The 144,179-nt window shown below is 36.8% G+C and overlaps 2 protein-coding genes, 1 long non-coding RNA gene and 1 pseudogene across 3 annotated transcripts in view; 2 read left to right on the plus strand and 2 right to left on the minus strand.

Annotated features, from left to right (window-relative positions):
* Window positions 1–19,143: 19,143 nt before the first annotated feature.
* LOC125829301 (myosin-1) lies at window positions 19,144–47,372 on the minus strand. The gene is made up of 23 exons (XM_049508543.1): window positions 46,433–47,372; window positions 42,173–42,274; window positions 41,604–41,747; window positions 41,358–41,508; window positions 41,235–41,262; window positions 36,462–36,627; window positions 36,297–36,360; window positions 36,162–36,175; window positions 35,992–36,076; window positions 35,415–35,518; window positions 35,140–35,278; window positions 33,148–33,266; window positions 32,891–33,043; window positions 32,726–32,815; window positions 27,478–27,555; window positions 27,018–27,176; window positions 26,651–26,857; window positions 25,223–25,428; window positions 24,994–25,129; window positions 20,937–21,066; window positions 20,698–20,844; window positions 20,250–20,317; window positions 19,144–20,073 (listed from the first exon to the last, which is right to left on the minus strand). Exons 1-23 carry the CDS (start codon window positions 46,754–46,756, stop codon window positions 19,414–19,416), a joined length of 3,474 nt encoding a protein of 1,157 aa, XP_049364500.1. The 5' UTR covers window positions 46,757–47,372; the 3' UTR covers window positions 19,144–19,413.
* A 40,750-nt stretch (window positions 47,373–88,122) lies between these two features.
* On the minus strand, window positions 88,123–94,472 carry LOC125829324 (uncharacterized; annotated as a pseudogene).
* Window positions 88,528–88,998, plus strand: LOC125829325 (uncharacterized). Its single transcript, XR_007443085.1, has 3 exons — window positions 88,528–88,637; window positions 88,815–88,837; window positions 88,931–88,998. It is a non-coding gene; the product is annotated as an uncharacterized LOC125829325 (long non-coding RNA).
* Window positions 94,473–143,825: 49,353 nt separating the features above from the next.
* LOC125829340 (uncharacterized) overlaps window positions 143,826–144,179 on the plus strand; it is a 375-nt gene continuing 21 nt past the window's right edge. The window contains exon 1 of the mRNA XM_049508577.1: window positions 143,826–144,179. This exon is cut by the window's right edge and continues 21 nt beyond it. Within this exon, the coding sequence (XP_049364534.1) occupies window positions 143,826–144,179 (354 nt within the window).

Below are 144,179 nucleotides of genomic sequence, written 5' to 3' on the forward strand. Positions count from 1 at the left end.
AAAGATAGCATCCCATAATACTATCCAAGATAATTACCTCTCTTTGGTCATTCTTGGGCATAGTTCACCTTCATAGTCAAGACCTAGGTTTTCATGTCATAAGAGCACTATACTCCTAAGCAACCTCAAGGCACACATGTGCAATGCATGTGTCGCATCCCATGATACCACACACACTAAGCATATCCTTGAAGTCACCATGTTCATATCTACCATCTCTAGGTGTCACTATAGACCTACTTCATATTGACAAGGAGCTATCAACTTAAGTTAATGGTATCATGGAAGGCAACTATAGCAACAATCCAAGGTAAGCATACATCACATAAGAGGACACTTCAAGTAGCTTCATGTCATACTTGTGCCATGTATGAATGGCATCCCATACAACCACTCATACTAAGTACTCTTTTAGGCTAGCTTACTCAATGCTTACTATTTATCATTCTATACTATCAAAGAATAACATACTACTATGCTAGACCTAACTACCATGGAAAACACCCTATCATGCAATCCAAGCTATCCAAGGAAGGATACAAGTATTCCAACCCATCTACCATGCAAACATTCGATATGATGCAAGCTACCCTTAGGGGAGTATGAATCCTCAACCCTAAGCTATCCTTAGAAGAGTATGGTATCTCAATCCTAAGCTACCATGAAATGGTCTGGCCTAACCAAGTCAAGCTAACATGAAGGCATTCTAACAATGCTAGTTCAAGCTACCCTTAGGAGAGTGTAGATCCTCAATCCTAAGCTACCATGCTTATACTAATGCAAGCTACCACGAAAAGCATCCTACCAATGCTAGTTCAAGCTAACCTTAGGAGAGCATAATTCCTCAATCCCAAGCTACCATGAGATCTACCATCCCAAGCTACATAATTCAACTATAAAGTCCCCATTTCAATCATTTCTATTCATGTTCTAGCACTTTAGCCTCCCTCATCTCAAGGGACCGAACCTATCAAGAAAAGGTGACTTAAACCTCTCCCATTCCACGGGACCCGCATCTACCGGTCTTGCCTCTTTCCATTGGTTGAACCAAATTTGAGCAACTACCTTATGTTGATTAGCGGTCAATTCCACCTTCTCTATTGGAGTCACTCCCATGATATCTAACACCTTATAGACCTTATCAATTAACTCTTGAGGATCTTCCTTAACTTTAGATCCATGAAATTCGGTAGGATTCATCCTTGTGAAGTCCCTCACTCTTGATGCCGCCGTACCCACATTTGGGTTCACAGGGTTCTTGTCTTAGGCCGTCACGGCTTGAGCCAACACTTGAAAAGTTGTTCTAAACTCCATATTGGTCACTTGGTCGACCAAAGGGTCAATCGGAGCTTCAGAAGCTTAAGGAGAAGCTATTTGATTAATCTCTTCTCTGTCGGTCCTTCTTGCAAAAGTCCTTCTAGTAGTCATATCATGTAGACCATCGGGTAAGGATTAGGAGAAAGACCTTATAGAGTTAAACTCTATGGCAAGACTTAATAAATAAAGAAAGTGAACTTTCCTAAGCATCTAATAGATTTTCATTCATAAGATGTGGTGCGCTTCACACATATGAACAAGACTCTACTAGACGTGGTTTTGAGATATCCTAGTACCATTCTAAACATTGTGCTCTGATTACCAAGTTTTTCACATCCCAGGGATACTCCTAGACATAACATGGCATACAAGACCCCGAGAGGCCTAATATAAGCCATTTAGCTTTTACAACATAAGATAATAGAAATGAGTGGGAATTTATAACATTTTTAACCAACATCAAAGTTTTATATCAAAAGCAGAAGTCTATTACACTTTGTCTCAAACCATCTAAAACATGAATATCTTGGGATATAATCCATACAATATTGTTCAAAAAATAAAATAAAAGAACATAAGAGAAATGGTGGCCATATCCTCGAATACACTAAGGAATCACCAATCTTCAATTCTTGCTCTACAAAGATCCTAGCCACGGGGATGAGAGTCGATACCGTCGAACCCTACATTTGGATAAGAAATGTAGGAAACAGTATGCATTAGTACATACATGTACTAAATATGATATCCAACATAAACATCAACACGAGCATAAGATATAAGAACATAGGTCATAAGAATAATCAATGCACATAAATCGCCATAACATAGGAGGAATACTTCTTGAAGTAACCTCAACTTATCCTTAGTCAAGACTTGCATCATCTACCTCTAGTTAAGCATATCATGGAAGGCAACTCAAGCAACAATACAAGCTCATCATACATCAGATCATAATCTAACTTATCTTATATAGACATGGGGAATCGCCTTTTTGCCTTACTACAAAGGAACATGGGTAGTCGCATTTAGTCCTTATATGGATCATGTTTACTCGCCTCTAACCAACTTACATATGGATCATGGGTACTCGCCTCTTGTCCAACTTAACATATGGATCATGGGTATTCGCCTCTTGTCGTTAAATAAGGATCATGGGTATTCGCCTCTTGTCCAATCATATCAAAAGAACATGGAGAGTAGCCTCTTGTTTAACTTTAAGGAATAAGGGTTATTGCCTCTTTATTCTACTTGATGGAATACGGGTAACCGCCTCATATCCATCTCATTTGTAGGTCATGGGTAATCGCCTCTAGCCTCATCAATTTCATAGTCATTAGTATTAGATTCATTTTAAGTGAGCAATCCTTTCAACCTAGAATAATTCAATGTGAGAAAGCGTTTCACATTTATTACATAAGCAATTCATGTGGGAACTATCCCTTACACAATCAATCACAACAATTGTAAACAATTGACAACATAAGGTTTACTCTCAAAGCACTATGTCGCATAGTCATTCTATGTGCTCAATCTCAAGCAATTCAACATCATATTCATATCATAAGCTTCAATCTCAAATAAATGTAATCATGATTTATCATATAGGCTTCAATTCTAATCTATCTCATCATTCCTAGATTGAATACATCTAAATCCACAAATTATCATTTCATGGCATAAAACCATTTACATCAATTTCATCATTCTAGACATGAGTTGGGCATGGGTACATGTATATTCCTCCTAAAAACATGTAATCCTATCAATTCAATCATAAACAATCATAATCCACTCAATTGAATCAACATTCACCAATACCCACAACATTGGAAGAAACCCTAACTCAAATTGGGGATTTAATCTTCTCAAATGGGGAAAACTTAGGAACTTCATGGATGGAATGAATCCATGGATGAAAATCCATCATACCTTGATTACAAATCTCACAAATGCTTGAGGAATGGAGACTTGACCTTGATCCTAGCTCCAACTCTTTCTTCTTCTTCAAGTTCTAGAGAGAAAAATATTTTAAAGGAAGACTTTGGATTTCTGTTGGGTTTTGTGAATAATCACTTGAATGGGTGAGTTTTGGGGTTAAAATGACTTATATAGGGGTCCTAGTCTTAGGCAAAACGACATAGCTTTGACATAATTAAAACCGGAAAACAACATCTAAAAGTAAAAGTAAACAAACAATGCATGATTTCATTCAATGTTGGTAGGTATGAAGATGAAATTCTATGTGATGTAGTTCCAATGCAAGCATGTCATGTTTTACTTGGCCGACCTTGGCAGTATGATAGGGATACTACTCATCATGGGAGAAAGAATAGGTATAGTCTTCTGCATAATGGTAAGAAGTATACTCTTGCAACATTATCTCCTTCTCAAGTGTTTGAAGATCAAAAACGATTGAGGGAAACAATGGGAAAACAAAAGGGAGAGGTAAAAAGTGAGCTTGAAGGAAAAGAAAAAGGCCAAGAGATAGAAAAAAGGAGAGATGGCCGAGAGAAAGAGAGAGAGGGCAGCAATCTAAGTAAAGAGGTAAAAGAGGGTGTGAGTAAAAAAATAAAATGTTTTGGTGAGAGGAAAGAGGCTAAGGAAAAGAAAAATGAGAGCCTTTATATAAAAGCCAAAGAGTGTTTGAATGTTAGGAGAGAGGGTCTGCCCATAATACTACTTACTTACAAAGAAGTATTGATTAATTTTGAACAACTAACTACTTCTTTGCCAAATAGTGTTTCTTCTCTTTTGCAGAATTTTGAAGATGTTTTTCCTTATGACACTCCAAAGGGATTGCCACCTTTGAGAGGGATTGAGCACCAAATAGACTTTGTGCTTGGGTCTCAACTTCCTAATAGGCCTGCCTATAGGAGCAATCCTGAAGAGACCAAAGAATTACAAAGGCAAGTTGAAGAATTGCTTGAAAAGGGATTTGTTTGAGAGAGTATGAGCCCATGCTCCATTCCAGTCCTATTGGTCCCCAAAAAGGATGGAACATGGAGGATGTGCGTAGGTTGTCGAGCCATCAACAAGATAACGGTAAAGTATCGCCAGCCTATCCCTCGTCTTGATGATATGTTGGACCAACTGTATGGTTCCAAAATCTTTTCTAAAATTGATCTAAAGAGTGGTTACCATTAGATTTGTATGAATCTTGGAGATGAATGGAAAACTGCTTTTAAGACCAAATATGGACTTTATGAGTGGTTAGTTATGCCCTTTGGCTTGACTAATGCACCAAGCACTTTTATGAGACTAATGAATCATGTTTTTAAAGATTTCCATGGAAAATTTATTGTGGTGTATTTTGATGACATCTTGATCTTTTCTCAAAATCTGGATGAACACCTAGAGCACTTAAAACAAGTTTTTGAAGTTCTTAGAAATCAGCGCTTATTTGCTAATCTCAAAAATTGTACTTTATGTGTGGATCGTGTGGTTTTCTTAGGTTTTGTGGTCAGTTTTAAGGGAGTTGAAGTAGATGATGAGAAAATCAAGGCAATAAAAGAATGGCCTAAACCTAATAGTGTAACTGAAGTTAGGAGTTTTCATGGACTTGCTAGTTTTTATAGGAGGTTTGTGCGAGACTTTAGCACCATCGTTACTCCTTTAACTGGAGTTATTAAAAAAGATAAGGTTTTTACATGGGGAAAGGAACAAGATGATGCATTTAACTTGCTGAAGGATAAATTGTGTTTTGCTCATCTTTTGCAATTGCCTGATTTTTCTAAGTCTTTTGAAGTTGAGTGTGATGCCTCTGGTAAGAGCATAGGTGCAGTTTTGATGCAAGACTCCAAGCCAATTGCCTATTTTAGTGAAAAGTTAAGTGGAGCAACATTGAACTACTCAACTTATGATAAGGAGCTATATGCCTTGGTAAGGGCGTTAGCTACATGGCAGCACTACTTGTGGCCTCGAGAATTCGTGGTCAAGACTGATCATGAGTCATTAAAATACTTGAAGATCCAAGGTAAACTTAGTCGTAGGCATGCTAAATGGGTAGAGTTTATTGAAACTTTTCCTTATGTAATTGCTTACAAACAAGGAAAAGAGAATGTGGTTGCTGATGCACTCTCAAGAAGGTATGTTTTGATCTCTACTCTTACTTCAAAGTTGTTGGGTTTTGACCACATAAAGTTCCTCTATGCTAATGATTCTGATTTTGGTGAGATTTTCGCTGAATGTAAGTTAGGTCCTTTTGAGAAATTTAATCTTCAAGATGAATTTCTATTCAAGGAAAATAAATTATGTGTTCCTAACTTCTCATTGAGTGAACTATTTGTTAGGGAAGCACATTGTGGAGGGCTAATGGGACATTTTGGCGTACCCAAAACATTGGAAATACTTTCTGAACATCTTTATTGGCCTGGCATGAGAAAGGATGTTGAAAAAGTGTGTTCTTATTGTCTTGAATGTAAACAGACTAAGTCTAGAACATTGCCGCATGGTCTTTATACTCCTTTACCTATTTCTAATTCCCCTTGGATTGATATTTCTATGGATTTCATATTGAGGCTACCAAGGACTAAGTATGGTAAGGATAGTATATTTGTGGTAGTAGATAGATTTTCTAAAATGGCTCATTTTATCCCATGTAAAAGACTAATGATACATCTCATGTGGCTGACTTGTTTGTAAAGGAAGTGGTTAAATTGCCTGGAATACCTAGAACTATTGTTAGTGATAGGGATGCCAAGTTCTTAAGTCACTTTTGGAGAATTCTTTGGGGAAAGTTGGGAACTAAATTGCTATTTTCTACATCTTGTCACCCACAAACGGACGGGCAAACGGAAGTGGTTAATAGAACTTTAGGGAACATGTTGAGGGCTGTTTTGAAAGGACAGTTGACTTCTTGGGAAGATTACTTACCTATTGTAGAATTTGCTTATAATAGGACCTTCCATTCTTTTACTGGTAAGACTCCTTTTGAAGTTGTATATGGATTCAACCCCCTTACCCCCCTTGATTTATTGCCTTTTCCTACTAATGATTTTTCTAATCTTGATGGTAAGAAGAAGGCTGATATGATGAAGAAAATTCATGAAGAAACAAGGATTGCAATCGAAAAGAAGAATAAGGAAGTTGCATTGCGAAGGAATAAGGGCAGAAAATATGTTGTTTTTAAACCTGGTGACTTGGTTTGGGTGCATATGAGAAAGAAAAGATTTCCTTCCAAAAGAAAGACCAAACTAGATCCTAGAGGAAGTGGGCCATACAAAGTCCTTGAAAGGATTGGAGACAATGCTTATAAACTTGATCTTCCTGGTGAGTTCCAAGTTGGTGCTACTTTTAATGTTTCTGATCTTTCCCATTTTGATGTAGATTTGAATTCGAGGACAAATTCTCCTCAAGAAGAGGGGAATGATAGCATCCAAGGAAGCTCTACTCCATTGAAGGACAAGGATGAAGCTTTACAAACTCCAAGGAGGCCCATAACAAGATCTCAAACCAAGGAGTTCAATGATAAGCTCAATGGGTTTCAATCGCTGATCCAAAGGTGTCTTATTGGGGAAGAAGAGCTCAAGCCCAAGGAAGAGGAATTGTCCAAATGCTACAATTATTTGGTGGCCCAAATTCAAGTCCAAGATGAGGAATTTTAAGGTCCAATTTCATGCAAATAAGGTCAAGAAGAGTCCAAGAATCACCACAACAAGAGTTGCTTTCTGCCCAAGTTTTGAGAGAAGACTAGTCAAACTTTCCAAGATTGTCAAGATTCTTTTCCTAGTTGGGATTTACCTTATTTCTTTATTTATATATAGGTTATTAATATTTTCCTTAGTCTATTTATGGTCTCCTAAGTACCATTTAATGCTTTCCTAGAAGTACTAAATTTGTTCCTAGTTAGGTTACTTTATTTCATTTCTAGAGTAGGATTCCTTGTAATTGTGTTTCTAGGGTTTGGCTGACCTTTTAGCTTCTTATAAGGGAGACCCAACCTGGAACAAGAACCAAACCTGACAGCGAGAGGAGAGGAGAGACCATTTTCATGAGAGAGGGACGAGCAAGTGACAGATTGGGAAAAAAAACAGGTAGGTCTTGGACGTGCTTCCCCCTTATCCTATAGATAGGAGTCCTTTTTATTCATTAAAGACAATTTAGATTGATAGTAATAATATTTGAGAGAGTTCTTTGAACCTTTGTGACTTGTTCTTTGAGAATTTATCTTTAAACCTTTACTAGTGTATAAAGTAACTTCTTCTTGTGATATCTTTGGTTTCTTTTTGGTATTCTTTAGAAGGTGATTAGTTTCTACATACTTATTATTGTCTTTAGTTACTCATAAAGCGGTCAAGATCCGAATCTATCGTTTTGATTCGTTTTCTCAAGTAAAGGCGTTAGATTTCTTCCATAGATCTATACGTTGTTACTTGGATCTTTTCAAGACCTTAGAACATCTAATCCTTGGAAATTCGTGGATCTTCCTTCGAATTTCCCATATCTTTAGTTAGTTTTTTTTTTGTTTCGTTTCTTTGTGCTTCCGCATTCTAATATTCAATTCTCTATTTGTGATCTCTTTAACCTTGTTGTTATCAACTGGGGTTAAAATGTCTAGCATGGGTCAATCATTTGTATTACAAGCCTTACAAAGATAATATCGCACAAAAAAGTAAAGAAAAGAATATAATATACATGATCCCACTAGAGTAAACAAACGTGGTCTTCTATTCTGATCTATGCACTTATATATTGGTACTTAATTTCATTTAAGCCCTTGTTTTACATATGCTATTACCTTACATATTCAGTACATCATTTGTACGTCCCTTACGGGGATGCTTCATTTCACGTTGCAGGCACAGGTACTCATGCTAGTAGACCTCTTTAGTATGAGCATAGGTACTCCGCTCCTATTGGTGAAGCTCCAGGTTAATTCGGGGAATACCAATCTTTGGCACGTATTTTGTTACTGTGTCTGAGTTAAGGGTAATGCGGGGCCTTGTCCCGTCCTAAGCTAAGGTTTTCTATCTTTTAGAGGCTTTGTAGACTAATGTATATAGTTCAGTTGTGTCTTGTCTATAAGTTTTGGGTTTACCTATGTTGGTTCTTATCACTACATCCTTGATGAACTTTTCACAACTCTAAATTGTCATAGTTATATATGCATAGTAAAAAAAAGTTATATGTGGGTTCTCTCGGGCCTTTAGGGCATCGGGTGACTGTCCGTCTTAATGGAAATTGAGGCGTGACATTAAGTTACATTCAAATCAATTCATGTTCTTAGTATTCAATCCTTAATATCACTAACAGCAACATAGTATGCTTATATAACTCCAACATGTTAACCAAAAACTACCATATGACTCCATACACTTCCTCCTCACCAAATACATCAATCACAATGTGAGAAACTTGAGCTCATAGCTCCTTATCGCCGTCTTTTGGGTCATATCCATAGAATATAGCTAGAATATTGAGAACATCACATATATGAGATAACGGAATATGGTCATACCTTAATTGAAAATATACAGATCCTTAAGCTAGTATTAACTAAGGGGAAGGTTTTATCTTTAATCTAAAGAGGGACATGAGTGAATTCTTGGCATGGTTGAAGAACAACAGTTGATTTTGGGTTGATTTCTCAACTAAGGCTTTAGGAGAGGAGAGGGTTGAAGAACCAGAAAATATAAGCTTCTAAAATGACTTAGGATCTATCTAATGAATTTAAATTGTAGAATTACTATTAAATACATTTAGACTGATTTAACAAGTTGTTCTCACGTGCCCATCATGGCCAATTTTGGACTCTACGTAGTCCAAAGTAAAATACACATATCTTTTTCCTCCAAAGTCGTATTAATTAAAGGTTTTGTTCATTGGAAACTAGACTCAAATATCTTTAGTTTAATATATAATACGGTCTTTAAATCTTTATATATTCAGAGATATGCATGTACAAGTCAAACAATATACAAGATTATATGAAATAATTCGTCGTAATGAGACCTTCAACTTGTACTATTGTTCCAAGGCTTACTTGTGTCTCTAACTCTGCTATAACCTTTATAGTGACGTACTATAATTAATATTTAATATGATCATCCATTTAAAACCTTATTATCTCAATAATTCATCAATGAACAACGTAAGGCACAAAACTATAATTTTTGATGCGTACATCTTTAGTTTTGTGAATTAGTCACCTTAAAATATATAGGATGTTATAAATATGGCCTATGCTCTTGAAATCTACAGGAAATTATTGGTCCTCCTAACCTTACTCAGCATTGTTGTGTGATGAAAAAGGAAATATCTCTTGTACTCCAATGTTTTCTAAGCATTGATGATTGAAAGTGGGTTTTGAACCTCAAGAGGTAAATTATGGACTTATGCATTGTTTTTATGAAATATATGCAAATTTTTAAGGGTGCTTTGAGAGTAAAGTACCAATAATGATGTTGTGTTGTGAAAGGATATTCTCATTAACACATAAAAGCATGATGTGAAAGGTTTTCTCACATAGAAAGAATTCATAGGTTGAAAGGCTTTCTCACCTAATTGAATCAAAGAGTAAGAGCTATCCTAATGAACTAGCTTCGTTTGGTTGTCCAAGGGCACCTTTCCATGAATAATGAAGTCAAGTAAGAAATGACTATTTCATGGAATTTATGCTTAGCACCAAGTGGATATTGATGACGGGATGGAAGCTCTCCCATTAGTAGAGGTCGGGTTTCTAAAAGCAATCTCATGAGATGGAAGCTCCCCCGTTAGTAGAGGTTCCAGTAGAAATCTCATTATCCATTAACTATGTGCCCCCATAGGTTGATTAGCTAGTGGATCCATATAAGCTAGAAGTTCATGGTTCTACCTCAGCAAGTAGAACAACCCTTTTCGGTGTGGGAGACATCAGGGGATCATGTTATAGCTCACATGGTCTCTATGTCGGTTAAGGCTAATTCCCCACAAGTAATGATGAACTAAGGTTACTTCAAGAAGTATCGCATATGAGTTCAAAGGTTTTAAATGAAGTTAGCTTGCATTGACCATGATTTTATGACTTATGTTTTATAACTCTTTTATATCATGTTTAGCTTGGTCAATTGCATGTCATGAAATGAATGTCCCTTTTAGCATGATTTAAAGGTTTTATGCATGGCTATCAATACTTTGGTACATTGTTTTGTACTAACGCATACTCTTGCCTACATTTCCCCAAATGTAGGGTCCGTCAGTCAAGGTACCCAGTTTCGTGGATAGAGGTTGCTTTGAGATATTTTCGAGCTTTGGTGAGTCCTCATGCTTCGAGAATGGAGTTTTGTTGTTTCACTTTCATTCATGTATTTTTTGTTTTAAACATGATGTATGGGCTAGGTCCAATTTCATTCTATTGTATTAGATGGCTATGATAAGATAAGTGTTTTAGACTTTCGCTTTTCGTATATAAAATGTTTGGACTTGGACTATTGTTTTACTCTTATTGTTCTATTTCTTATGTTATGAGAGCTAAGTGGATTGTATGGAGTCCTTTGGGGTTCTATACGCCATGTTACATCTAGGGGGTACCCCTAGGTCGTGACACCACTAAGATTCAGCAAACTTTGATAATTAATAATCACCTTTGTAGTGAAATTGGCAATTGATCAATCACATCCCCAAGTATCCCTTATCTATTTGACTACTCCCATATTTCTCTTAGTTGTTAATTGACAAACCTTAATCCTCCATTTGACACTTGTTGTCAACCCTTTGATTTACTTAAATGATTTCGATAATTTCTATTCCTACAATTGATTAGAACTGTCTTTCACTTCGTAACTGAATTCTAACTTGTATCACTATCTGTGGGATTGACCCTAACTCTTTGTTGAGTTTATACTAGAATGTCATCGCCTACACCTAGTATTGGATGAGGTGTAGTTGAGCTTTATTAAAAATGGTGTCGTTGTCGGGGAATGGTGTTTAGAATTTTCCTATTGAAGTATAATTGTGATATAATTTTGTTTGTAGTTGAATCGACCTACTTTATTTTGTGTTTGTTGTTGGTTGTTTGTGCACAGGTGAAAAAATGAGTGTGAACGAAAGTAACGGTAGCCAACTTGGCCACCAAGATGACATCAGAAATCTGAATGATGTACATGGAACAGTTCATTGGGTAGCATAGGTGCTATCCATTTACCTCAAGTTGTTGGAAACATTATCTTCCACGTGACTAGCATGATGTTACAACTCTTGCAAATGAAAGGACTATTTGGAGAGCTAGCTCATCAGGATCCCCATGATTATATTCAGAACTTCGCGGACATTTGTGGTCCATTCTCATTCCAAAACATCTCACAAGAGTCAGTCCATCTCCAGTTGTTTCCTTTCTCTTTAATGGGGGAAGCAACCAAATGGTTAGCTGATCTACCGAGGGGTTCTATTACGTCTTGGGATGAAATTACCGAGGCATTCTACATAAGGTTTTTCCCTCCTTCAAAAATAATGGCATTGAGAGAGAATATTCAGGGCTTTAAATGTTTAGAGGGTGAGCCAATCCATGAGACATGGCTGAGATTTTAGAAATTGCTACTTCAATGTCCAACTCACGGGCTGCCAAACAACGTGTTGTTACAACCCTTCTACCAGAGTCTACACTCATTGAACAAAGGTATGGTTGATCAACTTGTCCAGGTAGGAATATCACCCTTTTCGGGGGCAGTGATGAGGACTTTCAGCTTGGATATGCTTGCCAGCACCTCTCTATTGACAAAAACTCTGGTACCTTCAATGACCAGGTCAACACCAAGATCCGTTGGGAGATTGATGTTAGTGTTGAACATAATTATATATAAGAATAATTATGTTGGTGAAGGAAATGACTTACTTCCAGGGGAGATTGATGGGGTTACGATCGGAGATGGCTTTGATGAGCTTTCCATCAACAAAGATGCCATCAGTACCAACAGGCTTAACATCAGCATCGAAGATGCCGAGGGTAGATTCGTACTTGAGGAGGTGAGAGGCTTGCATGACACCGCCAGAGTTATTGATGGCAATGACATCAAGGGAAGAGTCATTCATGCCATGGCAGCATCTCAAGAAATTCCTTCCAAATCTTCCAAATCCATTAATGGCTACCTTCAATTTTGCCTCCACTACTCTACTATTATTCTTTTTTCCTCCACCAATCTATGAAACATTTTGGTATATTTTTAGTTTAAAAGCACATGAATATATTGAAATGAATGTAATTATAAGTAAAACTTACAACAGAGGTTTGGAAAGCAACAAGAGATAGCAAGTCATCGTTAATTTTCCTTCCGACTCCGAATGGAACGGCAGATGAGGTTCGAAGGCCAGTGAACTCAGAATGATCCTTTATTGTTGCTGACGTGGACAAAAGAATTGGCTACTGATAGAGCAGCCGAAGCCATTGATTTTTGTGTGTTTGTGTGTGTATTCACAACCCTTCTCACTAATATTTAGTGAAGATAGGATGGAGTGGATGAGATTATGAATCATGCATAGCCTCTCACTCATTCTATGGCTCTCCTTTACTTTCCTACTTATTATTTCCATTTAAATAGACACATACAAATTTGTTCTACTATAGGTGTAAATCAACTTTTTATAATATAATATATTATTAAAAGTGGAAACATCCTAACCTCAAAGTTGGATTACCATTTTGCCCCTACATAAAATTAAAGTATTAAAAATATTTAATTAATTAAATATTTGTAATAGATAAATGGCTTATACTCTTCACCATCATCAGATAATGTTGCTTAGCAACAACCGGGCAAAGTCTCACTACATCAAGCTCTAAAGTTGGATGTTTTGTACCAACTCAGCTAAATCAAAGACTGTCGTAAATTGTATCTTGAGTCTTAAAAATTGGGTCCCTTAGCCCCTAAATTGGTGCACAAGCAAAAGAATAATAAAAAAGGGGGTCTCTGGCTTATTATGAAGCATATTAACAACACACTAGGCTAAAAATCAAAGTTTAGGGGGTGGATGGGTTGAAAATGCAAATCTAGGTTTAAATCATAAGTTTGTAAGTCTAATGATAAATGATTTGAAGTAGCCAAAGAGAATACAATGTGATCTCCCTCCTAAAAGAATAAAAAAAATGTGTTTGTTCATGTGGGAGGATCAGCACTTGGTACGCAAAAGAGAAGAAACTAGGAGAGTAATGGTGAAATGAAGAAATTAGGGTGGTGAAAAGCTTAAGTAATAGATGATTATGTCTAAAGAAATCAATTCTTTTGCTTTCAATCTTTCATTGCACATATCCACAAGTCCTAGTATCAATATAATCATGTTAAATATACCTTTTAAACTTCAACTTTATTTTCTTTATTACTATTCTCAAGTCAAACCTTGTTATAGTGTCAATGTTTTTTTAAAAATATTTGTGTGAATTTTACTACAGGGTTATTATATATACATACATATTGACATGATGATTAAATTGCATTTAGCTATTATAAAAAAAAAATACCGCTATAATGAATGTTATTATTATAGAGAGGTAAAATATAAATGAAAAAAATAACAATTTTAGAGAGAATCAAGTCATATTATATAGTGAAATGTTGGTTTTGTTGAAAATAAAATTGTTATAGTGAAATGTTATTATAACAAATGATTGTTATGGTGAGATCGATTGTACTATATATTCCCTTTGGTTCAACTTATATAACATTATGGGTGTATTTGGTATGAAGGAAAATATTTTCCTAGAAAATGTTTTCTTGGAAAACAAGTGGATTTCTAACTTATTTTCTCATGTTTGATTGGTGAGTTAAAATATTCTTTGGAAAATATTTTTAATATTTGGTTGGTGAATGAAAAATATTTTTCAGAAAATATCTTTTATTTTTGGCTAGAGACTAAAAAATACTCTTGAAAAATAATTTACGATCCGAAAATCAACCTCGTTGAAATATTTTCTAAAATTATTTTTTAAAAAAAAGTATTTGACGGGGGTGGCGAGGGAGGAGGTGGCCTTGTTTGGGGGAGGGTGGTGGGGGATTGGCGTAAAAAACTAAATTTGAAATATTTTTCAAAAGAAATTTTTTTGGGCGGGTAGGGAGTAGGGTTGGTAAAGGTTGGGTGAGGTAAAAAATAACCTTAAAATTTGAAATATTTTCAAAAATAATTTTTAAATTTTTTTTTTGGGGGTGGGGGGGGGGGGGGAGGGTAGTTTGGTGGATGGATAAAAATATATTTGAAATTTGAAAAATATGAAAAAAAAAAATTAAAAATGAATGGAGAGAGTCGGGTACGGAGTATGGGTAGGGTAAGAAAAAGAATTAAAGGATAAAGTATAGTTTTGGAAATGTTTTCCTCAATTTTGGAAGGGAAGTCATTTTCCTTAAATTTGAGAAAATGAGTTGATTTGAAAAACATTTTAAGCCAACCAAACATGGAAAAATTGGAAAACATCTCCATACCAAACACACCCTATGTCCTTATTGGTTTGACTATAAAATTAAAATTAAATTTTATTGAAAATTATTTAACTTTATACTTAATATTTTAATTTTAGTCAAAGATATTTTTATAATCACACAAACATTTTGACGGTCTTAAAAATAAAATTCCAAAATGTTTATAATCGTACAAATATTATACTAATATTTTCAAGACCGAGAGTGACAGAACTGATGTAATTGCTCGGATAGTAATTATCAAGCATAGTAATTACATAATCTAGTAATTACACTGATCTATTTGTTTGTCACAATGTAGTTACAATGTAATTATAAATGTGCTATTTGGTTACACAGTTGAAATCACAATGTTATGTTAATTTTAAGAAATAAAAGTTAATAATCTAAAATTAAAAGATTTTATTTGATAAATAAGAAGCTACATAAATTATATTGAATTAAACATTTAAGATATATATTATCTTTTGAAAATAAATTAATCAACAAACATATGTTCTTAAATTATATTATAAAAAAAAATGATTTATGTTTTTCAAATTAGTATATATTAATTAAATTACTAATAAAAACTAAAAGTACAAGATTTCTATAAACATCATAAGATAAATGTTTACAAAAAAATTAATACTATAAATATAATGTCATAAATTATGAAAATATTTGTTAAAAAATAATTTATCAAGTCTAACTAAAAAATAAATATCTTGCAATATGAAATATCAAATCAATACTACTAAAACAAATGAAAGTGAAAATATAATATAAGTTTCACATTCGGAAAGAAATTTAATGTAATACTAATTTAATGTCAAATTTCAATATAGCATACATAAATGTGATTTAAAATAAAAGAAAAACGTAAATCTATAGCCTTATTTAATAATAAATTTTTCTTCAATTTTAAAATTAGTATACTTACAAAATTATGCTAATGAAAAATAAACACATAATTAATAAAATAAAATATATAGTTAGAAAAACCACATGGAATCAAAAGAAGAAAATGTTGAGAATGAGAAGGAAATGAAATATTAATAATAATAAAATAAAAATTATATCTATAGAATAATAAAAATAAAAAATAATTTAAAATAATACAACTAAAAATAAGTTTAAATCAAAAAATAAAATAGAAATAAAACAAAAAATTAAAAATTAATCAACTTGTAATTACATCATGTAATTACCAGCAATTCACAATCCTCCCTGATAATTGGACGGTGTAATTACCTCCTACTAATTACACATAATTACCTGGTGACCAAGTAATTACATGATCAACCAAACATGTCAGACAGTGTAATTACACCCAATTAAACCAAATCAAATTACCAGGTTGACTTTCCAAACAGGTCCTTAGTTAAATTACGTGACTAAATAAAACAAAAAGAATAATATATTTTGATTTGCCTCTTCCCTATATTTAATACTTCATATGTGCCATACTAGTTGATCATTTTTCTTTTAACACACATCTTTAAAAATTATAAATAAGAAAATAATTTTACTAGTTCATCTCTTAAACAACATCTTAGGAAATTTACAAACAGATATGAACACTTTCAAAAAGAATTAATTGTAAAGGTTACATAGTAAAAAATTTAATTAATGTTTTCTTGATTTAGTAAGGTGGAAAACTAATATGGAATAACTATTTTTAATAAGATCAATAACTAATACGGGACGGAAGAACTAGGAAGTACTGTAACTTTGTTTTCTGCTTTAATCACATAATATTCAAAGTTAACTACTTGAATTGATTCAAATTCAACATAATCATATTATATTATAAATATTCCTTTAAGCTCCTGCATTTTTTGAATTTAATTAAACTTCAATGGCAAGTCTTGAGAACAATTCTATAAGGTTCATCGAATTTATAATTTATAATAATATTTAATTAAATAAGATACGCAAAATTTTCGGGCAAGGTTCCTCTAATGCTCCCAAGTTCAACCAAGAGAGGGTGTGTAACCCTAAGCCCAAGAAGAAGGTAATGGGTCTTTTATTGCCAGATTGTGCTAGGTGTGGAAGAAAGCATGCGGGTGAATGTCTCGTGGGTTCCAATGCTTGTTTTGGTTGTGGTAAGATAGACCACAAGATAAGACATTGTCCTTTAATTGCTAAGAATGGAGGAGATAGTCTTTGTAGGGCTCAACCCTATCCTTCATCTGGTCCAAGTGGTTCGGGTACTAGTGCTCCCAAGCAAAATAGATTCTATGCACTTCAGACTAGTGGTGAACAAGAGGGTTCTCCCGATGTGGTTACCGGTATATTTAAAGTCTTTCATGATTATGCTTTACTTCATCCCGATGCTACCTTGTCTTTTGTGACGCCATTTGTGACTATGAGGTTTAATGTGCTTACATCAGTGTTGTTAGATCCTTTTTTCTGTCTCTATTCCTGTGGGTGATTTTGTGTTGGATGAGAGGGTCTATAGAACTGTCCCGTCTCCTTATCCCATAGAGTTACTCTTGTAGATTTGGTAGAGCTTGATATGCTAGATTTTGATGTTATCCTTGGTATCGATTGGATGCATTGTTGTTATACTTCTATTGATTATAGAACCCGTGTAGTTAGATTTTAGTTCTCGAATGAGCCTATCCTAGAGTGGAAGGGAGGAATTATATGCCTAAGAGTCAGTTTAACTCGTGTCTTAAAGCTAGGATGAGGGAAATAGATTTCAGTGTCGACCAACTCCAAGGAGTGAGTTACCTTTCCAATATTGACCTTAGGTCGGATTATAATTGAGGGTGAAGGATGATTATATCTGAAAATGGCTTTTAAAACCCGGTATGGTGGTCACTATGAGTTTTTGGTGATGTCGTGTGGTTTGACTAATGCTTCGACGGCATGTATGGATTTGATGAATAGGGTGTTTAGATAATACATTGATATGTCCGGTTAGTAGACTCTACCAAGGGTGGTGTTATGGTTCATAATAGTTCAGAATCATCTTTTTGTGATTGATGTGAAAGCTAAGAAATGTATTAATCCGGCCTTAGTAAAAATTGAAAGAAGCGGTACTTAGAAAGTTTGTTGAGGCTTTCTCCCAAGGGGGAGATGTAATACTTAGATATAGAGATCGTTTGTGTGTTCCTAATGTTGATGACTTGAGGGAACATATATTGTCAGAAACCGGGAGATTTATCCCAAGACATTAAGTATTCCTACTTGGAAGTGGAAAGAATTGAATATGGACTTCATAGTTGGTTTGCCTCACACCCGGTGACACTATGACTCGATTGGGTTTACTTGAAAATCTCATCCATGAAGGATGTAATGAGGTTTGGTAAGAAAGGAAAGCTTAGTTCCCGTTATGTATGCCCATATCAACTTTTGAGATGTGTTGGGAAGGTTGCTTATGAGCTTGAATTGCCAAATGATTTGGCATCGGTGCATCCGATTTTCCATGCTCTATGTTGAAAAAGTGTGTTGGAGATCCGACATCTATAGTTCTCTTAGAAGGTTTGGGAGTTGATGAAAATCTTTCTTATGAGGAAGTTTCGATTGAGATTTTAGACCGGCAAGTCAAGGAATTGAGAAATAAGGAAGTTGCTTCCGTGAAAGTGTTGTGGAGGAATCAATTAGTTGAGGGTGCTACTTGGGGCCCCATATGATGTCCCGATATCCTCATATTTTTCCTTCTACTCCTACTCTAGCTTGAGGTAACGAGTTCCTCATGATTTACTTTAGATGATTTCCATATTATGCATGTTCATGAAAAACTTTATGTTTTGAAAAGAAAATGAGTTTATATGATTGATTTTCCTCATGTTGTTGTGCATTGAGTATGAGTTGCCTATAGACTTCATGAGATGAATTGTTGAACATGCTTTAAATCGGAGTTGATATGTCCTCCTTGAATATATGCTTTTGAGTATGAATTTCATATAGGCTCCATGAGATTGTGTTGAGCATGCTTTTAGCTTGGAGATGGTAGTTCCTCCTTGAATATGAGTATTCTAGAATTTTCATGCATATTGGGTTGCTAGGTCACACAGTACGACCCTATACACATATAAAGAATAGTTTGGGTCTTAACTTAGAAATTTTTGAGGTGTTATAGGTTCAACATATTTACAAATCGATAGCCAGTAAGTCGATCAATAAACTTCAAAAAGAACAAAACCAACCGTCACGCAACCCTAATTGTACCCCATATCTAAACTTGTAACAATTACCCAATATAAAAGGCAGCCCAATGCATAGGGCAACTTGCATTAGCCCGGTCCAAGAAAAGGACCGAACTCCAAAAAGTGTGATGTAGACAGCCTAACCTAATGCAAGCATTAATGGTTGCTTCCACAACTAAACCTGTGGGTCACATGGAGACAACTACTTTACTATATTACTCCCAAGCTCCCTTTAAATTACCCAGTATCACTTTCAGATTTTATTTGAACATCAGTTTCTGCTTTAATAATCTAGTCTATTGTTCTTAGCAAAACCATCAATTTCCATTTCCATACAGTAAGACATTTGTAACCTTGCCTTTGCTGCTAAAAAATGAGTGTTGAACACAAATATGATTTGAAAATCATAAACAACGATTAACTTTACAGAAATGCTGTATTTCAAATTGCATACTACTACGAGTCTCACATTAATACTAACATACCCTTTCACTTCTATACAAACTTGCTCACTGCAACACCAGCCTTGGTATGTAAAGCAAAAACTTTGATCCAACTCAATAAGGGAATTTAATTTAGTTCAACCTTGTGCTATTCCTCCTTCCCCACCATTTCTTTTTCATTTTGTCACTGCCTCCTTCATCACTCCCCAGTTTATTCAGAATCACCTTTGTTTCTCTCAATCTTGATCCGTAATCTTTCTTCCAAGCTTCAAACATCTGCTTCAACCTCCTTAGCTCACGATCTGGACTCAAGTTAGCCTCAACTTGACCTGATTTTACTTCCACCAAGAACTTAGCATCGTCACCAAACACTTGACTCCTCTGCTCAAACTCCTCCGCTAATCGGCTTATGACACTAAGACCTGCGCTCATTGGTCGTACTCCATTGCTCTCTCGGGCCCTCTGGTTACTTCCTGTCTCCCAGCTAGACTCTTTCTCATCAGTTGGATTGACAGATGCATCAGAGTTCCTCCTGGAATCATCAAGGGCTAAGCTCCTTTTTGCAATGGAAAGACTTGACTGCAGCGATCTCATTTGTTTCTGCCATATTTCTTCCATGGATTTCATTTTCAACTCATACTCTGACCAACGATTCTCATACTGCTGTAGTCTCTGGTGAAGTATGTCATTATCCTCTTCTTTTTCTCGTAGAGCAGCTTCAGCTCTAAGGACTCGACGTTGTAACTCTGCCAGGAAAGAAGACTTCACCAGCACCTCTTCTGACTCATTACCCTATAAGAAGCTAACTGGGATAAGAAACCAACAGAAGAGAATGGGCCACTGCTAATTAAGATGAATGGTGTGCTTTGGTCAATAACGTTAACTAACAAACTTGAAAAGCAATGAGTGCCCAGTAAAGAGACGTCACAAAAAGTTGTCATTCCCAATTTAATGCCACCCATGATTACCTTTCTGCCTCCAAATTGTAACAGTCCAATGTCTCCTGAGCATCTTCTGACTAACCAGCCACGAATCACTGGAAAAGAAATTCCAGGAGGTTAAAAACTATAACATTAAGTATAAAAACTATGTCAAATCTATTGTATGAGCAAGTCATAATATTGTTAAAATCATAGGGTAAATATATTACATTAACAAATAAGAGGAGTCTATAATTCTACAAACCCAAAATGTACAGCTATTTGTGCAAAACTATCTTGCAGCCAATATCTGTTGTTTATCAGATCATGCAAACTAAAAACAAGTTACTCATGTCTGAAAAATACAATAAAAAATAAGTCTAATTCTACAAGCCCAAAATGTACACGAGTAAAACTATCTTACAGCTTGATCTGTTGTTTATCAGATCATGCAAACTAAAAACAAGTTACTCATGTGGAGCTTTAAGCAATTTACCAGATTGTATCACAATTGATGCATCATGAACATTTTCGTAAGTCTTCCTTTTGGTCCTGCCTCTTATTTGCTTTTGTATACACACAGCTGCTTTGTGTTTCTGCAGTAAGATTGCATATTCTTTTCTAGCTTTCTCACCGCGTACAACTGTACAGAGAAAGCATGCAGGAACAGAGTCATAAACCCTACAATAAGCCAATATCAGAAAAGCAAAAATTTCGAAGTTCAATCAAACCGACATGACTGAAGTGTAGCAATTCCTCTTCGAAAATGTTTGAGATCTCGGCGAGCTTGGTGACCTCTAAAACAACTTTGAACACGTAAGATGCCATGGAGAGTGTGATTTCTTGTATCTTCAAGAACTCCAATCTGAAAAGAGGTAATAAGAGAATAACTCATTTTGAATTACTATATGGAACAAATGAATGTATGCTCTTTAGTTTGGAGAAATAATTATTTTAACATGATCTTAACTCATTTTTATCGGACAGATTCTCAAATGGCATGGTCTATAGTGGACATCTCAATAAATGACGTGGATGGTTGGGAGCAATATTTCTTCATTTTTTCTTTTCTTCCTCCAATAAGTACAACAACAATAACATACCCACTGATATCCCACTAAGTGGAGTTTGAGGAGGGTAGAGTGTACGCAGACATTACCACTACCTTGTGGGGTTAGAGAGGCTGTTCAAAAAGACCCTCGCTCAAGTGCATCAAAACCAAGTACAAGAAGAACACATAGCAATTAATAAGAAAAGCAGTGTAAAGTCTGCATCAAAGAAACAGTAACAACAGCAAAATAGTGTGATAATCGAAACACAATAAACAACTCTTCCTCCAATAAGTAAAGTTGGAAAATAAAAGTTAGGATGGCAAAGTTCATGATAGAATGGGAAACAAAATTTCAAAAAGCTTGCTTTAGCCAATTGTGCAGCAGATCACATAATTTAGATTACTTGTTTCAACCATCTTTCTCGGGAATCCAATTTAGGAAGGGAAGACAGAAACTTGACTGACACAAGTACCAAATATATAGCATATATATGCATTAGCAGTTTCTCACTGAAACCCAAATGGACAGCACACACAATTTTGCATAATTTAATTTATATTTACATTCATATAGATCTAACAAATACTGTAAGAAAAGAAAGTATCACACTGGCACATGTGTAAGTGAACACGAATGAGAACATCAGATGCACTTGGCCTTAAGCTAGTTCTGTTCCACCCTTCAATCACCCTTCATAGCAAGAAAGAAAGACATTGGACACCAGCAATCTACAAAATGTGATCTTGATATAATTCTTTTTTTTTTTCTTGAGAAGGTAACAACTTGTATTCTATTCCAAAACAAAAAATCAGAACCTGCCACAATAAATTACAGGTTCTTAATTACAATTGTGGAGAGTAGCAAGAAGATCTTCAATCCTATAGCAAAATTTACAAGGAACCTAAAACATCTGTAACTAGATCTTCCGTGTACTCCTGTTTACACCAAAAAAGAAACAAAACTAAGCAATTCATCATAATCTTCTGGATGGAATTACTCTTGTTTTGGAAGCATCGGAGATTTCTTTCTTTCCACACAGACCACCAAATACAAGTCGGAATCATTTTCCATCTCTTTTTATGTCGAGTAATGCTTGCATAACTGCTCCATATCTTCAGAGTCAGGGTAACTTTCCTAGGCATAACCAATTTCATGCCCTTTAGATTAATAAAAACATTCCACAAAATGTTGGTTATTCTACAGTGAAGGAAGAGATGGTAGACAAACTCTACTTCTTCTTCACCACGTAGAACACACCTAGGACTCAGTTGCATATTTCATATGATTTTCTGGGTCAAAACCGCCTGCTTAGTAAGGAGCCAAGTAAAACAAGACACTTTGTAGGGGATTTTAGTTTTCCATATCAGCTTCCATGGCCACCCATTCCCCCCACTGTTACAAGGATTAAGCTTCTTGTAAGCTCTTCTGACACTGAATTTGTCTTGATTGTGATCCCGCCATCCCAGACTATCATGTGCATCAGTAATTCCTTTGAACCGTCCCAAGACCTTGTAAAACTCCACCAACCTTTGGATCTCCTAGTCATTTAGAGGTGTCTTCCAAAACTCAGATTCCACCCTTGCTTTGACCACATCTTTGCCACAGTGGCCCTTTGCTGCTGGTTTAGGGTGAAAATATCCGGAAAAAAGGTTTTGAAAGATCCTTGTTCTAGCCATCTATCTTCCCAAAAAGAGGTTTTCCTACCATTACCCAATTTAATATTGCAATTTCCTCTGAGCTTTGGCCAATGGTTTCTAATGGCTCTCCAAAGGCTTGATCCGTAAGTGCTAGTGACCATTTTAGTTATCCAGAGATCCTCCATTTCATATTTGGACTTTATTACATCTTTCCACAGAGCTTGCTCACTGGAAGCAAATCTCCATAGCCACTTCATCATAAGGCATTGGTATTGGATTTTTAAATTCCTTATCCCCATCTCCCCTGCCTGTTTACTCTCAATTAGAGTATCCCACTTAACCAAGTGGAATTTCTTGGTTTTACTATTTCCTTCCCACAGGTGGTTCCTCCTCAAAGCATCAAGTCTGTCAATAACACCATCAGGAATAGGGAAAAGCGACATCATATAGGTAGGCATATTGATGAGTGTTAATCTTCCTCCTAAAGAAAGGTACTGGCTCTTCCAATTCATCAACCTTTTTTCACATTTTTCAATCACCCCATTTCAGATGCCTATAGATTTGCTTTTGGCTCCCAAGGGCATCCCCAAGTATGTAGTTGGTAGATCTTCTATCCTTCCACCCAAAATCCTAGCCTGAGAGGGTAAATCAGGGACTTCATTTACTGTATACAAGAAACTCTTGTTCCAATTAATGTGAAGCCCAGAGATAGCTTCAAAAAGAACAAAGATTACCCTTAAAATCTTGAGTTGGTTCCTGTTTGCATCACAAACATCACAGAAGACGAGTGCCATCTGCATATTGTGAGTGAGTAATCTCCAGATCATCCCCCACTCTACTGGATACCCTAAAACCTCTCAGCCACAACTTTTCTTGAGCGATTTTCAACATGTCATTTAGCCCCTCCATAGCGATAATAAAAAGAAAGGGAGTTAATGGGTCTCCTTGTCTTAAACCTCTCTGTGAAGAGAAGAAACCTGTAGGAGAGCCAATTAGCACTTAGAATTTCACGGTGCTGATGCACAACTTCATCCATCTTAACCATCTACCTCCAAAACACCTTTTAGAAAGAGTCTCCAACAGGAACTTCCAATTGAGGTGGTCATAAGTTTTTTGAATGTCCAGCTTACATAGCTTACATAGGATGTCTGGGACACTGCTTCTAGTTCTAGCATCAACACACTCATTAGTCATAAGAATGGCATCCATTATTTGTCTCCCTTTTATGAAGGCCAATTGTTGGTGGTCCACCAGTTTGTGCATAACCATTTTGATTCTCTCGGTGAGTATTTTGGAGATGATTTTGTACACACTACCAATTAGGCTAATGGGTCTGAAGTCAGTGAGCTCGTTAGCACCCATTCTTTTTTGGAATTAAAGCCACGTAGGTAGAATTGAAGCTTTTCTCAAAGACACATCTCTCATGAACGTTCTTGACTGTAGCAATCACATCTTTTCCAATAACCTCCCAACAACGGGTATAGAAGGCAATGGTAAAACCATCAGGACCAGGAGCTTTGTCACTAGCACAACGTTTGACACTTCCCATATCTCGTGGTCCTCAAATTCCTTCTGAAGCATGAAATTATCTTCAGCATTAATTTTGTGATCCATCCTGCACCCACCTGAAGGTCTCCAAGTTTCTGTTTCAGAATATAAGTTCTGATAGAATACTACAATTTCCTTGTTTATGTCTTTTGGATCTTTAATTGTTCTAAATACTTCTTTCTCCCTTTCTCTACAGATGTAGATTGTAATACAGATTGTACAACTCCCAAGTAAAATATTCGTACAATTCCATGCAAAACAAAATTTTAAATGAAAAAGAAACGAAGTAATGGACTAAATGTCTTGGGGAAGTCTAGAGGAGAGCACAAGGTAGTTGCAAAAGGGCGTATGAGCCTCAATTGTACGATACAGGATACTCATAGGTAATGACACGTGCCGGCAGTAGCATTAAATAAAGACTCACGGTCACGGATGATAGATCTACATAGATTGACCATATTGGCAATTAAAAGCCCAACAGAAGTGCACACAGGGAAGGGAGGAGAGGCAAGAAAAATAGGAGCAAAAGAGATAATTCATAATAGTATCCCTCACCTGTCCAGTTCGGAAAAACAACTTTGTGAAACCAACTTGGTACATATCGGGCAGAATATTGAACTGATGCAATATTGCAACCGAGACACTGAGAGGATCTTGTGATGCAACATGGTCTAATAAAAGGAATCCATACCTGATATAGAATTCCATTGATGAGAGTAAGAACTCAAGCATACCGAGAAATAAACATAAAATTTAAAGTACTAGTGATAATACTCCATTGTACCTTCTAGCAAACTTCTGATGGGACATTCTGGTAGGAAACCCAGATCTCGATATCCGGACTACCTCTAAGACACCACAACATCGTAACTGCTGCAATACAAGTCCTTGTTCATACTTTCCAGGAGACTGAAAATTGTTGGGCTTGATACAACGTATGAAATGTGGAGTCGTGTTCTCTAGTCGTTGCATTAGTTGGAACAATTGTCCCTACCAGAAAAAAGAATCAAAATGGCAAACATAAGTTGAATCCCACTAGTTCATGAACACCCTTCCCCCAACACAGAATTAACTCCTTCATGTAGCCCCCAAATCTAGGTAAATTGCTACAGTCAAACAGTAATAATTTTGTCATATAATAACTCCTTTAAACCACCAGTCCTCCAACAAGTTTATCTGGATTAATGATTGTTGAATTTTATTTTTATTTTATTTTTTTATGACAAGGGAAACCCGCAACCTCTACCCTTTGGTGCGCACAGGGTAAAACTCCCGCTCCTATGCAATAGCTCGCAAACCACATAGGAGAGGTAACCCACACTAGGCAATCCCGGTGCGACGAGCTCGGCCCAAAAGGCAAACCCCTTGCTTGAGCTGGCAAGGGGTTTCGAACTTGAGACCTCCAACATGGAAGTCCCAAGCCCAAACACTGGGCCATCCCTAAGGGTTATGATTGTTGAATATAATTGAATAAACCAACCAAATTTAATTTTTGTTAACCGGATACCCAACTACGTATAAAACAAGCTTAGCAAAATCTTTACTACATTTGACCTATGGTTTTACTTGAATAAATATTAGGAATGAACCTGAGAGGGTAGATACAGCAATAATACATTGCATTGGTGATAATTTTACACTCACTTTTTCTTCTCTTTTCCTTCCTGTAGTTTCTGCTTAAATTTATCATATGGTGGCCCCTAAAGGTATTGTCTATGCAAGACATAAGCAGGAAGCAAGTCAGTTACTTCCCAGCTTCATTTGACACAATTTTGACTAATTAGTTTGGGGAAACCAAACTTGCTGTAATTATCACAATCTCGCCTAGGAAACCCTCTGAAGTTCTTTTTCTTTCTGAAGTCCCAATGTATAAGAATCCTCAACCAACGCATTCCACTTCATGTGTTAGATAGTTCCATTGAGTCTCTGCATCTATCCTTTTCTTTTGTCTGAACCTTTGTTTTATTCGGAAACAAGATTTGGCTCAGGAATGCCATTTTTGTTAATTCCAGTGTTTCTCTAAAATTGGAAGCAATAACTTAGTACGTTTCCATACCAAAGCTCAATCTTTTTGTTTTGACAAAAGCATTTGGACCATAGCAGCAAGTTATCAGATTTCAAATTAACTGACTTCTGTTTTTTCTTTTTCTTTAGTTAAGAGAACAGAAGAAATATAAGAAAAAAGGAGATCCTTGTAGACATGTCAAAATACCTTGAATTTTGTGGAAACACTTAATTTTTGGGAGTCTGCTCCACCAGATTTGTACAATGGGCCAACAACAGGCTTCTCAGATTGAGAAAGCATATTTGATGCAAATGTTTGAGGAAGGTGGTACTTGCAAGAAGATAGAAGCTGAATTGAGTTGGAGTGCAGTAAATCACGATTCTTCTCAAGAAATCCAGTTGTATCATAAGTTACCTGGTAACAAAGAACTATTACATCTCCCAGAAGAAATAAGTAAAACTATAAACAAGTCATTCACATCACTCACTGCATTAGATAGCCTGAAATTATTTGGGAGGTGGTGATGTTAGCAAGTGAAATGGAACAAAAACAAGTAGGTCATAAACAATCATACCTCCCCTGCATAATGGCTTACTGTAAAAGCCTTGCCTCGTTCCCCTCTGAAACAGAGATTAGAATTTAGATGCTGCTTGAGTTTATTGGCAAATGACATGTCAGTGCCATTAGGAAAGGTGGACTCCTCGTCTAACAGAGATAACAAACCCAGTGGTTTCTGCATAAAAGAGAAGTTTCAATACGCTGAAGTTCAGCTGAACCAGATATATATTCAAGAAACACTAGACATGGAAGGCCTCCGTTGTGGCAACTTGGTTCCTCTATCAGCATAGAAATTTCACTTCATATTTCAGGCTTAAGATACCAAGAACAAAACTTAGGGAATAACATGATTTAACGAATGTGACAACATAAAATGTTTTATGAGAACTCCTAAAAATCGCTAAAGAAAAAGTAAAAGAAAACAATTTAAATGGCTAAGAACAGTTAGACTTATTTAAGAGACTGCACACACGAACCTTCTCAAACAGATTTAGACAATCTTGGTTGTCATCAAAATCAACTTTAGTCCAATCAATGCCATCTTGAATATACTCCTGGAAAGAAAGTCAGCTGTTAATGAAGAGTAAAATATGGCTATATACAAATAAAACAAACTAAAGCTCCTGGAAACTGACTAAACCACAGCCACAAGCATCCTTCTAGTTGCCTAATTGGCAAATGTAGTGCCATGTCATAGTAGAAGTGCTGCCCCCTAATTCCGCTTGGTGGACTAGCAAACAGTATTTATGTTTAACACCAAAATATCCTTTTTCCACCATAAGCTTTGAGACTCCTTAGGCTAACAACTACAATAGGAAATCAGTATTGTCGATATATATGATCAATATGCTAAATAAGCCTTAACTAGGTAGAAGCAAATATAGAAGATCAACCTGAGGCAGGTAGAATCAAATTAAACAAAACCCCTTGAAGTCATACGTTGGTGTCACAATTATTCTTTTATTTAATTATTACTTTGATAAATTCTGTGACAATTAAAATGTTTGGAGCAAACTTACCGTATATCTTTAGTAAATGAACAAAGAACCAAAGAAAATAAATGTAACAAACAACAATAATAAAATTGATCACCTGTTTTCAAGCAGAACCGATATCTTCCCGTCACAAAATTATATTCCAAATCAAACAGGAGAAAGTATAATCAAGTAACACACCCGTTCTCCCACAAACTTTCTGTAAACCATTAAAAAGGCCTGCTTCTGTTTATCTCGTCAATTGTGATTATGCGGAGAGATGACTCACGAGAAAATATCCACCCAATTCCTAATTGAAAGATCATCCTATTTGAGATTCAAAAAGGAGGTTGAGAACAATTCTCTCATAACAATATTATCACTGTTCTCACTAGTATCTGGTGAACATGGCAACCCTTTTAATTATTCAGTATAAAAGCTTATTTTGGGATAAAAATAATGGTGCAAAAAGACAGAAGAAGGCATTTTTTATAGCTGTACTAAATCAAAGGTGGATATCATATGATGCAAAAGAGAAAGCAAATGTGGATAAGGGTGATGGAGATTATCACCTCAGGAAGAGGAATCAAAATCAGGATTGGAATAATATGATACAAATACCGTTTTGGGTACTCACTTTGAAGAAGTCAAGTCAGAATCAAACTAAAGCTATCTCCATCCCATCCTTTACACAAGAGAAACTACTGAATCGTCAGGGTTCAAAATAATGAGAGGTGGGGAGATTTACAAACTTGAGCTTCTTTTCAGAATAAATATCTTTTAGACAGGATGACAAAAGTGCTCAAAACTTGGTCTGAACATTGCACAAGATGACAGACAGGTGGAAATAACAGAGTCAAATCCAAAGATAGCAACTCTAAAATCCACAAAATGAGTACAGCGGGAAGACCAAACTAAAGGGAATAATAAGCTTATCTTGATACTCAAGAACATTTTTAATTTAAAAAAATTGGGATAAGTCCCAAAAATACATATAACTGATGGTCTGTATTGGGGTATCATGAGATCATGGGTAGTCTTTGATGTGTTTTGTCCCAGGGCAGTGGCTTCTGCATGGGCAGACATTTTGGGTAAATTCAAGAAGTAGTAGCCACCCACCGCTGCGGCTGCTCATCTGATTATCACAATTAGTGTTTATTCTAATCTTTCTTACAATATTAAGTGTAAATGAAAGCATATTGAGTCGAGAGTAGTGTTCTTATGTGAGATATTGTTCCATATTGAAAAAACACATGTATCTTGTAGTTTATCACCTAAAATTGGTGTACCTTACACTCATCAAATCTAAGTTGCTCTCACTCAGGTGCGGTTGTCCGGTATGGGGGTAGATCTAGAGGTCACATCCTTGATGATATAAATTTTAAGATTCGAGGTACTGGTCCAGGTAAAGATAAGGATGGGGGTATTCGGCTAAAATAATTCAAATATCTAAATATAGATGTGTAGAAGTACGTCTAAATTATTTGTTGCTAGTGGGAGGTGGCAGACTGGCGGGTATCAACATGGAATTAGTTGAGGCAGGTGAAAGATGACCCGGAAACCATGGTTATCAAAAAAAATATCTAAATTATGAGACATTATAAGAGAAACTTACAAGGTATTCTAAGGAGAATCTCGGAAGGAGATATAAAAGGAAAAGGGCTAACATAGAAATTTCAATGTACAATGTATTCCATTTTCTTCAATTTCACCTTGACCTTTGCTTTGATTACTGAAATTATTGCATTTGTCCCAAATTCTCCGTCAATTTTGGTCAAAGTACCCAAAATTGGTTGACTAGATCCGGTACGGATCCCACACCCACGTCGTGTCGACACGGGCACGGCACAGAAAATGAAAAGTTCGAGCAATTTAGTATCAAATCATTAAGTCTTAGATATATTCTTATCTTCTAACATTGTATCAGTGTCTCAGCAATTTTGGCCAAGTCTACGGTAACTTCAGCACTTTCTCCTACCAGTGCTCTTTTGTGTCTGCTCAGCAAACTGTTCCCTTCTTTCCTTTCTTTATCAATGGCCACTTCGGCCAGTGGCACTGCATTTTTTTCCGGCTACTGCTCTAGTAGCACCACGTGTCTTTCTAGTGACCGCTCTAGAGCCTCTCCCAACCACTTTGACTTCCGGAGACATTGCATTTCTTTTCCTGTGATCGTTCAATTTCAAAATGCCTCTTTCAGGTAACTGTTCTGACAGCGCTATGCAGCTTTCCGGTGATTGTTCTCGTGCAAGATTTGAGGGGCCATTAATTTTTCGGCAAGTTCCCCAACATGTTTTTTAGCATTATTTACTTCATGTGTATTCAAATTAAACAAACTGGATTTGGTTCTCCCACTTTATTTTGGTGAAAAGGTATTTCTTTTATTATGAAGGTCAGAATATTAAGTGTTGGCGTTTAGAAAGAATGACTAATGTTCTTGCATAAGATATCATCCCACACTAGACAAATATCATGTCTTGTTTCTAACACCTATAAATAAATGTGTCTTGTATTCATTAAGTCTTTGATAAGTTTCTTCCCTTCTCTTATCTTCTCACATCCTTCTTGAGATACTTAAGATTCACATAGATACAATGGGTGATGCTGGGTAAAGTGAAGGAAGCTTTGCAAAGTTGGACCCATAGAAGGGGGAAAAGAAGCTCGAGGGTATGAGGTGTTTCCCCTTCAGGAATCATGTGGGTCATTTGGAAAGAGAGGAATAGGAGGGCATTTAAAGGTGTGGAACTAGATTTTGTAAAAATGCATAGTGTTTTGTCTCTAGTTTCTTTTTGGTGTACCTATGCGATCCCTATTTGTATAGAGGTTTGCATCTCTCTTTTGAGAACCATATTTTGACATAGGTTCTCTTCTTTTGGTATATGGCTCGCATACGGGGTTTCCCTCAATTGTTAGTAAAATTATTTACCTTATCAAACAAAACAAAAAACTTAAGATTCACTTTCTTTAATAATGCAAACCAACAGTAAAACTAAAAGCTTCCTTCTGCAAAGCAATAAAAAAATAGAAGATGGACGACAGACAAAACCGGGCCACCTTCACTATGGTTTACTGACTTAAGATATCTAGAAGAGTAAGGTTTTCAATACTTGGGAATTAAAATTCAAAAACCCATGACGAAAAAGATTCCAACTCTATAGTTAATCGATAAAGATTGTTCTTGATAAAATTGAAATTAAACACTTTCACATCATTTTTTAAAACTCAATTAGGTTAACTTCCCCAAGTGAAATTATCATCTGTTGTTCCTTCCAATAACAGGAAGCTGCTATCGAAATGCCTCTTATTGGAAAGAATAACTAATAGATGTTTTTAAAGCAGAACCACTACCACTGTGAAAGGAAAAAAAACTTTCTTGATCTGACTTCTAAGAGGCTGCATCATGCTCAGCCGGCTTATATTGTACCACCGAACTTCTATACACTCACATTGATGATGCTATTCCTCTTGGGACATTTATTTAAAAAGGAAGTTCAAAAAGTGCATCATGTTAGTTTAAAAAGAAATCCGTTGTCACTATCTGTTTAAAAAGTGGAACTACAAAGCAATATTGTTTATCTAAAACTTTTTAGATGTTAGAAAGATAGTTAAAATTCTCAACCATACTTGGCAAATGGATTCTAGATTGGTATCTATGGTCTCATGCTGTAAATATAAGTACTCCCTCTGTCCCTTATTTTGTGTCATTGTTGGACTAGAAATGGAGTATAAGAAAGAAAGGTTTGAGATTTGTGGTCTAAAACAAGCCAGACATTTACATGGCTATAAATCATCACATTAAGAATAAAATGGAAATTCCTAAGTTAAAATATTCTAAACATAAAAAGGTGGCATTCTTCTTGGATAGACTAAAACAGGAACTCAGGAAGTGTGCCGCATATATAGCGGAGACAGGGAGTATATGAAACTACTTGATCTAATATTTACCATATGAAGTCTCACATGTTGAAATAGGCATATGGTAAGAGCTGAAATCTACTACTCCCTCCGTCTCATTTTATTTGGCGATGTGTGACTAGGCACATAATTTAATAAAGACTTTGAAACTTGTGGCTTGAAACAAGACATAGACATTTGTGCAACTATAGATCATCTCATAAAGCGTAAGTATAGTTAAATTGTTTCTAAATACACAAAGGAGTCATTCTTTTCGGGATAGACTAAAAAGGAAAGTGTGCTACATAATTTGGGACATAGGGAGTAATATTGTATGTTCAGAGCAATGGAAACACCTGTAGCATATGATAATGGAAAACAATAGGAAACCAACCTTATCCAACCACAGCTAGCAGGATACAACACACCTATTCCACCTCCCCCCACTTTTCTCCCAACAGCAATCTCATCAGTAGCATCCAAGTTACAAGTACTAAAAATAGAGAACCTAGCAAAATCAAGAATTCAAAAGATCTGCAATCTCTAGTAATTTGACATTAAATTAAACCTATAGCTACTGCAGAACATCCTCTTCTTCCCACCAATAAGCACGCTGAGGGTTTTTCTCCGTTGTTCTTACATGTTTTTAGCCTAGAACAAAAGCCTTTGCATTCTTTACATGGTTGCCCACATTCAATCAAAATGATCAAGGAGGGAAGAAAACAAACAGAAAATGACATGTGCCTCAAGTGCAGATACTTATTTAACAGGTATCAAGATCTTGAAAGCCTGAAAGTCAGGTGCAAATATATTCAACCACGGCATCAGTTTCTAAAAGGATTAAGTAAGGGCTCATCACCTCCTGTTCCAACTTGAACAAGTGACGGTTAAAGTGTTGTTGCAACCTTTCATTGGCATAATTAATGCAGAACTGCTCAAAGCTGTTCCTCTGGAAAGGAAATCAAAGTCAGCATAATCAGAAATAAAAGAAAGATGAACTAACCAAGCATTATAAACACAATACCTCGAATGATTCAAAACCATAAATATCAAGAATGCTGATAGATCTTCCAGTTCGACGTTTGCCAACTGCAAGTGACTTGTTTATTTGTTCAACGAGCCAGTCAAACAGACAAGAATAAATTGATTTTGCCAATGCATCTCTTGTGTCAGTAGCCTAACAAATTGGCAGAAAGATCAATTGTTAAAGGACTTCTTAACTGGTCCATTCGGTCAAATGCAGCTAACAAGCTTTCAGCAGGCCATATAATGAATCATTACCTGAGATAGTGTTAGCTTTTGGACAATATCATCATTTCTTACTCTCATTTTTCGAGTTGATAAAGCTAGTTTTAGCTCTTCCACACCACACCCGATTAAAGTTGAAGCAGTTGTTAGGCCTACAGAATTAGACATCAAATAATAACATCAAAGAGTCAACAATAAAAGCATGATACCATTGTAATTTCTTGGAAAACCATCAAAGAGTATAAGAAGATTCTCCTAACATACTTTAGATTTGATATACAAAATAATCACCAGCATCTTAATCTCAAATTAGTTGAAGTTAGCTACATGAAACTTCTATAGCCATTCTACTCTAATTATAGCACTAATTGTTAGGCATATCCTACTTGCAGAGCTTTAATTAGTCTAGACAGACTCCTCCCTGAACATCGACCTAATATAAGTGCGACAACTAAGTAGGTGTTTGGCCATAGGATTTGGGACCCCACTTACAAGTTTTGTTTGAAATCAGCGTTTGTTTATGAAATCTGCACAAAATTTCAACTTCAATTTCAAATCCCAAAGTTTCTCCAAAAGTAGGATTTCAAATTCCAAATTGTGATTTCAAATTTTTTGAAATGTAAAAACTTGACCCATAAATTTATACTTAACAAAAAAAGAACCCATCATTTTAAGTTTTACAACAAAAAAAATCATGCTCGACGTGAAGAGATTGTTCATACCATGTGGAAGGATTATATTGAAGGATAGTTGGTTACTACTATTGTTGACTAGTGGATCTTTGTAAGATCATGTGTATTTAAAGGTTTATATTTGTAAATAGCATGTAAATGCAAGCATTTCTTTATAAAAGGAAGGCATAATATATAAACACGACCCGTAACTTGACTTCAACCAACATCTATGACCTTTAACTTTGGGTGTGCACAAGTAGGCACTTAAACTTGTATAAAATTGAATAAGTAGACACACGTGTCCTATATGGCATAATACACGTAGGACACAAAACTGCCATGTAGGACGGCATGTAGGATGAATGTGTCTATTTTGTTCAATTTTATACAAGTTTAAGTGTCTGCTTGTGCACACTCAAAGTTAAAGGTCATAGTCGTCCGATGAAGTCAAGTTAAGGGTCATGTTTATGTATTATGCCTAAAAGGAACATGAAGTTTTGTGATTTATTAATGCGGCACCTTAGATATATATATATTTTATTTTATTTTTTATGACAAGGGAAACCCGCAGCCGCTACCCTTCGGGTGCGCGCACAAGGTAAAAACCCCTGCTCCTATGCAATAGCTCGCAAACCACATAGAAGAGGTAACCCGCACTAGGCAAGCCCGGTGCGACGAGCTCGACCCAGAAGGCAAACCCCTTGCTTTCGCTGGCAAGGGGTTTCGAACTTGAGACCTCCAACATGGAAGTCCCAGGCCCAAACAACTAGGCCACCCCGAAGGGTATGCGGCACCTTAGATATTCCAATACCTTGTTTATGAACTATGGTTTTTTGCATTTAGTAAGATTGTATAAGAGTTGGGGAAGATTGATAGTTTTCACAAATTGTGGGGCTTTTATGTTCAAGAGGAAAAATACACCTTAAGAAATCCAAATTGCACGTCCAAACAAAATTCAACTTCAATTCAACATGATTTCAAATCACAACTTGAAATTATGTCCAAACGGGCCCTAAATATGTCACAAGTTGGTATACACAATCCTACACAAAATAGGAATAGTTTATAGTCTCCTAGTTGGTAAGGAATTGTATCATAGTGTCTATAAATAGGGTTCTCTATGTAATAATTAAAACGCAATTCAATAATATTTTTCTCATATATTTCTCACACAAAGTATTACAAATCAAAAGGGGGAAAGGAAGGTGTCCAAGTGAGAATAAGAGTGACACGACGAAATAATAGCAAACAATCCCTAAAGACATTACCCAAAAGGAAAAAACCACCGCCTACTAGGAATCAGAAAGGCTGCAAATAGTTGAAGTGATTATCTTTTTACTTTCCAAATTACCTTCATCCACAACTGGCTCAGCATGGTTGTCATTATCGACGGCTGTAAAAGAGATATTTCCAAGCCATAAAACTGCAGCTAGCATCGAAAAAACACTCTCTTGATCCTCCTTGCTGATATGGACAACATCGAGTGCTTCCTAAAACAACACTCCATATTTAGCTTCTCAACAAGTTTTAAGGAAACAAACAAGATCAAAAGTCAATTGACTTGAAGATAAAAGGTGAAATCATTTTTTCATGGAAACATGACTTAGGCGACTGGAAGAATATTACCATTACAATACGAAATTGTTCAGCATCATCAACCCCAGAAATTGAGTGGCAATTGCTTTGCCTCAAATAGTTATACTCACTCACATCCTTCAAATTTAATTTTTCTGCAGATGACGCACAAAGAGAGATGAAATAACACCTAAGGTGTCTGACAAATGTAGTAATAAGTTGTAACTTCAAAACAAAGTACTCGGATTTAAGTTTTATATTAGGCATAGTACCGATCAGAAACCACTATAAATCTAGCACATACTATCATTCAATCCAAGTTCCATTTTTGTTGAGTTGTACCTGCTTTGTACATGCAATTCTCGTCCAAACCCTTTCATATATTGATATTAAGCTGCATTTGCATGTGCTAATGTGCATTGTAACTAAGGCAAACTATCTTCTTCTGAAGATAATCCACAGGTAGTTAACAGTTTCTATGACATTTACTATAAACAATGGAAGTGTCAACCAAAATTATGGAGCAAACATATAACAGCCACATAATAAAAGAAAAACATCTAGAAAAAATGTATTGAGAGATCATACAATGAAAATCTCACCCTCGTATATGTTTATCAGTTCATACCTTTGAGAGCTCCTGGAGCTCCTGCACAGAGCTGATAAAATATATGATATGACCTTTCTCCCTCGCTACATTGAACCACTCTGGACTGTTCCATAAAACATATTCATTAAGTGTATATTACAAAAAATAAGACTTGCTGTTGATCAAGGCAACTCAAAGGGAAAAAGTACCTTTTCAAGTAGAACTGTGAAGATCGAGAAACAATGCCAGCAGTCAAAGGAAAAGTACAAATACATGTCAGCCACTTGATTTGACTTTAGTACAAAAATTTCATTTCAATGAACTCATACAGATTGCTGTCTTACATGTTTGAATATTAGCCCCAGATATTTTTCCAGTCTCACTAAAGTGAATCTCAATAAGCTTCCCCTGTCAATAAAATAGTCAGCAATTTCTCAAAGACTCGGCAGACATCTTGAAAAATGATTACAAAGTAAAAATTCAGTTCTGGTTATAGGAAAACTACTTACAAATCGACTTGAGTTGTCATTTCTTAAAGTTTTAGCATTGCCAAAGGCTTCTAAAATCGGATTTGTTTTCAGAATTTCATCCTCTATTCCACTACCACCTCCAAGGGCAGCCAAGTATTGCATTGCAATCTTTGCTGTTTCAGTTTTGCCAGCTCCGCTTTCCCCACTGGGTATGAACAAACCAAGGACTATTTTAGGATAAAGATTATATAAGATAACTTAATGCAATAAATTAGTACTCACGAATTTCTTGAAAGTCAAAATATATCACAAGCATTATAGGAAGTCAAAGAGGATCGTATGTAATAAGCAAGAAGTATTGTAGATATAACTACTAGTCAGAATCTACACAAAAGAACGTATATTAGTCTAACTCCAGCTAGCAGGATATAAGCACAATAGAAAAGGCCAATAAGCCTAAATAATAAAAATGCATGCCTTCATGTAAGCCACCAAGTGAGAATAACAAATTACCAAATTAATCATCCACTTTCCACTCTGAGTTTACCAAAAGTGATCTCTGATGTGCTGGCATTTGACAGCACATTTGATTCTTTTAGTTATGAATAATTGTGAGTTCTTGAGCAAAAAAGTGTCTTTTAATAGTGTTTCTACTGTGTTGGACAGGATTTTTTTTTTTGATAACCGAGAAATCCATTTGTGACCCGCCCTTTGGACCAATCACAACCTTCTAAACTCGGTGGATAATGGGCCCGCCCCTCTACCCTTCTCCACTTAAATACCGGGCTTCGCTTTGCATGGTGTGGGACTTGAACTTGCGACCTAAGCCACAAATCCTCCACCTTTTGCCACTCGAGCTAGGCCTTGGGGGCTACTATGTTGGACAGGATTAGCCAAGAAAAGAAAGTAAAATGAAGCAAAGTGTTGCTAAAGGAAAGCTCCGGCGGGCCGTTAGAACCTATGATGAGCTATCGGGGGTAGCCGTCACATTTGCAGAGAAAAGCCCAAGTTTCTGAAGTTTTCTGACGGCAAGGACGACAAACCATCAGGCCTACCACGGGCCGTCAGACCAAGCGTCACACATGCAGAGTTGATCCACCTTCCAAAGTTAAAGCCGAGGTGGATCTGATGGACCGTCAGATCTCCAACGAGCCGTCAGGCTCGGCGTCACACTTGCAGGGTTAAGGCACTCTCTGAAGATCAGATAACGCTAAGGCGACGGCCCGTCACATCAGACGCAGCGTCAGACGAGCCTCGAGACTTCTTCTTTCTGTTTTTAAAGTTAAAATTTCCTAGAACTATAAATAGTATCTTTAGGGTTTTATTTTATGATCTTTGTTTTAGCGAAGAAGACGATAACGCTTGAACAGAGTTTGAATGAGAATTACATTGATTAATTGAATCAAGTGTTGATTGTCTCTTCTTTTTTTTTTTTGACAAAAGTGTTGATTGTCTTTTAACTCTCGTAAGTAATTACTTCTTGAATGAATGCAATTATATTGCTTGTTTCATTAATCATGAGTGGCTACACCCCACAACCAAGGGTTGTGGAATCCATGACGACTGACCTAAAAATAGGGTTTTTACAAAATAAATCGGATGTTGTATTTGTATACCTTATTACCTCTTTCATCGTAATTGACTTTTAACGGTTGCAAACATTAAAACCTTCCTTAAAGTTCATCTTGTTTGAGTAAAAAGGCTAAAACTTGGGGGAAAAAGTTAAAAACAAGAATTCGAGGATTTGGACTCGTCTAATGGTTAATGTTGTAGCAAAATTAACCAACCTGAGTATTTATCTGTTGAAATGAATGCAACACTTTTAGTTCAAAAGAATAAAAGTGATATGCATTAAATGTGGTTAGAAATAATTGTCACATAAGTTTGATAAACTGATATACTAACAACGCAAGATGAAGTTCTGTAATTAACCCGAAAATGGTCAAACAGTCTTGGTGAACACAATCATGGTTAATTCTCTCTGGTTGATTCTAAATTAAGTGGTATTGTTTATTGTTACTTGTCAAAAAATGAATCTTAAACCAAAACCCAAAATTCTCATATTTCCCATTTTGTTCTTAGATTTCGCTTTATTCCCAGTGGGATTCGACCCCAACCTAGTTGGATTCTATATTTGACGAAGATTGTTTTATACTTCTTAATTGAGGTGTAATTTTGGGCGTAGCAATCTCCTTAGTATTATTTCTTTTTTTCTTAAAAAGAAAACCCTTTGTGATATTATTTGTGCCAAAGTGCATATAATATGTAATGAAACAGTAGTAGTACGAAAAGAAAAAAGGGGGAGGGGGGTACAATTTGAAGTTCCTCCAGAAAATTCAGAAAAATATAGGACTCAGTAGGTAACTTCTCATTAAACCCAATCAAAAAGGAAGTTTAGAAAATCCAGGCCTTAAAAACGGCCTTTACTTCTCATTGAAAAGTTATCTTTCTCTCTAACCAAATGTACGGAAACATGCATTGTAAAACTGACTTATTTTGATGAGACATACATTTAAAAATAGGACCTGATTACCCCACTATTATTTCCTGCATTTATCCAAACCTTTAAATATTTTGGCAGCATAAGACCATCAATTGCTGTCGTTCACAGTACAGTAAAACATAGCTAACATTTCCCTCCCCTTTGATATGGAAAAGACAACAGTCACAGAGATTGCCGACTTCTATGTGTTATGTCGGAGCTGAATTGGGAAACTGATTTAGGCTTTGTCAGCATAAAGATTAAATGAGACTATGTAGAGGGACACGTGTATATGTATGGAGCAGCCAGCAAATAAAGGAAGGATCACACGAATTGTAATCGTACGGTGCAGAATTAAAATGGGAAGTCATGATCTACGGCTAAGGATTAGCATCAGCTAACTAAATAAATAACAGACTTTTTTTTGACAAAGAGCTAAATAAATAACAGACTAGAGCTGGACAGTTGTACGAATTCTGGTAAAAATCCAAACCACCAAATATCTTCTCTCTAATGTCTAGTTTTTCTCTCCATCTCTTCAAACCTTCTTCTTCCTAATTTTTTCAGGGAAATTACAGAGGAACTCAAGCTTGTAATGGAGTATTAAGCTTAGAATTACCCTCTTCATTTTCATCATTCAAATGTGGTTACATTGTATTGAATTCACAATCAATAAAATTCCATTTCTGTCCTATTCCTTGATTGCAATTTACACACATTGCAAGTATATCACAATTGGTATCAAAGCATAATCCTGGCCTTAAAAGATAACAATTACAGAGACAAGATCTAAATCAATGGAGGATAACATGAAGAAACTCGAGTCGCAATTGCAGAATCACATGGCTGAAATAGGAAAGAAATCTGAAGCCACTGATGTAAAGATTGATGATCCGGGAAGAAAGCTTGACATCATGATGGAAAAACTTTGCCGGTGCAGAATGGCATCTTGGGTAGTTGTTATGGTCCATTGCAAAGTCCCACATTGGTACAACAAAGTGTTAATGTGGGGTATTTATTACCCTGGGCTCTCCTACCATAATAGCTAGCTTATGGGGTGTGGTTCTCCCTGTTATACAGTGTTATACAGTGGTATCAGAGCCACCCCACCGCTCTTTGTACCCATTGTGCCTTGGATGATGATGCCGGTACGGCAGTGTTTATCCGGGGCTAGTAATGTCTAGCTCACAGCCATCAAGGACAACGGAAACGGAGAATGGTGGGGTATTTATAGCCCTGGGCTCTCCAACCTTACTAGTTAGCTTTTGGGGTGTGGTTCTCCCTGGTTATAACACTATGACATGTCCTTGCTTTTTCTGTATCACCCAGAAATCCCCGGGCCCAATGGCCCATAGTTCAAATTAAGGTGACCGTCTAACTTTCTCCAATTAAATACCAAGCTTTTGTCTGTGGCAAGGTTGAAACCCATAACATGTGCCTAATCCACATACCACGTGTTGCGCTCTTACACTTTGAAATTGTGTTATTTTGGAAAATAGCATATATTTCTAAAAGCTTCCCCCACTGTCAATTCCGGCCTTAATCTAAACCATCCCTAGAAAACAAGTTCACTTTGTTTTGGCATCAACTGCTGACACACCCTAAATGAAAAGGCATACACCAACAGTCTGTTGCCCATTGAAATGTGAGAAAACAATTTAGCATTTTCCTCCCTCTCATTACTTAAAAAAATAACAATGTCATGGATTTTCTTCCTTCTACGATTATGTCCTTTATACTTCTTGTAATAAAACTTAGTAGTGTACTTTCTGGATTCTCATCTAACTAATCATATCTGGTTACTAAGGAGATGGGCTCCCCTATTTGTTCCATGAACCAGCTATTATAAAGGACAATATTTTAGAAAGTTTTTATATGCATGTTCATACGATAGCTTGAATCAGATTAATCTCAGTGGGAGCAAGAAAAACAATAAGCATGTAAAATGATTCAACATTTCAAGCTAGTAGGTTCATATTTATGGATTCTTTGCTTCCAATGTGATTCTATTCTTTTGATAACGTCAATGTGGTTCTATACTTATCTAATTTCACGTGGATTAACAAGAGATTTGAGTCAGTTGAGATAATTTCCCTCCTTGACACAGATGCATGAATGGACCAGTAATTTAAAGCAGTACATGCTGAGCTCGACATCATGGGCTTATGACCCAAGAGGGGGCAATAAAGTGAAGGGACAAATAACATTTACAAACAAAAAATAAATAGTGTATATTAGTTAGATGAGATTCAGCTCGGAAGATACGAAAGAAAATGGATATTAGAAGACAACAAACAAAATGAAAACTATAATGCATTTAACTAGCTGACCTTATAATAATAGACTGATTCACTTCATCTGCAGAAAAAAGAGAACTATGTAAGATTTATCATGATTGCCAGGAATGATGTTCGGCCTCAATCATTATTACTGGATATACATAACTTCAGTACCTCGAACCATTTCTCTTATTGCCATATCTGTGATGGCATATACATGTGGGCTCTCAACGGATTTACGTTTATAAGCTTCAATGTACTCATTGCTATACAATGCGACTTTCTTAAAAGGATTCACAGCAACAAGAACTGGACCAGCTTTTGTCTAAAAGAGGTGAAGAGGATAAGAAATAAAGGCATAAGAATAAGAAAAATCAAGAAAAAGTTAACTACAACTTGATTAGGAAAATTTGTGCATACATAAATCATATCTCTATTGTATCTGTACTGAAGATTGTACAGCACTGATGGCTCATTTAGATAACTCAATTGCATAAGGTCATCCACACCATCAAGAATATCAGGATTTGCAGGTATTAAATCATCAGCTTTAACTTTTAAGACCTGCTTTGACCAAGAACAGACAAGGTATGAGATTAAATCATATACTTGAACCTTCACTAAGCATGAAAAGTCTTTTAATTTAAAGAAGAAAGAGATGTGTTTGTAAAACAAACATGGAACAAGAACTTTAAGAAAGTTTAACAGGTAAGGAAGAAGCGTGGAAGGGACTTGGAATCTGGGGAGGGAGAAAAATGGTGGTACATGGTTGGAGCAGGACAAGGGTAAGGTACACAGAGGCCATGATGAAATGAGAATGAGAGCGGCAGATGGGTGATATAGAATAAGCATACTTCTTTTTGTTTCTAAGGCATCCCTTCTTTTCAACTTTTTGAACAGATTGACTAGAGAACTGCTGAAACAGTTCGTTTCTTTTACACAGAGCTCTGTAAGCAAAAAGATGAAAAATTCTTAGCGAACTGCCTTACTTTTCCTTCAGACAATGATATGAGAACTTCATTTCCAGATTTCGAAATGAATGTTGTCAGCTCCCAGCTCCCATCAGCTAATTGAAACCATGAATGAAGCTTCTGCAACAAGTCCACGCCAAAAGTTCAAAAAAGAAGGTAAGAAAATCATTGAAAGTGGAAATATCTTTGTGCGGTCAAACCAGCATATCATGACTGCAAGCCAGTAGAAAAGATCTCATCAACCAACCAAACACATAAAATATGAGGGGGGAATGGGGGATTATCCTGTTTCAAATCATTGTAAAGGTAATAATTGCACATGTTGAACATTACTTGTATATGTTGCAACCCAAATCCAACATAAAATTCAAAAGAACTTGAATTCAAACAAGCAAGAAAAAGAATTTGAAGGCCGCCATTGACTATTTTATGTCGAAGAATTTTTCCAAAAGCTGTCCACAGGTGAGAGGAACTAGACCATCTTTTGGCTTTTGCCAAAGCTATACCAACAAATGATCCTATAAATAATTAGCCACCAGCTGTCTCACAAGATCCAACACTGTAAAGCACTTGTCAAGAACCAATAAAATATACTCCCTCCGTTTCAAAAACAGTGGCCTAGTTTGACTTGGCACAGAGTTTAAGAAAATAAAGAAGACTTTTGAATCTTGTGGTCCTAAATTAAAGTATGTCAAATGTACAAAATTGCCCTTTAATCTTGTGGCCTTAACATGTCACGTGGAAATGTTACCAAAAAAGGAAAGAGGTCATTCTTGTTGAAACAAACTAAAAAGGAAAGTAGGTCATTCTTTTCAAAATAGAGGGAGTATCTGGATTAACGAAACCCCTCTAATTGGTTGCACTCTGTCTAAATTTACAGGTTGCACAGAAACAGTGAGATGCAAGTTTATCTTAGGTGCAGCATCACAAAATCAATAAACAACCTCTGTGTTTGCAAACTTCATGAATGGTGGTAACTTCTCCTGCTCGTTTCCCCCCCCTCCCTAAAATTCCAGTCTCCAGAGCCGTTTGGAAGCTACTTCAGATCATTCAATATCTTTCCAGTCATTGTAACTGTGTTGAAGTATGTGACTAACTCATCCAAAAGCTTAAGTTGTTACAAAGGGAACGCTTTTATTTATTTAATCATGTCTTCAACATGCCCTCTCATGCGTAGTCTTATTCTTTTTCATGAGCTAAGAACGGGGAAAAATTTTCTAATAATAGGTAGCGGTGAGACTTGAAAACAGGACCCTTGCATGTTGTGGTACCATGTTGAAATATGTAACCAACTCATTTAAAAGCTTAAAAAATTAGGTGGCACTATTATTTATTTTACGTCTTCAACAAACTCAAAAAAGGATAACTTATTCATGAAATCCAGCCATTTGCATGGCCTTAAAAATTGGGGAAATACCAATGGTATTGGAACTCTGAAGAGGGGATTTAAGCATGGATCTTTTGAAACAGAAGCGCAGACGAGTTTAGTATAACTATATACACTTCTCTAAAAGCATAATCACAAACTTGTACACCAGAAGAAATACTCTACAATCACTCACAATACCAGAAATTATTGAAAAGTTAAAGTCACTGATTTTCCTTCTGAAAGTTCTGTAGTCCTGTCACGATATTCCCATAATAATTGGTCCACTACACACATTCTACTGTACTCACAAATTGTATCCCTTCAGTGAGCAAGGATCGGACAATATGTATCGCCCCATACCTCTTGGTATGCACATAGACAGACTTTCAAGTCATCGAGCCTTTCTCAGAAGCAGATGCATCTCTCATAATTCACAAGTCAATTACATAATGAGAAACAAGGGAGACAGTCTTCTATCTAAGAACAAAAAATGCAGCATGCATTATGTTTGATTCTTCTGCTATTCACATGATGGAAAATCCATACTTCATTCCACAAGAAGAGGAATAGATAACCTCTATGTGCTGAAACTTAAATAGATTATTTTCACACTGCGTATAGTAAGTTGATCATCTTCTAACTGTAACACACGAGAAACTCCAGAAAGACATTCCTACTTAAGCCAATGTTTACAAAAAAATTACCAACAAAAGCAAGCCAGTTTTCAAACTAGTAGCTTAACCAAATCCTAATAGAAAGGTTGCAGATATTGATGGTTTCTGGGTCAACTTGTATGCACCTCAAGTATTCCACTGGACAACCTATCCAGCCCACAAGCACAGGTTAATAAGGATCTTGCTCATAGTGGCTGAAGGAGATGGCCTCACACCAAGTGTCGTCACTGGGATTTGAATCCGTCATCATCAGATTGATAGTCTCGTACTCAAACTCTAGGTCACACCTTGGGAACAGAAAGGACGGTTGTTGATAAAGCATTCTTCTTTGTTCAGATTATGAAGATTAACATAAGCACCTCTGGGGACTTTATTTCAAGCAACCAAATCAGAGATTTCAACCTTGGACAGGCAACATATTGGAGAAAAACGTCACCATCCTTGTAAAATTCCATTTCTCGATAAGTCATCCATAGTATGAAACATTACCCTTAGTCAGAAAAAGAATATATCTCATTGTTCATAAAGCATTTTCTCCTCCGGATATTTGGGAAAAAAACAAGCTCTCTGGATGCTCCCTTCCAAACTATGGAAAAAGTTTCAGACTATAAGCCAGCAAACTTGGAGAAAATGCTACCAATCCTTCTAAATTCCCATTCCTTTATGGGATTCATCCATTGTATGGAACACTTCCTTAATTACAAAAGATATGTCCATTGTTCATCCGCACTGCTGTTTCTTACATAATGAACAGCTATGCAGTAATATAAGATTTGGAAAGGCAACATTCTTCAAGGAGGATTTATCCACCATTTCTTTTGAGTGGATTTATTACTACCCATGTCATGAGAGCTAGTTTACAAAATAATACTGCATTCCAATCAAGTGATAGGAGTCCATAGGTAAAAGATGAACTTACAACAGAATGGTAAGCTTTCGGTATTTAAAATGGGAACAGGAATCGTGGTGATCTAGAATTTCCTAAATTTCTTTAGGTAAGATAACAATCTGCACATACACCAATTCCATTGTAGGAGAGATTTTCCCCAAAAAGGAGATTCTTTTGGATTAGTTATAAAGGGGGAGAAAATTTATTTGTTAAAAGAGCTATAGTAAAATTTACGAGCAAAAAATAAATAAATAACCAGATACATGTAACTACCGAAAATTTTATAATGATGCCTCTTCATGTTTCGAAAAGCAGCTAAAACTACTATCCATCTAAAGCACAGCACTCGACTCCGAGCAAAATAATGGAGCAGAAAAGAGAGACAACACCAATGTTACCAAATGCGAAAAGCGCAAAAAAGCTCTAAGGTTTGTTGGGGCTTTATGCAAATCGCAAATAAAGCGCAGAATTTAATCAAAAAAGGCACAAATGAAGGTATAAATACAAGGAAATTGAATTTTTTTAATGATGAGTGAAATATCAGTAGTGTCGCCTCTTCAGGAAACGCTCATTCGCAAAGAGAAGTTTTTCTTAGAGCCTTGATGACAGACATTGAAAAGAACATTAAGGAGGTGAAGCGCTCAACATGTTTTCATGCTCGCTTCAGGGCTTAAGTGCGCTTGAAGCGCACCTTTGACAACACTAGACAACACAAGAAAAAAGATGATCCAGTGCTGATTTGCAGCCTACATTGCATTAATTATCTCAATATCCTAGCAAAAAGACATATCTTTATGAATCGAAAATGATATTATTAGCTTCCAGAATTCTATTTACTTTGAAGGTATCACTAGCAATATGTTGACACTCTAGAAAATTTCTTCCAAGATCTTACAGAACAGAACTTACAATCCTACATCAAAGTAAAGATAATTGGTTTTAGGTTTTACAATAAAATAGCTTGTCATTTTCCTGAAAGAAATGATACCAGAGTTGTCCTCCCTGCAAAGTTTAAAATCCAATCACAGACAATGAGCCAAGAAGCTACTGATAACTCAAAAGTGGAGGGTAAGAATCAGCTTCCTAAGCTCTCAACCATTCACAGAAATCACATCAGGTTGTACAAGCCGAGCAACCATAAGTGACTTTCATCAAGTAGTTTACCAGATTAAGCCAACAATATTATAAGCTGAAGGTATTACTGATGAACCGAATATGATCAAAAAGATGGCTTATCTAAAATTCAATCAAGCAACCAACACGACAAACAGAACATCAAATCAAGAAGTTGCATACAGATGATACCAACAAACAAAAACAATCCATGAAAAATGATTATCCAATACCTTTTTTGTCACATAAGACGTGGTGTCACTCCATTTCGATTCTACACGAGACGGTGTGAATGCATTGGTGCTCAGATCATCATCACCACTAGACAGGCTTTCCTCAACAGAAAAGTTCAATCTACTGTAAGGGGATTCCTCACTATATCCATCAGCATTACCATTAGCCTCATTCAACAATTCTCCATTCTTGGAGACAGTATTGGATGCCATTCTATGATTAGCCGCATTGACAGTCTCGGACTTGTTCAAACCAAATGCATATCCGACTGGCAGTGATTTGATGGAGTTTAGTGATGGGGTGCCTTTAACTCTCTGTGCCATTCTTCTTAGCAAGTTACTTCAAAGTAAAGCTCTAACAACACAATCAAGATTGTAATAATTGAATCAAAAAGCTAACTTTTTTATTTCTTCTTCTCCAATAAAGTAACTCAAAAGGTCCCAGTGAGCTTATCTGCCAAACCTAATGGAGGGGACCCATAACAATCTAGCTATACACTCAACAAACAACAAATAGTGGTTCCTCACTCATCAATCACACCATACTCACCAACATCAACATCATTTCCAATTTATAGAATTCTAAAATAAATAATTGGGTCAAAAAATCCCAAAATTTTTCGATTTAATATATATCTGTAATCCAAACTCTTCCCTTCAATTTTGTACAACAAACTCCTCAAAAGTGAACTGCAGTACAAGAAGAGGACAGAGCCAAGATCGATCTAGAACTTTGCCCAAAAATCAAAATGGACTACAGAAATTGAAGTAGTCAAGATATGTAAGAACATAGAGGAAAAAAAACTCGTCCTTGTACTGAGGAAAAGAGAGATGAAGGGAGGAAGGAATGGGGTGTGTGAAAAGCAAATCTAAGAAAATAGAGAAGGAACAGCTTTTGCTTTACTTCTCTTTCCCTTTTAACTTTTCCTTTTGTGAATGTTTGGTCTTTCACTGTACACAACACAGCATTTTGAAAAAAAAGAAGGGGAAGGAGAGGGTGGGTGGGGTGTGTCACCGTGACAGCCTCCAAAATTCAATTGTTTTTTTTTATTTTTCAACACCAACCATAATGTTAATATATTCAAATTCACATGTCACAAGCCTATGAAAATGACTAAATGGCCTTCACTATTTTTTTATTTTTTTACACCACACAATAGGTTATTTATTTTATGAGGTCTCTATTTATATATATCACAAAAGAATAAGCTTAATATTTTAACATCCATTTCACTTAGGGATTGTTTGGTTGAGTATATCAGAATAATGTTAAATAGAGTGTATTAGTAATGCTTGCATTAACAATGCATATATTAGTTATGTTTGCATTAGTTATACATAGATTGTTTTTATGCATTGTTTGGTTTGATGCATAAAAATAGCATGCATTACATTAAAAAAAAAAAATTACAAAGATACTCTCCGCTATTATGGTTAAAAAAAGGTGTAAAAAAAAAGTTTTGAGGGGCAATTGGATCTTTAATCATGCTAATGCATGCATTAAAACCATTGCATTGCCAATACCTAGAAATTCATGGTATTAACAATACACACCTTAATACATAATAGAGTGTATCACTAATGCAAGCATTAGTTATACATAATATAAGTTCGAAAAGAGTACCAAACAAAGTAGGGAAAATTGTATATAATAGCAAATTATTAATTCAATTGAAATGTCATAATCACTCGCCACTCTCGTCAGTCTCTCCCTCGCCTTTCTCATTTTTATATAAACACAAATATATAAAATGTGTTTGTGTTTGTATAAAGCGAGAGAAAATTGTATATATACATATATTTTCGTTCCCCTCTCCCAAATCTCGCTCGTCACTCTCCCAGATCTCACTCGCCTCTCTCACTTTATACAAACACAAATGTATGCATTGTGTTTGTGTTTGTATAAAGCGAGAGAAAATTGTATATACAAATACATATATTTTCGTCCTATACACTTATGATTATACAAATACAAAGCTTCCCCTGCCTAGTTTTCTTTTGTCTTTCTCTCTTTCTCGCTTTATACAAACACAGATTATACAATTGATTCTTTTGTATATGTATACCGAAACAAATTATACAATTGTTTCTTTTGTATATGTATAGCGAAATATACATATTAATAGTCCTAACAAACATAAAGTTTGATATGAAGCGCAATTATGCAAACTATAGCTATAACATACATGAATTTTATATTTGCTATATATGAAAGTTGTTTTATTTGGACTTAAAAAACTGTTGCATGGAAGGAAAGGGTAACAACAATAATAATAGCAATATCATATTAACATACTCAGCTTAATTTTATAGGTGAGATTTATGAAAGATAGAAAATATTTTATACTATTTTTGTGGATGTAAAAAGATAGTTTTTCGAAAAATCTTCGGCGCAAATAGCGTATACCAAAGTCAATCAAAAATAAAAAATACAAGATCAAAAAAAGGACATAATAAATAATAAGAAAAAACATAATAGGAAAATGAAAGAAGAAGATGTATTTCAGAATGTTATTTTACTTTGCAAGTGATATTATGGACACATAATCATAATTTTTAAATTTTGTTTTTATACCTTTTTTGTTGGTTACTTATATAATGGGGATAGATTTGAGCTACACTTTTAAATTTTAAGTCATTTTTTATATTTGTCAAATATTTTCAGAAGTAAAAAACTGACTTAAAAGTAGGTTTTATCAACTTAAAAGTAGGTTTGATCAACTTTTAAGTCATCCAAACACCCTCTCAAAGTCCGTTTGGATTGACTTAAAAAAATAGTTCTTAAGTCAAAAATAAAAAAGTTAAATTGAAATGAATTTTAAATAAAAAAATAAAAGTAGGGAAGACCTACTTTTAATTTTTGACTTATGTTAATCAAGTAAAAATATTTAGAATGATTTATGAAAAAAATGATTATATTGAGATTATAAAATATAAATTTACAATTAAATTACTAGCATAATGAATTTGATCCAAGGAGGACCGGACAAGAGTAAAGTCAATGGAGGGAGGGAGTCAAAGTCTTCTTTAACCCGTTTCAAATCTGAGCTGTTGGATTGAAATTTACGGTTGAGATTTAAACACGTGGCTTAAGATCTGTCCCTTTTTGGTGGGCGGCAATGGGCTCTCTTTTATATATAGTCACTCAAAAATAGTCTAATTATTCTCCATAACTATAGTTTGATAATTATAATTTGTAGCTACATGTTATAGAGAGGAGAGAGGCAAGCGAGACTGGAAGAGAGAGGAGAGAGGCGAGAGAGAGAGGGAAAAGAGTGGGAGAAATGTGAATTGTATATGTATATCGGTTAGATAATTGTATATTATATCTATGTATTTGTATATATGGCAAGCGAGATTGGGAGAAGGAGGAGAGAGGCGAGCAAGACTGGGAGAGGAAGGAGAGAGGCAAGCGAGATTGGGAGAGGGAGGAGAGAAGCAAGCGAGAGAGGGCAAAGAGTGGGAGAGAGGTGAATTGTATATGTATATTGGTTAGATAATTGTATATTATACATATGCATTTGTGTATATGACAAGCGAGATTGGAAGAGGGAGGAGAGAGGCGAACGAGATTGGGAGAGAGAGGAGAGAGGCGAGCGAGAGAGGGAAGAGAGTGGGAGAGAGGTGAATTGTATATGTATATCGGTTAGATAATTGTATATTATACATATGTATTTGTATATTCTAGCGAATTATACATATACAAACGTGGCTAATTATACAAACTCGAAGTCAGTCCATGTTATTAATGTATAGTGTTAGCCGCGAGTGGTAATTATAGCAAACTATAGCTATGATGAGCAATTAAATAGTATAAATTTGCTTAACCGCGTAATTTTCCCTTAATTTTTATTTTATTTTTCCTTTAGAAGACATATGGCACTTTAGAGACTATCACAAATATTATATGTTTTAAGGACATTTTTGTTTCAAAATTCTTCTTGTAGAATATATTTAATACATGTATTGTATTTTACATTGCTTTTGAGAAAGAGTCATATGACGCGAGAGCATAGATGGAACTAAAATTTAAGACCGTTTGGTAGCTGAATAAAGTTAAAGTTAATATATGAATAATCAAGCTATTTATGTATTAAATTATTTCATATTTGATTTGTAAATAGGATAAAAGTTATTATATATTAATTTTATACTGTGTTTAGTTGTGTTTTTTTTTTGTGTAATCTTACATAATTGATACTTATATAACTTAAGAGGGAATCTATATATAATTTATGCGGGATAGAATGTGAAATAAATTATGTATGTATTAGTTATACATGTATTAAAATAATAAATTACACATTTATCCTATCAATTTACTTTTAAATGTATGTTAATTTACAACAAATCAAATTAATACATGTAAAAAAGCTCTATCAGATTTTTTTTGGATTTTTTGTCTAGTTAATTGCTTAATTACTTTTAGTTTCTTTGCTTAACTTCTTGTTAATTATTTTCTTTGGTGCAAATATTGATTTTTTAAAATTTATTTGGTATTTACTCTAATTTAAATTACTTAATTGCTTAATCATATTCAATACAAATTACTTAATTGGTTTTAGTTATTTATTATTTACTTTATTGTTTTTAGCTATTGATATTTATTTAATTTATAATTTGTTATTTTTATGGGTATAATAAATATTAGCTCACTAAACATTTTTGAAATTAAGAAATAACAATTAGGTCACTAATGTATTATAATCTCTATATAACTAAATTCTGCATATATAATACTTATATAACTAATATCTACATAACTAATGCATGGGTATCTAAACCTTGCATAACTAAACTTGCATAACTAATACCTACCGTAGTAATACACTTATACCTGCATATATAACTCTATACAGCTACCTAAGGGAATGCTTTTTAGCCGTTGACATTAAGAATCAAGATTAAGAGAGCCTCTTTATATATAATTCAAAAGTTAATTTTATATATTTTCCTTACCAGAGAAGATTAATTAAGTGGTATTTTATACTTTTTCCAACTTCTGAGTATATTATAATAAAAAAAAAATAGAGGTTGGTGATAAAATACAATACAGGAAAGAGAGTGGATAAACAATTTTGAGAAGAGTGTATAAAAATAAGAGTGAAGTGACAAAAATATATCAAACCTATGTTTTTGTTTTAAAATTTTATATCTAGACTATTGGGAGTGAGAGTTTCATATCTAAACTATCATTCATTAGTTTGAGAAACACATCTCTCTTTTTTAATATACTTTCATGATGGTGTGTGTATTGCACTCTCTCTTTTATTTAAAAATAATTGTTACATGGAGGAAATTCTATCCGTTGACACCCAATTTTTGCTTGATATTTTCAAAATTAATACTTATAAGTTATATGTATTTTATTCATTAAATAGTTCAACATACATGTTTTGCAATGTTGATGTAATTTATTAATAATTATTTTTACTTTTGAAAAGATTGAGATATTTATTAGTTTATTTTACTTAATTTCAATTATTATTGTTTTTGTCATAGTCAGTTGAATATGTTGAGAATATTGTCATAGTTTGATTAAATTTTTTTTTTATTAAATTATATTTTTTATATGTGATTGATTATATTTGTTCATATTCACTTAAGTATTTCTAGCACGGTCTAGAAATACATTTAAACACAGATAAGAATTGCATACACAAATATTTAATTAGCACATAATTTTGATAGCCCATACTAATTTTAAGCTCATAATTTTGTAGAAAAAGGGATTTTAAGGAAAAAATAATGATATCCTATGTTTCCCTAATTTTTAATATTCCCTGCTATTTCTAAAAACTTCTAAAATATCTTATTTCTCTTCTAAATCTAAACTCCCGGATACATAAATCTCAACTCTAAAAATCAGAGTTTATGACTTCCTGATTTCTCTCCTTAATCTTCTCTCCATTATCTCGACAGTTAATTCCTCTATCAATTTTCAAATTCAAGTCTCTCTCTGTCAAACCTAATCTATCAATTTTCAAAATCGATAGTTTTTCATCTCTTGAAATCCCTTTGTGACTTTATTTTTCATTTTTTGTTCTATACTCTAATTGTTGAATCACATGGATGATTCACCATCAACTAACACTAGACATGTTTATGATTATGAAGATATTGGTTGGGCTGAAAACAGATCCTAAAGGCTCCACGATCCATTGTTCATGGCGGGGGGGGGGGGGGGGGTCCCGATTCATAAATATATTATGAATTAATTTTGTCATAATACATCTTTTCTAAAGGTATTAATCTTATAATTTCTTTTATGTTTTCTAATATATACTCTATGTATTGTATGTCGTGAGTTTGTTGAAATGCTTCTATGTTTTCTTTAATTAAATTACTTAATAAAGTAATATCTATTATAATTTGTTGCCAATATTCTAAGTATTCTTGATTTATCATTAATCAGTATATTGGATTTCTAAATCACTTAAGTTAAATTTTAACATTTCCATTTCTACTCTATCTAATTCGAATTCATACCATTCCTGGTTCATTAATTCTTCTTCTTCTTCTTCAAATATCAGCTGCCATATCATTTGTTTTAGTTCCGTAATTTCTATGTTTCTTAATACATACAAGATTAATATTTTATATGCTAATATCATTTCGTCATGCAAATTAGGCAAATTATTTCAAAACATAATTCCCTTATACCATAGTCTTGACGAATATTATTCATATTAGATTACTATAAACTAGATTATTTTCAACATGTTTTCCGGTCACTGTTAACATCGTACTTTCGAAAGTATTTTCTTCCTAACAGCGCCTCAACTATGTTTACTCCCCTCACGGCTTCTTGCCTATGGTTTCAACTTTAGGATGACATAGTCTAGAAGTTTTCCTTTCTTTCCTCATGTTAACAAACTAGAAAACATCTAAAAATAATTCTAGTATATAATAACTAATATAAATTCTATTCTATCATTACTATGATATTCAGGAATTAATAAATTTAGTTATGCATAATCATAAATGTATATACCTGTATAGTATCTTCACTATTTGGATCCATAGCTTAACTGAAACTTTAGATTTTTATTGAGAATATTTTTGTTTACAAGAGAGGCTTGCTTTTCGTGTAGAAAGTCTTGCCTCTATATGCCATAATGGCTACCTATTTATACACATATAAGTAACCTTACTATGGTTACTTTATTCCTACTATGATTACTTTACACCTAACTATAGTTACTTTACTATTCCTACTTTTGTACATATTCCTTCTTAGACTAACACGTTAGTGCTTCTTTACATCTGCACTACTTTACAAAGCCAACAAAATGACAAACAACTTTACTTTACATAATATTTCTATCTTAACACGTTACTACTATCTTTTCTTTTCATAAAGTAGCTCCACTTAGCAAAGTAGCTCCACTTATAGCTTTTTCTTTTTATCTTGTCGGTTTTGTCACTTCCTTGTTTTTACTCTAGCTGCACGTCTGGGATCACATTATCTTCGCCTTGACATTTGGAACATTGATGATCCGGATATTTATGGCCAATAGTTTTGCAGTATCTGGTCATTATTTCTGAAGAGATAAAATCTTTCCGTATAGCTCTTGTTGTAGGTTGTTGCTCAGGTTTTAGTAGACTTAGTGCCCATTGCCTGAGTTCTTCCATATCTGCTGCTCTAAATTCTCGACAATTCAAATGTATCATTGTTTGTTCCCGTGAATAATAACTCTATATTGAATTGTTGTTCAAATAATTAGATGTTAGCTCATTCAGTATAGTAGCTATTCCAATAATCCTTTTTCCTGCATAGAATGCTGGTATCTCTACTTTTTGTATCTCCTCTTGCTCCTCTATTTTTTCCGGTATAATCATTTCTCTAGTTAGTCCAATTTTTATGACTTGTATAATCGGTTTTATCTCGTCGTAAAGTATTTCTGCTGGTGCTGAATAAAACTTTATATAAAACAAAGTTCCTTTAGTTATTCTCTTGTAGTTCATGAATGCTTTATGTAACTCTGGTATCGTAGCTATTTCATCTCCAGTTTGGGTATATACTGTGTTCAATAATCCATAGTTATAGCAAGTTGCTATTAGGTTTGCATTTGTCTTAGGTAAAGCGATTAGTTTATTATATCCTTGCAAAGCTTGGGTAATATAATCTTCATGTGGATTTTGGGTAGTTTTTGATCTGGGGTTTTTATTTAAAAAGGTTTGTATTTTGTGGATATTTTCTATGTATGCTCTGGTTATATGGTTATAGGTTTTTTTGTCCTGGTTTAGACTTTCCTTATAGGTATTTATTTGAGGTGGTACAAATATGGGGTTTTGTTTTTTGGGTATAAATGGTTTTTCGAATATCTTGTTCATATTTGTATTGACATATCTTTTCTCCTCTTTTGTAGATGATGTGCTACCTGTAGCTGCATGTAATAAATTGTTAGCTTGGGTTTTTCGGTGTTTCCCAGCGTCACCTTCTAGCTCTGGAATTTTTAAGTCTTCCGATCGACTTAGCTCCGCATATTTACCGTCATGCTGCTGACCTTTCATTTTTTGTATCTCTTTGTCCATATTATCTATCTTTGTACAAAGCATTGCTATAACATTGAATATTTTTTCATCTTTGTCTAGGTCCGTCTGTGTAGCTTTGTCTTGATATGTAGTCTGCAATGACATTTTTGTTAGTACTTATTACTTCTATTGTAAATGTAAAATTCTGTATATTTAATACTAGTCTTCGTATTTCTTTTGTTGTTACTGAATCTTGTATCTTCCTTGTAATCCACCATTTCACCTGCGTATTATCTGTTCTTACAATGAACTTATTATATACTATATATGGTTCAAAAGCTAATAAACATTTATATAGTGCATATAATTCTTTTCTATTTATTTCCCATTTTATTTCAGGATTTGTAAATGTTCCTGAGTAGTATCTACAATGATGTTCTAGTTTTTCTTTTTCATATTTATATTTTAATACTCCTCCGTAACTTATTTCACTAGCGTCTGATTCTACTATGTATATAAATTTTTTATTTTCATCTGGAAAATATAATTTAGGTAACTTCTTACATAATGATTTTATTTTTTGTATTTGTTCTTGATCCTTTTTATCAAAATAATATTCTACATCCTTCTTTAGTTTTTTGTGCAAAGGTTTTAGATTTTCTGCTAAATTAGGTATATATTCCCTTACCTGGTTTACTAATCCTAAAAATGATTGTAATTTCTTTTTCGTATCTATTTGTTCGTCAGAGTTTATTATTTTTTGTACTATATGGTTCTGCATTTTTATACCATTCTTATCTATTTGTATTCCTAAAAATTCTATTTGATTTTTCATTATTTCTGCCTTTTTCTTACTTAAACTTATTCCTGAATATGTTATAATATGTATAAATTTTTCTAACAATCGTATATGGTCTTCTTCTGTTCGTGAGTATAACAATATATCATCTATGTATACTATACAATTTTCTAGTTGGTTAAAATAATTATCCATAAAATGTTGGTATCTTCCTGGTGCATTTTTGTATCCAAAAGGTAGTACGTTCCATTCATAAAATCCTTGTGGTACTGTAAAAACTGTTAATTTTTTAGATTCTTCTTCTAACTTTAGATGGTAAAATCTTGATTTACAATCAAATTTACTAAAATAATTATATCCTTGTATTTGTCTTACTTTTAATACTTTGTTAGGTATGGGGTAATTATCTTTTTTTGTCTTTACATTTAAATTTCTATAGTCAATAACCATACGACTTTTACCTCTTTTTTGTTCGCTGTGTTTATTTACTATGAATGCTGGACTTGTATGTTTGCTATTACTTTTTTGAATATATTTGTTATCTAAAAGTAAAAAATCCAAAAACACTAAGACCTAATTATTATACAATTAGTTATGAAGATTCTGACAGATATGATACTTTATGGAATAAGAGACTAAACAAAAAATGGACACCATCAACAACATCCCGCAATAACGGATTTTTAGATCTAGATTGTGTAACAGATATAAATAAAACAATACAATTATGGGTAGGATATATAGCAAAACAACTAATAGATAATAAAATTGGAATGTCAGAAGTACCAGGATATATAGAAAGAACATTTTTAGGAACGGTAAAATTATGGTTACAAAATTTAGCAGAAGAAAGCATAAAAACATTAAGAAATAAAAAAAAAATAGACGGAGATAGTGCAACCACACCAATCGACATATTAAATAAATATGAAATGGCAATAAGAAATGAATTCAGTAGTACAACTACAGAAGTAGAAAAACAAAATAAAGAAAAACAGTTACATAGGAATTTAATGCTAAAATTAGCTATATGTAACATGTGCTACATAGACGAATATACATGTGTATTTAGAGAATATTATTATAAAGGAACATATAATGCAGAAGAATCAAAAGAAATAAGAAAATTATATTTTACAAAATTACCAGAACCATTTAGTTCTAAAATAATAAAAGATTGGAACGAAGCAGGATTACAAGATACACTTGGAGCAAGAATGAGATATCTACAAAAATGGTATTCAGCAATATGTGAAAAATATAGAGAAGACATAAAAATGGAAAAAAACAATAATTAAAAACCTAGCATGTTGTAAAGATAAGATAGCACCTTAGTTCAGATGCAATGATAATTATTATAAAAAGAAATATAGAAAACCAGGGAAATATAAAAAATATAAATCCCAATATAGGTATAAAAGACCAAGAAGAAGATATTACATAAAAAATACTAAAGCAAAAAGACCTTTTAGACCAAAGAAAAAAATAACAGAATGTACATGTTATAATTGTGGAAAACTAGGACACTTTGCTAAAGATTGTAAATTACCCAAAAATCCAAAGAAAAAACAAATATCTGAAATAATAATTAATGATGAAACATATACACAAATAGATTATATAGATTATGAACCAGATAGTGATGATAGTATATATGAATTCGAATCACTTGAAAACGAAATATCTGAAAATGAAATAGAAGAAAATAATGACTGAAAAAGACGTACAAATGATAAATAAAGAAGAATATACAAATGAAGAATCTACGGAACAGAAGGTAATATTTGATACTAATATATTTGAACAAATAAAAGGAAAAGAATTAGATCTCAGTGTAGAAAAAATATTTAAGATACCATTAATAAGGAATATATTTAAAAGACAAAAAGAGGAATACTATGTAGTAAGTAAAAAAGAACATATAATAGATTGTAAATATACCAAAGGAAAAGCAAGAATACCTATAATAAATAAAAGGATAATAAATAAAGAAATACAAGAAATTAAAGCTAAAGAACCAATAAAATACGTACACTTACGCGGAACAGAAATATTAATAAAAGCTTGTTTTAGGGAAGGAATAGATACACCAATAGAAATATATTTGGCGGATGACAGAATAGTAGAACCAATAGAGAGAAGTATAATAAGTGCGGTAAAAGGAAATTTAATCTACCAAAAATTTAAGTTTATAATAAGTGTTAATTATTCAGTAGCAATAAATGATAGAAATATAGATAAATCATTAGTATTATATTGGAAAATGTCAGGAATAGAGTTAGCCCCAGGAAGTAAAATATTTACAGCCTGCTGTAAAAATCTATATGTATTAACAACAAAACATAAGATAACAACAAAACATAAGATAACAACAAAAAATAAGATAAATAAAATAAAAATAGAGAATCCTTTTGAACAAATTGTAACAGTGATAGATAATAATGATTATAGTTACAAAGAAATAGACATAGAAGAGGATCTAGAAATAGTGAGTGATAGAATAAGTACATCAAAAAGAATAAAAAACATAGATAAAAATATTGATACGTCCCAACCCTTAAGAAAATCAGTAGAATATCAAAGAATAAAAGAAATTGAACCATATCACTACTATATAACTGGAATAATAGAACAAAGAAAACATATCATCATAATAAATACCGGACAAGAAGAAAATTATATACCAAGAGAATTAGTATCGGAAGAAGAGATAACCTCTAAAGAACAAGTATGCCCAGAATTACCAAAAGAATTGTTACATATAGAGGAAACAACTCAAAAAGAAATAATCATAGGAGGTATAATAATATTAATAGACTTTAAAATATATCAAGAAGATAATATAATATTAGAAATAAAATGGTTAGAAGAAATGAAACCATATAATTTAGAAAATACCCAATTAACAATAACCTATAAAAATAAAAAGATTATAGTAAAAAGAGCATTATGAAAATTTATATACTTGCAAAAATAATAGTAGAAAATTACTACAACAGATACTATACTCCAATTCCAGAAACAGGTAATAAAAGGGGGGTTGTGCTTGTGTGAAACAAATAGTAAGAACTTAATAAGTAATCAATAATCAAACTCAACTTTGGTTGTTATCAAGATAAGAGAAAGAACTAGGGTATACGTGTTCCCCACAATCTCATAATGCAGTAATCCTAGTAATAGCAATCCTTTTCTAGTGTATTACATACAAAGTGATAAGTTAGGTATCTCTAAATCCTTGGTCCGGCATCTAGAGAATTTCACCCCGCACCTTGGTCCGGCTACGTGTGTATAATTTACTAACCCTTACCTTTACCTCATATTAGACATCATAATCGATGTTTGGCTTAGTTATTACTTCGCACCAATCGACACTAGCCTATTAGATAGTATCACACTAAATCTATGTTGATAATTCTTTTCTTGTTAATTACCTCCTTGGTCCGGCAAGTAGTAACAAAGCGAGTTCTAACGTTGGCCACCGTTAAAAAGACTTCTAAACGAAAGAATTATCAATGCATGCAAAATACTAGTCAAGAATTGCCTATTTACTATTCATACTTTGTTAATCAATCATGGTTCCCACAACCCTAGTTGTGGATTTAGTTACTCATGTTTGCAAGAACACAATTCATAATTGTAGATGAAGAAATCATGAACTTACGTAGAGAGAATAATAAACCCAAAAAATTAACTTGAATTGCAAAGCCAAAATCTTCAAAACGAACTTGGGAAATCAATAATTGCTAGGGTTGCAAATTAATCTCCAAAGTTACAAAGCAAAAATAAAATAATAGTGTCTAACCCCCAAAAACGAGGTTTACATGTCCTATTTATAGAAAACAAATCCTAAATAAAAAAGGAAATAAATCAAGGAAAGTTTTGTTCAGGTACGCGTCTTCGATCCACGAAACCGACTTACGGACCGTCGATGGATCTACGGTCCGTAAGTCCCTTCCGTCACTCGGGACATAGAAAATATTTAAGCATCCAAAAATCAGCTTCTCTGAAGCAAACGACGGACCAACAGTACGAACCGTAGATCGACCTACGGTCCGTCAATTCCCTCCGTAGCTCCATACTTAGAATCTTCAAAAATCAAGTACTGGAACCCTCGCAGTCTCACTCTACGGATCAACAGTATGGTCCGTAGATCAATCTACGGACCGTCAATGAGCACCGTGGTTCCACACTTGGTCAGACTTCCCTGATTTGTCCTCAATACCATGCCTGCTGATTTACGGTCATAACCTACGGACCGTGAATGGACCTACGGTCCGTAGATCACCTTCGTGGATGCCTTTTTCTGCATTTCCTTCAGTTGTCTCTAAACTTCCGCGCCTGAACACCTTTCCTGCAAAACATGATAAAACACATAAAAACCAATATAAAAAGGCCCTAGACACACACAACTTGTAAGTGAAATGTATTAGAAATACCGTAAACTCACGGTATATACCCTCAACTTAAATTCGTTGTTTGTCCTCAAGCGACACACTACAACTCTAAACGACACTTGTGTAGAAGCAATCATTTCTAAACTCAAGCAATCACATGGCTCTCGACCTCCTCATTGTTCGGGTGCACATTCGTTCTCTTAGACTCGACAAGCCAACTCATGTGGATCACATCATGACATAGACCAACCAACTGACATACAACACACCTTCTCACTGTCACCCAGGTACCAACTTTCCAACGATGTAACTAGTGCCCTTACTTCAAACGAAATCCTCTTTTCGCAACAAATTTAATTTCATTCATGATGCAAGGATTTATTCAACACTCACGCTCAGAAGTAATTTCAAATACAATTAGTGCTTACTGCCATAAGCTTGCCCTTATTTTCACTGCTTAGACTCTCCAAACTAGACTCTAGGATCACTATAGGACTTTATTGGCTTGTAACGTAGGCTCAGGGTCAGGTGTGGTACATTTGGGTACTGCTTAGTGACTTTCTGCCCTCCTTGTCATTACACTAGGCTTTTAACCTCTTTTTTGCCCTATTTTTGTCATATTATTACATTACCTTCTTCCCTTGATTTTCTTCAACCACGGATGTGACTTTAGACTTTGTAGCTCATTTTCCTTTTACCTTATTGTTCCTTTCGCTTTTCCCAAGTCACATCATTTCCTCACGTTTTCCCCTTCTTCTCTTTTTTATTTTTATTTTTTATTTTTTTATTTTTTAAATTTTTTATCACTCTTTTCATATCCATTTTTCTTTCAATTTCCTCTTTCATAGCCACCCTTAACTTATGGATTTTCCGTTAGTTGAGGTGCACAATACCCGATATCAGGTCAGGGCCAAGATTGAAGTTACTTTTTTTTACATTAGCCACCCTCAACTTAGGCTTTTGGCCTAAGTCAAAGTGCACATGTCCAAGGATGGACCGAGACCAACATAGTAGATTATGGGAAAGTGAGTTCGGGGTTTTAGAAAGAAATGGTTTATTTTTAGGCTCAAAGTTGGATCAAAGGGGACAGTTATTTCATTTGGTTAAATCTTTCTAGGCAATTTGTGGATTTTCAGAACAATGGCCTATGATCACTTCCTATCCTCTAGATTGAATTGTCTTAGTAGGACTAACTGGGCAAGTTCTAGTTTTGCACAAAAACCGTTTGAACAGTTAATGATTCTCACTCACTCTTGGCACATAGTTTCATTATCAGATTATCAGTTTACCCAGTTCAAGTTTCAGGTCTAGTCATGTCATATGGTCGATTGTTACTATGTCATACTTAGAGCCAACACAATCAACTAATCGTAGCCTATTTCTAGCATACAACCCAGAATTTGACGGGTATCCTTTTTATAAGTCATCATGCTTCATTCGAATCTGACGGATATCATTTTTATAAGTCATCATGCTTCATTTTGTATCATGCTTCTACACATACAATCCTAAGACATGCCGGTTCAACAAAAATTAAACAGTCTCTTGGGGGAAAAGAACACAGGCAAGAAAACCCCAAGAGAGGATTCATGAGTTGGGTTACTCAGACTTCACCCTATCACTCACAATCCATTTACCCCACCCCCAACAAAAGTAGATGCAATTGTCCACAATGCATACATAAACAGTAAAAGAAAATGGATTTGGGTGAAGCAAACCTGTGGCGCAAAGCGCCGGCGAATCATCAACAAGCAGGGGGTCCGGTTTCCCGGAGCCCTCTGGAACATCAGTAGGGGCACCCTCAGTAGTGCCCACCTCAGCAATCCTAGCACCCTCAGTAGTGCTCTCAATCACACGCTCCGCACCATCAGTGGTGCTCACAACGCCCCTCAAAATAGGCTGAACCTCTGCAACTGGGGCAGAGCTCGATGCCCCTGCAGCTCTCTCACGCACCCTCTGCTGGCGCAACTCTTCGTCTGCAATCGACGCCCTCCTAGCCTCCTTCTCCTACCGACGCTGTCTTTTCTGAGCTTTTTCTTCCTCCGTGCGATGAGCGGTGCCTCTTACCCTTGGCATGTGTCGGTGCAGGCCCCTCCTCGGCGATGCCACTAAATAAAACATCTAGCACTGTATCATCAGCCAGCGCAGTAGGGGCTGCCTGAGTCTCAATAGAAGGTGCAACAAGAATGGCGTCAACGTCGGTCCGGAGCATGGCTATGTCAGCCTGCAGAGCATATAAGTCTGTGGACGGCGCTGAACGCTCGAGGACTCGCAACTCAAAGGCGTCAAGTCGCTTATTAACAGCTAGGACCTTACGGTCCATCATCCCCTCCATCCTGCGCTCCATTCTGGCCTCTGATTCGGCAATGGACTTTTGCATCCACGGCTGGATATGATGCAGCAGGGTGGCCATCTGAGCTTCTAATTTCTGGACTCTGGCCAAAGGGACCACAGTAGCTCCTAACTGCGGTGTGGACCGATAAGAGCTAGGAGCCATACTAGCTGCCTGAGATGAGGTGCCCTGAACAGTGTCGGTGTGATCGGGGATGCTTAGGTCATCACCCTGTGCTTGCCCCACTGTGTCTGCAAGATCGGCACCCAAATGAGGTACCTCAACCTGAGGCTCTCTGCGAGGTGCTGCCACATTTGCGTCATCCCGAATAAAGTCGATGTCCAATGCCCCTGTAGGGTGGACTAGCTTGTCACAACGCCAGATCGGCACTCCAGAGTCCCTGCACAAGTGAATGATCAGACATGGGAAAGGGTAAGTAGTAGAGGTCCTAAAAGCTCTCTCGTGAATCTCTACCACCAGCATGCGGGCAAAGTCGATCTCTACTCCTGCTACCAATGCTGCAACCATCACCGCTCTGTCCCAAGTGACTTGATTGTCAGCTTTTGTAGGAGATACTCTGTTACGCACCAGCAGCCAGAAGAACTTGGCCACAAAATTTAACGTGGCCTTCTGGATGCCCAACCGTGGAGCAGCGACCCATTCCACTCGCTCGCCATCTGCAACAATGTACCTGGCCAGCTATAGTATCACAGCCTCTCACTGCTCAACATTCCTCTGGAAAATGCCACTCCGCACGATGTCCCAGCGGTAATCAAACTCTGAAGTGTTAGGAGACCAAGAGTGGCCCGTGGTAGGACCATAGAGAAAACGGCTAATGGTGGCAGGTGAGATGTCCACCGGACACCCTCGAACCAAGGTGAAAGTGAGCGGAGCCTGAGCTAGTGGCTTTGACCGCTTGGAAATGGACCCGCGGAGAGTGGCAGCATAGGAAGCATAGAACTCCCGGACAATCTCCTCGCTATACGTCCCTGGGTCTCGAGCCATCCAGTCACACTTGTGAAGTTTGAACAGCCGGTGAATATCTGGCACAGTATGCAAGCTCTCCGTGAGGACTCTGCGCTCCTCTTGAATTAATCGGGCCATCTTTTATTTGTCATTTACCATTTTTGCATCCCGATAGATTTGCCATTGACCCTCTACACACCACCTATTCAGCTCCCCTGCTACAGGAGCGGGTTCATCATTCCTTGGTGCAGGCATGGACTCTGAACTAGTTGCCTCATCAGACGAGGCTGCTTGGTCATTCTCTCCAGACCCTGTGGATGATTTGGCGTTGGACCCTGTAGCATGGACAGACTGGGAGCCTGAGGCATGGGTAGACTCGGATCCGGACATAGGTCCCTCTGAACTGGAAGCAGCCCCAGTTGGTGACCCGATCAGTGTGTGCTCCTCATCAGACTAGGAGACAGTGACTACGTCGGGGATCACCTTCCGGGGGGTGCTTCTGGGTGCAGCGCGAGAGGCCCTAGGGTTGAGAGGCACATATGTTGGGTCAGAGTCGTTCTCGGTGTCCTCATCAATCAACCGGAAGCTAGGGGCAATCGATTTGGACTTGCCCCGTTTTGAGTAGGTGACCATCTTCTTGGGTGCCATCGTACCTGCGGGAACGATATTAGTGCCAAAACTAACCATATGCAGCATAAGAAACTTTTAGAATTGGTAACGACCCAAACTAAGTCCAAAAAAAAATTCTTGACAGATGCTACAGTGGTCATCCACGGAGGAGACCTACGGTCCGTAGACTGATCTACGGTCCGTGGATCTCTTCCGTGGATCAGGGGGCCTGAAATATAGGTCGCAGATGGAAACCACGGAAGTGCAGAACGGTCCGTAGATGGATCTACGGACCGTAGTCCACCTCCGTGGTTTTACACTTGGTGAAAATTGGCAGGTGCATCCAATGACGAACCCAATCTACGGTTCGTAGACGGGGTATCGTGGAATCCATCAGTGCCAGGTATCATACATTTTTTGCTTTTGTTTTCAACATTAACACAACCTCATCATGCATTTGCAAACTTAAAATATGCTAGTTCGTCATTCCTAGGATTCCGACCAATTATTATACCCTATAATTTAGACTTAGATGTGGAACCCTAAGTCGAAACTAGCATCTAGTATTTACGATCACATACACTAATGCTATGCAATCACTATCTATCGTTCCAAGGGCATTGTAATATTCAAGTTTATCATGCAATTTCATCTAACAATTACCCAAGGTCAAGACCCAACTCCCGACTCTCTATATTCAATCTATGAATCGAAATTCAAAGTGAAGGGAAAGTCTATTACCTTACAAGCAACAAGGAGTGGGGTGATTGTGTGATGATACTATGCTTAGCAAGACCAAGGAGTCACATCTTCGTTACTGACCAAACACCGGACCCTTTTTGGTAGATTATGGGATGGGTTGAGTTTGGTAAGAAAGGGATTTTGGGAATTTATGGAAGGGAGGATATTATGAGGTAGTTATGGAGTGATTTGGGGAGTTTAAAGAGTGGGTGAAACGGTTTTGGGAGTAATGGAGGGAAGGGAAATGATTTGAAACATTGGGGCTTTTAAGTAATGGGGGTCCGGGTCGGGTCAGTCAACTTTAGGGTTTGGACTCACGAGACCCCGTCTACGGTCCGTGAGTTGATCTACGGTCCGTAGATCACAATTATACTAAGACAATTTTAGGAACTTACCTGGGATCTACGGACACCATTGACGGTCCGTGGATCAATCGACAGACCGTTGATGGGGTCCGTAGACCTCTGCACCAGACCATTTTCTGCAGATTTCTTGCGTGGTGTACCTGCACATGTAGCAACCAATAGGCTATTTTTTTACGTTTTATGGACACTTTTTAGACACGGACCCTATATTACTTCTAGCCAACACTAAGAACTAAAATACTGAAACCCCTACCTATATTGATACAAAGACGCAAGTAATCAAAGAAAGCTAAACTACGTAATGGAAAACAGAACCCTATTGTTGGCTAGATTGTACATCTTGGGTTGCCTTCCAAGCAGCGCTTGATTTAACGTCGCGGCACGACGCAGGTATCTTGATTACTCAGACTTCATCAAGATTGCAGGCCTCAATCACTTCTTGCACAGTTTCAGCATTTCCCAGATAAATCTTGATCCTTTGCCCGTTCACCACAAACCTTGTTCCATCCTTATTTTCAAGCTCAACCGTTCCATGCGAGAGCACTTTTGTGAGCAAAAATGGCCCAGTCCACTTGGACTTGAGTTTGCCTGGAAATAGGCGCAACCTAGAGTTGAATAGCAGCACACGATCACTAACCACAAATTCTCGCTTTTCAATTCTTTGATCATGATACCTCTTCATCTTCTCTTTGTATAAGGCTGAACTTTCATAAGCTTTCAGGCGAAACTCATCAAGCACGTTCAAGTCATTCATCCTTTGATTAGATGCAGTGCCCCAATCCAAATTTAACTTCTTCATTGCCCACATAGCCTTGTGCTCTAGCTCTACTGGTAAATGACAAGACTTCCCATATACAAGTTGGTAAGGCGACATACCTATGTGGGTCTTGTGTGCAGTGCGATATGCCCATATAGCATCATCAAGCTTCCTTGACCAATTCGTTCGATTGGCGTTCACAGTCTTCGCCAATATCTGCTTTATTTCTCTGTTGGACACTTCAACTTGACCGCTAGTCTGTGGATGATATGGAGTGGCTACATTGTGACGGACACCATATTTCTCAAGTAGCGTCTTGAACAACTTATTACAAAAGTGAGAGCCTCCATCACTAATAATAGCCCTCGATGTACCAAATCTGGAGAAGATATTCTTTTTCAAGAATGCGGTGACACTTTTACCTTCGTTGTTGGAGAGCGCTATTGCTTCCACCCACTTTGATACATAATCAACCGCAACAAGAATATACTTCATCCCATATGAACTCACAAATGGACCCATAAAATCAATGCCCCATACATCAAACAGTTCGATCACCAGTATAGGATTCATAAGGAGCTCTTGCCTCTTTGAAATCCCTCCATCTCTCTGGCAACGATCACAAGACTTGGCGAAATCATGAGCATCTTGGTGGATGGTAGACCAATAGTATCCACACTACAAAATCTTATGTGCAGTCCGAATACCACTATGATGCCCACCAACGGGCGATGAATGACAGGCTTCAAGTACACTCAACATTTCAACCTCAGGCACACAGCGACGAATAATCCCATCAGCACAACTACGATACAAATAAGGCTCATCCCAAAAGAATTCTTCACATCATGCATAAATTCTTTCTTTGGTGAAAAGACAAATCGGGTGGCACAATGTCGCTTGCCAAATAATTAGCAAAGTCTGCGAACCAAGGAATCAAATCATTAGAAGCAGCCAATACCTGTTCATCTGGAAAAGCATCATTAATTTCAGCCCTATCTCCAAGCTTTAGCATGACCTCTTCCTCTAATCTGGAGAAGTGGTCAGCAACTTGATTTTCGGTTCCCTTTCTATCTTTTACCACAAAATGAAACTCTTGCAGCAACAATACCCATCTAATCAATCGTGGTTTTGCATCCTTTTTCGCCATCAAATACCTCAATGCAGAATGGTCAGTATGCACGATGACCTTAGTACCAAGCAAGTAGGAACGAAATTTTTCGAATGCAAAAACCACCGCAAGAAGTTCTTGTTCGGTCACTGTATAATTCTTCTGGGCCACATTCAGAGCTTTGCTAGCATAGTAAATAGGGTGAAGAATTTTCTTACGCCTTTGACCCAATACTACACCAAGCGCCACTCCTCTCACATCACACATTACCTCAAACGGTTGTCCCCAATCTGGTGAAATAATGATAGGTGCTGTAACCAACTTTTCCTTCAACTCTCCAAATGCTCTAAGACAAGCATCATCAAAACAAACTTATTCTCCTTCTCGAGCAGTTTGCACAAGGGATGTGCAATTTTTGAGAAATCTTTGATGAATCTCCTATAAAAACCTGCATGCCCAAGAAAACTTCTAACACCTTTTACAGAGATGGGTGGTGGAAGCTTTTCTATTACCTCGACTTTAGCTCTATCAACCTCAATACCTTTCTCTGAAATTCGATGACCCAACACTATACCTTCTTTTACCATGAAATGACATTTCTCCCAATTCAGCACCAAGTTGCAGTCTTCACATCTTTTGAGCACCTTGGCCAGATGTTCTAGACAGTGATCAAACGAATCACCTACCACTGAAAAATCATCCATGAACACCTCAATAGTGTCCTCCACCATATCAGAAAATATCGACATCATACATCTCTGGAAGGTCGCTGGAGCATTGCACAATCCGAATGGCATTCGTTTGAAGGCAAAAGTCCCATATGGGCAAGTGAAGGTGGTCTTCTCTTGGTCTTCTGGAGCTATAGAAATTTATTGTAGCCCGAATACCCATCAAGAAAACAATACCAACCATTGCCTGCAAGTCTATCTAACATCTGGTCCATGAATGGCATAGGAAAGTGGTCTTTCTCTATCCATGCATTCAACTTCCGGTAATCCATGCAAACTCTCCATCCAGTGACAGGCCTCATTGGAACAAGATCATTTCTTTCATTTGGAACCACAGTCATACCACCTTTTTTAGGTACACACTGCACAGGACACACCCAATTACTATCTGAGATGGGATAAATAACTCCCGCATCCAGACACTTGATGATCTTCTTTTTGACTACCTCTTGCATAGGTGGATTTAATCTTCTCTGGTGCTCAATACTGGGCTTATGATCTGGCATGAGTTGGATTTTGTAAGAACAAATACCGGGGGGAATCCCAATAATGTCTGTAATAGTCCACCCAATCGCTCGCTTGAACCTCTTTAATACAGTCACCAAGCACTCTACTTGCCTTGCATTCAAATCTGCTGCAATGATGACCGGCAAAGTATTCTCTTCGCCTAAATATACATACCTCAAGTGAGGTGGTAGAGCTTTAAGCTCCAATTTCGGTGCCTCCACAATAGATGGTCTTGTGGGTGGGGACTCGCGATTCTTCATGTCTAGCTCATACTTCTTTGGTTTTGACCGGTATTCACACTTATCAAGTGCGGCTACCAACTCATCATACTCTTTAATACCATCACTACCAAAATTCATCATGACTGCTGCTAGTGCCTCAACACCTAATCGCTCTTCAATTTGCACTTCTGACCCACTCTCCACTCTGTAAGTTATAGCAGATACTGTTTGTAGCTCACCATTCTGCTTCATGGATCTACAGATATTGAAAGTTGCTTCTTCATTGTTCAGTCTGAACTTCATCTGTCCCTTTTCCATATCAACCAACGCACGCCCTGTGGCAAGAAATGGTCTCCCAAGGATGATGGGAACCTCAAAATCAAGGATCACAAAATCCGCCGAAAAGATGAAAGACTCTACTTTCACTAGCACATCATGGAGCACACCTATGGGCCTCTTCACAGTCCGATCAGCCATCAGTAACCGCATTGCAGTGGGCTTTGGATCCCCCAGACCCAACTTCTTATAAATAGATAAAGGCATGAGGTTGATGCTAGCACCAAGATCACACAATGCCTTAGCAAAGTGTAATAACCCTATAGTACATGGGATCGTGAAAGCACCAGGGTCTTCCTTCTTCTGCACCAGAGATCTTGTAGCAATAGCACTACAATGCTGCAATCTATCATCATCTTCGAAACTCACAGACCTTTTCTTTGTCACCATATCTTTCATAAATTTTGCATATCCAGGCATTTGCTCCAAGGCTTCTATCAAAGGGACATTGATAGAAAGCTGCTTCAACATAGTGATAAACCTGCGATATTTACCATCTTCAGTCTTCTTCACTAACCTCTGTGGAAAAGGTGGTGGATGTCTAGGTATGGGAACCACTTTCTGAGGTATCTCCACTTCTTGTTCTGTCACAACCTCTGACTCCTCTCTAACTTCCACCACATCATCTTCTTTTCTATTCTTAACTTCCACCACAGACGGCATAGGTGGATCTGAAGAGTGCCAGGTTGACGCGGGTTCACTGTAGTAGACAACTGCGTAATCTGCTGCTCTAGATGCTTTATTGACACTGCATGGGCGTCAACCTTTTGACCAATACCAGATAAGTCGTTTCTCATCTCTTTCACATTCTCATCAGTCGCATCAAACCTTCTCATCATCTTATGCAGCATATCTTCGATACGCGTCATATTACCTCCAGCTTCCCTAACACCAGATTCCCGATTTTGAGGGGGAACATAGGGTCCAACCCGATCGTTTCTGTTTCCATAGTTGTTCCTGTTGTAGTTGTTGTCGCGATTGAAGTTCCCATCTCAGACATAGTGACCCTCTCAATTGTAATTTCCATAGTTCCGACCTTGGTTCCCTTGACCTTGGCGCCAATTTTCCGTGTTGGATCCTTGGGCATTTGGTCGGAAACCCCCCGTCTGATCGTTCACCGCATAATTGTCCTCTTCATAGTAACACTCCTCAACTGGTGGTGGAGTTCTAGTTAAGTAGTTTACAACATTTACCTTTTCTGCTCCTCCACTCACATGCTTCAATACCAACCCCAACTCTGTCCTCATCTGAGCCATCTCCTCACGAATATCATCTGCAGAGTTAGCAGAAGCATTATGAACAGCAAAAGTGTTTCTCCTAGTATCTGACCTCCTAGTGCTCCACGCTTTATTGTTGTGAGAGATCCTCTCCAATTTTTCAGCAATCTGTGTGTATGTACAATCACCATATGATCCTCCAGCAATAGTGTCAAGTACTGCTTTATTGTTATCATCCTGTCCTCGATAGAAATATTCCTTTAGTGACTCATCGTCAATACGGTGATTTGGGACACTTCTTATGAAAGCAGTGAATCTGTCCCAAGAGCTACTCACAGACTCTCCAGGTAATGCCATAAAGTTGTTGACCCTATCTTTGTGATTGAGCTTCTTAGACACTGGATAGTACTTTGCTTTAAACACCTCTGCTAGTTGGTCCCATGTGAAAATTGAGTTATAAGGAAGCTCAGTGAACCATACTGCAGCATCGCCTGTCAGTGACAGAGGGAACACTCGTAATCTAATGACATTCATATCCAAATCTGGTCTACCTACACAACTTTTGCAAACCACCCTTAGCTTGGCCAAGTGAGCATGTGGATCCTCCGATGGCGATCCTGAAAATAGGCCTCTTGCTGTAAGCATCTGCATCAAACTACTAGTCACCACAAATGTGTGCCCTGGAGGTAGAGGAGGTAGGACGATGGGTCAATCGGAGTCTGCTATGTCGATGTTGCCCCGATAGTTGTCATGGTGTTGTGGGCCTGGTGGACCATGCACTCTTACTGCATCTCCCAATTGATTTTCAGCTAGACCCTGGTTTTCCCCACCAACTACTCTTGGCTGCTATAACTCAACTGCTTCATCTAGATTTCCTCCGATAGGATGAATTGGAAGTCCTTGATTGTTCATTCTTCGCAAAGTTCTGTTCAACTCTGGATCGTACGGAGTAAGTGGTTCGCCTTGGCTCCGTGTACTTGGCATACACTAGAGTCGAAACCTGAGAGAGACAAACAAAAACAAAGAAAAAAAGTAAAATTAGGAAATATTTGAATAATGTTCAATATTGTAGTTAAAACTAAATCTAAAAGCCAGATTCCCCGGCAGCGGCGCCAAAATTTGATACGCTCAAATTACACCTTCTTTCAGAAGCATAAGCGATCGTTATCAAGTAAAGAACCCAACTTGTAGGTTGGGATCGATCCCACGAGTAAAATGGTTTAGACTTTACTTTTAACCAACAATTATATTCAATTAGTCAAATTATTTCCAGAAACAGGTAATAAAAGAGAGGTTGTGCTTGTGTGAAACAAATAGTAAGAACTTAATAAGTAATCAATAATCAAACTCAACTTTGGTTGTTATCAAGATAAGAGAAAGAACTAGGGTATACGTGTTCCCCACAATCTCATAACGCAGTAATCCTAGTAATAGCAATCATTTTCTAGTGTATTACATGCAAAGTGATAAGTTAGGTATCTCTAAATCCTTGGTCCGGCATCTAGAGAATTTCACCCCGCACCTTGGTCCGGCTACGTGTGTATAATTTACTAACCCTTACCTTTACCTCATATTAGACATCATAATCGATGTTTGGCTTAGTTATTACTTCGCACCAATCGACACTAGCCTATTAGATAGTATCACACTAAATCTATGTTGATAATTCTTTTCTTGTTAATTACCTCCTTGGTCCGGCAAGTAGTAACAAGGCGAGTTCTAACGTTGGCCACCGTTAAAAAGACTTCTAAACAAAAGAATTATCAATGCATGCAAAATACTAGTCAAGAATTGCCTATTTACTATTCATACTTTGTTAATCAATCATGGTTCCCACAACCCTAGTTATGGATTTAGTTACTCATGTTTGCAAGAACACAATTCATAATTGTAGATGAAGAAATCATGAACTTACGTAGAGAGAATAATAAACCCAAAAAATTAACTTGAATTGCAAAGCCAAAATCTTCAAAACGAACTTGGGAAATCAATAATTGCTAGGGTTGCAAATTAATCTCCAAAGTTACAAAGCAAAAATAGAATAATAGTGTCTAACCCCCAAAAACGAGGTTTACATGTCCTATTTATAGAAAACAAATCCTAAATAAAAAAGGAAAGAAATTAAGGAAAGTTTTGTTCAGGTACGCGTCTTCGATCCACGAGACCGACTTACGGACCGTCAATGGATCTACGGTCTTTAAGTCCCTTCCGTCACTCGGGACTTAGAAAATATTTAAGCATCCAAAAATCAGCTTCTCTGAAGCAAACGACGGACCAGCAGTTCGGACCGTAGATCGACCTACGGTCCGTCAATCCCCTCCGTAGCTCCATACTTAGAATCTTCAAAAATCAGGTACTGGAACCCTCGCAGTCTCACTCTACGGATTAACAGTATGGTCCGTAGATCAATCTACGGACTGTCAATGAGCACCGTGGTTCCACACTTGGTCAGACTTCCCTGATTTGTCCTCAATACCATGCCTGCTGATCTACGGTCATAACCTACGGACCGTGAATGGACCTACGATCCGTAGATCATCTCCGTGGATGCCTTTTTCTGCATTTCCTTCAGTTGTCTCTAAACTTCCTCGCCTGAACACCTTTCCTGCAAAACATGATAAAACACATAAAAACCAATATAAAAAGGTCCTAGACACACACAACTTGTAAGTGACATGTATTAGAAATACCGTAAACTCACGGTATATCAACACCTGCTGATCTACGGTCATAACCTACGGACCGTGAATGGACCTACGGTCCGTAGATCACCTCCGTGGATGCCTTTTTCTGCATTTCCTTCATTTGTCTCTAAACTTCCGCGCCTGAACACCTTTCCTGCAAAACATGATAAAACACATAAAAACCAATATAAAAAGGCCCTAGACACACACAACTTGTAAGTGAAATGTATTAGAAATACCGTAAACTCACAGTATATCAAAGGTCAACACCCATGACCTTAAAATCCTAGATCCGCCAATGTTATTCACTAGTAGAGCAACAAATCAAAACCCTAAATCAGTTCTCCCACTTATTTCTCCCTTAAATAGGACCACCATCAGAACCCTAATATCACCGTCTTTCTTTCTCCGCTACATCTATTTCCTTGTTCCACACCAATGCTATCCAAAACCCTGTTGCCCAGCTTCTCCCTTCACTCTCATCGTCTTCTCCGACAAACCCCTAACGTTAGAGAAGCCAACAACGCCACCAACAAGCTCTGGCAAACCAAAACTCTTTGTTGTGAACCAGAAACTTCAACCCTTGTCTCTCTCAACTTCGGGAGAATCTCCAAGCTCCAAGGAAATAGAACAAGCCAATAAACAACTAGAAACTCCACTTTCCTATCTTCGAGTTCTGGCAAAAGAAATCTAAGTGAAGCTCCAAACCCTGACGAGAACTAAACCTCATTACTCCTGCTTCCCTGACGAAACAATCCACAAAGTTAGATCTCAAACCAAGCCAACACTCGAGCTTGCAAGCCCGTATAACCAACGACACTAGAACTCACATGCGATAAGTTCATCATTTTTATTTCTGGTTTAATTTTATTCTAGATATTGATTAATATATATGTTTGTTCTAATTCTTAATTGATTATTGTCATTTTGTGTATGAGGGGTGTGGGTGTGTGTGGGGGATGGTGTGGGTGTATGTGTGGGTGTGGGTGTCTGGGTGTGTGCGTGCATGTGTGACAGGCGTGTATGCGTGGTGTGGCATGGCGTGGCGTGCGTGAGTGCGTAGGGAAGGTGTGGGTGTGGGTGTGTGTGTGCGCGTGTGTGGGTATGTGTGTGTGTGTGCGTGTGTGTGGTGTGACGTGCGTGCGTACGTGCGTACGTGCATGCACGTACACATTGTTTGTGCACACAATGTGCGTGTGTGTGCGTGTTCGTGTTTAGGAATGTATTTCTACTTGTTGCAAGTTTTTTAAAAATAAAATCTTCATTTTTGATATATTCAGTATGCAAGTAGAAAAAGTACTTTCCTAAAAACATACGTATATATCTAACATACAACGATAATTTCTTTTTTAAAAAAAAGAGTGGAGGGTTAGATGGGGTGGTAGATTTTTTTTCTTTTCAAAAATTAAAAATAATATTAAATTTTTTTTGGGAGGAGTGGGTGGTTTGGAGGGGGGGGGATTGAAGTAATTTTTTTTAATAAAAATACTTTTTTAAAAATATATTAGGGGCGAGGGATTGTCGAGGGTAGGGGGAGGTGGTGTAGTGGGGTAAGAATTTTTTTTTAAAATTTAATTTTTTAAAGAATATTATTTTTTGGATAGTGATACTTTAATCATTAATTTTTAACTGATATTAATAGTTTATTTATTTATTTTTCATCAAGGTGAAATGTTTTATCCATATAGAGTGCCATGTGATAAGATTTTACCCTTATTTAGAAGTGGGACTTCTAAAGGACGAACAAGGGTACATAAGTAATTTTTACCATTAGTTTTAGCGTAAATATTGTTGTGTATCCACTTTGTACCTCTTCATCGTTTACATACAGTCTCCACAATCTTCCATATGCTCTCAGACTCTTCCCTGCTCTATAATCTGCCATGTTCATTTGGAATCTTTGTTTCGCCTCAAATTTCTCTTCCCTACTGATGTATTCATTAGCTGCAGTAAGTTTTTCTTCCCCTTCTCCCCCAATTTTCCCTCGTAATGTGTGCAACTCTTGAAAATGAACCTATAATGGTGGCTATAATTTGCTCATGCATGTTTGAAAATAGAAATAACTATGTATCTACCTTGAAAGTGTTCATCAAGTTTTGGCCTGATTTCTTACCGCTTGATATTCTTACTTCCACTCTTTCCTTCTGGATTATCCATTTTTTTCAGATCCAATTAGCTTAAGATTTTGACTTCGCGAAATTAATGTGGTCAGTGAAACAATTTTGCCAAGAAAACAAATTACACTATTTTCTCTGTCAATTTTGCCAAGAAAATAAATTACAGTATTTTCCTGTCTTTTTTTTATTCTTTTTTTTTTCTATTGCTAATTTTGATTTTGCCTGCATGTTGTTGACCCTGTTGGTAAGACCTAATATCCCCATTAATTTTTGCATCAAATATTACGTCTCATGCAAGGTGTCATTGTACTACTACTTGAACTCGACAGTGAATGCTACATTGACGTCTCCATAAAAAATCAATTAGGCTCAAATCCTCAAACCTTATGAAAGATATGTCTCAAATGTTTGCCATTTGATCCTAGTGGTTGTCCTGTTAGAGTCGTTTACTATTGAGTATTATCTAATGTCTAGCTTTTTTTAGTGTTAATTGTATGTATTGTTTCAAGATTACGTTAACCTATAAATTAATTTAACAAAGTATGAACTACTTGACACAAGAATAGACGAAAATAAAGATACTGTGACTATCCAAGAAAGAACTGTTGACAGAAATTTGCGTCGTTGTACTAGATATGCACAGATGTCAGGCGAGAGAAAGCAATTATTTGTGTCCCAGCTAAGAGAAAAAAAAGGCTGAATCGAAAAGACAAAAACTCCATCAATCAATTAGTACTGGCGCTCTTACAATTAACACTTCTTCGTTATCTCCTCAAGAAGGTTAGCTAACCATAATGTTATCTTTCTTCTGTGAAATATTTCAATTCAAATTAAATTTATATATAGCGTGGTGTCTTCTGAATATCTATAGCTTTAGTTAAACGCTTCAACTCATGTTGTTTTTTGAGCCAAGGATCTATTGGAAAAAATCTTTCTACCTCATAAAAGTAGGGATATAAAGTCTACGTACATCCTACCCTAGGTCTTGTGAAATTACACGGAGTATGTTGTTGTTTTTTGTGTTAAGTTGCAGGGCGAGTTAACTTATATGAATGCTTTTCCCCCGTCCAGATAATGTTTTGTTACTCCTTCACAAAAGCTATATGTGGGTTTGTTTTCTGTCATTTTGACTTGGAATCCTCTGGAGGTTGTGAAGTTGAAAAAAATCTTACTTATACAAGTAGGTAAAAGCAGCATATGGTTTCTGAAAGCCAATAACGAGGAAAGCGTAAGGTTAAACACATAACTGCTTATGTCGGAAGGATCAACCACATCTTTTTCTTCCGTCACTTACCTTTTGACTTAAGTTAAGTGAACAATGTAACCTGTTTTGGGGCATTTCATCTTCATTCTTTAGCAGTGTACTTTTGAAGGTTGTAATTGCATATTTCTCCCAATTATGGTGTAATGTCATTAGAAGGTTGATTTGATATAAAAACCTTAATATCACTTTATATTGATCTCAAATTACACATGAAGACAACAAAATAAATTCATATTGATTGTTATGGCATCTGACAGAGGAACACAACAAGTAGCTTTAATAAGCTTATTCGTCTGCAAAAGGAATCTTCATTAGTAGTCTTTCCTCTATTTAATTACACATAATAGTTCTAAAAATGAAATTGAGTTTTAACTTGATTTCATATGTTCTGGCTTCAAGGTCACAAAAATATGTACTATAACAGTTGGACAAAAGTTCATCAAGTCTTATTAGCCAGAAAGAAGTAGCAACCGAGTAGACAATACAAAATTTAAAATATGCTTCTATCTAAGAAAAAAAGGAGCACATATGTTGAGAATGTATTCATTGATCATATTTTAGCTTCTATTTTTACTCTTGAGCTTGAGCAGAGAAATTATATGTGTTCTTATAGCTTCAGAGTATATGTTAGTAGAATTTAAGCAACGTAAAAACTAAAACCAAGAAACTTCATTTTTGGAATAAACTTTTGTGTAAGCTATTCAAACTAGAAAACACATGATATGTGTCCAATCATTTCAGCTTTGTAGTGAATGCTACTGTCCTTTTGCTTTTCTACATTTCACATATATACATGTTGCTTTATTACCAAACTAATGGAAATAAAAAGATCAGTTATGTGACATTTTTAGCTTTTCTTTTCCATTTTCCTATTATCATCTCTCTGCCTATTTTCTTTTATTTGTTCTGTTTCTTCTCGAATTTGTAATTTTTTGTGGTTGAAGTGGTTTCTATTGTTAAATTTTCCTTGTGTTCTCTTCAATTTTTTGCCTTTACTGGGACATATTTAGCTAGGTTAGATTTTGTAAGCATTACTTTTGAGTTTCTGCCAATACTTTTTTTTTCTTCATATTTTAATATTTTACCTTGCTGTATATTTCTTTCTGAATGATATTAAAGTTGCTAACTTTGGATTGATTTCTCTGGGAAATGTCAAATTTATTTGTATTATATGCTGCCAAATTGCCAATACAATGCTGGGAATACATTGTGGTTATTGAGTTTTTAGCTGTAACAGTTCAACTATTTGGAGAAGTGCTAAAGAAGAATAAATTGTTTTACTATGTGTTGCTATATCTTATGGTTCGTCGCTTTTTCGTACTCCGTAGATAGCGGAAGCTTAGTTCACTGGACTATCTTTTTATATTCTAACAAGTAGTTTATATCCATGGAATGTAAATGCAAGTGAAGAGTTGTAGAGCAAAGAGCTATGTACTTCTTCCAATTGGATATCATTGATCATGGATGTAAGTTTCTGAAAAGATTAGAAGAGTGTTTAGTATCTTAATTAGACTTAGAAGTCAAGATAGATAAACACAAGCATAAAAATCATAAGCACTTAGGAGAATAAATTTATCTGGTGACCAAATTGTTCGCTCCAAACAAGGGTAGTTCAAATTAGCTTCGACCCTCCCATTTAGGATCAACAACTATCCTCCTTTAGCATGTAAAAGTGTACCTTATTTGTCTTTTTTCTGATGACTCCTTATTGGATTTTCTACATACATATTTGTGTGCTTTAACTACTTGTGGAGGCCAACTTAAAGAGTGTAAGCATGTACTTCCAAGAAAAGCTATTCAAATTGTTTTACATTTGTTATGCACTTACAACTTTTTAAGACATAATACATAGATATACTTTTTAACTTGACCTCCACAAGTAGTTGAACTTCTCAACAAATGTTTGCTCATACAATTGAAAATGTACTTTACATTTTCAGTTTTTGACAGACTTTACACTGTCTAATTACAAAAACTTGATTTTGTGACTTTTGCTAAATGGAAAAGATAAGTTTTTGAATTCTCAGTCGGTACAAGTTCGCTCAGTAGGGAGAATGAAGTAAATTGGTTATTTAGCTTTTTCGATCGCCTTGGTATTCTGTCTTTCCAGGTAATATTTTATACCACATTCTTATGTGATATGTCATTTTTCTAACAGTTTCAATTCCATTATCAATCACCTCAACTTTCCAAATTTACTAACATCACACAATTTTCTCAAGAACCTCAACAGAGCTCCCTGTGCTATGATTTTTTGAATGCAAAAGATTAGCTACTAAAAATCGAACTTTGACTCAGCCCTTTATATTTGCCAAATTATGAAATAGTCATGTTATATGCCAAAAGTGAAACATCCACTATATTTTTTTAGTTGTATAACATTAGTTAATATTTGCAGATCGTTCAAGTAGATACCATATTGATGTCTGTTGTACATGTTTTGAATATTTCTAATAGTATGTGATATTAACCATCTTTTGCAGTAGTTTTGACTCTTGCGTCATTAATATTTTCAGAAGCATAATAAGTACATAGTTGATTCACTGAATTTCAACAATATTAGTTTGAGTATTGGGCCCGTGCTTGCCACAGGCCTTCTCCACCTAGTTTTAAATAAAAGAGAGACTGTATTACACACACTAGTGAGATGTGTTTCTCAGACTAATGAGTAGTAATTTAGATATGAAACTCACTGTTTGCAACAATATTTAAAGTGATAGAAAATAAATTACAATCACAAATAAAATATGAAGAAACATAACTTTATTGATAAATAGTGCGGGTACAATTATGTTCCTCCCTTGATTCTTCTCCCATAAAATATTTATCCATGATTCAAGGGTCATTTGTGGCGAATTTATGAAAGTAGGATGATTTGGATTTGATCTCTTTATGAATATTTTATGAATTTACGGAATGTCTAAGATTTCTTTAAGAAATACAATATTCATTTGATGTTTTTCTGATCTCTTTGTGATTTTTCCATGAATTTATGGCATTTTCTGAGATGCCTTTTCAAGAGAATATAATATTCTTTATATAGGCATGAACTAGGGTTTAGGGTGGACTAACCTCCAAGAACCCTAATTGGAATCAAATACATCTTGTTGATTCCAACTAGAATTGAACACGTTTTATAGAATTTCACAAAATTTTAATGTCTACACTCACACTCCCAACAATTTAGGTATGAAACTTAAAAGAAAGTATAGCTTAAGTGTGTTTTTGACATTTCACTCTAAAAATAGTGCTAAATTGAGTGTATTAATAATTCTTGCATTAGTTATACATAGATTATTTGTTATGCATTGTTTGACATGGTATATTAAAAATAATATGCATTGGATTAAAATAATTATTTATAAAGATATCCTCCACAATAATGGTGGAAATGATGTAAGAAAAAAAGAATTTTGAGAGGTAATTGAGTCTTAAACCATGCTAATGCATGCATTAAATCCCTTTACCTTACTAATACCTAAAAATTCATGTTATTAGTAATAGTGTATAATTAATGCAAGCATTATTTATAATACATACCATAAAAAAAGTGTGTCAAACAAGATAGCACTAATACACAAAGCTAATTTATGCATCATTTTTGACTTTTTACTAATACATTCTACCAAACGACCACTTGAAATATAAAGAGTAGAATCTATCGTAGGCTTATTCATAATGATATTGCTTTAGCACACTATTGCTTATAAAGTAAAACTAGTATAAGCCCGTGCTGGGCACGAGCCCAATGTTGCATGTCAGTTGTTTCAGTTCATATAAACAAGAACGAAAAACATCATTTGAACAATGCTAAATTAACTCCAAAATATAAATTGAAAGTTTAGTATTTCGGTTACAAACAAATAAGATGTTATCTCCTGTATTCAGATTAACAAACCAGAAATAATAAAATATGAAGAGAAAAAAAAACAAAGAACTATCCGAGTCCACAGATTCCACTGTGTGTCCTTAAGAAATTTAATCCCCTCAAGTACCTAAGGTTGCAGATTAATTTTGTCCCAAGATAAAACATATTAACCATTAAAGAAGTAGCGGTATCTCAAACTTCAATAATTTCAACGAACTTAAAATGACAACAACGAATCACACACAAAAACACGATCGATCGATTTTATTTTGTAAGATATGTATGCAAGAGAAGGGAAGACTTCGATGCAGAAAAATGAGAGAAAACCTCTCTATTTATAGCCAACAAAGGGTAAAAATCACAATCTTTGGAAAGAAGACAATCTTTCAGAAAGGTCACAACACTTTGGAAAAAGGCACAACCTTTCAAACGGTCACAACCCTTTAGAAATGACACAACCTTTCATAAAGGTCACAGTCCTTCGGCATAGGCATAACCTTTCATTTCACGTTCACACCTTTAAAACCCAACAATCCCCTACATGAATAAGGAATGGTTATTGTTAAAACATATGCATGAAAAATTGTGTGATTCGTAAGTAAGGATTGATTGCATCTGGATAAGTGGGTTTCCTTTGAACTTTCCATAGTGAACATATATTGAATATACTCGGTCAATCAGTAGATTTGATATCTTACACTTCACTCTTACATAGGTGATTTCTAAATGTGTTATCCCGTAGATACACTATTTGATATACCCTGTATCAAACTTAGAAACCCTTAAAAAGTCCTAATGTCTTTATCCTTGTTACTGAACATTGTCTTATAATGAGAATGGACCATAATTTTTTTTTTTACAATGTTGAACCGTCATCAATGACTTTGTTTGATATCCTTGAACCTAGATCTTGGGATCTCCAGTCTTCTAGGTAGAGTTACCGCCACAATGACTTGTCCTCGGCCATAGTCCAATTCCCTTTGATAATATATCAACTCCCTCTCTAGTTAGGCCTTTTGCAAGTGGATCCGACACATTATCCTTTGACTTTACATAGACAATTATGATAATTCCACTAGAGAGTAGTTCTCTAACGATATTATGTCTACGTCATATATGACGATACTTTTCGTTATACATCATGCTTCATGCCCTACCTATTGCAAACTAACTCTCACAATATATGCATAATGAAGTTAAAGGTTTGGGCAAAAAATCTTTCAAGAAATTTCGGAGTCATTCAACTTCTTCACCTGACTTATCTAGATGATAAACTCAGATTTATAGTAGAGCGAGCGATACCTTTCTGTTTGGAAGATTTCCTGCTTCTCCACAAAAATAAATATGTATCCACTCGTGGATTTTACTTCATTTGACCTGGTGATTCAATTTACATCATTATATTCTTCCAATACTGTTGAATATTAGTTATAATGCAAAACAATAGTTTTTAAGTATGTTTCAAATACTCCAAAACTCTTTTCATTGTCATCCAATGAGTTTGATTGAGATTACTTGTAAACCGATTCCGTTTACTAATAACACATGCTATATCTGATTGTGTACACTTCATGATATATATCATACTTCTCAATACTCTAGCATAATCCAATAGTGAGTCACTTTAGCCTTCATTCTTTTGAAGTACAAAGCTCACATTTATTGGAGTCTTGACAGTATTGAAATCCAAATACTTGAACTTGTCAAGTACCCTTTCAATCACATCAATAACTTCAATGTCTTTCATATCGAAGTTAAATTCTAGCATATGCTTAGTAGCATTTATGTTAGAAATGTCTCTTTTGATGATCAACATGTCATCAACATAAAAACAAACAATGACCTTGTGATTTGGAGTGTCTTTAATGTAAAAACTTTTATCACATTCATTAATCTTGAATTCATTTTCCAACATAGTTTGGTCAAACTTCGCATGTCATTATTTGGGCGCTGGTTTTTAGTCCACAAAGTGACTTAACAAGTTTACAGACTTTTTTTTCTTTACCAGGAACCGCAAAGCCCTCGGGTTGTTCCATGTAAATTTCTTCCTCCAATTTTCCATTTTAAAAAAAATGTTTTCACATCCATTCTGACTAATTTGAAGGCCATATACTGCAACTAGCGCAATTAACATTTGAATTGATGTAATCCTAGTTAGCGGCTATTATGTGTCAAAATAATCAAGACTTTCTTATTGTCTAAAGCCTATGACAACAAGTCTTTGTATTTGCCAATAGTTTCATCAACTTTCTTTTCCTTTTGTAGATCCACTTTGAACCCAAATGTTTATTTCTTGGAGGAAGATCAACCAACTCTCAAGTGTGGTTGCTCAATATTGAATCTATCTACTATTGACAGCCTCTTTCCAAAAAGGATGAGTCCACATAAGACATATCTTCTTCGACTATATGGACTCATTTTCAAGAAGAAATATTACAAAATAAAACCCGGAGGAAGTAATTTGTCCATTGACATTTACTACGCCTCTGAATCTCTTTATTAAGTACATTCTCATTTGGTTCTTTCTAAGGCCGTTTAGTCAGTTCACTTGAATATCCGACGGTTTAGACTTATGAACCATAAATCAACATGCTTTACTCATTGTAGCATATCCAATGATTATACAATCCATAGTCTTAGGTCCTATTTTGACCCGTTTGGGAATAGTTCCCTCATTTCCATTTCTCATATGGAATAGACTGTATTGGAAATTGTTAGATCACTATCTTTTAAGAGTTATTGCTTGTATATACTTTATGGGATGACAATCAATTCTCTATCAGGATACAACAAAGCCTAAACAAACATAACTTTTTGTTGCTCCCTTTCTTAACAAATAAAAGTTTTTTTTATTTGTTGCTCCCTTTATTAACAACAAAATTTTTGTTTCTCTCTTACTGAACATACAAACTTTTTGTTGTTCTCTTTTGCTATAATGATAGCACCCCCACAAATTTTGTGGTAAACCTGAACTTATAAGTATGACATTCAACATTTCCTTCAAAGTTTGGTTTTTTTCCTGTCAACAATTTCATTAGATTGAGGTGAGTATGTGCAGTAATTTAATGGATGATTCCATTTTTTCAAATATATTTCTACAAAAGAAGATTCATATTCTCCATATCTACCACTTATAATTATGACAATCTTTTTATCCAACTGATTTTCAACTTCAGTTTTATATTGCCTATATGTTTTCATTGTTTCATCCTTACCATTCAGCAAATAGACATACCACTATCTAGTGCAATTGTCAATAAATTTTATGAAACACTTTTTCTCACCAAGAGATAATGTTGACTTCATAGCACAAATGTTAGTGTAAATCAAGTCTAAAGGATTAAAATTCCTTTCAACAAATTTATAAGTATGTTTAACATACTTAGATTCAACACATACTTGACATTTTGATTTATTGCACTAGAAGTTAGGCAAAATTTCTAAGTTGATCAGTTTTTGCAAGGTTTTTGTAATTGACATGTCTTAAGCATTCATGTTTCAAACAATTTGATTCAAGTAAGTAAGAACAAACAAAAATAATGGATTTGAAAAGACCTTCCGTGAGGTAACTTTTTCCTACAAATATTTTGTTCTTTACTTTTTATAACTTTGTCAAATAGAGACATTGTTTTAGAGTCAGCACCTTGCCAGATGTCCTTTGCAGAAGGACCTTTCCATAACATTCAATTTGTTATAGAATTACCCATGACCATAGTCTCTTTGATCCAATAAGGGCAATATGACCCAAATGTTTGTTTTACAACACAAACATAACAGATCATTTTTCACCAATGTTCATGTCTATACAAATAGACATATCTTTTCATGAAAAATCACAATATAATTTTGTGGTTTTATACTAGTCATATCATATACTAGTAAAGAGAGACTCAACGACCACAATATCAAATATACTCCAAAACTTTTGTGGGTCTAACATAATACATGAATGTCATTAAATTTCATATCTTGTACTTTCAAATTTAAATTAGATAGTAAGTCTAATTTTGTCTTTATCACAAGTAAAGAACCCCCACATTTTAAATATGTTCTCAAAAACATTTTTCAAGTATTTGAAATTATTTTCCACATATTTTTTCCATGCTTTCAAATTGTATACTATCAAAATATACATTGGCAACACAAAGCCTTCTTTTGGAGATTTAATCCATAGAAACACCCATTGCGGGCACAAAAATCACTAATTTTATGTTACTAGTATTTTTTTCTTCTTTCTACCACAACTAGACATACCACTTAGTATTTAGAATACTAACAATAAAGATTCAATCATTATAGAACTTGTTTCTAGTTTAACGATGAAGTTTTTATATTCTTCTAATTTTTACCAAATGAACCTTGAATTCTGATGAAGTTCTTATATTCTTCGAATCAATTTCACATTCAGACAGAGTAGTAAACCAAAAATTTAATCTCCAGAAATCTCAAATACAATATTGCTTCTAGCTAAAATGAAAATTTTATCTTTTTCAAATCATTTAGCCTTAATATTCCTGACGAAGATTTTGTACTCTTCAAGTCAGAATATTCATTCAAACAGAGTATTTACCAAATTGGTGAAGTTTCTATATTCTTCAAACAAATGCACAATCTATTTGTTCGTGAAGTTCTTATATTTTTCAAACCAAAGGAGTAAAAAAAATCAGAAGATTTTAGTCTTCAAAAGTCAAACAAAATCAAATTCACATGGAGTAGAAAACTACAAATTTTTTTCCTCCTCTAAACAGAATACATATTAATCATAATAAAGACATATTCTGAGATCATCACATAATGACTATCTATCCTAACATTTATGAAATAATTCTCATAACTTATAAAGGATAGAAAAAGAAAATAATAATCAAGGGAAATAAAGATAGAAACTGATTTTTATTCTCATTGAATCATATTCTATCTGTCAGCAATGATTCCATGCAAGTCACTTTTCTTACTATTTTTTTCTTTTCTCAGTTTCCATCATATTCCTATTTTCCTCAAGAAGACATTTAATTTCAACAAGAAACTAAATTCATGTTCAAATATTGTTAGGAGACAACATCTGTTCATTTACTTCTTCTCATAGTTATATAAAACCAAGAATTTTGGAAAAATAATTAAAGTGCTCATATTAACCTTTATGCACAAAATAACTTTTCTCATTGAAAAGAAAACTGAAGGGGTGCAATGCTTGAATGCACTTGAGAAGAAAATAAAAAATAATCTTACCCATACAAGGAAAACTTACTATAGAAAATATACTCGAACATATTAAAGTAATACTAATTCATCCCAAATCTCTTTTATCATTTGATAAAATAATTCTCTTTTTCATCTTGTTTTTCTCAATAAAAAGAACACAGAAAACATAAGTAATTTCCTTACCATAGAAAATACCAACAATTAAATTTCTTAAGCTTGTTATCTCCTGTATTCATATTAGCAAACTAGAAATAATAAAAGATGAAAAGAAAAAAAAACAAAGAACTATCCGAGTCCACAGATTCACTATGTGTCCTTAAGAAAATTAATCCCCTCAAGTACTCGAGGTTGCCGATTAATTTCTCCCAAGATAAAACGGATTAACCATTAAAGAAGCAGTGGTACCTCAAACTTCAATAATTTCAACTAACTCAAAATGACAGCAACGAATCACACACACAGACACGATCGATCGATTTTATTTTGTAAGAAATGTATGCAAGAGAAGGGAAGAATTTGATGCAGAAAAATGAGAGAAAACCTCTCTATTTATAGCCAACAAAGGGTAAAAGTCACAACTCTTTGAAAGAAGACAATCTTTCAGAAATGTCACAACAATTTGGAAAAGGCATAACCTTTCAAACGGTCACAACTCTTTAGAAATGACACAACCTTTCATAAATGTCACAACTGTTCGGCTTAGTCACAACCTTCAGGAGATTCACAACCCTTCATTTCCTATTCACACCTTTAAAACCTAGCATAAGATATATCAAATGCACACCCAAAAAAGAGAGACTAAATGACATAATTTCCCTAATGGAATCATTCATCAATAAGAAGAAAATAATCTAAGGTTGGAAGGAAAGAACTAAAGAACATGGGTAGTTTATTTATAAAGAAGTGGTCATCCAATTCACCTTTGTTTCGGTGTTTTGCTTTATTCTCTCTTTTTCACTAAGCATGCACATGGAAGAAAATTAATTAGCTAACCAGGATCATTGACATATATCAGTTAACATCAAACTACTAAAAAAATAAGACAACAAGCACTGGCTTTGGCATCATCTCCAAAAGTTTATCGTCTAACATATAAACATCACAACACTCTGCCTCATTTGGAAAAACACTAAGATCCCAAAGAAACTATTTGATAAAAAACACGTAAATCAGGAACTTCATTAATCTTTTTCATTTCTACCTTTATGTATATGATTTTCCTCATGCTTCAACTTCTTATAGTTTAACAAATCATATATAAATTTTGATTAAACGCTTCTCAATCTAGTTAAGAAATACCATCCCGTAGTTCTTTCACATATTAAAGCCAACAATAACAATAAACACAGCGAAATTCCACAAGTAGAGCCAGTCAGGAGAAGGTAATTTATGTTCGTTCTCTTTTTACTTCTAATTACACTTGCAAAACATCAATTCCTCTTGATCCCATTTTATATGACATCATTACTACTTGACTACATATCTTTTAATATATCTGATTGTAACTATTTTCAAGTACAAAACTCTACGGCTTTGTAACTTTTAAGTATTTAAATCCCACTTTTAAAAAATTAAATAATGTCCAATTTGAGTAAAAAAATTAACCAGTTTGATCATAATACTCCAAATCAATCATGATTTTGGGATGGAGTACTGCTGTTCAGAAGACGGTAAGTACTACTAATTGAGATTATTTGAATTATCGAAACAAAAAGAGGATACAATGAAAGTCCAAGAGATGGGAAAAAAGGAGTGAGGGTACATGATTCATTCAGCTTTGAGATAATTCAACTCATTTGTGTTTCTGTTCCCTATTCAATAAAGGTTGCATTGAATGCTTTCCCACAAGCCACACTTGTATTTCATTTGCTGCTATATAAATTTTTAATAGAGATTAATAAAATAAAAAACAACAATAAACATACTTATATATAAATAAATTAATTACTACCAATGATTTTAAAATTGCTCTTATTTGTCTAATCAAGTCGACCTAATGCTTCTGTTTCCTTGGATAAGAACAAATAAATTGTTAAAAAACTTTCATGATTAATGAAAAAAATTAATTCTTCACTCCCCAGAACAAAAGGAAAATAAAGGTATTGATAGAGAAAAAAAGCATAAAGTAGTGCGACTTTAAGTTTACGAAAAAATATTTCAATTCTGGTCCTATTGAATCTTGAAATCCCCTTTAAACCCAGTCCTAAAATCTCAAAATCATGGAAAAAATGATCTTACGGGAGAATAAAACATTCATATTAATTCGATAAATAAATATGCAGAATGAGCCTCACTCTCCTTCAAACAATTGCCATTTCAGGTGTATTTCTGCCGTATTGGTAAAATTGAAAGCATACAAATCTTGTGTAAAAATCAGCATCTTTTCTTAAGAAAATCTAAATCCAACAAATGACCCATATGCTAAAATGCCAAAAAAAAAGAGACGAAAACCCCTGAAAATAGTACCTGAAGTCACAGAGATAGTAACTTTAGGAGGGCATGCTTCAATACAAATTCACTTTTATATCTATTTGTACCAAAAAATTGAGTAATTGCATGAGAGACGATAAATTTAAAAAGAAGAATTCATATGAGGGAAGAAAAAAATTACAATGTCACCTCTCTTTGGGAATAACAAAAGTTTGGATAACTATGGGGAAAATTGAAATATACTTGGATAAAAGGGGTTATTTTAGAATTAAATCAAGTTAATTTGTTTTTATGCAGGAGTTACAAATATGTCAAGCAAAAATTAAAGTTGAATACCTAAAATACCATTACAGCAACTGGTTAATATTGATGACAAATTTGGTACTTTTTTAAAGGAAAGATTTTTTTTGGAAATTTGAAGTATAGTACAATCTAAACTCTTGACGATACAATTAAGCTTATAGAACACTTAAATGAGAACCCGAAAATACCCCCAACTCCAGTTAAAAAAGGAGTTCAACTCTCCTTTCTATATATGTAGTATGTAGTAAGTAAAGTAAAGTAAAAGTATATTTTGGGTACAATGCAACAATTCTGTTGCTGGGAGACCACAGATACAACTAAATTAAATAAGAATGGAAAAAAAAACTTAATTCTCTGTATATGTTATCTACATCAATGCATAACTGCTTTAAAGTTGGAAAACAGAAGCTTTACCAAGTATTTGGTCAAAGTGAGGGGAAAAAAGGGCAGAAAGAATCAATGTGTTGTGGTTAGGAATTATTCAAGAAGGCTGTTTGCAAGAGCTTAGGACAGAGTCCTCTAGAAATTGGGTAAGCTGTGAAGTATACAATTCTGGGTCATTTCTGAAATGATCAACGTGAGGCGTAGAAACGAAGTTGCAAGCTCTAACATCGCGACCAATTCTTCGTTGCTCTTCTACAAAGGACTCAACCAAAACTGCAGGAATGACTCTGTCAGCACTGCTGTATATGTAGAATTGAGGGCAACTTGGTTGCCGGGATGTCAATAGATCTAGAACGTCATAAAGCCTCCTGCAATTTCATCCAACCATCAATGTAAGTACAAACACAAAACTATTTTTGGCACTTGCTATACACACAAATGACTTGAAAATATAATTACAATCCATTGGTGAATGGACATGATATCGATAAGGTCTAGTTCGTACGTTGAGTAGAGTACAAAGGCAAAAAGTAGATTTAATATTGGTACTTCTGTTAAAAATACTGCAGGCTGATAAACATTTGCAGAAAAGGTAATTCTGGAAGATATCTCTACCTATTTACGGTGGGAAGGTTCAAAACCACCTCAAAGAACTTTTCTAGTACTAATAGCAATGCTGCTTCAGTTACTGCAGGCTTAGTTTCAACAGAAGTTTTGGCTTCTATTGTCACATCTCTATCGTTTAAAGTCATGCTGCGTTTTGTTGCAACACTATTCTTCTTTAAAAAGGCAGCACAAAATCCAGAAGCCCAGACCTTGATACAAACAAAGAAGGGAACTTGACAAAATTAGTTTAACCTTACCAAGGCAAAGATTAACATTTATTATATGCAACTACACAAGTACTAGCTTCCCCTCCCTTCTCCTAATGTCCACAGCTGACCCCCAGGCCATCGACCTTCCCTTGAAGACTAAATCAAGAATGAACAACTTCCACATTATCAAGTATAAGAATATATTTTGAAAAGAAGGCTGCATGTCTAAGGCCTAAATAGAAGAAAAGAACATGATCAAAATAAGAGAACAACATGTCCTGATAAAAGTACAAGCAACTGAGCAATTTCTAAATGGCTAAGCCCCGACTATATATGACACAGTTGGATTTCAATAGAAATGTATGGCTCTTAACAATTGCACTGCATTAACCTTTGGAAATAAGACTATGTTTGAAGATACACTATTCTGACACTTGCACATAAAATAGAATGATTTTTGCTCAGGTCTAATATCACCTGTAATTCGGATAAAGAGCCAATTTCGTAAGGGATTAAGCCACTTATATTATTCTCAAAGAGCCTCAACTCATAGAGCTTCTGGTATTTTTGAAGAGTTGAAGGAATGGAAAATCATATCAATGATTTTAACAGAGAGACTCAAGAAAGTTATGTCAAAACTAGTGGATGAACAACAAATGGCATTCATAAAGGGCAGGAAAATTATGGATGCAATACTGGTGGCTAATGAATGTGTGGACATGAGATACAAATCCAAAGCTCCAGGAATTCTATGCAAGCTAGACATAGAAAAAGCTTATAATCATTTGAATTGGGAACATATGTGGAGAACATTAAGGAGGATGGGGTTTGGCAACACATGGATAAAATGGATGAGGTTCTGCATAACTACAGTGAAGTTTTCAGTTTTGATAAGTGGCTCTCCAACTGGCTTTTTTTCCTCTGAGAGAGGGTTGAGACAAGGAGACCCCCTGTCTCCTTTTCTCTTCATTTTGGCCATGGAAGGTTTAAGTGACATGCTGAAGAGTGCTCAGGTGAATAACAAAATCAGGGGCTTCATTGTGAATGAAGGAAACTCTCTGGGAGTGTCTATTTCCCATTTACAATATGCTGATGACACCTTGGTATTTTGTGAAGCAGAGAAGGAACAACTAAAACACCTAAGGGTTATCTTCATCCTATTTGAAGCAGTTTCTGAACTTCATATAAATTGGGAAAAGAGTTTTATCTATCCTGTGAATGAAGTTCCAGAAATAAGTACTTTGGCAAACATTTTAGGTGGTAAGATAGGAGAGATTCCCACCACCTATCTTGGAATGCCATTGGGAGCTAAGAGTAAGTCCATGAATGTATGGAACTCTATGGTGGAAAGGTGTGAAAAGAAGTTAGTTAACTGGAGAAGTCAATATTTATCTTTGGATGACGGAGTCAGTCTGATCAATAATGTTCTTGATGCCATGCCAACTTACATGATGTCCCTTTTCCCCATTCATGGGAAGATCATCAAAAAGTTGGATGCTATCAGGAGAAACTTTCTTTGGCAAGGTAATGGTGAAGGGGAGAAGAAGCACCATTTGGTTAAGTGGGAGGCAATCATAACATCCAAAAAAGAGGGAGGTTTAGGAATTATGAATTTGAAAGCACAAAACAAGAGCCTTCTGTTAAAATGGCTATGAAGACTGGCAGCAGATGAGCAGGGCTTATGGAAGAAAATCATCGTTGCAAGATATCGTAGGGAAGGACCATGGACTACTCAGACAGTTAAAACTCATTATGAAAGGGGAGTATGGAGGACTATCAGAAATCAGTGGAAAAAAATGTGGGGTAATTTTGTGATCAAAGTGGGTAATGGCAGAAAGACCAAGTTCTGGAATGATATATGGATGGGGCAAACACCTCTGAGGCAACAGTTTCCAGACATTTACAATCTCAATCAATAGAAGCTAGCTACTATCTCAGAGGTAAAAAATGCACAAGGTTGGAATCTATCCTTCAGAAGACTCCTCAATGACTGGGAAGTGGAGAGAATGATTCAGTTCTACAATACCTTGGAACAAGCTAAGAGTCTCAATTTTGAGGAAGACAAATTGTTATGGAGTTTGGACAAAGATGGCAAGTTCAAGGTGAAAGCAGCCTACAAGATGCTGAATATCTCAACAGAAACCAAGGAATGGTGGCCATGGAAGATGATCTGGAAAGGGAAGATACCTCATAAGGTGGCCTGTTTCATTTGGCTAGTTGCAAGTCAAGCAGTTCTGACCCAGGACAACCTTATGAAAAGGGGCAGGCAGTTATGCTCCAGATGCTTTTTTTGTGAAACTGAAATAGAGACAGTAAATCATCTTTTTCTGCATTGTAAAGTGACCAGAAAATTATGGCAATGGTTCATTAATCTGAGGGTTATTGGATGGGCCATGCCAAGGTATACTTCAGAAGTACTAGCATGCTGGAATAGAGATGGAAATCAATCAAAACACAAGGAGAGATGGAAGATTGTCCCTGCTTGCATACGGTGGACAATCTGGAAGGAGAGAAACCAGAGATGTTTTGAGAACAAGAGCATTCCCTTCCAAAGTATAAAGATGAACTGTTTAGCAACATTTTACTTTTGGTGTATCCATTATGTACCTAAGGATATAGGGGAAATTACCCTATTTTTAGACAGTTTATAAGGGATATAGGAAATAGATTTTGTTTTGGGCTGCCCTTTCATACTTTTGATGTAACTATGTAGGAGCACACTATTGGTGTACTCCTTTGTTTATAATACCAGTTAACTTTCTCAAAAAAAGAGTTGAAGGAATGGAGCCAAAAAGTTTGTTTCATTGAAGATTCAAGACATTTAAACTTGTGAGATTTCCTGATTCTGGTGGTATGGCACCTAATAATTGTTGTAACTGAGAAAAAGTTTGAGTTATTTTGGAGAGTTTCCAAGTTCTGTTGGAACTGTTCCAGTGAAGTTGTTGAATGAATGATTGAACTCACAAAGACCTTCCATTCCTCCACAAACCATGTGGAAATTTTCCTCGAAAATTGATTAGATATAAGAAGAAAATGGCCAAGGTGTTCAGGCCAGCAAGGGAAAGTGGTAGATCTCCAGTCAAATTTTTGAACAATAAATCAAGACATCTAAGATCTTCAAGTTGTCCAAATTCAGAAGAGGTTTTTCCAGTGAAAAAGTTGTTAGAAAGGCGAAGATGGGTAAGATTTTTGGACAGCACTAGCTTAGATGGGATAGGACCAGAGAAGCTATTGTTTGTCATGTGAACTGTTAGAGAATTTGAGCCAGCTAGCGGAGAAATGTTTTCACTGAACTTATTGTGAGAAAAGTTAACTTTGCTGAGATTTTTCAGAAGGGAAGATATTCAGGAAGTGGACTGTCAAAGCAATTGTTGTAAGGAGTAGTCATGTCCAGCTCTAATAGAAATCTTAAAGTTGGTGGCAATTATCCTGAAAGTTTGTTATCAACAAAGGCCAATTTTTCATGCTTCTTGCAGTAGCCTAAGCTTGATGGGACTGGACTAGACAAATCATTCTGAGTTAGCTGAAGAATAACAAGATTCTTAAGCCTACCAATGGCATCAGAAATAGAGCCTGAAAATTGATTAGCCAAGAAATCAATGCGTACTAAGCAATTTGTCAATTCTCTTGGGGTAGTTACGGACAACTGGTTTCCATAGATGTAGTTCACACAACCTCTGAAGCTTTCCTATTTCCACTGGAATTCTTCCGGAGAGCATGTTATGGATTAGGTACAAATCTTCCAAGTTAGTCAAGTTTCCTGTTTGAGGCAGTATATTTCCAGTAAAGTTGTTATTGTTGAAAATGAGGCATGTGAGACTTTCTAGCCCTTTCGAAGCCTCAAGGAAGTATTCCTCCAAAGTTGTTACTGGAGAGATCCAGTAGTCGCAGGGACGTGTGCAGTTTAGTAGCTCCAAGGGGAAATTCCTCGATGGCTTATTCTCAGCCATAATAAGTAGGCTTAAAGCTTGAACCGTGAAACAAAAGTTGCTTAGAATGCTTCCTGTTAAAAAGTTGTCAGAGAGAGCTAAACTCTCAAGATTCTTTCACGTTATCAAGCATAAGAATAGTTTTCGAAAAGCAGGCTGCATGGTTAAGGCCCTAAGATAGAAGAAAGCTAAAAATACGAGAACAGCAGGTCCTGATTAGAGTCCAAACAACTTTGCAATTCTGAATGGCTAAAACCTGACTATATACGACACTTGTAATAGTTGTCCAATAAAAGCATGAAAAGGTTGGATGTCAATAGAAATGTATAGCTCTAAACAAGTGCTCTGCATTAACTTTCAGAAATAAGACTACTCTCCAAGAAACACTCTTCTGACACTTGCACATAAAAATGATATCTTATCATCACAATTTTTGAGTCAGCAATACCTGTGGATCGGGAGCTGCGACAGGGGCAGAATCAACAATACAACCCTTAATCATTCTCATTAAAGCATGATCTTGTTTCTGAAACTTTTCCAAAATGACACAATAACTGTAAGGCCACGAGAATAAAAGAAGTCAATCAATAATTACCAAGCTAGTATTAAGGAAAATGTAAATACTTATGTTTCTGTTCTATTCCTAGACTAATGAGTATCATCAAGAACTCACGTTAACTATCCAGTATTGCTGAAAGTATGGAAGGCCAAGTTCTTTCCATGCTCTTCTTCCAACCAATCTACTAGATGATTCACAAGCATTTCAATATCTTGCTCTGCCTTTCCCCCGATTTGATAGCTTAGAATCTCAGACATCGAGAAAGTAAATGTAATGACATGATATCCTCTTGATGCATACCACTCTGCATATCTCTTTAGATGCTTTTGCTTTGCACCTAACCATCCCAACAATACTACCAGAGTGGTAGACTTTAGTGGTGAATAATCAGAATTCTGTGATGCATTTGGCTCAGGTAAGTGACATGTATACAACACCTCGGAAGGTGAAGAAGTAAGTGTATATATATATGTGAAGGGATTAGCAGAGTTGGGCAATGCTGCTGATTGATAAGAGTTGAGCAACAGAGAAGAAGTAGGAAAAGAAGGGTTGAAAGTGAAGTAAAAGTGGTGTTATTTAGAATAGGCAGGGAAATAAGTATTGTGGTGAGGTAGGATAAGAAATGGGGTAGCTTAGAAAGAGATATGTGAGAGACCCAAGGTGTTATCTTTTCCTTTTCTTGGGAATTGTTGTGTAATGACTTAGATGGCCAGAATTTTTCATGAAGATCAGTAGATACAGAAGCTATAGCAACTGCAGATGCTGCAACTATAGGTCTTTGGAGGATTCCAGACAAGTAAGCCATGATGATATATTTGTTTTGCCGGTGAAAAGAAAGAAGACGCACCTCAGAAATTGGGCTGCCAATATAGATGAACTATAATGACAGCCTCACAAGCAAGACTATATAGCTGTCAAATTTTGTGCTGTCACAAAAACGCACGAGATTAATTAATTAGAAGACAAGACCCAATATAATATGGAAAAGGTCCAAGTAAACGCGTGCTTGAACCTTGTTCACAAATACAATACGCCTGATGACACATACTAACAAGACAAAATATTCAATCAAACTCCCTTTTCTTACCCTAATGTTGATTTTCATCTAATTAACAATTGGTCAAAACTCAAAACTCTGTAGGAAGGGCCACAAAAAGGGAAAACGGAAAAAAAAGACGTTGAGCGTCTGGTTTGTTTTCATGGAAAAAAAACAGGTTTGACCCATCCATCATGAGGGTGGGCGGATCGGCCTCTTAAATAAACAAACATAAGCATTATAGATTGATTGTAAGAGAACACCATACCTGAGAGACAAATAAAAAGTATCTTCTTCTTTCTTCTTCTGATAAGGAAAAAAGGAAAAAGAGACTAGTCTTATATTTCTTGTTAAGATTTCCCACCTTGCTTTTCTGGAGTAAGAGACCACTCTTGTTGTTTTTTCAATTTCAAAATTGCTCCTTTCCCCATTATTTTACTTTACTAAATTATCTCTCCTATAAAATGCGAATATACTCCGCTACATCATTTTTGTAAGAAAAAAAATAACATGCTCTACCTAACTTATACGATCTATTTATCATTCATACATCTATTCTTAAAAAACAATTCTTTTTTAAAAAATTCGTAGCTAACATTGTATTTGGCAACAATTACCTCCCAACTAAAATCAACCCTACGTGCAAAACTCTAGAGCTATCATCAATCCTACAAAGTCCAAGCATTGTCATCCTCCAACCATCGTCGTCACCGATAATCTGGGTTTTGGTTCCACCGTTCGAAATAAAAATCAACCATGCAATTGCCTAACTACAAAACCTAAGTGTTGTCATCCAACCTTGCAAAACACAAATATCCTCATCCTTCTACCAACCACCACCATCATCGACTATTTGGGTCTTGGATCCACCACCTATACCTCCTCTACACACATCATTGTAGGGAGAAGACGTGATAATTTAGGGAAATTGGGATCTACATCGAAAAGTATAATGTATGATATTTGGATTTTGTTTTCTTTATCGATGGGTGGTGAATTGGATATTTGTTCTCATACTCTTCCGGTTCTTACTCTGTATCACTAGTTGGATGAATCATACTTCTAAAATCAAAATACATTGTATGAGATTGGGGTCCTAGGATACAACGACAATTTGGTGATGATTGAGGTGGTTTCGAGTGATGAATACAAGTGTATTTCGTAAAATATAAGTTCGATACATTAGTATACAATAATATACAAGTGTGTGCACACACACACAATATATATATATCTTGTTCTTTTTATATATCTTCATTGTATTTCATTATATGCAGGAGAGACTAGAATATGATGCGCGAGCACATACAATCTATTGTGACTATATGTGTTGAGACATCAAACTTAAGTGAAAAAATATAACCTATTGTGATTGTTGTAGCACCCCACCCACATAGAATGTTTAAATTAACTTGTGCCTTTGGGGAAAGTCTAAGAGTTCTCACTATCCTATGAAGGATGCGTTATGATGTATTTGACTCACACAATGGTTGTATTTAAAATTTTGAAGTCAAGCGAGTGGTAAAATAAAAGTCAGAAAATAATCACAAGTTACTTTCCTAAACTTTCTGAAATTTGAGTCTATCCCAATATATAAATGTTAGTGGGACCAAAACTTATCAAATCAAAGGTCTACGAGTCTAGTTTCCAACGAACTTAACTATTTGTCCATACAACTTCAAAATATAAAGATATTCACTTTTCTGTGAGACTATATAAACAAACTTATGAAGTGGAACCCAAGGTCGGTGGAGGCCTTTACAGACCTCACCTTCTTCATTTAAAAATCATTTCTCTCATCTTAAGCCCAGAAAAATATATGATAGAACGGATTTGAGATCCTCCTTTTATATCCATGATTTCGGCATAAAAGCTTCACAAAAGTTGTTCTACAGCCCGAGCTCATCGTTTTGATACAATTTCTCTGTAGATTGTGGCAGCGGTGGCTTAACTTCATATTCAGTATGTGGCAGTGTTTTTGACATACACTCTATTTGATTTTCAACCCAAGACTAACTACCACAATGTAATAAAAAACAAGAAGGTAAAATTGGGGGATTTGGAAAACACGAATTTGATTCAAACACAAGTATCAATATCAAGAGATCAACACAAAAGAGTTTCAACATGATGGAGACGACTAGGGGGTTTGTTCAAAGTCGATGAGGCTTCAACTCAATAAGCAATAATTAATCAATTCTAAATCAATCAAACCCTTGGATATTATTTGGTCTATGCTATATTCAATATTCTTGAGTGGGTTAGACTATCTCTAGATCATGCAAACAAAACATCAAACATTTCTTGAGTGGGTTAGACTATCTCTAGATCTACCCTTAAATGGATAAATAAATCAAATTAGACTAACTCTAGCTCTAAATCTATGACAATTTTCTCAAGTCCTCACTAATAATGCCTTACCCAACCTTATTTTGCTCTCTCAAGCCAATATAGAGCTATATAGTTCAACCAGTGTTTGTAACCATTGATTTTTAGATTAAAACTTGAAAGCATCAATAGATCCATATATGTATAGAAACTGATTTAATAACTAATTAAGTACTACCCATTAAAGTGTAACACCTCGAAACCTAGTAGACTAATTAAGGGGCTAGGTGACAAGTCACAAGCCAAGGATTTGAGCCTGGGCACCCTCCACAAAGGTCCAAACGGGTCGTGAAGGGCACCACGAGGTGTGGTGTATCCCGTGGTGGCTCACAAAATTGAGCTAAGGAAGGCTCCCCTCCCACGAGCACCCAAACGACTCATGAAGAGGTCAATGAGCTGTGGTGATGGCCGTGGAGGGGAGGAAGTAGATAGCCAAAATGATGACCCTCCACATGAGCCACTAGACGGCTCGTGAAGGCCTTAACGGGCCGTGGGAAGGGTCGTGGTAAAGTGGGGTATTTGGAGTGGCAAGCCAAACTACTGATCAAGGACCACGACTGCCACTCTTGACGGCTCGTGAAGAGCTTTCTGAAGGGGGCTTCGACAGTTTTAATAAAGGGTTAGTTGGGTCTTTTCCATCTTTCTTTAAAACAAAGTTATGTCATTTTACCCATTCCTAGGACACCTATATAAGTGATTTTAACCCCAAAACTTACCCATTCAAGTCATTCTCTTAAATTTACCAAAAGAAATTGGGTTCTTCCTCTCCAAAATATTTCTCTCTTTAGAAACGTGAAGAAGAAGGAGAAGGGTTGAAGCTAGGGCTCAAGGTCAAGTCTCCATTCTCCAATCAATTGTGGGCTTTGATAGCAAGGTATGGTAGCTTTATTCATCCATGGAATCCTTGCATCCATGGAACCCTAAAGTTCCCGAAATTGAAAAGTAGAAATTCCCCAATTTGAGTTAGGGTTTTCTCCTAAGTTGTGGGTCATTATGAATGTTAATTCAATTGATTGAATTATGATTTTTATGCACGAATTGAGAGGGTTCTATTCTTTTTATGATGAATTCCCATGTAGCCATGCTTAAACCATGTTTCTAAGATGGAATTGATGTAAATGGGTTATAATCTATGAAAGGAGAATTTTATGGGTTTGTGTGTATTCTTATAGAATGAATAAGACACATTATGAATTTGCTTTGAGATTGAAGCATATGTGATGATTATGATATGAATTGCTTTAAGAGTGAAGCATATGTTATGAATTGTTGATTATTGATGTAATTGTTGTGGAAGGGATCTTTCCCCTATGATTTTCTTATGTATGAGTGTGAAAAGATTCCCCACATTGAATGATTCTAGGTTGAAAGGATTGCTCACCTAAAGTGAATCTAAGCTTAGGAATCATGAGAATGATGAGGCTAGAGGCAATTACCCTTAACCTATAATGAGAAGAATATAAGGCGATTATCCTTATTCCTTAGAATTGGGCAAGAGGCGAGTACCCATGATCCTAAGTAAAATACAAGAGGCGAGTACCCATGTCATATGATAGAAAGACAAAGATGCGAATACCCATGCCACATGATGAAAGGACAAGAGGCGACTACCCATGATCCCAAAGTAAGAAGGACGTGAGGCGATTAACCACGTTCCTTTATAATAAAGAAAGAGGCTATTCCTCATGTCTTTAAAAGATAAGCTAGAATATGTTATCATAGGTGATGAGCTTGGATTGTTGCTTGCGTTTGCCTTCTATAATGAGTAAGACTAGTAGCGGATTACCCATGTCTTGGCTAAGTATGAATTGAGGTTACTTCAAGAAGTTCTCCTTATATGTTGAAATGGTCTATTATGTGCATTGATTATACTTTGTGACTTATGTTGTCGAACTTTTATGTTTATGTTATGTTTGTACAAAGCTATCATATTTAGTACTTTTTTGTACTAACACATACCCTTGCCTACATTTCTTATCCAAATGTAGGGTCTGACATTCCCAACTCTCATCCCCGTGGCTAGGATCCATAGTAGAGGCAAGGTTGAAGATTGGTGAGTCCTCATAGCATTCATGGATTTGGCCACTATTTTCCTTATGTTCTTTCATTTTATGTTTTGAACATTGTTGCATGGGTTGTGTCCCAAGATTCTATTGTATTGGATGGTTTTTGGGACAAGTGCATTAGACTTCCGCTTTGTTTTATAAAATTTTTATGTTTGAAATGTTTTATATCTTATCGATTTTCTATTATCTTGACTATGAATGCTAAGTTGCTTATATGAGGCCTCTTGGGGTCTTGTATGCCATGTTACGTCTAGGAGGTGCCCCTGGGTCGTGACAAAACTTGGAATAAGAGCACAAGGTTTAGTGGTTCTAGGATGTCTCAAAACCATGTCAAGTAGAGTCTTGTTAATGAGTGTGAAGCGCGCCACATTTATGAATGAAAAGCTACAAGATGCTTAGGAAACTTCATGTCCAGTGACGATTGTGATGCAGATTTAATGTGCCCCATTCCAATTGAGCATGTGTTTGAATAAAAAAACACCGGTGTTAAATTGTTGAGCACATGTGCTTCAAACATTGATCTTCCATCCAAGACGATGTTGAGCTGGCGTAACGCCTGTTCATTCATGCTCGATGACAATTCCTCGCTGGTGTGTTCAGTGAATTTTCATTCCAAATCCTTCAATCTTTATTTTCCAAGAAATGCATGCACACAAGAGAACAAAGGCTTAAAATCCTTTTATTGGTGTTACAACATATCAATAATTTATGAATAAGATGGTAAAATACCAACTCATCAAAGCCCTAAACTTAAACTATTGTTTGTCCTTAAGAAAAGCATTCACAAAGCATATGATTGATGCTCAACCACACACGATAAATGATATGCATAACTACACAATAAAACTCAAAATATTAAAAACAAAAGACTCTATATACAAACAAAACTCACAATTGATTCCATCATCATCATCATAAAGAAAATATTATCTTCCTTGAAATCAACTTTTCAAGCAAGATTCATGGACAATATTCACACACAATTTCAAGTATCATAAGTCAATGTCATCAACCTTCAATATTTGCCTAAACTTCACACGAATTTATCGCATTCATGCAACTCAATTGAAATAAAGACCTCACCATTCACTTGAAGGATGTAATTCCACTCACACAAGAGAATCCCACTCACAATCATGAATATCATATCAAGGGATTATATATCATGCAATCAAACTCACTCTCACAAAGGAATTAAGGCATTCACACATTGAACCATATGCTTTTCTGATATAAAAATCGCAACTAATGTAGATTGGCAAAGGGTAGGAAATCATTTGGTCAAAGTGACTTATAAACCTCCCTAATGCTATCACATCACACTTCAAACACCCATTTTTATTTTTACATGAGGCATGTGCACAATATGAGCTAACATCAAAATTTTATTTTCCTTATTTTTGCTCTTTCATTCATGAATTCACTAAGCACTTTTTGATTAAAGCTTATGGTGCTCTTAACACTTTAGCTCATCCCTCTTTTATTTTTGATGCACATACCCCCAAACTTAGACTTTTACATACATCACATTTTCAGTCTTTCTTTCCCCCCTCAAACTTAGGCCTTTAGCCTACAATTTTATCATTAGCAATTAGGGATATTAGGGTGCCAAAGTAGAGGATTCAAAAAGGTCAAGGTGTGAAATCTTGGTGACCAAGGAAATTGGTTAAGGCTCGATGCGGTTAACTAAGATCAATTTCAAGGGAAATAAAACTTGGGTAAAATGATTAGTCAATGAGGGTCAAGGTTCATCTTCCGAGCCTAGACATATCTAGAATTTCATCTTTTCAAGGTGAAATTCTAGACAATATGCATACACAAGAATTATTCAAAATCTCACCTCACAAGGCATTACAAACCAACAAGGTCTCAATGTAGTCTCAAAATCAATTAAATCGAATGGCTTTAGACAAACTACAATGGGTGAATCAACACTCGCTTGTAAATAACAAAGCCAAATGAAAAATGTACGAGCCATGCCAAGAGAATGCTTTGAATTTACTTTTTCCTTCATTTTTCAATTTTTTTTTTCAAATTCCTTTCTAAAACAATTTTTTGGTGGTTTTACTTGCAAGAAGTATGACAAAAGACTCAAAATAAGATTAAACTTGATATTTTCTATTAAAGAAGTCTCTTATCAATCTATCATAGGGAAACACCAACTCGGTTCGATACACAAAACACAAACTCTATATTTTTTTTCCTTGGGGAAGAACCTTGGTATAAAAAAAACCCTTCGATTTTATTTGATCATCTACTATTCACGAAGATGATATTTAATCTCGCGCTCATAGATCATTCAAAGAACGAGGCCTAACTAGGACACTAAGTACAAGTAGCAAGCACGTGCACTAAAAAATTGAAGTGTAGGACCAAACCGGACGATATCAACACCAAAATAGAAAAAAGATCACACTCGACTAGGGCACCATTCAAATGATAGATATTCATCTTGCTCAACAAGGGACTTACACAAACTAACACAATAATCCGCTTGTCCTCCTAATCATTATAAATTAAATCACCTCAACTAATAATCAAGCATTGTCCCCAATGCTATATAGAATGAGAGTGAAAAAGGGAAACAAAGAGGAACTCCTTGAGTCACCATTTGAAGTTATCATTGTGCTACTTGAACGACACGCTAGACCCCACTTCACCATGTCTAGAGTGATTTGAATGCTATGACTCTTCCATTGCTTGCTTCAGATCTTCATCCTTCTCCTCTACATCGACCTCCTCATTCATATTTACCCTTATTCTATTCAATAAAACATCCACCAGTCCGGTTGAAGCAGAAGGGAAGCTATGGCTTCTTTAATGTAAGACATGTCTCCGAAAGACATTGTAGCTTTTCCTTTCAATTTGCACATGTCTTCTAGAAGAATAGAAATGGCTCCTTCAATAACATCAACTCATACACACAGGTTATCCCCTTTTTTCACCAAGCCTTTCAATGCTTTTTGGGCTGCCCTATTTATCATGGACGGTAGAGCCTTAGCCAGTTTAATGAGCTATTTCTTATTTGAAAATGTAGTTTCCACTAGATTTTGATAAGCACTATGACCAGGGGTAGTAATAGATGAGCTCCTCATCTGAGGCATGTCACAACTTAGCATGAGATAGGATCATCCTAGGTTGAAACATTCTCAAATGCCCTCAAAGCTTGCATTTTCCTTTTTTATTTTGGGAGCTTTAACATCTCTCCAGTGATCTAGGGAATGCAAAATCATAAGGAAAATACTAATCAAGATCAAACAAGGCATCAATAAACCTTTTTGTTGGGCTTTTTTTGCTGCATTTAAACAACCACAACCTCACCATAATTGATATGAATAATGGACATTAGACAAGTGATGAGGATGAAATCATTATTAGGTACCCATTGATCATTCTTGGATGGTATGAGTCGGGCATACATAAAGTTGAGCCATAGCTTGGCTTCAAAATTCAAATCCTATCGAGTGATTCCACCACCCATAGAGGCCCAAGAAAGGTGTTCCACCGCAAAGACATCAACTACCCATTGAAGGTGACTTTTTTAGTAGTAGTCTTCTCTACAAATGCAAATCCTTCATCAATTTTCTTTACCCAAAAGTTGGATTTAATAGCTATCGGAGTTGTGTCAATCTCTACACCCCGCACTCTAACAAAAGGAGATTAGGGAATACCTCAAATATACCATGGTGTCTTATTTGATCCTACCTCACTTGATAAGATGCATTAAACTCAATGACTAATTTTGGGAAGTATCCCCAAAGCATCTACGAGGGCCAGCAAATCGCAATTGGTGATTTGATAGACGATATTGGGGGATTTTCTCCCATGTCCTTCTAAGTTGAACTCCTTTTCTAGCATCAGAGATCGTTTGGTTTTGAACAATGTGTACTATTCCTTCATGCCTTTCACACAAAAATTTAGGCGATCATCTTCATTAGTTGTGTTTGGAGGGACCTTATTCTTACCTTTTCTGTTGGAGGATGAGGAGGGCTTGCTTCCATGCTTGTCAGAGTTGATCCTACGAGAAGTCTTATTCTATAAGAGAAGTGTAAGAAAGGAATATAACATATTTTTTTTAATTTTCATGAAGTAATAAAAGATATAACTATAAGAATCAAACCAAATAAAAAGAACTAGGATGCATGAAGGATTTCCATATATCATATATCGAAAGCATTAATGTTAGGCCAACGGTTCAAAAATGGCAAAAATTCAAGCACACCATAATTACATCGGGGTTTCACCGATGAAGACCTATGGCTCGTAGATGTAATGTCAGTTCAAGCTGGTAGAAATTGATTCCTAGAATTGACTTGCATTGCACCTAAAAAATACAAGGCAACAACCACTTAACACTGTCGGTGTACATCATTGACAATTTCAATAAAAGAGGTCCTATTTTTCAATTAAAAATTCAACAAACTCATCCAACATGATTTTTCCAAAAAGATTCACAAAGAAATTTTCAATAAACTTGATGATTTCCCTTAAGAGAAATGTCACCTTGTTCATTATTAGGATCCGTCAAGCAACACAAACACTTCTTCAAGGAAAACATTTCACTCATTTGCGACATTCTTACCACAAGATAAAAATCATTTCAAGGCATTCTTACTACAACTATGTATTCTATTCACATGATGTTTTAGCCAAAAACCGATGAATTCATATAATGATGAATTTACTCTTAGAAATGACATCACCCAATCCATCATAGGTGTAACACCTTGGACTTCGAGAAAGGGCTATAAAGGAAAATGGGTAAGACCTCAAACCCAAAATGGACCGTGGACCCTTCATGGCACCCTAGACAAGCCGTTTAGGGGTCCACAAACCATTAAGGGCTTCGTGAGTGACCATCCAGGGTTTCCCTGGAAGAGTGACCTAGATGGCTCCCTAGACGGTCTGTCTAGGGGTTCACGACCCATCAAGGGCATCGTGAACCACCTTCCAAGGGCTACGTGGGAGGGATTCACCAAGACGGTGCCTTTCACGGCTCGTTTAAGATATTAAAACTATTTTTAGCTTCCGCACAATGCATGCTTTAAATTAACTTGTATAGATATGCCATGCCTTGGGTTAGCTTAGGGTCACTTGTGACACTAAGCGCTGTGTTGCGTCTAGGGTAGCCTCTGGGAGTGAAAAATTGGTATTAGAATATTATGTTTAAGTGTTCTAGGGTGTCTGAAAGCCGCGCCAAGTACGGTCTTCTTCATAGGTGTAAAGCGTTCCACACTTATAGGGGAGGAGCTATGAGACGTCATTAGGAAAAGACTTCCATTCTTTGTTTTCCAGCTCGTTCTATAGAGTATAAACTCTATTTAATCTCCTTGCCTCCCAGAAGAGCTAACTCAAGGAATCAGCTGGCAGCTCCAACATACCCATTGAATGAGGAAGCCATGCATGCTGAGTTCAGGGCTGCTTTCCAAGTACTTGCTCATGCCATGACCACCCAAGTCAATCAACAAGCTGTGGCCCCAGCTTTGCCGCAGACTAATACTGCTATAGCAAGAATTTGGGACTTTACTCGGATGAACCCTCCTGAGTTTCATAGGTCTAAGTCAGAAGAGGATCCACAAGCCCTTCTCAGTCTCTACTCCAGTTTGTGACCCAATTGTAGCTAGACGGGTATACAACAATTGCCCAATTACAGTTTCCCAAAAAGTAATTTCAAGAGACCTTGTAGTATTAGAAAATAATGGATTTTGATATCATTCTAGGCATAGATTTGTTACAATATTTTTATGCCTCAGTCAGTTGTAGAACTAGGATAGTTTAGTTTCAGTTTGCAAACAAGCCAGTCTTAGAGTGGAAGGGTAGTAATTCAGTGCCTGTAGGCCAATTTATCTTTTACTTTAAGGCCAGGAAAATGGTTTCCAAAGGGTATATCTATCATATTTTTTGGGTTAAGGAGTCAAACTTTGAAACCTTAACTCTTTAGTCAGTCCTTGTCGTAAATGAGTTCCCAGAAGTGTTTCCAGAAGATCTTCCCAGATTTTCTTCTGAAAGGGAAATCGACTTTGAAATAAATCTCCTTGCAGATACCCACCCTATTTTGATTACTCCATACAAGATGGCTCCACCAGAGATTAAGAAATTAAATGAAAAATTGAAAGACCTTCTAGATTAGGGCTTCATTAGATGCACATCTCTCCATGGCGTGCTCCAGTGTTGTTCATACGTAAGAAAGACGGTTCTCTCAGGATGTGCATTGACTGTCATTAGTTGTCATAGTCCTAATCAAGTATAAATATCCCATTCTCAGGATTGATAACTTGTTCCACCAACTTCATGGTGCTAGTTGTCTTTCTAAAATAGACCTTAGATCCATCTATCATTAGCTCAGAGTCAGAGATAATGACATCCCGAAGACAACCATTCAGGACTCAGTATGGTCACTATGATTGTAGTTATGTGTTTGGACTAACAAATGCTCCTGAAGCTTTCATGGACTTAATGAACATGGTGTTCAAATAGTATTTGGACTTGTTCGTTATTGTCTTGTTTGATGATATCCTCATTTATTCTCGGAATGAGGAATAATATGAGACTCATTTGAGAGTTGTTTTGCAAACAGATGAGTCCAAAAATTGGACTCATTTAGGGCTATATTTTAATAGAAATTGTGTCCTCAAGTGCTTATTTTATCTCAATATCTGATGAAAACCCTTCAGTTTCAGGTGTTTAAAGTTTGAAGGAAAGCATGGACACTACGTAGCAAAAAGAAACGAAAAGGCTGAAAAGAATGAAGAAATGAAGGCTTGAGGACCGCCGAGTCCACTTGGTGAGTCGCCGAAGGTTCTTACTTCATCTTTTGTTCCAGTGTGCTGAGCCCTGAAGAAAAGGATCAAATCGGTGGAAAAAGGAAGTAGTCGGTGCATCGCCGAGAAGTTCTGTGAAGCAGTACCATGCCGCCTAATGACCCAGACCACAACGATGCCGAAGGATGGTGCAAGACGGTGATAAACTACACCAAAGGGTGAATCGGCGAGTTGATTAGTGATTCTGACTAACGACGCTGAATGATCCGCTACAACACAAATTTGTGAAAACAATAAATACTAGTTAGAGATGTAGTTTTAAGAGTTGAACAATCACTATAATTTTCATATAAAATAGTACTTTTTGATATTTTTGCTCTAAGTTTGAGAGGGTTTTGAAGACTTGAAGATCCAAAGGGTTTCATCTTCAAGATTTGGAGTTGGGTCTCTTGGATTCTTAAATTTTGGCATGTATCAAGACTTAAATCTTCATACCCATTTGAATGCAAGCTCAATTTGGTATAAATTTCTATCTCTTATACATGTGTGGCTAAAATCCCCAATTCTTGGGGTGTGATTTAGCGAATATGGGTTAAAATAATTGTTGGGTCTTACTTGTTGATAGTTTAATCGTAGTTTAATTGTGATTTCGTTTGGTAGTCATGGATGAATTTAATGAATTTGTAGTTGCAAATACAAGTTTATTTATGTGTTTTTGGCTTGCTCGAGAGAGAGGTCGTAAAACTAAAACTACTAAATTGATGGCAGTGGGAGTGGGTCGACATGAAGTTCAGCTCGAGAGAGTGAATCCTAGTCTCATTCCCACACACTCAGCTCGAGAGAGTGAGTGGGTTAAGGCGTAGGCTGGTCTTCATACGGCGAGTGGGTGTCCAAGAGGAACACATTTGAAACGCGGTAAGTTGCTCGAGAGAGAGCTTATCCCCTTTAAAGTTTAGCCTAGTCACAATTATTCTATGCATCTTCTATCGAAAGCTTGTACCCAATAATCTAGCTTAACCCGTATTCCCGTCACATCCCATGGATCCCCTCTCATTACTTTGAAATCCTTGTTTATTTTGCTATTTTTACTTACTAGTGACAAAACCCCATTGTTAATTGACACTCTTGTGTCCCCCTTTAATTTACAATATTTTTAATCGTTAATGTCTTTAGCTATGACTAGTTAGAACTACATTTTATTTTTATATTAATTCTCAAAACCACTCTCTTGGGAACGATCCCAACCCTTGGTTGGGCTACTAAACTATTGTACGATCGTAGACACTTGCATCAGAAGTTGTGTCTTGAATACGCAAACATCAAAATGGCGCTACTGCCGGGGAGTGGTGTTATTTGGGAATTCTTAGTTAAGTAGAATTTTTTATTCTTCTTAGTTTTAGCTTTACTAATCTAAATTGTAGTTTTGTTTTACTTGTTTGAATATCAAAGCAGGGAAATAAGAATGGATGATCATTTTGGGTAACACACAGACCATTCCCTCCTGAAACTATTGAACCTTAGGGACAAACTCCTGACGTTCAAACAAGCAGGAATGAGACAATTCAATAAATGTGACTGAAGTTTCAATCAATGCTACAACCATGCCTATCTCATGGAATGTCTGATAAGACACTGTTGTAGTGCTTCTATCGCGGTCTTGGACCTGAAAATAGGAGCATAACCGATTAACTTTTTGAGAGCGGTATGCTCCACCAACCCTACGAAGTCATCGCAACACTCTTTGATGGTATGGTTGAAACAAATGAGAAGGCCTAAAAGAAATACGAGTGGGACGCACTAGTGGCTCAAGTAGATGTTCTGTCCAAACAAGTCATGGGGTTGGAAACACAAGCCATGGAAAAGGAAAAGAACTTCTTCCTTCGAGAATGTAGACACGGGCAAAAGCATGAGAATGTGCAAACTGACGATGCTCTTTTTCTCATTCAACAAACACTCGAAGAGCAAGAGAAGAAGTTAAATGAGATGAAGGACAACATTGAAATGGTGAATGAAACGTCTACCTCAAACTCCATGACTATTCTACTGCAGGATGCTCAAATCATCCATTTGATGACAAGTTGCTATCCACCTTTCGTCGAGGACTCGCCTAACTACACCATGGCTGACTCCGAGGATGAAAAATAGTTGTTAACTTGCGTCGTACCATGACATTAACTAAGGCGTTGTTTGGGAGGCAACCTAAAACCCTTTACTGCTTTATGTTGCTTTAATAAAATAATGGTCTGTTAATTGTGTAAGAAGAAGTGTGGGATGCATTTGGATAGAAAGAGATTGGCGAGGGAAATGTCAGTTGGTGAGTCACCAAAGTATTAGGTGACCCGACACACACCGCCATTTGATCTAACCCAGCTTGGGTTTGGGGTTTGTAAAACTCGGCGGTCCCAAAGAAATGATTAGCGAGTTGGTGATCAGCTCGACGACCCCGATTTGTATTGCTGTTTGGATCCCCACATTCACTAGGGGATTCTATAAAACTCGGCGAGGAAGATGATCGCTCGGCGTGATGCCAATGGTTCGGCGCTCACGACTAATGTCGCCGAGTGAGCAAGAACTGAACGATTTATCAAGCCAAAGGTTTAAAAGTTTCAGTTTCCTACGCTCTCCCTCATTTTCAAACTTTACAAACTCGCACCTAGTTTACTTTCAAAATCGTTGCATCTCTATTGTATTTTGATTGATTTGTGCTCGGATCTTGGTTACCTTGCGCCTAGAGTTTCAAGCATTTCATAGTCAGCACAAAAGGTCGGTTTTCTATCCCCCAAATTTATTTTATTAAAATTTATGCTCATTTGCAATTACCAAATCTTGTTGAAAGTATTCTGATCCTATCGGATAGGACTGGATTGTTTACACACATGCTTTAATTTGACAATCTTGATCGAGTAGTTGTGACTGTTGAATTCCAGTAAATGTATGCCTTAACTCCATGGGCCAGGGGATTTTGCAGAGCTGTGCATGTTTTTCTTGCAGAGTCACAATCAACAGACCTTGGTGAACCTGACACTACTTTTCCCCCTGAGGTGGCCTCAGGCACTAATGCCCAAGCTCAGGGTAAGGCATCAAGCACTAATGCACAGATAGATGGAGCGACCGATTAGCCAGGATCCCCTCTTTACCTCCCTTTCTGTCTTTCTTTATTTTTCCTTTCAGATTCTGCGTTAATTGCATTTGAGAATAAATTACTTTTATTTGTGGTGGGGAAAGGCCCACCTTTGTGTGCTATTTGATGTTCGTATGTTGTGTATATTTGGGCTTTGTGCTTAAATTATGTTAAATACTGCTTTCTGTGGATGTTGGAGCTTGAGGCTCCTTTTATTTTTAATTGCAAAATAATTTTGACCCATATGAAAATTTTTGCCACCTCTCGTGTGTTGAATGTGGATGTTCTTTTGCAAAATATTGAGTCTCGATTCCGACCAATATCGATGACTTGAATAGTGCTCTCAATCGAGCGAACATGAATGCGCGGCTACGATGAGGCCAAATGAAGCTGCATAGACAATATGTGAACTCTTTGCATCCCGTTATGACTGGCCTTTATCAAATTGATTCTCTTGTGATGATCATTGCACTATAGCGAAAGTGTGGAGTCTTGTTTGACTTATAGTGTTAATGCCTAGTGTGATGAGTTTACCTACCTGTGAACTATGCATGATAGATCCTAGAATTTTCCCCACTGGTCCAGTCTACTATGTGATGCTATCTCTTGATATGATCTTAGGCAATTTTTATGACTGTGAGCCAATTTGACATATACCTCTTTTGTGATTTACCTTGTGAGTTGAGTTTTCCCTTTTGTTTGGAAGAAACTTGATGAAAGCAAGGACCTTTCTTTATCCATCACCCATAATCCTCATGAAGTTGTGGTTAGTTGAATAACCAACTTAGGCCAAAAGCCTAAGTTGGGGGTGTGGTGAAAAGATAGGGGCAAGTCAAGAAGTGAAAGGAAAGTCTCCTCTTACCCATGGTTTTGAGAAAAATGGAACCCCTCCATATAAAAAAAGAGAAAAAGAGAAAAGACAGAAAAGAAAAAGAAAATGAATGAAAAAGAAAGTTGTGGAATAAAGTACAAAAGAAATGGGGTTTCCAAACAACTCATGGAAAGTAAATGATAGGATGACATATGAGCACTAAAGAGAATAATGAAGGAAAAGGAAAGGAAGCATTGTGAGCATCACATTTCATGAGGATGAAAGTCACTGAGCCTAAATGACCATACCTTTGCACTCAGCCCCATTACAAGCCTTGAAAAGACCTTTTTGATCTTGAGTGAGCTGAAACAAATGTTGATTGGAAAATACGGGCAAACCTATGGGTGAAATTATGCATTATGTTCTTCTTTGTGAGTGTGAGCGTTGCATCTGATTCCGAAGCTTTAAACTGTGAAACCATTTTGTGAATATGGAATCATTCTTTGTGTGACGGCATTTGAACACTATAGTTGAGCTTGAACTTGCATTTGAAGCAAGTATTGAGAGTATGAGATTCATTGATATTGGTGAGTCACAACTTGAATCTTTGAGTGCACATTTAATCTTTGCATAAGTAAATTGAGTCTTGTTGTGTGCATTCATGATTGAGTCTTTTGTAGAACTGTTCGAGACACCCTTTTTGAACGGCTGAACTTGAGTTTGCTTGTTGTGTGCATTCATGATTGAGTCTTTTGTAGAACTGTTCGAGACACCCTTTTTGAACGACTGAACTTGAGTTTGCTTGAGGACAAGCAAACGTTTAAGTTGGGGTGTTGACGAGTCCACAAATTGTACTCATTTAAGGCTATATTTTTATAGAAATTGTGTCCTCAAATGCTTATTTTATCTCAATATCTGATGAAAACCCTTAAGTTTTAGGTATTTAAAATTTGAAGGAAAGCATGGACATTACTAGCAAAAAGGAACGAAAAGGCTGAAAAGAATGAAGAAATGAAAGCCTGAGGATCGCTGAGTCGCCGAAGGGTCTTACTTCGCCTTTTGTTTCGGTGTGCTGAGCCCTGAAGAAAAGGATCAAGTCGGTGGGAAAAGGGAGCAGTCGGCGCATCACCGAGAAGTTTTGCGAAGCAGTACCATGCCGCCTAATGATCCAGAGCACGACAATGCCGAAGGCTGGTGCAAGATGGCGATAAACTACACCAAAGGGCGAATCGCCGAGTTGATCAACGATTCCGACTAACGACACTGAATGCTCCGCTACAACACAAATATGTGAAAACTATAAATACTAGTTAGAGTTGTAGTTTTGAGAGTCGAACAATTATTATAATTTTCATATAAAATAGTACTTTTTGATATTTTTGCTCTAAGTTTGAGAGGGTTTTGAAGACTTGAAGATCCAAAGGGTTTCATCTTCAAGATTTGTAGTTGGGTCTCTTGGATTCTTAAATTTTGGCCTATATCAAGACTTAAATCTTCATACCCCGTTGAATGCGAGCTCAATTTGATATAAATTTCTATCTCTTTTACATGTGTGGCTAAAAACCCCAATTCTTGGGTTGTGATTTAGCGAATATGAGTGAAGATAATTGTTGGGTCTTGCTTGCTGATAGTTTAATCGTAGTTTAATTGTGATTTCATTTAGTAGTTGTGGATGAATTTAATGAATTTGTAGTTGCAAATAAAAGTTAATTTATGTGTTTTCGGGTTGCTTGAGAGAGAGGTCGTAAAACTAAAACTTCTAAATTGATGGCCGGTGGGAGTGGGTCGACATGAGGTTCAGCTCGAGAGAGTGAATCCTAGTCTCATTCCCACACACTCAGCTTGAGAGAGTGAGTAGGTTAAGGTGTAGGCTGGTCTTCATGTGGCAAGTGGGTGTCCGAGAGGAACACATTTGAAATGGGGTAAGTTTCTCGAGAGATAGCTTATCTCCCTTAAAGTTTAGCCTAGTCACAATTATTCTATGCATCTTCTATTGAAAGCATGTACCCAATAATCTAGATTAACCCGTATTCCCGTCACATCCCAAGGATCCCCTCTCATTACTTAGAAATCGTTGTTTATTTTACTAGTTTTACTTACTAGTGACAAAACCCCTTTGTTAATTGACACTCTTGTGTCCCCCTTTAATTTACAATGTTTTTAATCGCTAATGTATTTAGCTACGGCTAGTTAGAACTAAATTTTATTTTTCTTAATTCTCAAAACCACTATTTCGGGAATGATCCCAACCCTTGGTTGGGATACTAAACCATTGTACGACCGTAGACACTTGCATTGGAAGTTGTGTCTTGATTACGCAAACATCAAAAACCCTCAAAGATTGCCAACTATTTGCTAATTTTAGCAAATGTGAATTCTTGTTACAGTAGGTCTCTTTCCTTGGTCATGTGGTATCTTGTGAATGGATCCAAGTGGATTTTCAGAAAATTGAGGCAGTACAACACCGGCCCAAACCCACCTCTCTAACTTATATAAAAAATTTCTTGGGTTTGGACGGTTACTACATGAGGTTTGTTGAAGGATTTTCATCCATTGCTTCCCTATTGACCAAATTGAATAAATAATTTTTCAGTGGTTAGATGAGTGTGAGATAAGCTTCTTAGAACTGAAGACTAGGTTTACTACAACTCCTATCTTGACTCTACCAGAGGATTCAGATGGTTATGTTATTTATTGTGATGTATCCAAGGTCGTCCTAGGTTGTGTGTTAATGCAGCAGGGTAAGGTCATAACTTATGCTTCCATACAGCTTAAGGCCCATGAGAATAACTACTCGATTCATGACCTCGAACTTGCAGACATCGTGTTTGCCCTAAAGATTTGGAGACAATACTTGTATGGTATTTATGTTGATGTGTTCACAGATCATAAGAGCCTCCTATGTTTACCCAGAAATAATTAAATCTTCGTCAGAGAAGATAATTTGAGTTCCTTAAAGACTATGACATGAATTTGCTCTATCATTCGTAGTGGCTGATGCTCTCAGTAGACTGTCTATGGGTAGCGTGTCACACGTTGAAGATGAGAAGAAAGTGGAGGTTAAGGAGATATAAGATAGTGATCCTATATGTCTTTAGTTGAAAGGTGGAGTTCATCAGTAAAGAGTTGAAGTTTTCTCCCAAGGGGGAGATGGTTTGATCCGTTACCAGGGCCTTTTATGTTTCCCTAATGTTGGTAAGTTAAGGGATCATTATATTCTATTCATTTGGGTGCCACTAAGTTGTACTGTGATCTACGAGAAGTCTATCGGTGGAAGGACATGAAGAGAGACATCATAGACTTTGTGGCTGAGTGTTCAAACTGTCAACAGGTTAAAGTAGAACATCAAATACCAAGAGATGTGGCTCAAGAGATTAGCATTCGTGGAAGTGAGAAGTGATAAATATGAATTTCATTACGGGTTTATCTCGTACTCGAAGACAACATGACTCCATTTGGGTGATAGTGGACGCAGTCACTAAGTCAACTCACTTCTTGGCAGTCAAGATGAATTATTCACCGGAGGATTATGCTAGACTTTAGATTATCGAGATAGTCAATTTACATGGGGTTTACTTTTCCATCATCTTAGATAGGGGTCCTAAATTTACATCTCATTTCTGGAAGTCATTTCAGAATGGTCTTGGTACTCAAGTAAATGTTAGTACAACATTTCATCCGCAGACGGATGGTCAGGCAGGGTGTACCATTCATACCTTAGAGGCCATATTGAGGCCTTACTTGATCAATTGTAAGGGTAGTTGGGATGACCACCTACCTCTAATAGAGTTTGCTTACAAAAATAACTTTCATTCCAGTATATAGATGTCCCCTTATAAGGCACTGTATGGGCATTGATGTAGGGATTTGGTTGGTTGGTTCGAAGTAGGTGAAACATCCTTGATTGGGCCAAATTTGGTTCATGAGGATATGTAGAAATTTCAACTCACTAGAGATAGACTTAAGATAACTCAAAGTTGTCAGAAGTCATGCAAATGTGAGGAGAAGGAACTTAGAGTTTGCAATCGATGATTTGGTTTTCCTAAAAGTGTCACCCATGAAGGGGTGATGAGATTTGGCAAGAAAGGAAAGCTCAGTCCTTGGTATGTAGGTCCCTACAAAATCTTGAAAATGGTTGGTAATGTGGCTTATGAGTTAGAGTTGCAAACAAAACTAGCAGCTGTCCATTCAGTCTTTCACATTTCCTTGTTAAAGAAGTGTCTAGGTGATTCGACATCGATAGTACCCTTTGAGAGTGTGGTAGTGAAGATAGCCTCACCTATGAGGAGATTCTAGTTGAAATTCTTGACCACCAGGTTCGTAGGTTGAGAAATAAGGAGGTCTCTTCAGTAAAAGTTTTGTGCAGGAGTCCGTCCATACAGGGAGCTACTTGCGAAGTAGAAGAAACCAGGATGGCTAAGTACCCTGACCTGTTTTCTTTCGATTGTATTTCAGCTTGAGGTAATTGTAACACCTCGGAAATTTAGTAGACTAAACTAGGGCTAAGTGTGAGGGCTAGGGCAACCTACTTTTCCATAGATACTGCCCCACCTTCCACGATCGCCACCATGGTTCGTGGTGAGGACCAAGAATCGTGGTGGGCTAGGTGAAAACTGCCCAAAATAGTCCTCTTCACATGAGCGACTTCACGGCTAGTGAAGGTCACCACTGGCCGTGGGAAGGCTCATAGTGGTGCCTTAGTTTTTGGGGAATTAAAGGGTGGTTGCTTAGCTACTGGATTAGGACCACGAGAGGGACCACGACTCGTAGATCCCCTCGTGAAGGATGGGAAGATCACTGAAAGTTGAGGGTTAATTGGGTCTTTCTGGAATTAATTAGATTAATACCATGTCATTTTTTCTAAGCCTAGGACCTCTATATAAGTCATTTTAACCCCAAAACTCACGTCGTTATTCCCAAAATCCAAAAGAAATCCCAAAGTCTTGCTCTCAAATATTTCTCACTCTAGAACTTGAAGAAGAAGAAAGAGTTGGAGCTAGGATCAAGGTCAACTCTACATTTCTCAAGCATTTGTGGGATTTGTAATAAGGGTATGATGGCTTTTCATCCATGGATTCCTTCCATCCATGGAGTCCCTAAGATTTCCCCAATTGAGAAGATGAAATTCCCCAGTTTGAGTTGGGTTTCTTCCAATGTTGTGGGTATTGAATAATGTTGATCCAATTGAGTGGATTATGATTGTTTATTCTTGAATTGAGTAGATTCAATGGTGTTAGGATGAAATTACATGTACCCATGCCTAAACCATGTCCAAAATGATGAAATTGATGTAAATGGGTTTTATGCCATGAAAGGAGAATTTGTGGGTTTAGATGTACTCAATCTAGGATTGATGAGACATATTAGAATTGAAGACTATATGATGAATCATGATTAGGATTGCTTTGAGGTTGAAGCATATGATATGATTATGATGTTGAATTGCTTGAGATTGAGCATATAGAATGACTATGAGATCTAGGGATTTGAGAGTAAAACTTATGTTGTCAATTGTTGACTATTGATGTAATTGTTATGGAAGGGATAGTTCCCACATGAATTGCTTATGTTATGAATGTGAAAGGTTTTCTCACATTGAATGAGTCTAGGTGAAAGGATATCTCACCTAAAATGAATCTAATGCTAATGACTAAGATATTGATAAGGCTAGAGACGATTACCCATGACCTCCAAATGAGATGGATAGGAGGTGATTACCCGTATTCCATGAAGTAGAATAAAGAGGCGGTTATTCTTATTCCTTAATGTTGAACAAGAGGCGACTCCCCATGTTCTTATGATATGATTGGATATGAGGCGAGTACCCATGATCCTTATAGGATGACAAGAGGCGAATACCCATGTCACATGCTGTTGAACAAGAGGCGAATACCCATGATCCATATGTTAAGTTGGACAAGAGGCGAGTACCCATGATCTATATATTAGGTTGGACTAGAGGTGAGTACCCATGAGGACTAGTGGTGACTACCCATGTTCCTTTAAAGTAAGGCAAATAGGACATTTCCCCATGTCTATAAATGATAAGCTAGATTATGTATGATGAATGATAATCTTGGATTGTTGCTTGAGTTTCCTTCCATGATATGCGTGACTAGAGGTGGATGACCCAAGTCTTGACTAAGGATAAGTTGAGGGTACTTCACGAAGTATTCCTCCTATGTTATGATGATTTATGTGCATTGATTATGCTTATAACTTATGTTGTTACTTCTTATGTCTTTGTTGATGTTTATTCTAGATATCATATTTAGTATATGTTTGTACTAACGCATACTCTTGCCTATACTTCTTATCCAAATGTAGGGTCCGACGATCTCGACTCTCATCCCCATGGCTAGGATCTTAGTAGAGCAAGGCCTGAAGATTGGTGATTCCTCATAGCAATCAAGTATATAGCCACCATTTCTCTTATGTTCTTTCATTTTATGTTTTGAACATTATTGTATGGGCCGTGTCCCAAGATAGTCATGTTTTAGATGGTTTGAGACAAAGTGTAATAGACTTCCACTTTTTATATAAAACTTTGATGTTGGTTGAAAAATGTTTTAAATTTCCACTCATTTCTACTATCTTATGTTATGAAAGCTAAGTGGCTTATATGAGGCCTCTTGGGGTCTTGTATGCCATATTACGTCTAGGGGGTACCCTTGGGTCATGACAATTTTAGTTCCTGTCCAGTCTTTCAGTTTACTCTGGTGTAATTCATTTTCAGTATCTTGTTCCCTTAGCTATCCTTGCATTTAAGTATATTTGCATGTTCATGAAACTCAATTTAGTTAGATATTAGTTTCTAGTACTCAGCTTGTTTAGTTTTTATTAAAGGACGAATGATCCCAAAGGGGAGATATTGTAACACCTAAAACTTCGAGAAAGGGCTAAAATGGAAAACATGTATGACCATGAACCCAAAATGGACCATAGACCCTTCACGACACCCTAGACGGGCTGTTTCAGGGTCCACGACCCATTAAGGGCGTCATGAGTGACCATCCAGGACTGCCTATTAGGGGTCACATAGACAACATCCTAGATGGTTCATCTACAGGTTCAAGGCCTATCAAAGGTATCGTGAACTACCCTCTAGGGGCTGGCTACGAGGGAGTCACCTAGACCGGTGCCTTTTACGGCCTGTGGTGACTTGGACGACCCGTCAAGGGGTCCGTACAAGTTACCCATATGGTGAGTCTGCACCTACAACCATTGTGAAGGACCACAGATGCCTAGACGATCTATGAAGCTTCAAATGGACTGTGAAGTCGTCCATGAAAGAGACTTTTCAGACTTTGAGTTTTGGGTCAACTTCAAATGAACATATCTTTAGGAAAAAAATGAACTAGGTGGCTCATGACCTATCAAATTAAAGGTCTTTGAGTCCTCTTTCTAATGCACCAAGTTTACCTAATTCCTAGCCCGATGTAAAAAGTCTTTCTCGATTTATTGAAGACCTATTGGGTAGGGCAACATGACGACCCACTAGACGGACCATTATGCCTTAAATGGCATGTCAAGCCCCTCGTGAAGGTCATTTCGTAGGCTTTAAGTCAGGATCGTATTGGTCTTTCCTTATGCGTCTGGTACTTAAACTGCATTATTCGGTACATAAATAACGTCATTTTACTTAGTCTAAGCCTAAGTAATTAGTCAGAAACTACCTAAAACCCTCGTTCTCCTAAAATCATCTAACTTAGAAAGAAAAGAAGAGAAAGATGCGACAATTTCTTCCAAGAACAAGCAGAGGTCTTCTTCAAGTTCATCCCCAAAATCCAAAGAATTTCTCCATAGTTTTTGTCACCAGGTATGTGGGATATCACTAGTGGGTTCCTTTCACCCATTAGGTCCCTAGAATTCAGTCAATTCTTCTGTTTCTCCACAAATTGTTCAGACCTAGGGTTCCTAAAACATAGGGATCCATTGTAATTCAGCTGCTATAGTCTCTATATTGTTAATTACATGTTTCTTGAAGAATTAGTGCCATCCCATGTATAGAACACATAAACCCTATCTTGTGTTAGTTTTCAATATTTCATGAATTTTACTTGCTAGGCAAATTAGTCTAACAATAATGCTTCAGAATTCGAATGCCATATATTTTAGTACATGTATTATGCATTCTTAGATAATTATCAGTGTTTTGAGCTACTCAGTATTTCATTTGCATTTTAGCTTTACATTAAGTTAGGAGTAGAGTTAGCACTGAGTTTTACTAGGGTTCACCGTACCCTCAAGTCCTAGAACTACATGCCTCCGTAGGTTTATAAATTCCCTCTGTTGGGAAATAGTTTTAGTGATCACACCAGAGTCATGCCTTTATACTTGACAAGGTATATTGGGCACTCTCGATGGGGTGTATATATCAGACTCGACATTTAGTTGATGTGGTTATGTCGGTTAATAATATCTCCCAAAGTCAGATTCGTATTGCATTGACTATGTATTCAATATTTACTTCAATATTCAGTTCAACATGTTATCTTCATGAGTAGTACTTGGTCATTGCATCCACCTCAGTTTTCGGTTATACTTCAGTATATCTATTTCTATCTTTAGTTGTTATAATATTCAGCTTAGCATATATCCCGCAATCTCAGTACATTCAAAGTACTGACACATACTTTTGCACTACATCGTTGTATGATGTAGTTTCAGGCGCTCAACATCCAGACTACGCATAGCTTGACGACAACTTCAGTGGTGAATCCTCATAGTTTGAGGACGAAAGACATGCTTTTTTTCCAGTATTCACTTTTCAATTTTAGTCTTGTTAGAGTTAGTTTGGGGCATGTCCCATCAACTCAGATTGGTTAGAGGCTTTCAAACATAAAGTAGATTCAACTTGAGTTGTTAGAGTTATTTTCAGTCATCACTACTCTTCATATATTTTATATATTTAGACATGTTGGAATTTTCCCCATTTCAGATATTAAACTAGTTTTAGCTTCCGCACAGTGCATGTTTTGATTGAACTTGTATAGATATGCCATGCCAAGGGTTAGCTTGGGGTCACTTGTGACACTAAACACCGTGTTCCGTCTAGGGGGTAACCTCGGGGCATGACAATAGGGACAAATCATGCACCACATAAACTCATAAGCATTACTCAAACCTTACCCCAACTAACATTTCAAGCTTTTACGGAAGTCTTATATTATGCATTTTTACTAAATCTAGCATATTCAACTTAGATCTACATTTTTAAAGAACATAACCCCTATTTCTTGGAACAAAAATAAAAAAAATCATAGAATTAAAGGGTTCGGGAAATATCTTAAGCATGTAATCATTCTGAAAATATGAAGTTATTAAAGCTTGAAGATTAGAAAAATGAAGCAACATACCAAACAAAAAAAATGGATTGTGAGCTTAAAGCTTGGAGTCCTCAAATGGAGGTTTTGAACTCAACCCAAAGGATTCTTTAGACCTTAAAACTAAAACTTTTAGAGAGGAATGGAGTTTGAGTGAATGTAAGGGTATATTAATGGGAGGCTTATAAGAGAATAGTTGAGGATGAATGTGGAGAGGCTTATGAGAAAGTGGAAGGAGTGGAAAGAAGGAATGGGGAGGTGGGATGTATAGGAAGGAAGTAAATGGTTTTTCAACCCTTGATCTTTGGTCAAAATTCCAGATAGGTCTCTAGTGAGTCAAAATTAAAGCTCTTCATTCATACCCGACTTGTAATGGACTACCATTTCTTTGGAGACGTAGCTTCAACGCAGAAGTTAAATTGTTTTATCATTTTCTTTCTAACTACTTTGCACATGTGTTGAAATGCTGTTGGACAGTTTTATATTAGTTATTCACTGAACTGAAATATGTACAACTCTTTCTTGTAGTTCACTAGTTAACACCTGAGATAAACTTGCATTGGATAGTTTGTAATCAGGATTCGCCCCTTCTGGCACCGTTGGCCATGCCGACCAACTTCATCATTTTCACTTGTTATATCCCCATATCCTTGATACAAATAAAATACAACTAGAAGATAAGAAAAGAAGGAATTGAAATATGCGCTTGCTTTAATGTCGCGAGACAACATAAGTACCTTATTGATCAACCTATGTCCAAGGATACTTCTTTCTCACATGAAACTTCAACCAAATCATCCCTGGATTCAAGTACCGATACAACCCTACACTCGTCTGATGATTTCATTAGCTTGCACACATTAATGCCACCATATCACTACCAACTCTAAATTTTAGCTCTCTCAGTTCCAAACCCACTAAAACTCACCTCATGGAAAAAAATAGTCGGACTAAGATTATAGACACCTTAATATCAATATTATAATATAGTACCATAATTTCATCCAAGAGAATGAATTTATCAACTTTGACCAAGATGTTTAAGAGAATTCCCACAGGCCGCTTTGGAGCATGCGTGATTGGTTTCAAGGTATGCTACAACTTACTATCCCTAAACCTTGTTTGTTGATTTTCTAGCATTCTAATTATCTAAGTTTTGGTTATACTTCTAGCATGATTCCTTGCTATGTTCCCTACTTGTATTATTTTGGCCTTTTTTTGTGGGTATTTTGGGTAATTCTTGAGATTCTTATGACTTGTTGATATAATGTTTGTGCCCATTAGTTAAATTTAGGCTAGAATAGTCTTAGTGTTGTTATTTTGTAGCCTTAGCCTAGGTTAGGCTAGTGTTTCTTTAGATGTCAGTTTTCAAGGCTTGTGGAGCTTGTTTTGGGATTAGATTTGGGTTAGATGTGACCCTCTATGCTAGTTTATGACCTCTAGATAGCCCTATTAGTACCTATGATTGGTGGGTTATGGTGAGTGGTTGCCTAGACATATTCAGGTCCCCCCTTTTTCAATTTAATGTTATAACTGATCTGAGGTGAGATTTCGTGAGGGGTTATCTAGTGTTGTTACTATTATGATGTCAGATTATAGAATAGCCTAGGGTTTTATAATGCTGATCTAGTTTAATATTTTAAGAGTTGCTAGATGTTTATATGGCCATTTGATGTAAAATATTGGGTGGGATCAACCTTTCTAATGTAAGATTCTGGGGACTATTGGTTTCTTGTAACACTTCCCAATGTAAGATTCCAAGAAGGACTAGTTATTCCGATGTAAAATTCTAAACTCTGTTAGTTTATATCATGGCTTTCTGATGTAAGATGCTAGGGTAGGACTAACCTCTGTAATGTAAGATTTCAAGGACTGTTGAGTTCTTATAAGGATTTTTGATGTGAGATTTTGGAAAAGAATAACTATTCCAATGTAAGATTTTGGGATATGTTAGGTTATATCAAGGCTTTACGATGTAAGAATTCGGGAAGGACTAGCCGTTCTCATGTAACATTTCGGGCTGTGTTAGGTTCTGTTAGGGCTTTCCAATGTAAGATTATGAAAAGGACTAGCTATCCGATGTAATATTCTAAGGTTCGCTAAGTTTTGATAAGGCTTTTTGATGTAACATTCTTGGAAGGACTAGCTATTCTGACATAAAATTCTAGGAGATTCTAGGCTCGAGGTGTTGGTGGTCATTTCAGAGGTTTGCCTTGTAGTGTAGCCTTTAAGTGTGTCCATCAGGCTTCTGGGGGTTCAGCTAGGTTATTACTTATATGCTTTATTGTTGTCATACCTTTGTATGCCTTCTGGGGTAATACGGTCTTGTCAGATTTATATAACTTTTACTGCTTTCATTAATTACTATAGTAGCTTTACCTCAATGTATGTCTAGTTATGGCTTTACTTTCTTTCTGTTACCTTGTTTTACTCACTTTTTATCTTGTCATTGCAATCAGAAGCTTGGCCAGCCTATGATGCCTACTAGGTACCCATACTTTTGGTACTCATACTATACTCTATATCTTTTTCATTGGTGTCAATCCGATCTCTAGTCGAACACAATGATTCTTGTGCCGTTATAGCTGATATTCCAGAGATTGAGGGTGAGCTTATTGGTGTTTTGGGTTGACTCATCTCCTTCTATAGTTTTAGATAGTCTTTTGTATTTCGAGACATCTTATATTTTTGTTGTGTATGTCTAGTTTGTACTCTCCTTTTGTAGTAGCTTTGCACTTATCCACCAGGTTTTGGGTTTGATTTTGTATTTTTATCCTTGTCCGAGGGTTGTACACACACACACACACACATATATATATCCTCTTCTATTTCTATGTCTCATATTTTAATTATGTATTATTATGCTTCCTTCAATCTCGTCCGTTCCGTATGCCTGATATCATTGGTTTGGGGCTATGGATTGACTTACCTACTAGTGGAATATAGTAGATGCCATCATGACCTTAGTTTTTTTGTCGTGACAAGTTTGTATCATAGATGCAGGTTCATCAGTGGTGTTGGTGCAAAGCTAATTCCTAGTGAAGTCCTGTATATTGGTGCGGAGACGTCAATAACGTATCTTAGGAAGACAATCATACATCTTTTAGGAAGATTAATTCATTTGATTCTATATCGCATGTTTTTAGTCTTGTTAGTTTATAGAATTCTCGTTTGTTTCATTCTTTCGTAGATGGTGCGCATGAGAGATGCAATAGCTGGGGAAAATGCTCTAGGGTAGGATGTAGAGCCCTATCTAGGATTAGGGCTTTAGGTCGACCCCGAGGTCATGCATGAGCGGTAACACTTGCTCAAGATTGTAACACCTCAGAACTTTGTAACTTGATATTGGAAAGGAAAATTGTTAAATAGACCACTGATGCAATCTGATCGAGACCACATACAGACCGTACAAGGCCCTACGTTCGTAGAAGGGTTATTGAAATTTGGAAAACTTCAAGTCCCAAAAAAATTTCTACGGACTACAAGGACGGTTTGTAGAAGGTTATACAACATGTAAGAAATGTTCGCAAGAGAGGTGTCAGACTTCGTAAAATATTTTAGAATCTTGAGGTTGTACTAGAAGGGCTAACCACCCATTGAGAGGTCTACAGACCGTGGAACTGGCTCATGGTTTGGACTTGGATTTTTGGACTTTCAATATCTTTCCCTACAGACTACCAGGACGATCCGTAGAAGGACCAATGGTCCTTAGGTGGGTTTGTATGTTTAGTCTAATAGTTTTAAGGGTATTTTGGTCTTTTACTACCCTTTTAACACCTAAACTATATCATTTCTAGAATATTCTAAGGTCCTATATCAACATCTACTCTTCCAATCTACCTACTTTCCTCTCATTCACTAAAATCTCCAAAACCCCTAAAAGGCTTTTCTCTCTAAATCTTCTCCAAAGCTCTCAAGAAAGATTCTAGGGTTTTCAAGCTTCTGGCTTCTTCTTACAATTCTAAGGCTTTGATTACCCAAGGTATGTAGGAAGTTCATCAATGGATTCTCTTTCATCCATTGAGTCCCAAATATTTTGTCCAATTCTTTTTTTAAGTTTTCACCCAAATTTCTAGTGTTTTGTATGATTATTTATGAGTTCACTTATTTATTATTCAATTGAATATATTTAATCTTATTATGCATGGTTTGATTCAAATTACATGTTTTCAATGCCTTTCATTTGAACCCATGCTATATGCATATTTTATGATCATGAATTGAGTTTTGAAGATTATGCATGTATAAAAAAATTGTAGTGATTATGATTCTAGGGTGATTTCGTACAAGGTCCAATGGTCTATAGGAAAGCAGTAGTAGAAGGGTTATTGAAGTGTGAAAAATGTCAAGTCCTTAAAGAATTCCAACCGACCACCAGGACGATCCATAGAAGGTTCAAAAGAAATGGTTGTAGGAGAGGTCTCAGACTTGCTAAAATATTTTAGATTGTTGAGGTTTAACAAGAAAGACCTACATCCCATAAAAAGGTCTATGGATCGTAGAAGTGGCTCATTTTTTATGATAACGCTCAAATCACCCTTCAAAACCAATTAAAAAGCTGAGCCGATCGTAGTTAGTAAAAACCCAACGAAGAGTCAGGGTTGAATATGATAAACGCTCAACTACACCTCATCCAATACTAGGTGTAGGCGATCGTAATCTAGTATAAACCCCAACGAAGAGTTGAGGTCGAACCCACAGGGAGCGGTACAAGTTCGAATTCACTTACAAAGTTATAACCGTGGTCTAATCGGTTATATGAACAAAAATTATCGAAAACATTTAGATAAATCGAAGGGGTGACATGAGTGTCAGAAGGGGGAATTTGTTTGTCAGTTAACAACTATAACTATTACGAAAATAGGGGAGTCAATAAGTAGAGATGAATTCTTGGGGATACGATCGATTATAGGCTAATTTCGTTACATGGGTAATTGGAGTTTACTAACAATTGCTAAATCTGAGCGAGTAGGCTAGACTATAGATGCAATAGTTTCTCTCGAACAACTATTACGATTCAAGCGAGTTCTCTTGAACCTCGACAAGCTTAACACTATAACCAATCCAATACCTCAATTTATCTACTCACTCGAGCTAGATAGGTAGAATAGAGTTTAGGATTCACTCTCTTGAGCTAAATCCACATCAACCCAATAACTACAATCATCAATCAAAAACCTTAGCTCTAAACCTCTTTCTCAAGCAAGCCAGAACCCTAAGTTAGAATTGCATTTGCAACTATAATTCATAGTTTAATACACAACTATCAATTAAGCCAACTTCAATTAAGCATTTAAATTAGTAAACAACAATACCCATAAGCTAATTAAAACCAATAATCACATGATCACACCCTAAGAATTGGGGTTTTAGCCACACATCATAAAAAGTAAGAAACAATTACCAATTATGTTAGCCATGAACTGGGTAATGGTTCCCAAATCTCTAAAATGCTTCAAATCAACTTAATTCAAAAACCCAATTGGAAATTCCTATAAACCAAGTCTCAAAAGCTCTAAGTTCTTCAATAGAAAACTCAGGAAAAATTGGATTCAAGACTAGATATCTCTCTCTTTTCTTTTCAAATTTCGATTTACAGTTTCCAATTTTTTTTCTTCAGGACTATTAGGCGAAGTAAGTCAACCATCGTCGACCAAGTCGGCGACACGCCTATTGCTCCATTCCATCGCCGGTTTGCCTTGGCCTTTTGTCCTTAGAGTCCTTTAACTTTGGGAGAGGTGGATCGAAGTCGTAGATCCAGTTGGTTGCCAACTGCCCATTTCCATTGCCAAGTAGATTCTCCCCCAGTGATGGCATGCTGGTAGTTTTGGCGAGCTAAAGAGCCATTCAGCGGCTTGCCGAGTGGTCTTGGCGATCACCATGATTGCCTTTTTTCAACTTCTTTAGCTTTTTCGCTCCTTTTGCCTGGTAATGTCCTTGCTTTGCTCCTTAGCCTTCATTGCTTCAAAAAAAATACTTTAACATCAGTTTAGAGCATAAATTATGCATTGAGGATAATAAAACTTATGAAAACAAAGCCCTAAATGAGTCGAAATCTCAGACTCATCAACCACCCAACTTAATCTTTTGCTTGTCCTCAAGTGAAACTCAAGATCAATTAGTTCAACAAGGATGTCTACAAAAAGTGCTACTCAAGACTCAACACAAATGCACACAAGATGTTCAAAAATTTCACATGCAATGCTCAATTGTGCACTCTAAGTTTCAAATTGTGACTAACCATCATCAATTAGACTCAAGCTCACAATGCTTGCTTCAAATGCAAGTTCAAGCTCAACAAAAGCATTCAAATGCCCTCACATAAATAATGATTCCATGATCACACAAAATCCATCAACAATTTATAATATCGGAATCAAATATAACTCTCACACTCATAAAAATGAACACAAACATAATTTTATCCATAGGCTTGCCCTTATTTGCCAATCAACATTATTTTCAGCTCACTCAAGATCACAAAGGTCTTTCAAGGTTTGTAATGGGGCTGAGTGTAAATGTATGATCATTTTGGCTTAGTGACTTCTACCTTCATGAAGTATGACCTGCAAAACACTTTTTCTCCTTCTCTTTCACATTCTATGATGTTCACAATCCATCATATTATTCATTTAAACACAACTCATTGGTTATCCCATTTCTTTTTCTCCTTTCACACACTTTATTTTGCAAACTCTTCTCTTTTCCAATCTTTTTCTTTTCTTTCTCTCCATCTTTTTTTAAATCATGATTTCAAAATGGGAATTTTCATATTCTTTGATTTTCCTTCTTTCTCACAACAACCCCAACTTAGGCTTTTGGCCTAAGTTGGATATTCAAACAAACCAATACTTCATAAAGGTTATATGTGATGGGAAAAAAAGGTCAAAGGTGTTTAAGTTTCTCCCAAAGAAAATGATAGGCTCAAAAGGTGCCAAGCAAGGTTCACACTTCTCATAAGTTGGCCACAAAGAGGTATAACGTCAAATTTCAGTTCACTCTTAACAAATTTGTGCCTAAGATCATTTCAATCGCTTGTTGAATCAATCAATTGAACTAACGGGGCATGTTTTAGGCGTCCTCAAGCATAATATGCAAGAAAACCTCACCACACATGGCATTCTATACAATTAACAAACAAGACTCCACACTTTCTAGCTAGCGTGCAATGATCATCACAAGAGATTGACTCGACAACCGGTTAGTCACAACAAGATGCTAGGATTTCACATATGAGCTATGTAACTCAGTTTGCCTCATCGTAGACACACATTCATATCATTCAATTGAGAGAAATAGCTATTCAAGTCATTCGTATTGACCACAACCAACACTCGAAAATGCAAGAAAGCAACCATAATCAAACACAAAAGAGGTGGCAATTTTTTAAAAAATTGGTTCAAAACCATTTGCAATTCAAAACAACGGAAAAACACAATAGCTCAAAACCATATATATATAAAACATAAAATGATCCAACATTCATAAAACAACAAAACAACCCAAAAGAGGTAGGTATAGAAATACCTCACCCTGCCAAACTAATCTAGTAGTTGTCCTCAAATGGAAAGAAATAGTAAAATAGTCTAAAAATTAATAGAAATAGAGTAAAGAGAATCATCCTAATATGCTAAGCCTGGGGTGAAATATGCATGTCTGTAACTCCATCTGTCGGGGCATCAATACCCGGCTCAGGAACCTTTTTGGCTCCACTAGAGCCCACCATCGACGTCTCTCTGAGTGATGCCTGCACACACTACTATGGAGCCCTCCAGATCTGCTAGATCATCATACACGACATCGTCTCTAACATAAAGCTCTTTCTCATCAGTCTCCGCCTCAGACTCAACATCTGCATCATTAGCCCAAGCAACATCTCCAGTCGTAGTAGCCAGAGGAACCTCAAAACTGGCCGAAATATCAGTGCTCGGGACCTCGGGAATCTCCACCATACCGAACAACATCAATAAGTCAGTGGATTTCAGCTCGTCCACATTTCTCCTCAACCTAGCAACACTGGCATTTAAGGCATCACAGTGGCAGAATCACCCGAACCTTGTTCGCAAGCCGCTACCCTTATAACAAGGGCATTTAGTGCAAGTCAGTGGCCACTAATCAGCTCCCGATACTCTTTCATCTCAGGTCTAATTGGGGCCAAGGTGGCAGCAATCACCCTCTCTATCATCCCAGGCACAACAACCTCAACTCGACAGGCACACACATAAGCAGATTGGGCTAGATGGCCCATCTTGTATAACATGGCCTGGCTGATAGGGGGTCGGGAAGCAGTAGCAGCAGATGGAAGGGGTGTAGCAGATGAACTAGAAGGACCAGATATACCTCTAGGCTCACTGGCCTGAGGAGAAAGTATTGCCTCGGTTGACATCATATCAACATCAACTACTGGGGACATATCCATTGGTGCAGCTCTCCTCCTATCGCCTTTATCCCTAAAGTACTCGGCTTCGATACGTCAGATGTCAGTAGAAGAGATGGGTGTCACCCCACACCCTTCTTCTCATTCCTAGAGACACGATCCTATCGATATAATTCACTGATCAATATGGGGAAATGAAGAGGGTTCTAGGTCTGCTTGGCCTACATGGCCATCTCTTGCTCAATGAGCAGACCCTAATTCAACCTCTGTCGACCCACAATCGAACCTAGACATGTAGCCTTCAGATGTCGAAAGATTGATTCATTCTGTGAAGGCATGATGGTGCTGCTAATAAACTCGAGCTAGTATTGGCAGCAACGTTCATTTCCTCTTTCTTAATCGGTGCATCTACCTTGATCCACCTTGGTGTTATGTCAGAGATGAAGGGTGCCAACCAACCCTTTAGATCATCTAGGGTCTTCTTCTTGATGTGGTCAAGTTAATCATGCATGAAGTCCCATGAATACCCGAGTACCTCATTTATCTCCGTGCTGCTACACTTGACCTTCTTCCCCCGAAAAACCACAAAGTCAACTGGCTTGAAGGCACTTGCCTTCTTCTTCCCCTTTGGCACCAACTCTCCGTAAGTCGAATAAAACTCCCGGACCCAAGTAAGAATGTAAGGGCCTTGGGGTTTAGTAAAAACTTCAAATTTGTGGAACTTTAAGGTGTTCCACACCTCAGGATACCTATCCACCACACCATCAATAGAAAACCACTTTTCTTCCAAGATGGTCTTCGAACCCTCGACCTTTAGTTTGTTAAGTGACCGGGGTGGAGGACCCTGAACTAGTAGGGGCCTGTACCACTGTCTAAGCTGGAGATAGAGGAGGCGGAGGAGGCACCAGAATCCTAGATGGATCATTCATAGCCTTGGAGTGTAGCTCTACTCTCCTAGCTTGTAGGAGTTGGTCATCTTCCGGCTCAGAAATGGATGTCGGAGAATTGTCCTCAGACTGACCCTCACTGGTAGAGGGAGTGAGTTATGTGGAGTAAATACCCTCACTATCAGAGCTTGCCTCCGCAGGTGTTGGTTGCACAGGGCCCTTGCCCTTTCCCCCTCTTGGAGAAGTTTGGCAGTCGGGGCGTGGGAGGCAGCAGCCTTCTCATTGATCACTATTCCTCGTGCCCACTTTCAGTGTGTTCATTCCTTTCTACTACTTTGAGTCTAGCCATTTATGAAACACAAAATAACACACGTTAGGTGCAATTCAAAGAAAGACCAAAGTATTAAAACTGCACAGAAAGACTTGCCGAACCATTCGGTGAGTCACCGAACCCCTTTGGCAAGCCAAACCAGTCTCCCTGAAAGTTCTTGAATAAAATCACTCAAAAATAAAAGCAGGTTGGCGATGTCCAGGGCCAATCGGTGGATCGTCGACACCATTCAGCGAACTAGAAGTGGTTCACTAAAAGTTACAGAACAATATCAGGGATTAGGGGAGCAGAAGGGCGATTAGAAGGTACTTTTGGCGAGTTGCCGAGTGAACTCGGTGAGCCCAGGCATATCGCTGAAAGTTACTGACTCAAACCCACAAAATAGAGAATTAAAAAGGTGATCTAGAGGACTTTAGGTGAACCACCGAACTACTCGGTTAGCTCGACCCAGATCGCCGAATAGTCCAACCTGCCAATTTTCAACCCTGATCTTTAAAATCTAACCCGCAACCCATGAAAACCAAATTAAACTATCTCTTCATACGATTCAACTAAGACCCATAAGACCCATGCCCACGGGGTACTCAGACTTCCCCCGATTTGGCCAAACATGGCCAATTGTCATCTTTTGCCCTTAAGAATGACGTCAACCACTCTATCATTGAGCAAAAAATTGACAATTAACAAAATTCAGGGTTACTCAGACTTCACTCCACTAGACCCACGACAAATTCAATACAACCCAACAATTTTAACATGCATATACATGAGAATTCACTATCTAAAGCCAAGTAATCACTATTTCAACTAAATACGGGCAAATAAACGACCACACGATAAAAAAATCAACACTAAACATAGATAACAACCACAAAATGATCATGCATTCAAGTAGAACCAAATGTAGAGCGGGGTTTCGAAAACCAACCTTGTATGCCGAATATTTAAAATGCTAGGCAAGCAAAGAATCCAAAAATCCTCCCCGAGTCGTAAATCTCACACAAAAAGTAAGAAAATGAAATACAAAAGCAAGTACAAGCGGTTGTGAAAGTATGGAGGTCGAAAATATGAAAATGAAGAGATTTTGAATTTAGAATGGTTTGGCCCTTAAAGACTCTTCAGTTCACGCGCTATTCGGCGACCACGACTTAAGTCGCCGACCCACTCGGCGATGCGCCAAGTGGTACTTTAGTCCGCTGAGTTTTATAGATTTCCTAGCAAGCTAGGTGGTTCTGAAGGTGGTCCAAGTTGGGGTTCGCCGACCTGTTAAGCGAATCACCGAAGGGAGCTTTGGCTCGCCTAACTTCCATTTTCCCAAAATTTCAACTTTTCAACCTACACATTCAACACCTGTTATTCAAACGACAATATTAAAACTTAAAACACTTGGGTTGCCTCCCAAGAAGTGCCTTATTTAACCTCGTGGCACGATGTTGATATGGTTTTCAAGGTTCGTTTTTCGGGTTAGCCAAGGTATCACTTGGTAGACCCCTTTTTGGCCTTGGGTTCAAATGAGATGAGATTTGACCTATTTGCATTTCCAATTGTTTGGTAGACACTGAGTGAAAGATGACCATGTGATTGAGTATGGAGACATCCTCTTTCATTTCTTTTAGCACCTTGTCTGACCCTTTCCTTTATTTAAAATGCGTTCAATCATGTCTTCCATGCAAAATTTCTCGGGGTCAGCCCTTTGCTCCTTGGGGTTTTGACGTTCATGGGGTGGAACGTATATTTCCTTGTCACCATCCCATTCCTTCCAATTAGTCCCACAGTCACGCCATTCTCTATCACGGTCTCTCCATCCATCATCCCTTTCTCTATTCCAACCTAGAATCCCACCCGACCTTTGATAGCTCGAACGAAACCTCCTCCCTGATTTGCAAGGAAACACACTTCTTCATTATATAAAGCCTCAAAGTTTGCATCCTTAGGGTTTGTTCCACTAACACCAACAAAATTCACAGCTCTAGATCCACTACCCATCACATTTTTCGCTAAAATATCCGGCTATGTCATCATTCTGGCCATGCTTTGGTCTCACTCTTTATCCTTCTCGATCTGCTCTTTTGTAATCCTAGAAGTTATAGGAGACACCTGGTCCTCCTGAGTGTACCATGCTCTGTTAATCTTGGTCATCCCATCGAGGAGATCAGATGCGATTTTGAAAGGCTGTTGCATTATACCCCCTTGGACTAGTTGATCAGCCACACCTTTGTTGACCGAGTCTAGACTCCGATAGAAGTGTTATAACAACACGTTGTTTCGAAGCCAGTGAGTCGGACATTGAAGTAACAACTTCTAAAATCTTAGCCACGTCTCATGGATTGCCTCACCCTCTTAGCGTTTGAAGCCCTGGATATTATCTCTTAATGCCATCATCTTTGAAGGAGGAAAGAACCTTATGTAGAACCCCTTGGTAAGTTCATTCCAGTTGGTAATTGAATCCCTCGGTAGATCAGCTAACCATTTGGTAGCTTCCCCCATTAAAGAAAAAGGGAACAATAAGAGACGAACTGATTCTTGTGAGATGTTTTTAAACGAGAATGGACCACATACGTCCACAAAGTTACTAATATGATCATAGGGATCCTAATGAGCTAGCCCTCCATACAATCCTTTCATTTGCATGAGTTGCAACATTGTGCTAGTCACGTGGAAGACAACATTCCCTTCAACAGGAGGTAAACGTATAACACCAATGCCACCCAATTGAATTGGGTCATTGACATCATTCAGATTTCCGATGTCATCTTGGTGACCAAGTTGACTACCATTACTTCTATTTACACTTATCTCGTCCTCTGTTAATAAACAACCAACAACAAATACAAAACATGGTAAGTCGATTCAACTACAACACAAAAATACACAATTTAAGCTTCAACAATAGACTTCTAAACAACACTCCCCGGTAGTGGCGCCATTTTTGTTAAAAGTTCAACTACACCTCATCCAATGCTAGGTGTAGGAAATTGTAATCTAGTATAAAACCCAACAAAAAGTTAGGGTCGGACCCACATGGAGCGGTACAAGTTCGAATTCAGTTACGAAGTTATAAACATTGTCTAATCAGTTATAGGAATAAAAATTATTGAAAACATTTAGATAAATTGAAGAGGTGACACGATTGTGAGATGGGGGAATTGGTTTGTAAGTTAACAACTATTGTAATTACGAAAACAGGGGAGTCAATAAGTAGAGAGGAATTCTCGGGGATGAGATTGATTATAGGCTAATTTCGCTACATGGGTAATTGGAGTTTACTAACAATTGCTAAATCTCAGTGAGTAGGCTAGCCTATAGATGCAATAGTTTTCTCTCAACATACTATTATGATTCAAGCGTGTTCTCTCGAAACTCGACAAGCTTAACACTATAAACAACCCAATACATCAAGATATCTACTCTCTTGAGTTAGATAGGTAGAATAGAGTTTAGGATTCACTCTCTCGAGCTAAACCCACATCAACCCAATAATTACAATCATCAATTGAAAACCTTAGCTCTAAACCTATTTCTCAAGCAAGCCCAGAAAACTAAGTTAGAATTGCATTTGCAACTACAATTCACAGTTTAATACACAACTATCAATTAAACTCACTTCAATTAAGCATTTAAGTCAACAATACCCATAAGCTAATTAAAACCAATAATCACATGATCACAGCCCCAAAAATTGGGGTTTTAACCACTCATCATAAAAAGGATGAAACAATCATCAATTATGTTAGCCATGAACTGGTAATGGTTCCCAAATCTCTACAATGCTGAAAATCAACTTAATTCAAAAACCCAATTAGAAATTCCTAAAATCAAGTCTCAAAAGCTCTAACTTTTTCAATAGAAAACTCAGGAAAATTGGATTCAAGACTTGATAACTCTCTCTCTTCTTTTCAAATTTCAATTTATAGTTTCCCAAATTTTGATCTTTAGGACCATTAGGCGAAGTAAGTGCCTTGGCTTTTTGTCCTCAGGGTCCTGTAACTTTAGGCGAGCTGGATTGAAGTCGTTGATCTAGTCGGTGCTTCCATTTCCATCGCCAAATAGATTCTTCCCCAGGGTTGGCATGCTGGAACTTTTGGCGAGCTAAAGAGGCACTCGGCGGCTCGTCGAGTGGTCTTAGCGATCACCAGGAATGCCTTTTTTCAACTTCTTCAGTTTTTTCGCTTCTTTTTTCCTAGGAATGTCCTTGCTTTGATCCTTAGCCTTCATTGCTGCAAAAAAACATTGTAACATCAGTTTAGAGCATAAATTATGCATTTAGGACAATAAAACTTATGAAAATAAAGCCCTAAACGAGTTGAAATCTCAGACTCATCAGAATCCCATAGGGCACAGTATATTGTGGAGAATTCTTTATTGAGAAATTTGGATTTTAAATCAACTCATTTGGAGTAGTTAAAACAATTGGGTGGATGATACCACCGACTTAATGTAAAGCTTTGTATTCAATTATCAAAATTAAACTAAAATTTGAATGAAATCAAGAGTTATCAAGAAATCTAGGGGTGTGGGGATTGGATATCAATGTTATATAGGAGTAAATATGTTTCTCTATAGTGATGTGCATATATGAATAGGCTAAGCCATCATCAATGACGCTAATCATCTTTCAATCTCAAAGCATCTATGCCTTGATTCTCTTTTCGGTCTCATCTAATTGCAATTGTTAACAACTCAATACCTTACTCTGTTCCCTCTTTCAAGAATAGGGTAAATACATCCAAACCATAACCTCTCTTTCAAGCAAGTAAAGGACATCAAACTTGAATTGCTAGTATTGAACTAATTACCCACTCCAATTAATCTCTTTCGAGCAACAACTAGAGATTGGAAGTAGGAATTAATTTTGCAACTGTAACCCTTAAGTTAACCCCATGGTAATTAGACCAAATTCATGCATGAACAACAACAAAACAGAGCATAGCACAATACCCACTATATTAAATTAACGTCCAACCCCATTAGAGCACCCCTAGATCTTGGGTTTTAGCCACCCATCACAAAAAGTAAAAAAAGTATACCTTCCATGAAAGCATCCACAAGTAACTTGAAATCAATCAATTAAGAGTAAACCCACTTTGGATTGAACTTCAAATTATCGAATTCAAGATTCAAATTGTAAAACTCTAAGAAGGCTAGAAAAAGTGTTCTAAAAATTGAAGTATTTTCTCTCCAATATTTTTCCTCAAAGTTCTTTTACTATCTTATCGAACTCCCTTAAAACTCTATCATTTGGGCTATTTAATTTTCAAAAATTTGGCTAAAAAATCCACTTCGCAACCAAATCAACCACATTAGTTAGGCACGCCTAACTCACTCGATGAATCGCCCTCCATTCCCTAGTGTTTGAACCTCAGCTGGCGAACTCTATTGAGTTAGCCTTGCATGTTTGGGCATCACCGAATAACACCTTAGTTCAATGTTCGAGCATTAAATTTTTGCCTTGCACACTGTTACTTTGGGCGATGTGCTTCGATCCACCTTTCTCATTCGGTGTATCACCTTTTATAATGGAGTTTGTCTACCTTCTTTGTTAAATTAATGTGCTATGTATTGTCATATTGGGCGAAGTCTAGTCAGTCGGCTATGTGCCCTTCATGCTAGGTAATCAAATATGTTAATTTTGCACTTCTTTTTTGCATTTTTGGCCATTCTTTCAAGCTTTAGTTAATGCCTTGTCCAATTGCCTTCATAACTGCAAATCATCAATATTTGATTAGAAAAAGACAAAGTTAGGCATTGAGGACCCAATTATTGAGCTAAATGGACCTTAAATGAGTGCAAATATGCCACTCATCAACACCCCAACTTAAACTTTTACTTGTCCTCAAGTAAATCAAGAACACAATACGCTCAATAAGGGTGTCTACAACAGTACTCGAAAAGAGTTAACATTCCAGTGCCATGCTACTCTCAATAGTATGTTACCCTAAATCATGACAAAAAAGTTTCAATTGATGACTAACTATTCTTAACGCAAGCTCAAGCTCACTCTAGCTCCTTGTATAATGAAAGAACATGTTTCAACAAATGCATTTAAGTGCCCTCACATCAAGAATGATTCCATGCTCTCACAAAGCAAATCAACAAAAGTAATATGAATCATTGCAAATCTCACTCTCTCAAAAGAGAAATACATGCGAGCTTTGTCCCATAGGTTTTCCCATATTTTCCAATCATTACACAACCTAGTTCATACAAGATCTCAAGGGTCGTTTAGGCTTGTAATGGGACTGCGAGTTAAGGCATGGTCAATTTGGATAGGTGAGTTTACCTTTTCAAATCATTGTTGCTTTCATCATCACCTCTTCTCAAGTTATTTTTCTTCTTTTCATTTGAGAACTCATATTAGACTTTCCACTCAAATTATTCGGAACTCTCCTTTATTTCATTCACTTCTATTTTTCATTTTTATTTTCCATCAAATTGATGACAACTACACACACATTTTTTTTATAAGGAGGGGTTCCTTCTTTTTATGAAACTTTCTGATTTTGGTTCTCATTTTTTTTCTTTGCCCTTCACTTGGCTATAATTCATCCTTCCTATACACACCCCAATTTAGGCTTTTGATCTAAGCTGTCTATTCAAATATCACAACGCTTCAAAAAGGATTTTAGGTGAGAAGGTAGAGACAACTTGGTTCAAGAGGCTTCTTTTGGGTTGTCAACAAATAGGTTAGGCCCAATTGGTGCCAACATGGATTAACACCCTCATAAGGTAGTCACAATAGGATTTATAGAAACGTTGGCTCCTTCATGGAACTTTTCCCAAGATCATGTCCTATATTCACCAAGACTCACACAATTGAAATAACAAGGAAAATTCTAGGACTACACATGCATGTTTTCAAGTATACCTCACCACACATGGAACTTTGAAATATGCTCATCTTGCACATCCCGAAAAGATCAAAAGCGTACATGTGATGTTCATTGCAAGGCTTGTATCCAAATGCAGCTAGTCAATAAAAGATTCAAAGGGATCATTCAAAAGCGAACCACATCAATTTCATTCTCCCAAAACTAACACTATGCATCACGAGTACTATTTAATACATCGATATTAAACAAAATAGATTCTCAAATTATATGAATGAAAACCTTAAGCATGTCACAATTTTTTGAAAACTCATGGGGGGTTGCATTTATCAAGAGAGAACAAACACTGAAGTAAATAGACACACTTTCCCAAAAGAGAAGCACTCTAATATGAAGAAAATATTAATTACAAAAGTTCAAAATATGAAATAAACAAAATGCAAGAAAAAGGGGAATATTGGCATGAAGGCCTTCACCTCACCAAAAATAAAAAATAGTGTTCTCAATGCTAAATAAATGAAAATGCTAGGAGGCTGATATATAGGATCCCCCTGAAAGGCTATGACTTTGGAGAACTCTCATTTAGAGTCTCCGGTGGAGACACCTCAAATGGGGCATCTATGCCCGATAATAGGATCATGGAAGGTGGCAAGGAAGGATCGTCAGGGGCATCAGTGCCCGACACAGCAATGTGATGTGTGGGGGAGTCTTGAGTGACTTCACTGGACCTAACAACTGAAGTCTCTCGGAGAGACCTCTCTAGGGTGGCCAAAATAATGACCTCCTCTGTCTCGCGCAGCTCTGCCAGGGTCTCAACAATCCCATCGTCATCCTATTTCAACCCCTTCTCACCGGTCTTCTCAGCTAATTCCTCATCCTCAACATCTACATCTACAACAATCTCATGAGCAGAAGAGGAAGGTGCACCACTAGGTATCTCTGGTGTAGGGGAAACAACATTTGAAATGGGAACATCACCCCAAAGCGTCTAGATATCCATGGACTAAATCTGGACCACCTCAGCCCTTAATGTGGCAACCTCAAACCTAAGGGTGTCTTACACACTGGAACTACCCTCAGTTATCCAAAATTTCTATCCTCACAGTCAAATCATCTAACCTCAGAGTGTGGCTCTCAATCGTCTTCTCACATTTGACCACCTACTCAGTCAGAGGACCCATGACATTCTAGATATCGTGTGAGCCAATGCAAGTCTTTCTCAACTCGGGCAACTCTAACATCCGCTGATCGAGAAAGACTACCCAACTAGTATATAAGGGCCTGGGTCAAGGAAGGATGGGCAATTGAAGAAGGGGGAAGCCTCACACTAGCATCAACCACAAAAGTAAAGGGTGCAGAAGCAATAGAGGAATCAAAAGGTCCAGCAATAGATGATGGAGTAATAATACCTGCTTTCTCCAAAGAAAGATTAATTGTGCTAGTCTCAGGAATTAAGGTCACAGGGTCGACCAATGAAGTGAAGTCTGATGGTAGTGGCTTCCTACGAGCTGCATCATCTCTAAAAAACTTAGCCTCGATCCTCTGAATATCACTTTAGGAGACTGGTGTGATCTTGACATCAATTTTTACTCTAAATGGCACTCCAGCTTTCTCTCAAAGCTGGGTAATGAGCACCAACAAAGGAATAGAGGCCTTCTCATGTATGGGTCACATTAATATCTCTTCTATAATTATTTCTCCCACATTAATTTTCTCTCTCTCAATGATGGAACCCACTAATGTTGCCTTCGAATGCTTGAGTAATAGACTCATTTTAGGATGGCATTACATTGCTACTGATAAATCCAAACCGGTACCTCACCACTATGCTCAGGTTCTTCTTAATTTTGGAACCTTTCAGCCATCCAAGATGGTGTAGACTCACCAGATATTAGAGGGCCAACCACTCTTTCAATTGATCCAAAAGTGTGGCTATTTGGTTCTTATATTTGTCAGTCAGATTATCTAGGTGCCCAATACTTCATTAATCGCACTGCTATGATACTGCACCATCTTTCCTCGAACTTCAATTTCATCCACTTTCTTCTAGACAGTACCTTTCCTCTTCTTCAATAATTCCCTTGCATTGGCATCATAGTGCTCTCGAACCCTTTAGGTATGTTAGCGGACCCGATGGAGTCCTCTTTATGCACTATGGTGATCACCCTTTGGAGTTCTACTCGGCGATCCTGATAGTGCAATTTTCCACAGTTTTATACTCAAAGGACGGATAAGAATCTGTCCACCTAGTGTTTTCGGCGCATCACCCTTTCGATTATGGCCTCGCCCAATTTACACTTATCTATCTTTCAACCTCTTTTCAACCTACACTCACAACGCACGTTATTCAAAAGCAAATAAAAACAAAAGTAAAGACTTAGTTTTCCTCCCAAGAAGTTCCTTATTTAATGTCTTGGAACTACGTAGCCCTCAAACTTCAACAATCATTCTTGGGATTTGGGATGGTATCACTAGGCAAAGTTTCATTTTCCCTTGGATTAAGATGAGTGGTAATTTGACCTAGTTGGGTCTCTAGCTACTTGATCAAAACTGAATGTGAAGTCACCGTTTAGGTTAAAGTGGAGAAGTAATTTTTCAAATCCTTCAACACCTTATCAGATCCTTCAACCTTATTATAGATATTCATAAGCATGTCTTACGTCCTGCTTCCTTCTAGACTAGCTGGATCTTTTAGGCATGGAAGATCATAGGGAGACATGTATCTATCTTTTTCGACCTTCGTGTCTCTCCACTTTCCACTCCTCCAATATTTCCAACCACTATCTCAATCCTTATTCCAACCTTGCCTCCCATCTTAACATTGATAATTGTTGTGAGAACCCCCCACTTGATTTGCCTATTGAACCTCTTCATTGTATAATGCCTCAAATTTGGCATCATCCAGACACTTCCAACTGTTTGTTCCAATCGCATCTACTAACTTAGTTCCACCTCCCATGAGATGTTTGGACAACAAATCGATTTGGGTCATCATTGTGGAAAATTTTTCATCCTTTTAGTGGTCCCTTTTGATTTGTTCTTTACTCATTCCCACTTGTGGAAGGGGTGTTTGGTCTTCTCTTGTGTGCCATGCTCGGTCAACCTTAGTCATTTTATCTAGAATTGATGCATCTACCTCATACAGTTGTAGCATCAATCCACCATGGACCAATTGATCAGCCATACTTTTATGGACTGAATCAAGGCTCCAATAAAAGTATTGCAACAACAAATTGTCTGGAACACCATGTGTTGGACATGGTAAGAGTAATGATGAGTCAGAGGTTTGTACTCATTTAGGGCTTTGTTTATATAGATTTAGTGTCCTTAAATGCTTGATTTATGCAATAAACTGATGAAAAATCCTTGATTTCCAAGTACATGGATTGAGGAACAAAACAAACTGAAAGAATGAAGAAAGGCAAGCCTGGTGATCGCCAAGGTCACTTGGCGAATTGCTGAATGACTATTTGACCACCTAAAGTTCCAGTGTGCCAAGTCCTGAGGAATGAAACTGAGTCGGCGATATAAAGGAGTCGACGGATCTCCGAGTAGTTTTGACAGATCACATAAAGTTACAAAACCCAAGGATGCTGAATGATAAGGTTAAAAGGCGATGGAGGAGAGAGCAAAGGGCAGCTCGTCGAGTGGTTCGGTGAGCCCTGACTTACTTCACCGATTGACTCTTCGCAACACATTTTTGGCGACTATAAATACATTTCTGAACATTTAATTTGTGAGCTTTTGAGACATATAAGACTTTATTATTAAGTTTTGATCATCTTGAGACATATTCTCTCTAGATTTTTTCCTTTTTCTTTGAGGGATTGAAGAAATTCACTTTTGAGAAATTGGAAGTGGTTCTTTAAGATTCATCAAATTGGAGCATTGTAAGGAAGAAATCACTTTTACCTAGTTGATGTATAATCAATTCGGTAGCTGTTTTTACCCTTTTATAATGTCTAGCTAAAACCCCAATTTCTTGGGGTGTGATTAAGGGCTGATTTAGCTTATGGGTATTGCTAATTGTTAGTTTAAATGCTATTTAAATGTGAGTTCAATCATTAATTGTGGTTTAACTTAGGAATTGTAGTTGCAAATGCAGTTTTATGTTTGGGTTGATCTGGGTTTAGCTCTAGAGAGTAAATCCTAAACCCAATCCCACACATTTAGCTCGAGAGAGTGAATAGATTAAGGTGTGGGATGCTCTTAATTTGCGTGTTTGTTGATGTTCGAGAGAAATCACTTGATTTAGGGTAATTGTTCGATAGAAAATTACCTCCCTTATAGCCTAGCCTACTCACTAATATCTAGATATTTACTAATAGTTGAAATTACCCATATGTCTATATTTGCCTATAATTGATCACATTCCAAGAACCCATCTCATTATTGTTAACTCCTAGTGTTTGCAATTGCTTTTAGCTGATAATCAAAACCAAAACCCCCCATTTGACATTCGTGTCAGCCCTTGATTTGAATGATGTCTTTATTCGATAATTTTTATTCCTATGGCTGATTTGACCACATTTGTACTTCCCAATTGAATCTGAAACACGAACCGCTCCCTGTGGGATTCGTCCCCAACTCATTTAGTTGGGTTTTATACTTATTTACGATTGTTGACACTAAGAATTGGAAGTAGTGTCTTTGCAGCGTAATTAATCAAAATGGCGCCGCTCTCGGGGATAGGTGTTGTTTGAAATTCTTTTGGTGAAGTTGAAATGTGTTTTTTTTAGGTATAGTTGAATCTACTTACTTTTAGTTTTGGTTTTTGGTCTTGCTTGTTAAAATAGAGGAAATGAGTGCATATGGTAGCATTGGTAACCAAGTGGACCACCATCCTTCGAAGATGATGATTCTTAGGGATAATATCCTAGATTTCAAACACTTGGAGGGTGAGACAATCCATGATTTGTGGCTGAGATTTAAGACACTATTGCTGCAGTGCCCAACTCATGGAATCCCAGATAAGATGATGCGGGACTGTTTCAATAGAGGTCTTGGTCGTGTGAAGAGAGGAGTGGTTGACCAACTTTCTCCGGGAGGTATAATGCGACAATGCTATGCAATAGTATCCCAACTCCTCGATCGCATGACCAAGATCAACAAGGAGCAAGAGAGGGACCAAAATTTAGCCAAAATGTTAACCCAGCTGGATCTCTTGGCCAAAAATATCATGGAATTTGAAGTGCTGTACAAAAATAAAGATAGGTGCATTCCTCCTCATGAGTGTAAAAAGCTTTTGGATTATGAGGTCGGACATATAAAAGAGATATTGTCACACATTCTCCACAAAGTCGAAGAACACGAAAAAGTGTTGAAAGAGATAATAGAGAATGTCTCAATGCTAAATTAGATGATTGCTTCTCATTCCATATCTATTAAGCTACTAGTGACCCAAATGGACCATATTTCTTCTCATCTCAACTCGAGACAACAAGGAGGGTTGCCTAGTGACATAATGGCAAACCCCAAGAACAAAGCTTGAGTGGGTATTTGCATTGTGCTACTACGTTAACTAAGGCGCTTCTTGGGAGGCAACCCAAGTTTTTAATGCTTTGTGTTATTTTTTCAATAATGGGTGTTGGTTGAAAAGTGGGATGTGTTGAAAATGTGTAGATTGGTGAGCCAAGAGTCCAGTCGGCGACTTGCCGAAGAGGACAGCGAGTTTGACTTGGACCACCATTGGACTTAGTTAAATATCAGGTTGGAGTCTATAAAACTCGGTGGGTCTTTGGACAAATTGGCTACTCACCTAACAGGTCGGCGAGCTCGACTTTGTCCGCCGTTTGTACCACCAAGTTGATTGGAGGTCCTGTAAAACTTGGCAAGGTAAGTCACCACTTGGCGCATCGCTGAGTGGTTCGGCGAGGACGACTAATACCACAGAAAGGGCCGCAAACTAAGAGGTTCTATAATGCCAAATAGTTTAAACTTTCAAATCTTTCATATTCCCTCATTTTAGCCTTGTACACTTGCACCCACACTCTAGATTATTCAATCTTTTTCTATTTTTATCATTTTTTTCTCATTGATCTGGTGCTCGGAGTTGGATTACATTGCCGCCTAGTATTTCAAATTCCTATTTCGGCTTAAATATTGGTTTTTTGAACCTCGAACTCTTGATTTGTAGTTGAACTTGAATGCAATTGTTTAAATCTTATTTTTGTGTGCTGGGCCTATTCTGAAATCATAGTTATTGTGCAAGTTTGCCTATTTTAGTTTCGTAAATGTGCTTAAATTGCTTAAAATGATGATTCCTCAAATTTTGTGCCTTAAAACTGATTGTAATTTTTTGGGTTGCGGTAAATGTTTGTTAGGTATAGTTGGGTGAAGTCTAAGTAACCCCAATTGTTCTAAATGATGTACTTTACCCAATTATGGAGTGTTTGATGTCATTCTTAAGGACAAAAGTCATCAAATGGCCAATGTTGGCCAAATTGAGGGAAGTCTGAGTACCCCGGTGGCATGGGTCTAGTGGGTCAAAGCTTAATTGCATAAGTGTGTTGTTTGATTTTGATTTTGGGGTCTGCGGGCTTGATTTTGGGAAACAGGGTTGAAAATTGGCACGTTGGGCAGTTTGGCAAGCTGGGTCGAGCTCGCCGAACCGTTCGGCGGTTTGCCAACGTCCCCCTAGATCACCCTTAATTTAACGTTTTGGCTAGATTAGAGTCTGTAACTTTCAGCGGGAAGCCTGAGCTTGCCGAGTTCACTTGGTGACTCACTGAAGGTCTTTCTTGATCGCCCTTTCGGCGCCCTTAACCCCTAAAACATGCTGTAAAATTTGGTGGGTTAGTCTGAGCTCGCCAAGTGGTGTCAGTGATTATCGAAGGGTCCCGAACATCCGACTCACCGAGCGGTTCTGCGAGTTTTTCTACAACCTGTTGTGTGCATTTTTCTTGGATTATTCAAACTCTTTTTGATGTGACTTTCAGATATGGCTAGACCAAAAGTAGCAGGACTAGACATGCCGCCCCGTAAGATGGCAAAGGGAATTACTATCAATGAGAATGCAACTGCATCCAAAGCAAAAGAGAAAAAACTTCCTACCACAAGTGGGAAGGGTAAATGAATGGGAAAGGCACATGTTTCTGAGTCACAGGAGGTCAACTCCGATAGTGAGGGAGTTTATGCTACTCACCTCACCACTTCTGAGAATAAGGGAGAGCATTAGGACCATCAGGCTGACATTTCTGATCCCGAGGATGATCAGTTGCTACTAGCCCGGAAAGCTGAAATGCGCTCCAAGAGGTTGAGTGATCCATTTAGGATCCGGGTATCCCAGGCCACCACTCCACTCCTGTTCCAGACCAAGCTGTGGTACCAGCACCTCCTGCACATGGTCCTCTTTCCCGATCTCTCAATAGGCTAAAGACCGAGGGATTGAGGACTATTATTAAGGAGAAGAGATTGTCCACAGAAGGTGTGGTGGACAAATACCCAGAGATCTGGAGCACCCTCTAAGCCCACAAGTTCCAGATTTTTACTAAACTCCGTTCCCTTTACATTCCCACTTGGGTCCGAGAGTTTTACATGACCTATGGTGCTTTGGTGCCACATGGAAAGAGGAAAGCCGCTACCTTCAAGCCAGTGGAGTATGTGGTTGTCCGGGCAAAGAAAGTGAAGTGTGGCAGTGATAATATTAATGCAGTTCTGGAGTGTACAAAGAATATTGCTGATGACTACCAGAGTATGATCAAGCCAACTTCACTGGAGGACATGAAAAGTTGGCTGACACCTCTACTTTGAGATGACACTCCTAGGTGGATTGATGCTGGATTACCCGTAGAGAAGAAGGAGTTAAATATGGCGGCGAGGTAATGGTTTGAATTTATCAGCAGCACAATCATGCCATTCCAAAATGAGTCCATCCTCTACCACACTAAAGCGGCCTGTCTTATCTCTATCATTGCTGGGAAGGGCCTCAATTTAGGCATGATCATTAGACATGTTATGGCCATGAGGGCTAGGCAGCGTTAGACATCGTTTCCATTCCCGATGTTTATCACCGAGTTGTGAAGACGAGCCCGAGGGCTTCGAGATAAGAAGAAGGACATGGAAGTGATTCCTACCTCTTCTACCGACATCCGGTGTATTAAGGCCGAGTACTTAAAGGATGAGGCTATGAAGATGAAGGCAGCCCCAGTGGATTCATCCCCGGCTGTGGACATTGAGACTTTACATATAGAGGCAGTATTTCCTACTTCGGCCCTTAGGCCTTCAGGTGTATCTAGTGCTGTCCCTTCCATGACTTCAAGTTCTTCTACCGCTCCCCTACCTCCTAGGTTTGTTTCTAGTACTACCACTTCCCGACCTCCCGTCACCGAGGCTGCGATATGACGGATGGGGAATCTAGCTCATTCTGCTGATATGCGTACCTCCGGGATAGAGACTACAGTCCCTGGAATGATTGAGAGAGCCCTCACTGCTACTCTGACACCTCTTAGTGTGTCTATTAATGACCTCGCGATAAGGATATATGTGTGTATGAGAGGCCATGTGGCCACTCATGAGGTGACAGCCTTAAAGACCGTTATTGCTGAGTTGAGAAAGGATGTGGACCAGCTGAAGTTCACGGATATGTCAATGATTTTTGGGACCATGGAGATCCCTGATATGCCATGTGATTCTAATGTTCCTCCGGCTACCGCCAGAGATGAGGTTCAAGTTCATGAGTTGGCTGCTGCCGAGTCTGAG

The sequence above is a fragment of the Solanum verrucosum genome, unplaced genomic scaffold, assembly GCF_900185275.1.
Source record: "Solanum verrucosum unplaced genomic scaffold, falcon-dt-bn FXZP01000157.1, whole genome shotgun sequence".
NCBI classification, from domain to species: domain Eukaryota; kingdom Viridiplantae; phylum Streptophyta; class Magnoliopsida; order Solanales; family Solanaceae; genus Solanum; species Solanum verrucosum.

Bases quoted from the DNA above. Each gene is read 5' to 3' on its own strand.
- LOC125829301 (XM_049508543.1), bottom strand. From the start codon at position 46,756: ATGGCACAGAGAGTTAAAGGCACCCCATCACTAAACTCCATCAAATCA. The intron at 41,748-42,172 runs GTAAGGCAGTTC...TGGTCAAAGCAG, and splicing joins TATCATTGTCTGAAGGAAAA to GTCTTAAAAGTTAAAGCTGA. The intron at 35,519-35,991 runs GTATGAACTGAT...CGTCATCTGCAG, and splicing joins AGCTCCAGGAGCTCTCAAAG to AAAAATTAAATTTGAAGGAT.